Source organism: Populus alba, chromosome 14, assembly GCF_005239225.2.
Source record: "Populus alba chromosome 14, ASM523922v2, whole genome shotgun sequence".
NCBI lineage: Eukaryota > Viridiplantae > Streptophyta > Magnoliopsida > Malpighiales > Salicaceae > Populus > Populus alba.
This window is the reverse complement of record NC_133297.1, coordinates 10,717,127-10,858,729: the sequence shown is the minus strand read 5'-3', so window position 1 is coordinate 10,858,729 and position 141,603 is coordinate 10,717,127. Positions and strand designations below refer to the sequence as shown.

At 32.8% G+C, this 141,603-nt stretch overlaps 13 protein-coding genes and 1 pseudogene across 29 annotated transcripts in view; 6 read left to right on the top strand and 8 right to left on the bottom strand.

The window, feature by feature from the left end:
• Positions 1-2,293, bottom strand: part of LOC118041816 (F-box protein MAX2) — a 2,407-nt gene extending 114 nt beyond the window's left edge. Inside the window, exon 1 of the mRNA XM_035049317.2 lies at positions 1-2,293. This exon is cut by the window's left edge and continues 114 nt beyond it. Within this exon, the coding sequence (XP_034905208.1) occupies positions 1-2,062 (2,062 nt within the window). The 5' untranslated portion in view covers positions 2,063-2,293.
• A 14,132-nt stretch (positions 2,294-16,425) lies between these two features.
• LOC118041817 (protein LIGHT-DEPENDENT SHORT HYPOCOTYLS 10) lies at positions 16,426-21,050 on the bottom strand. Of its 4 annotated transcripts, none has more exons than XM_035049320.2 (2): positions 20,349-21,050; positions 16,426-16,607 (listed from the first exon to the last, which is right to left on the bottom strand). In XM_035049320.2, exon 1 carries the CDS (start codon positions 20,895-20,897, stop codon positions 20,385-20,387), a length of 513 nt encoding a protein of 170 aa, XP_034905211.1. In that variant the 5' UTR covers positions 20,898-21,050; the 3' UTR covers positions 16,426-16,607; positions 20,349-20,384. The 4 variants fall into 4 exon arrangements, with proteins under 4 accessions (XP_034905211.1, XP_034905209.1, XP_034905212.1 ...); XM_035049318.1 differs by lacking the exon at positions 16,426-16,607 and adding an exon at positions 17,480-17,695 and having other exon boundaries at positions 20,349-21,049; XM_035049321.2 differs by lacking the exon at positions 16,426-16,607 and adding an exon at positions 17,707-18,112.
• A 6,281-nt stretch (positions 21,051-27,331) lies between these two features.
• Positions 27,332-30,269, top strand: LOC118041702 (phosphoenolpyruvate carboxylase-like; annotated as a pseudogene).
• Positions 30,270-31,403: 1,134 nt separating this feature from the next.
• On the bottom strand, positions 31,404-36,243 carry LOC118041819 (protein CONSERVED ONLY IN THE GREEN LINEAGE 160, chloroplastic). Its single transcript, XM_035049322.2, has 10 exons — positions 35,820-36,243; positions 35,660-35,709; positions 35,503-35,581; positions 35,321-35,416; positions 34,644-34,724; positions 34,406-34,497; positions 33,441-33,533; positions 32,594-32,662; positions 31,753-31,947; positions 31,404-31,648 (listed from the first exon to the last, which is right to left on the bottom strand). Exons 1-9 carry the CDS (start codon positions 36,159-36,161, stop codon positions 31,815-31,817), a joined length of 1,035 nt encoding a protein of 344 aa, XP_034905213.1. The 5' UTR covers positions 36,162-36,243; the 3' UTR covers positions 31,404-31,648; positions 31,753-31,814.
• Positions 36,244-42,175: 5,932 nt separating this feature from the next.
• Positions 42,176-49,984, top strand: LOC118041820 (probable galacturonosyltransferase 15). The gene is made up of 6 exons (XM_035049323.2): positions 42,176-42,579; positions 42,787-42,830; positions 44,068-44,235; positions 47,565-48,146; positions 48,243-48,545; positions 49,333-49,984. The coding sequence occupies exons 1-6, from the start codon at positions 42,369-42,371 to the stop codon at positions 49,618-49,620; spliced, it is 1,596 nt and encodes a 531-aa protein (XP_034905214.1). The 5' UTR covers positions 42,176-42,368; the 3' UTR covers positions 49,621-49,984.
• A 4,855-nt stretch (positions 49,985-54,839) lies between these two features.
• Positions 54,840-60,969, bottom strand: LOC118041821 (citrate synthase, glyoxysomal). The gene is made up of 13 exons (XM_035049324.2): positions 60,510-60,969; positions 60,229-60,409; positions 60,073-60,158; positions 59,370-59,474; positions 58,911-58,973; positions 58,588-58,697; positions 58,117-58,236; positions 57,885-57,960; positions 57,686-57,759; positions 57,443-57,563; positions 56,654-56,751; positions 56,394-56,517; positions 54,840-55,209 (listed from the first exon to the last, which is right to left on the bottom strand). Exons 1-13 carry the CDS (start codon positions 60,747-60,749, stop codon positions 55,078-55,080), a joined length of 1,530 nt encoding a protein of 509 aa, XP_034905215.1. The 5' UTR covers positions 60,750-60,969; the 3' UTR covers positions 54,840-55,077.
• Positions 60,970-62,235: 1,266 nt separating this feature from the next.
• Positions 62,236-106,742, bottom strand: LOC118041827 (uncharacterized). Of its 4 annotated transcripts, XR_012167895.1 has the most exons (5): positions 106,460-106,742; positions 105,713-105,982; positions 104,416-104,487; positions 103,488-103,581; positions 101,903-102,167 (listed from the first exon to the last, which is right to left on the bottom strand). XR_012167895.1 is itself a non-coding variant. In XM_073404452.1 (4 exons), exons 1-3 carry the CDS (start codon positions 106,647-106,649, stop codon positions 104,432-104,434), a joined length of 516 nt encoding a protein of 171 aa, XP_073260553.1. In that variant the 5' UTR covers positions 106,650-106,742; the 3' UTR covers positions 62,236-62,245; positions 104,416-104,431. The 4 variants fall into 4 exon arrangements, 3 of the variants coding, with proteins under 3 accessions (XP_073260553.1, XP_034905228.1, XP_034905230.1); XM_073404452.1 differs by lacking the exons at positions 101,903-102,167; positions 103,488-103,581 and adding an exon at positions 62,236-62,245; XM_035049337.2 differs by lacking the exon at positions 101,903-102,167 and having other exon boundaries at positions 103,338-103,581.
• On the bottom strand, positions 63,636-73,767 carry LOC118041822 (serine/threonine-protein phosphatase 5). 3 transcript variants are annotated; one of them, XM_035049325.2, is made up of 14 exons: positions 73,609-73,767; positions 73,271-73,450; positions 73,011-73,180; positions 72,847-72,918; positions 72,558-72,708; positions 69,209-69,421; positions 67,126-67,234; positions 66,920-67,037; positions 65,899-66,046; positions 65,535-65,783; positions 65,071-65,196; positions 64,894-64,994; positions 64,251-64,325; positions 63,636-64,045 (listed from the first exon to the last, which is right to left on the bottom strand). In XM_035049325.2, the coding sequence occupies exons 2-14, from the start codon at positions 73,347-73,349 to the stop codon at positions 63,986-63,988; spliced, it is 1,671 nt and encodes a 556-aa protein (XP_034905216.1). In that variant the 5' UTR covers positions 73,350-73,450; positions 73,609-73,767; the 3' UTR covers positions 63,636-63,985. The 3 variants fall into 3 exon arrangements, with proteins under 3 accessions (XP_034905216.1, XP_034905218.1, XP_034905219.1); XM_035049327.2 differs by having other exon boundaries at positions 73,271-73,357; positions 73,610-73,752; XM_035049328.2 differs by lacking the exon at positions 69,209-69,421.
• On the top strand, positions 77,552-85,754 carry LOC118041823 (actin-related protein 2/3 complex subunit 1A). The gene is made up of 15 exons (XM_035049329.2): positions 77,552-77,915; positions 78,034-78,119; positions 78,203-78,279; positions 78,375-78,469; positions 80,487-80,556; positions 81,296-81,365; positions 82,103-82,176; positions 82,290-82,332; positions 83,349-83,430; positions 83,731-83,819; positions 83,931-84,016; positions 84,193-84,256; positions 84,825-84,931; positions 85,191-85,249; positions 85,357-85,754. Exons 1-15 carry the CDS (start codon positions 77,846-77,848, stop codon positions 85,419-85,421), a joined length of 1,137 nt encoding a protein of 378 aa, XP_034905220.1. The 5' UTR covers positions 77,552-77,845; the 3' UTR covers positions 85,422-85,754.
• On the bottom strand, positions 94,371-96,304 carry LOC118041825 (uncharacterized). 3 transcript variants are annotated; one of them, XM_035049330.2, is made up of 6 exons: positions 96,103-96,304; positions 95,911-96,015; positions 95,489-95,807; positions 95,252-95,366; positions 94,946-95,116; positions 94,371-94,661 (listed from the first exon to the last, which is right to left on the bottom strand). In XM_035049330.2, exons 1-6 carry the CDS (start codon positions 96,202-96,204, stop codon positions 94,625-94,627), a joined length of 849 nt encoding a protein of 282 aa, XP_034905221.1. In that variant the 5' UTR covers positions 96,205-96,304; the 3' UTR covers positions 94,371-94,624. The 3 variants fall into 3 exon arrangements, with proteins under 3 accessions (XP_034905221.1, XP_034905223.1, XP_034905224.1); XM_035049332.2 differs by having other exon boundaries at positions 95,489-95,762; positions 96,103-96,301; XM_035049333.2 differs by having other exon boundaries at positions 95,489-95,759; positions 96,103-96,301.
• LOC118041826 (heat stress transcription factor A-4c) lies at positions 98,517-101,272 on the top strand. 3 transcript variants are annotated; one of them, XM_073404451.1, is made up of 4 exons: positions 99,272-99,408; positions 99,738-99,856; positions 99,893-99,931; positions 100,029-101,272. In XM_073404451.1, exons 3-4 carry the CDS (start codon positions 99,902-99,904, stop codon positions 101,142-101,144), a joined length of 1,146 nt encoding a protein of 381 aa, XP_073260552.1. In that variant the 5' UTR covers positions 99,272-99,408; positions 99,738-99,856; positions 99,893-99,901; the 3' UTR covers positions 101,145-101,272. The 3 variants fall into 3 exon arrangements, with proteins under 3 accessions (XP_034905225.1, XP_073260552.1, XP_034905227.1); XM_035049336.2 differs by having other exon boundaries at positions 99,738-99,931; XM_035049334.2 differs by lacking the exons at positions 99,738-99,856; positions 99,893-99,931 and having other exon boundaries at positions 98,517-99,408.
• A 5,973-nt stretch (positions 106,743-112,715) lies between the features above and the next one.
• LOC118041830 (transportin MOS14) lies at positions 112,716-130,334 on the top strand. Of its 4 annotated transcripts, none has more exons than XM_035049342.2 (24): positions 112,716-113,251; positions 113,469-113,567; positions 113,695-113,883; positions 114,030-114,149; positions 114,231-114,314; positions 114,387-114,446; positions 115,044-115,172; positions 115,272-115,333; positions 115,725-115,781; positions 116,933-117,056; positions 119,168-119,302; positions 120,607-120,687; positions 121,104-121,217; positions 121,393-121,472; positions 121,717-121,852; positions 122,548-122,697; positions 123,604-123,689; positions 124,253-124,440; positions 124,573-124,665; positions 125,083-125,270; positions 125,522-125,633; positions 127,523-127,680; positions 129,281-129,397; positions 129,661-130,334. In XM_035049342.2, exons 1-24 carry the CDS (start codon positions 113,012-113,014, stop codon positions 129,883-129,885), a joined length of 3,027 nt encoding a protein of 1,008 aa, XP_034905233.1. In that variant the 5' UTR covers positions 112,716-113,011; the 3' UTR covers positions 129,886-130,334. The 4 variants fall into 4 exon arrangements, with proteins under 4 accessions (XP_034905233.1, XP_034905232.1, XP_034905231.1 ...); XM_035049341.2 differs by having other exon boundaries at positions 113,695-113,919; positions 125,083-125,252; XM_035049340.2 differs by having other exon boundaries at positions 113,695-113,919.
• A 3,554-nt stretch (positions 130,335-133,888) lies between these two features.
• On the top strand, positions 133,889-138,160 carry LOC118041833 (eukaryotic peptide chain release factor subunit 1-3). The gene is made up of 2 exons (XM_035049347.2): positions 133,889-134,552; positions 136,406-138,160. Exon 2 carries the CDS (start codon positions 136,448-136,450, stop codon positions 137,756-137,758), a length of 1,311 nt encoding a protein of 436 aa, XP_034905238.1. The 5' UTR covers positions 133,889-134,552; positions 136,406-136,447; the 3' UTR covers positions 137,759-138,160.
• Positions 138,161-139,276: 1,116 nt separating this feature from the next.
• Positions 139,277-141,603, bottom strand: part of LOC118041831 (acetyl-coenzyme A synthetase, chloroplastic/glyoxysomal) — a 7,019-nt gene continuing 4,692 nt past the window's right edge. For both annotated transcript variants that reach the window (XM_035049344.2, XM_035049346.2), the window contains exons 11-18: positions 141,602-141,603; positions 141,438-141,516; positions 141,175-141,243; positions 140,899-141,074; positions 140,669-140,725; positions 140,374-140,464; positions 140,189-140,287; positions 139,277-139,781 (exon numbers count right to left, since the gene is read on the bottom strand). The exon at positions 141,602-141,603 is cut by the window's right edge and continues 75 nt beyond it. In XM_035049344.2, coding sequence (XP_034905235.1) covers positions 139,596-139,781; positions 140,189-140,287; positions 140,374-140,464; positions 140,669-140,725; positions 140,899-141,074; positions 141,175-141,243; positions 141,438-141,516; positions 141,602-141,603 — 759 coding nt within the window. In that variant the 3' untranslated portion in view covers positions 139,277-139,595. The remainder of the gene's footprint in view (positions 139,782-140,188; positions 140,288-140,373; positions 140,465-140,668; positions 140,726-140,898; positions 141,075-141,174; positions 141,244-141,437; positions 141,517-141,601) is intronic.

Sequence of the window (141,603 nt, the reverse complement as noted above, 5' to 3'; positions counted from 1 at the left end):
TACATGAACCAACTCTCATCTCAGTGCACGTGTCATTATCTGGTGCTGGATAATAGTCTTCCCTCAGCTGCACATCTCTCAGATTGGGGATTCTTAGGAGGAACATGATGAAATGCTCATGAGCTGTTCCATGTATGAAAAGCTTCCTCATTGCAAGACATTCTGCAAGCAACCCTGCTCCCGGGAGCGACAGGCTCCTTTGATTTACGTCCCGGTCTTGTGGTGGCCAATAATCAAGCTCATATATGCTTAAATTCCCGATCCCGTTCAAGAAAAACCTCTCCCACAGGCTCAAATCCATTTGCCCAGATGGCGCAGTTAATGCAAAACCGATTGTATCACTGCAATCCAACTGCATCTTCGACAGGCGAGGGTAATAAGCCAGGCAGCTTAATCCAAATTCACGCTGTGATGGTTTGTGCCCGGTTCTGCAGTCTCCCTCGACCTTTATCCTGATTTCCTCCAAATTAGGACAATCATACAGGCCAGCCATTGGCAATGGAGTCAAAAGCACACCGGCACCGATCCATAGAGAAAGGTACTTGAGCCTGTCCCAAGACTTGCTAAACATTCCATTTCCATTGCTTTGCATAGAGGAGGATGAGGAATCAGGATCCGAAGAATACTTGCTCTTCTTCCTTTTGCTGCCATACTCGTGCTCGACACTTTGACAGAGGCCCTCGTTGAGGTCAAAACAGAGGATACCGCCATCCTCTTCCAAACCTTCCCAGACACAATCAAAGTGTAGCCTTTCAATTCGACCCTGGATAGGCTCAAGAGATCGCAGAGACGCTACAGCGTTAAGGTTCTTGCAACAAGATATTTTGACCTCAATCAGAGTCTTATGGAGCAATGAAGCCATTGTCCTCATTCCCTTCATTGTAATCTTCTTGCATCCCTCGACCTCAAACCTCGCCAAATTACAGCACCCTCTACCAATCTCAATCAACCCCATGTCCGTCAAATCGGCCGAATTCTTTATGGTCAAGGACACCAGGCCTGAACACAAGGCAACCCCATCAAGCTGGGACTCAATGGCCATACAGATCCCATGAAACTGCCCCAATTTAAGCAGCTTCAACTCAGGACACTTCGAATGAAGCGCTTCCAAAGCCAAAGCACTATCCCTTACATTCTGGTAAAAATCTAGAACCAGCTCTTGTAAAAGAGGAAGGCCAGTAAAGAAGTCCACCAGCCCCACTTTAGTAATCCTTGCATCCTCCCTTGTGTACCCATCATCTTCAGGTTCCCCTCTAGTGCTCCCCAAGGAAGCCCTATCAACAAGATGCAAAACCCTTAATCTTGGACAGTTAGCAACAATCGCTAGAAAGGTCTCGTCACTAACACATCCAAAGTAACTTGGATCGAAAATACAAACAAGAAGGAACCTGGTTAGACTAGGACAAGCTGCAGTGATTGCCTGAATCTCCTCAGACTTAAAACCATCAGTTAAAGAAACAGTTAAGAGATCCAAGCACGTCAAGGCCTTGGACACAGATGGATAGGCTTGCAAAACAGGAGGGATATCCTCAGTCCAGTAATAAAAACTGGAAAGGTCGATGCTACTAAGAGCCTGGCAGTGCTCAAACAAAGGGACTACATCATTTCCGAGGTGAGGGGACGAGGAGCGTGGATGCCAACGGATGAGCTTGACATGGCTCAGATTAGGCCACTGAGGGAGGAGGATGTGAAGAGTGGAGGGAGATCGAGCATAAACGGTGAGGGATGTGACTAGAGGGAAGGCCAGACGGAGGCGTTGGGCGAGGAGAAAAGGGTCGGAGGAGGCCGTGGATAGGAGATCAGAACGGCCCCAAGGAGAGAGCAGAGAGAGGTCGAGGTGAGTCACCGATCTGAAACAGGTAGGGATCATGTAGATATCACGCGCTTTGCCACGGAGAGTGAGGGAGGTGCGGGTGGATCTCTCTAGAGCTAGAAATTTCCTGTTAACCAGGGAGAGTGAGTTTCGGGTTCGTGTGTCAGAGACTGATGAAAAAATGATTGACAAAATCACATCCGGCAGATCGTTCATGGTAGCAGCCATAGCCATACTGGAACTGGCCATCCTAACTATTCAACTTTTTTTTTTTTTTTCCTTTGCTTTTTGTTACATCTTCCAAGTTTCAGGATTGGTTTGATAGAGAGAAGACAGAAAAAAGATGGGTCCTTGGAAAGGATGAGGACAGAAGAAAATAAAGAAAGACAGAGAGAGAGAGAGAGAGCACACACGGGGCAAGTACTGTAGTATAGTCATCGTGGTCCTAGTTTTTTTCTTTATTTGGGGAATGGATGAGAGAACACGAAGAGTGATAACGGACATATTTTCTATTTGAAAAAATAATAAGATAATTTTATTTTTAATAAATTATAGTTTTTTAAAATTATTTTTTTATATAAAAAAATTAGCTAGAAACCTGTAAAATTATAATGTATGTTCTTTAAAATTGTAATTAAAATAAAATACAATTTCAACTTTACCTTATCATATTTCTAGAAAAGAAAAAAAATGCATGTTTAGAGTTACGCTTGAAATGTTGATTTGTTATTTGTTAATTTTTTAATTGTTATTTGTTAATTTTAAATTAATTTTTTAAGTTAATATTAAAAATAAATTTTATAAAATAAAAAATAATAAGATTCAGAAATGATAAGATATTTGACGCAAGGAGTTTATTCATATCATCTTGATTTGGTTCTAATTTTTCTATATTTTAAAGAATATCGATTTTAAAATACCGATTCAGGGTCTTTTCTTATCTATATTGAATAAAACATGTTGAGTTAAATTTTGTTCATGTAAAACCTATTTTATTTAGATTAAAAAAATCATATGTTTTTTATTTGAAACCATGTGTTATGGCTCAAATCAATCCTATTTTTAATAGGAATAGCTGATAATTGAATCAAAATTTTCTTTTCCTATTATTTTTGTATTCATAATAGATGAAAAGATAAAAAAATTTTAAAATATAATTTTTACCATAAAAAAAAATAAAAATAAATAAAGAGTGGCCGGATGGTGTTGGCTTCCAAAGAAGAAAAGCCGTGTGATCATGGGGTACTGGTTATAAAAATATATATATACGTTCATTCTGGGCTTGGGTTGCCTTATTTGGACCGCGCGTAAATCAACCACCTGCCGTTTGTGTACGCGTGTGATGCACGTGCAGAAATCAAAACTTGTCCGTTGTGGGTGACTAGGCTGCGTCTGGTACATGGATAAACCATTTCCATTTTGCGCTCCTCTCCTGTGCTGCCACGACTTCCCTTTCTTTTAACCACTTCCCTTACACAACCGTTTTTTTTATTAATTGATCATCAACTTTTGATTAAAATCCAATTTAATTTATGATTATTATTATTTTTTTAATTTTTTATTATTCCATTTATCAGGTGTATCACATGCACGATTATTACATTCCTTGGAAATTGATTTAAAAATTTGATTAATGAGCATATTTAAAATAAAATTCAATATAAGTTATGTTATATTTTAGATTACAACAGAGTTGAAAATTATTTTTTAATATAATTATTTTAACATAAAAAATTAAAAATATTTAAAATTAATTGTGAATGAATGAGAAATTAATATTAAAAAAATTATCAATTGATAAAATTTTATCATACTCAAAACCTCGAGAACAACTTGATATATTACAAGATTTTATATATATAATATTGAGGGGTGTAGCTTAATTGGTTAGGTCCTGTTGTTCGAGTTTCACAAATTTTAAAGTTACTAGAAGCTTATATGATCGTTAATTTCAAGGTTTATAGGATTAGTTAAGATGCGTGTAAACTGACATAAACATTCATGTTAATAAAAAAAATATAAAAAGTTTTGTTGTATTGTAAAGTAATAGATTAAAGTTAAAATTGAGCTTGCAAAGCACTAAAGCTCTTAGAATAAAAAGACTTTAAGGTATTTGGACTTAAATTACATGTGCACTTAACTTGAGCCGGAGTTAATTATAAAATAATTTTTTATATATATAATAACTGTTTAGATTATTTTTTGTCAGCTAATAATTGTTTAGATTCATTGAATCTATCTAATTAGTTTTTTTATTCAATACCTGTTCTTAACATTTTTTTTATATTTAAAATGTATTAGTATTTAAAGGAAATCATATAAGGTATTTATATATAAAATGATGGGCGACTAAAGGGCGATAAATATTTCTGTTAATTAACACAATTAATTCTTACATCAAGGCCTAGTTCCCTGTATAAATAAGGGGGCTGTACAAGATATTAAAAAACAAAGACAAGTTTCTTACTTCTTAGTGTTTGTTTCCCTATTATCTCTATATTTTTTTCTTCCTTTTCTTTTTATAAGATTTTAGAGCTTTATGTTTCATTATGGTAGAGAGAATTAATTTAAGTAATTTGTTTTTCTAAGTTTATAGGCCTTTATCTATAGGGTAATACTTTAAGGGGGTGTTGTTGTAATTTTAAAAGGTTGCAGGGACCGTTTGCACAAAGTAACATGCAATTTATGGTTAAAAATAAATGATTGAATCCTTAACATCTACGTTTTATTGTCCTTTTCTTTCAAAATCCATCAATAACAAGTAAAAACACTAAATACACAATGCTCTAAATTTCTTATACTTGCTTTATTTTAGCAATTCATTAATATTGAAAATTTGTTTAAAAACATGGTTAATAAGTATATTTGAGATCAAATTAAAAGTAGAGTCCATTCTCTTCTAAGATTAAAACTTTATTGGAATTTAATCTTCAACATATTCTCTTTGACATAAAACATTCACATGATTTAAATAAAATTATAGGTAAATAAGAAATTAAATTGTAGGTCAAAAATAAGTACATAATAGATTGTTTATATATATATATATATATATATATATATATATGACAAACATCAACATAAAAAAAACAAATATAAAGATTCTAGCATGCATACTAAACATAAATCAACTTGTAATACAAAAAAAAATTCCCAACATGCATACTAATTAAACAATATTTTTTATGTTTAAATTAAAATAAAAAAAGATACTTGTTGAAGCACTTTAAATAGTGAAGCTTTTGTTACTATCAAGAATCAATTTTTTGTCTTTAAAACTTTATTACTTCTTTTTTTATCCTTAAGATATGTTGTGATACAACTTAACACTCTTGTTTTTAGTAACCAAATAAATACAAGTGTAGAAAAATTAAATGAACAAGTTATTTAGTTACGAAGATAAAAAAAAATTTTAAGAACTTTTTAAATGATAAAAAACCCTCTAAGACAACCAAAACCATGATAGACAACTTTCACTAGTTAAAAGATTTCAAAAGGAGTAATTTTTACTAAAAATCCTTTGTATCTACACCACCTTACTTGTTAAGACAAACACTCCACTTTATCTTCTACCATAATAGCTTACCAGAACACATGACGATTTTCAAGCTATTTTTGTATTAACTATAATATCCGGTTGCTAACAGTTAATACAAGAACTTCCTATAAAAGTCTATAGGCTCTCCAACTCTTCCACTAACAATTCTATTTGAGAATCTTCTTCATACTCCACACATGTGTCAAGAGTATATATTGTGAAACTCTATGTAACACCTTAGCTAGTTGGACACTTTTGCTTCATTAACAGTGCTACTCTTCAAATACTTCTGATTATCCTTTCTTAACACATCCACATGACAATAATAAAAACCTTTGATAAAAACTATCTTCAAATTTTCTAGTCTATTATTTTCTTAACTGACTGTTAATGTGTTTCATAAAAATAATTTTCTAATATAAGCTTACTTGGTAAAGGATAGCCATGAGCATTAGTATAGGCAATAATTAATAATCATTCTAAAAAATTTACCTAAACATATACTTAATATAATGCTCCGTATTTAAGTGTTTTAGCTGCATATTTAAGATTCTCACTTAAGAACTCAAGGAAACACAATTTCAAGTGGTTTCACAAAAGCCAATTGAGATAAAAATTAGTTATGGTTAGATCATTCCATCACAAAAATCATATAAAAAGGCACATTCTAATTTTTTTAATTTTTTACTTAGAACAAATAAAAGTAGAAATATTAATCTTTTTTGACTTTGCAATCTTCTCGTATGATCTTAACCCTCTTACTCATAAGCTACAACCTTGTGGATAAGGTGCTAACAGTGGAATTATAGCATCTAAGCTCGCAAATAGGTTTGCATCTTTCACTCGATTTTGGTGGACGATTGTTGGATTTCTCAAAAGACACACGAAAGTTTTAGACTTAATGCTGGTTGACTAGAATAAAAAGGTCAGTAATTGAAGTAGTTTAGTTTGGTGGCTGGTTCTGTCTTATTATGGTCTTTAAGGTAAAACCCCAACGCTCAGTAACTGACGATGGTTGGATCGAGGGCTCGATGTGGAATTTTCAGGAAAACACCAACGCTCAAGTAAATATGATTGAATTGGAGAGCAAGCTACAGGAAAATTATGTGGACAATTCTTGCTACTAACATACATGTATGTTCTCATCCAAGATTGAAAATTAATGTAAGAGATTTTTTTAATTGGAAAGTAGTTTCACACACCACTGGAAAATTGGAAAAAGCCAACAAAATAATCTATTGGCATTAAGAAAAAAATGTATGTCAACAATTACTATACCGATAGAATCATCGTTGTAAACATGCCATTTAAGCGATGACAGAATATTCCATCACGGATTCCATCAAAAACATTTCATCACCCATTCCATTAGATGTTGAGAGACCATTTTCGATAAAAAAAAAAAAGCCAATGGAAAATGACCTCGGCATTTTCGTTGCAAATTCCAAAATCTTCTATTACTTTTTAACAAAATGTGACCTAACATTGCCAACAAAAACACCAACAAATTAATGAATTTCATTAGCATTTTTCTGTCGGAACGTCACACTTTTTTTGGGGTTGTTTGGTTATTATAATCCCAAAATACATTTGGGATTATAATCTTAGAAACTCACAACAACAACAAGAATAATAATAAAAAAAAAAACAACAAAAATCTTGTTAAAAAATAATTATATTAAAACTTATTCCATAAAAAAATTATATTAAAATGAATTCCATACAATTTTTTTAAAACAAATTAAAATTCCTAAAAAACATGGAGGGGAGGAAAAAATCCTGAACAAAAAACACTAGGAGGGAAAGGAAAAGGTAAAGTCAAATATACATGTATTTCCTACTATATATTTTACTTTTATTTATTCTTTTATTTGTGCTCTCATTTCAGCCATTTGTTCTTTAACCTTATCTCAAACCATCTTATTAATGATAGGTGATGTCTGGCTTGGGCCAAAATGTTATGTGCCTATCATTGAAACAGTATGACCCGCCCTTATATTTCAGGCCAATGCTATAAACATACCAAAAACCTGATTTCTATCAGGTCCATCAGTTGCTCCAGTTTCCAACCACAATTAAGGATCTTAAGGAGGATGAGTGAATAGATATTCTTCATGTTTGGCAACCAGGTCGACATTATATGGATCTTACAAAACAAAAAACAAAAAAGCCAAAATCTAAAATTCATATTAATGATGCAAATAAATATAAATTTTAATTAAAAGAATTACAAAAAAAACTTATAGTGCATGCTTTTATTCTATTACCAACTCCCCTATCTCATTACCTTATACGAGTTTCTTCATATAACTCCATTAGAGTTGGTTCCCGTCTAAGCTGCTTTTCCAGCAAAATAAATAATATGTAAAAAAATCTTATAAATTAAGGCTAAATTAAAAATTAAAGAAAAATTCTTTGTTTCGCATGTGAGTTTCTATAAAAAGCTCCACCGGTCTTGGTTCATGTCAAAGAACCATATCATGCAAAAAGAAGATATTGTTAGTTGATATTTTCATATAAAAAACAGTTGAAGAAAATTGATATAATAAAAAAGAATCTTATCATATGCTTCGCATGCGAAAGAAACAAAATGAATTTGTTGATATGTGTGGTAATTGAACCATAAACCTCATTGTTCTAGTTCTCCACACCGAATTATGACCGCCACACAAAACACTCAAACATCACGTGCTGGATATAAGCTTCCTAGATAGCCTATGAGATATGCGGAGGTCTGAAATCCCTCAAACTAATGACTTCTTGTTAGCCTGGTAGATTTCTTTTTTTTTTTTATGTCCCTCAAACAAAAAATCACTCAACTTACATTGTAGAAATAAATTATCAGTTAAGATAATGAAAAAGAAAATTTTAATATTTTAATAAAAAAATATAAAATTTTGAATTCAATTTTACCTAGTTGCATTGTGATTCACCACCTTTATCCCATTAAAAATTTTCCTTTCACTTCAAATTTTTAAAATAACTAGTTCATTAAAATTATTTACCTTGAAGTTTTTGAATCATGCATCAATCATAGGTATTCATTTAGGATTTGTGAAAACTTGACTCCGCTGAAACAATGGCACTTTCATTGATAATTTCATCGTCGTTGTTATTGTGCAATGACACTTTCATCATGATTTCATTGTCATTGTTATCGTGCGAGCAACTTACATATTTATAAACCTGAAATTCTATTAGTTCATTGAAATTAATTATTCAAAAATTATCCATTGTTGTTTATTTTTTTAATTACGCAAAAAACAAACTTACATTGAGTGGTTGGGCTTCCATTAAGCAATGTACTTCCCAAAACATACATCCCTATGAAAAACAAACACCCTCTTTGTGAGGTGGCATCGCACATGACGAGCCTGCATTGAATGTCTGGTCATAGTTGGCATCTAGCAACTCATGATCATCAGAAGTGCTAATAAAAGAACTAACAACACTCTTGTTCTTATTACTCACTAATGACCTCCTTTGTTTGGCATTTGAACAAATTATTGCATTAAAAAAAATAATAACATTTTTATTTTTCTAAAAAAAAATTATCGACTCCTTTCCTATACGAGAGATTGCCTAAAATCTTATTACTCACAAATACGTATTAATAAATAAAACCACAAACCAGATTTTATTTATAACTAATATGCTTTTATAAATTAATTATTTTATAAAATAAACAAGACAAGGATGAACTAATCTGTGAATTGAACAAGGAAATACAACATTCAAAATCAAGAATACAAGATATTTTTAAATGGATTTCAGCTTCCTTATCAAATTCTTGAGTCCAACAATAGTAGTTGTATTGAATTAGGAATTCTCTATGTATTCAATCAACGAAGCAAACTTTTTTTTTTTTTCTTATCTTGTTTTTACAAGGAGAGTTGAACCCAATTATAGTCTGGTAGAAGGCATGAATGTTGCTAAGAGGGCTCCAGGGGCAAGCAAACCTTTTTTTTTTTTTGGGTGAGATGTGTTGAATGATGCAGTGAAAAACCATGATTTGTCATCAAGCATGTATAATAAATAGCGCAACTCAATAGGTTACACCACTAGGAGTAACACAGCCATAAAAAAAATAAAATAAAATAAAATAAAATAAAATGTGAAGGATGTGGTGATGGGTGTAGCGCAACTTTTCAAGATGTACTATTTCTCTAAATATTTTATAAATTATTTTTATAAGCCGTGCTATTAAAAAAAAATAAAAAAACCCTCAAAATCAAGGGTCAAATGTGGACATGATTTTCGTTGTCTTCTCTAGGAAAATGGACATGCAATTTAAGAAAGTCTGCAAAAATGGACCCCTTGAGAAAAAGATGCCGCGTGGGTTGATTTTACCTTTCCCTCTCTTGAAAAAAGTCATTAATTTGTCGTCATGAATTCTGTAGTCAACATGCATGACCAGAAATGAAATTCATGGCTGGTAATTATGAACTTATGTCGGGCATGGAATTTCCTAGAAGGTATGCAAATCCTATGTATAATTTATTATGTCCTCTGGGTTCTATATCACCATCGGCAATATTTAATTGATGCATTTAAATAATATTTTTCATGAGTTATTTTTACTACTGAATTGAACCCTATATAGGAAATTAAGAACCCAAAATCAAATCATTCAAAAACATTAAAAAAATAACACAAATCAATCAATCAAAACAAAATCCATGGATAAATATGCAGTAAAACACATGATAAATCATGCATTGATGGATAATCACAAACAAATAAAACCAAAAAGAAAACAGAAAATGAAAACCCTTTACCTTTGTTGTTTTTGTTTTTGGTTTTGAATTGGATAATCTAAGCTTGCATAATTGTTTGTAAAGATCAAAAGAAAACAAACACAAGTGAGGAGCACATCATCATAAAACAAAACAATAAGCTTTGAAAACCCAAAAGTGACAAGATATTTACCTGCCAAAGTCGTGGAGGATGAAGAATTTGAAAATAAGTATTTATTTATTTATGTTTTTAGATTGTTGTGAAAATTTTTGATATATTAATGTGAAAAATAAATTTTTTAAAAAATTATTTAAATATATTTTTAAATAAAAAATATTTTTAAAAAGTTATTTTTAATAAAATACCAAACACATACTAAATGATATTAATGAAAAGTATCTATATCTTTTCATTTTGGCAAGAAATCTTTTAATAGAATTAGAGATTTTACTTTTCAACCATCTACTTTATTCTTAATCAACCACTAGCTAGTAACATATAGAAGATTCTTAGATTCGAATATTGTGGCTAACATCCTTTATTAAATTTCTCTGAATTACTAGATTAATAATAATAAAGCATGTACTCTTAAAATTATCTAGGAAAGAAAAAAAAATATAATCCCGAAAACATCCTTTATATATATATATAAAAAAAAACTAGCACTTACATTTCATATAGCATCCATATGAACAAACTTCCAGATATTATAAATTATCCCGAAAACAATTCAAGCTCGATTAACTGAGTATATATAGGTATCTCAACAATTGATTTTCACCTTTAAAACTATATATGGGTATCTCAACAATTGATTTTCACCACTAAAAATAGTGTTTATTAAATAAAGCGAAAAGATCCAGTAAATACATGAAGAGTCAGGAAAAATGTGGAAAGTAAAGGAGAATTTATTTATTTTTCCTATTTCAAAGCAAATAAATACTATTAAGTAGAAAAGAAGTATATTAAAAGCAAGATATCGGCTGTGCGCGCGCCTAGACTATTTGCGACCTTGACATACGCACATCCGAGGTTTGCACAGGCTCCTGTCAAAGTGAATGTATACAAGAGAGTAATACAAAATCATATGTGAAGAATTATTTAACAAATTAAACTTGAAAAATGAGATAATTTTTTTTATATTGCACAAGTTAGTGATATGTCTGCTCAAAGAGCTAGAACATATCCACATTTATTAGAATCCAAATTTATATATAATTTGTTTGGAAAAGAAACACTCTATATATATATATATATATATATATATATATATATATATGAAGATAAGTTTAATAATTTTAAATCGGAGTTTAATGAGTGAATAGACTCGTTATTATTTTTCTTGGTTCTATTTTTTTTTTTTTTAACTTTCCTTTAGCTCAGATTCATTTTCCTGTTTGATTAGTTTTATTATTCTTTGTCCTAAATCCTACCTTGGATCTTTTCTAATTAACAAAAGGTAAAATCTGCTATCATTAATAGTTTATTGGAATGATATTTTTTTAATTTTATTATTTAATATTAAATTTATTAAGTATTGAGCTTTATAATTTTTTTTTTAATTTAATTTTTATGAAGTTATCTTAATTTCATAATCTAGATTGCAGATTTGACGGATTAACTCAGATTAATTCTGGTCTTTTTTTAATAGATTATTTTTTTCAATTTCATCTTTCAATATTAGATTGATTAAGAATTGAAACTCATAACTTATTTTAATTTACTTTTTATGGGGCTATCCTAGTTTCATGACCTGAGTTGCGAGTTTAGCAGGTTAATCCATTTTAACTTAAGCTGTTTTTTTTTTTTTTTTAATATTGAGTTGATTAGAAATTGAACTTCATAATTAGTTTCAATTTACATTTTATAGGGTTATCAATGTCTCATGACTTGGGTCATGAATTTAGCAGGATAACCTAAGTCGATTCAATATTTTACCGTATCAATATTTAAAAAAAAACATGTCATCTTAATTTTTTTATCCAAAGAATGTTTTTATAGGCTGTTTGAATTGCATTTGAACCTTCCAAATCAATAAAGTTATATAGGGTTAACTCCCATACTATTTAATTTTTTTTCTACTATAAAACATGTTAACAACACTTACACATTTTTTATATGTTAAAAACAATTCAACTTAAAACATGGCACATGCCATTGATCTAGTACTAACACTAAAGTGCTACTTGTTAGTTATTTATTTAATTCCTAAAAGATAGGGATGCGTTTTTTATTTTATTAATATTTTATTCTTTTTTTTTTTATTTTACTGTTTTATTAACAAAATTTAATTGGAAAGGGAAGAATATTGTTTATTGTGAGAGAATTCACTGTCAATTAAAATAATATAATGATCATTTTACCTTTTCTAAAAAATAATTGAACTAGCAATTAAGGGTAGTATAATCTTTTTTTAGGATCCATTAGTCATTATCAGATTGATCAGGGACAACTCGATCAGGCTTTCTATATTTCTAAAGCACAATTAAATGACTGAATTATTATTAAAAAAAACTTTTTTAATTGGTGTCCAAAGACTTTTCTGTATTTTATCCTGGTTTTTTTAACTGTAATCAAGTTGACTTAGAAAAAAATTTAGTATTTTAATACATATAAAACATAATTTAAAAACTAAAATTGGCTAGCACATTAGTTGCATGCACTAGTGCTAGTAGGTGGAAGGTGTTTGCAGTCTTCTAACGGTGTGTGGGGCAGCGTGCGTCATCATTTATGGGATGGCATGTCGTAGGCGACCTCTTCTTTTTTTCTTCCTCTTCTTTCTTCTCCTCTCGAAATTCACGCTGATCATTCAAACTTTCACAATTATCCTTTTATTTACTGATATTTTAATTTTGGTCCTTATCTTTTTATTTTTAATTTTTGTTCTCGAGCTTTTTGTCAAATTTTGATTTGCTTACAATATTTATCCTTGATTATTCGTTGGCCCATCTTCATGATCTGAGTTGTGAGTTTGTCATGCTATTTCGGGTTGACTCAAGGTGTCTTATTTTATCTTTTTTTTTTTTAATTTTATTATCTTGAAATTCAATTTTGTAATTTTTTCCCTTTTGATAGGCATTCTTTTTATTCTGGTCATTGTTATCACGTTTTCTTTTTAAAATTCAATCTATTTTATGTTGTTGCTTTTTCTATCATAAAATTAAATTATAATCATTTTATTGGACCCAATTGAGTCTATAAATCGAGTTGTGATTTTTAAATAAAAAAACAAATAAGGTAGAAGCATCTAAACATCATTTTTTTTATATTATTAAAAAATTGACACAGCCTGCAACAATGAACAGGCCATCTATCTAGTTTCCACTAAAATCCTCCATTGGACTGTAAGAAAAAATAGAATATAATAATATCATCATGGTTTTTTTTTTTTTTTTTAAGAATACCTTGCTTCTATTATTTGTTTTTATATTTCCTCTAATAACAAGATAAAAAAAAATATTTCAACTCCAGATTGGAATTAAACAGGAAAAGAAAGTAATTTTTTAGTAATCCAGAAGATAAAATAAAAATTAATTAAAAAAATTATTTATATGAATATTGTATTATGCTGGCCCTCAGCTTAGAGGGAAGGAAACTTCTTTATTAACCGGTAATCACTATCCTAATTGTTGCAACATATTTCTAAGAAAGTAAATTTAAATTGCATATAAGGTTTTTAGTTATTTTGCTAAAATATACATTCGTGTTATCAAGTTATAATATTTTTTTTCGAAATTGATGTTTAGAATAATGGCTAATAATATGATAGAAAATCAATGAACGATTTAATTTTTTTACTACAAGAAAGTTAAAATACATAATACATTATATATGATTTGTATATAAATATTCTTTACCTTACTAATTAATTAAAGAATTTATCAAGAGTTGTGTTTTTGAGGTAAATGATGAAATATCATCTAATAAAAATAATAAAGTGAATCAAGGAAATAAGTGACTGATTATATAATAAAGTTGAAAGGGTTAATTACATACAATTGGTTATGATGATCAATTATGTAAATAAATAAAGGATACAAAAACTTTTAAGAAAAAGAAAGTCATGACTAAGAACATATTAGTTTTCCTCCAAGCAAATTATTTATTTACAACTCAATAAAAGAGTTTTTTCTAATTCGAACCTTAAAATAAGATAGATTTATTTACTTTATTTTTTTTTTTTAAAATGATTTATTTACATTTAGTTCATGATAGCTTATTTTATTTGATAAATAATTTATGTATTAGTCAATTCTTCACATCATAAATTTATCTAAGACTTTTTTTTGTGTTCATGTAATTAAATGTAGAGGCTACGCTGAAGTATATTAATTAATTTCAATACCTGATTTTCCATGTATGTGCGTGTGTTTGTAAACTATATATCCATTTAATTTGTGAAAAATAAATTAGTGTTTGTATTGTAAAATCCTATTTAAAAAGTACATTATATATTTTTTGTATTCGAGACTAAATCATCCATTACCATAATTCTTAAGATAATTGTGAAATTAATATGTTCCTCATAATATTATTCTAATATTTCTCCTTTTGACTAAAATAATCTTCCTAATATCATAGTAGAATGATATTTTTAATTAACTATACCAAAATTCATACCATACACGATAATTCCTAATATTACTGAATTAATAAACATTTCCTTCAGAATTGGACTAAATATCGGAAGTTATTTACTAATATTATATAAAAATATAAAACTAATCTATGCTTTATTTTAAATAATGTTTTTTATATAATTACTTCACATAAAAATAAATTAATAATGAAGTTAAATTAAACTCCAATTTAAAATTAATCTACAACTTAGATGGGTAAAGATAAAATACAAAGTTTATCTTAGAAAAAGACTTTCATATGAATTTATATTTCATTTGATTTTTAACTCAAGATTTTTCTAAAAACAAAATTTATCTTGAAAAACAAAATTTTGTGCTTGTGTTAAGAAAATTATTTTCTACTGATAGTTATAGAAAGAAAGGTAGTGATATTAAAGCATGATCAGATTAAGAGGAGAAGGCGGTGATAACATTAAAGATAAAAGGCCATGATAATTTACCATTCATAAACTACTCAGCCAAAGAAATAATAAAGATGGAAATAGATTAACTACATTAGTTTTTAGCAATATAAAATGTAGGATTCATAAAATATAAATTGAAATTAGTAAGAGAAACTATATATTATAACTCATCATATATATATATATATGAGATATGTCAAAACCCACATCATATGATAAAAAATAAAATAAGATGATAGTGTATGGATCATGTGCATTGCACCGTATTTAATAAATATTTAAAACCAAAGTAATATATAAGTTAGGATATGCCACCCATCATAAGACTTAGTTTTTTTTGGACAAAATTAATTAAAACTCAACTATAAACTTGAAATGTTATCAAAGTCTCAAAAGGGTCCAATAACTCAACAAAGATCCTGAAGTTCAAGCTACTTTACAATAATAAAAACAAGTTATAATAAATGAGGAAAGTTAATTAGAGAAATTAACATATCTAAAAACAAATTCCTTAAAAAATGTTATTTTTTGTTTGTGTTAAGAAAATTATTTTCTCTATATTGGTATTTATAGAAAAATAGTGATAGTCCTAATGGAGTGATAAAAATAATAGGAGGCAAAGCTGATAACAATAAAGATAAAAGATGATGATGATGATTTACCAAGCAAAAAAATTAAGAAGGAAAATGATTAACTACATTAATTAGTTTTTAGCAATACAAAAGTATGATTAATTCATCATGCACAAAAAAAGATATTTCACTCTTTCAATTTTTTATATGCATGATATTGACTTTGAATATTATTTTTATCCAAGTACTATACTTAGTTAGACTTTAAAAATTAACTTGAGTCATATATATACACATACATATATGTCAAAAACTACATCTTATAATAAAAAAAAACAATAAATGAAATTTAATCACATCTAATTAATTAATTAATTAAAGTAATATATAAGATTGGATGACTTAAGTCTTTTAAATAAAATCTAGACCCAACTATAAATTAATTTAATATGATAACAAAGTCTCACAAAGGGCCAACAACCCATCAAGAATCTTGAAACCCAAGCCACTTATATATATATATATAAAGAAGTGGTGATAGTAATAATAAAAATCAAAATAGATGATGATTTACCATTTATAAACTACCCAATAAAAAATTAAGAAGCAAGATGATTGGCTATATATATTAGTTTCTAGCAATACAAAAGGTAGGATTATAAACATATTAATTGAAATTAGTAGGAAAATACTATTATATTTCATCATGCATTATATAATAAAACAAAATAATCGTGCATGGATCGCGCGTGCATTGCACCACATCTAATAAATACACCAAAATAAGATTAAAAATAGATCACTCATCATAAAATTCGAGTCTTTTGAATGAATCTAAACCAAACTATAAAGTTTAATATGAGAGGTTCAATAATTCAACAAAGATCCTGGAATCCAAATCACCTGACAATATAAAATAACAAGTTGCAAATGAGAAACTGTTAAAGAATATATATATATATATATATATATATATATATATATATATATATATATATATATATATATATATATATCATATTCTTGATGAGTATAAAGAAAGTAAAATAATATATAAGATTAAAAATAAACCATTCATCTTAAGACTTAAATCTTTTGAAATTAAGCAATCCAAAATCAACCATGACATTTAATAAGGCAAATCATACGTTATATATATGGTGAGTTTCATAGCAAGCCTTCTACCTCCATTCTCCAAATATCACTCAACGGGTGGGGGTGGGGGGGGGGGTAATAATTTCTAGCAATCTTTTCAACACAAAGAACCATTACTTTCCTTTTTTAGGATTTACTTGACTCTTTTCATGTTTTTCACCCTGTCATATTCATTCATCCAAACAAATCTTTTGTGTTAGAAGGTATTGAAGTAATATAGTCTTCAAGAGAGAACGGGTTGAAGCTTTTTCAAAGTGAAAACAAGTGGAGAGATCTCACAAGGTTAAGTTATGAAGGTCCTCTTGTCTTTATAATGAGAGTATCTACAGAGAGAGAGCAACGAAAATGTTAATTTATTAGTTTTCTGTAACAAACGAAATCTTCATGTATTTTGTTCACCTTTTGACTTCCGGTTATAAAAATCTTTCCTTTTTGTGTTATTTAATCAAGAAATTAACTTCTCTGTATAAGGCTACATGTTATTACTGTTGGACTCTTAGCTAGCAACCTATGTTTCTCAAACACTTCCATGCATGATGTTAGATTTTATGGATGCTGGATGTGTTATTTATATGATGATGTATTCAAGACGTTGATGTGTTAATTATGACGTAAGTAAATTGATGAAAGCAGGAGCAATTATATTGCTGTTGTCAAGGGTCCAAAATTATGCACACACTTGAAAGGATCATGACTGAAACAAAACTAGTACTTTACTAAGTACTGGGAACTTAGAGAATACAAACTCCAAGGAGCAACGACTAGGAGACTCAGTATCCCGAGAGATTCTGTCCTCTAACAATCCCTTCCTACTAGTGTCCTTCTTGAAGACGATACTGCAAAGATATAATATACACTCCAGTTTAAGTTGCAAGGACAAAAAAGAAAGAGGAGAAAGCCATGAAGAGAGTTCAGTTGTTAGCATCAATCCTTGTTTAAAGCAATTCAGTATAAAGGTGAACTACCATTTTGTACCACGTACTTGTCTTGCAATTCAGTGTTTAAAGCAAGAACCGAGCATATAGAGGTGAACTACCACTTTGTACCACGCACTTGTCTTGCAATTCAGTGTTTAAAGCAAGAACCGAGCATATAGAGGTGAACTACCACTTTGTACCACGTACTTGTCTTGCAATCCGGTGTTTAAAGCAAGAACCGAGCATATACAGGTGAACTACCACTTTGTCAGGGACAAGATGCTCAAGGTCTAATGCCTTGTTCCTTACATTTCACACAAATTCCGTCTGAAGGGGCTGTTAGTGAAGTACATATGAGTTATCTCTTTGTAACATGTACTAGGTTTTCAAACATGATACAACTTTAGTGTCTTTAGCAGTTAATGAAAACAAGTAAGCAAGAATTCAACAAAAGTTACTCGGATTTGGATCCTGTCATGTTCCTATGAGAACATATATAGCTGGTCATGCATGTTTCAAATCTGTGATTGTTCAACATACAGTTTGCTAGCTTCTGTGGTTGATTTTATTAACAAGTATAAAGGTCTTGCAAAAGAAGCTACCATGGAGAAGGCTATGAAAGCAAACAATTACCCAGAGAAAGTAGGGCACCTCAAGATCTTGGAGAACAAAATACACGCTATAGTGGAGAGTGACAGGCCGCTCCCGGGCCTCTCAAACTACTAGCAAAGTTTGTATTCAAATACGTACCCCAAAAAACACCTGACCAATTGAACAAGTGGATCCTAGATTCTAGTACTAATTATTCTATAATTAGAAGGGTGAATGGTCAAATGTTGCGTAGCAGATCCAAGATGTAGATTCTTGAAGTCTGTTTACTTTGATGCAGGCTTATATATGTACTCATCCCTCTAATTTACTGTACGTAGATTCGCTATTGCTTTCAATTTTCTGTATTGTCAGTTACATACAACGATGCCTAAGATTTTCCTTTAATTTTCTAAAAACCGCGGGTGGTAAAGGCTAGATTATACGTATATTACATAAAAAAACTGATTGTTTATATATGATGATAAAATCAGGCAGACATCTAGATAGAAGAACATAATGATTCTATAAACCTAGCTTTGAAACAGTACTGTCATTTGAATTTCCTGAATAGGAATGCCAGTACATATCAAGAATACTGCTCAAATCAAGAATTTATTAGATGGGAATTAAGAAATGATCTTATATCAACTCATTTATACACCCCTTCAAGTAAAATTGTTCAAACTTTCTCGAACTTAATCGAGGCTTCCATCATTTTATATTATCTAAATATTACTTACAGTATTAGCTCTACGAATGCGATAGTAAAACGCAAAGGTATGATGTGCTTTTTTGGAGCACAAGCTCACCTCCAATCATAAAAAAAAAAAAAAAAAAGGTTCACTTCCACGCAAATGAACAAATGCATAATAAAAAGCATATATTGGCATGCAAGATGGAATAAAATAATGTCCCACAAAATCTGAAATCGGACAACATGCAAATCTATGAAGGTACAAAGGGCAGGATACCATTGTTCAAGATTGCCCTTGCAAAGATCTGCTGCTGTGTAGAAAAGTAATTTGTGGGGCATGGCTTGAAGTCTGTGTTGTGAAATTATCAAAACCATGATAAAATATATTAGCCTATCTATCACTATTATCCTTCTTACATCATGGAGATTAACCATGGTAACAACCGCGACATTGTTTTTAAGAAGTATAAACAAGAAAAAGTCCGACAGAAAGCATGCATGGAACACTAATTTATTGTTTAGGGAGATTTGCATGAAACCTTAAACTTTGATTAATTATTAGTAAAATCGAAGATCGTATCATATCTCACTTGGTTATTCATGGGGGCAGAAAATCTTCAGAATCTTAAAAGAGCAAAACTAAGGAAAAGTGACATGCAAGTAAATGATATTAAATTTAGAAACCACAAATTGAGTTCTTTTGCATGATGTTCATTTTGAGTGCGGGTGTAAGAGAGAGAGAGAGAGAGAGTTCTTCCTATATGAGATGCAGCTAGACAAACTACACTAATCTCACCAATGTTATTGGTGTTTTGTTTTACGAATTCTTGCCGGTGTAAATACTATCTTTTAGAGTAAGGAAAACAGATAATTAACTAATTCATCAAAAAAAAAAAACTAAACAACAAAAAAGATAGTTTCGTATCTGAAACTTCAGTAATCACACACTTTTTGTGAATATGCGAATAAGGGTTCTTAAATTTCTGTTGAAAGAAGTGAGATCTCTCTTTAAATCTATCTGTTTTAGAGGGATCAGCGAAGAAAAAAGAGAGAGAAAAGACAGAAAAAGAAGAGCTATGTGCATTCCTATATAGTACTGTAGTAGTTCAATCATTAAGAATTTCAATATTACTAAATTAATCATCTTCTTAGTTGTGAAATACGGGTTCAAAAAATTGAGTTTGTCAAGGGGTAAATCAAGCTAGATAGATTAGTATGATTAAAACAAGCAATAAATCATATACAAAATGTCAAAAAAGCAAATGTAGTAAGGGTTTGATTAATTACCATAAGTGCTCAGATCCTGGAAAGCCAAATGGAATTTTAAGAAAACTGCATCGCAGAGCTGGATTCATCATTCCCTTTGCTTGAAATCTGCTGCTTCTTTTTCTTCTTGTGTGGGATCCCTCTTGCCTTTGCTTGATAGTCCCTTACTTCTCTAAGGTAAACCCGAATAGAAGCATTAGCAAAAGGGTTCGTCTCTGGTGTGCCTCCGTTCTCTTCGTAGGCTGCTCGAAGCCTCCCAATAAGAGCATCAAGGCTGCCCCAAGCTTGTCTAAGAGGGCAAGTACAAGGAGCAGGGGGCTCAGGCTGTCCATAAAACATGCAACCTTGTAGATGAACCTTAGTCTTGCCAAACTGATCAAGATATCGAAGAAAATCTAGGACATGGTTGCTATTGCACTGAGAAAGAGGCACTGGAGGCCTCTGGTTCTTCAAGTACTGCCCAAAAGTGTTCCAGTCCCTTCTCTTCTGTGACTCATAACGACTAGGAGTTGCTGGCTGTTGATTCTCGCTAGATCCTTCAGCTATGTCCTTTCCTCTTTCTCTGGACATCGTTGTTACGGATGAAGATTAATGGGAATGATCTCTAATTTACTAAATATGGTAAGAAAAAAAGAGCACAGGCCCGGAGGGGTAAAATAATAGAGGATGGGAGTGGGGAGGAAGATGAAGTTCACATCATATGCTGTGAGTAGACATACCATGGGCCAACTTCGTTGCTTTTGTTTTCTCTTTTATTTGTTTTAATTTTTATGTTTTTTTTTTATTAGCGCCCATTTTCATTTACTCTGCCTCTTTGCCTTAATTTTTTTTATTTGAATTTAATTAGTTAATAAATAAAATTTATATATTTTTTAAAAAATAAAATTCAGTTTATTTTTTTATATTATTTTCATCTTAAAAAAGATTAGAAAGGTATTTAACAAAAATTATTTTTAATATTAATTTTTTATTTTTTGAAATTGTAAATTAGAAGGTTGGTCTCTTATTAATTTATTTATGTAGTGTTTTTAGAGATTGAAATCCATTTAAAATTTAATTTTAGATTTAAGATTTCATTAAAATCTTTAAATATTAAATTCAATTCAGAAAGTTGCTGAAAATAAATCACAAAATAATTGTATATACATTTGCAAATAATTAAGCCTCTATCATTTGATCGTCATTAGACATAATTGCCCTGTTTGCCCTTCTGTTTTATATTTGACAATAAAGAGTATCTTTAGATTACCTAAGCATCAACCGAGATTATTTTTTTTTTCTCAGCTAATATTAAGAACGTACATTTTAATTAAATCAACCTGATACATTAAAAAATATTTGATAAATTTTATTATAATGTTGAAATTTGAAGCTAGAAAATCAAAGAAAGGATCATATCTCTTTAACTTTTACTAAATTTGAGACTTATATACGAGTTGATGCGAACTCATTCCTTTTTACATTGAAATGGAAGCTATATATAGTTGTAAATTTTGAGTAGAGAAGTAGGTGTTAATGCACAGGAAAGATTTAATGTTGACTTTTAAATGTTCTCAAATTTTGATAATTGTAACTTCAAGCTAGGTAGACAAGGATATTTGCTTAATCTCCTTATTCTATGAATTAGAATTAATTTTGAAGATAATATTTTAAAAAAATATTCTTGAACATACCAAATCAATATCAAGAATGCATCCTTAAGATCAATCAAAAATAAGATTTGTTTTTTGATCCACAGACACATGTATGAATACATAAGGGAAGATGAGAATAAAATTAAAGTTTTCAAAAATGAATGGTTCCTAATAATTGGAATGGATACATTATCCCTAAGATTTCTAATAATTCGAATCTCCATCTCACTTGTTTGTAATTTATATATAATTTATGCTAATATTAAAGTTAGTTTAAGTTAGTTTGATGAACATGTTACTAGCTAATTTTTTATTATTATTGTGTTATATATTAACTTATATGTTCAGGTCAGCTTGCACATACTTCAACTAATCCTACAGATCTGAAGTTAATGACCATATAAATCTCTAATAACTTTAAAATTTATGAAATTCAAATTAATAATTTCTAAAATACAAACCTATAACCTCGTCAGTGATCAGTTGAGCATATTCTATTCATAATTATATTACTAGCTAACTTTACTTCCTTCTGTGCTGCTGGAGGCGCAGTTCTTTGGAGTCGGATTTCCATGGATGTATTCAGTAGAGCTAAAGTAGCAAGAATCCTTTGAGAGTTGCTCTCTGCTGCTGCTGAGAGATTGGCAGCGACATTCGACTCAAAAAGTGGAAGAACAGACGTGAATGGGCTCTGCCAGACAGATTTCTTGCTGCTGTCTTGTTCGTCCCTGTAGATCGACACAACTGTATGCATGTAAACCCTAGAAGATTATGAGAGATGCCTGTACATGTACTAAAATACCCTAGAAGGTCAGGTCTAGAAGTAGTAATCACTCTCTTTATGTCTGGTTTTTGGAAGCACAATAACATGCCTCCCAACTTAACTCATGGACCCTCCTAATCATTCTCTTCTCCACTTTTCTTCTGGGTGCATGCATGTAGACGTGGATCAAACCACGCTAGCTAGCTGAAGGAGCCATTGAAGCTTTGCTTGATTGATTTTGTTTTGGGATTTCTTGAAACAGGCGGTGATCAATACTCCTCGATCATCATTGGGACTTCAATGGAAACGTACGAAGATTAGGCTGGCATGTGATCGATTGTATTTTGGCATTAAGGGATTCTATTGTTTTTAGGTTTTAAAACAATTTAACTTTTTTTATTTTAAATTAATTTTTATATATATATTTTTAAATCATTTTACTATATTTTCAAACACCCACTGGACCTAATGCGGTTGATTTTGAACATCTAGCAATCAATTTCTTACTTGCCATGATTTGAGAGTGAAGAAACCCGAGGTGGGCGTCACTTTGATGCCGACGACGACATCTGGCCAATATATTATTGGGTCCCACTTAGAAGATACCCTAGCTAGACTTGCCATGTTGAAATCCTTTATTTCTAGCCGTCTAATCTTACTTAATAGCTCGTACTACTTGATGGATGTTATTGAATTAATATGGAATCATTTTTTTCGAGTTATTGAATTATATTTTTTTATAATCTCTAATGGAGTATTTTTTTGAGTTTTTTTTATAATTAATATTTTTAGCATTCATTAAATTAAAATGGTCTTCTTTAAAATCCAAATACTTTTATATATATAAAGCTTGATAATTTATAATTAATTTAACTTTTCTTGCTTTTTAAAACATATAAATGAACTTTAATTGCATTGATATAAAAACTATTGGCCTAAAATAGTTAGAAGTTAGCATGTGTGTGTGAGAGAGTGGGAGAGAGGTTATGCATGAAGTGTGTTGCATGCATGTTTGTGAATGTTTATAATTAGATCTCTTAAAAACAATAATTACACAAGATTTTGTACCAATTTATTTATCAGCATAATTAAAACTTGGAAATATAATTTTCTTATAGTACGTTGTTATAAAAAAAAATCCATGTTTTCTTGTAAAAATAAAATTAATAAACAAAAATAGAATAAGAGTTTCTTTGTTTATTATAATGTATATGGATAGTTGTTTCAATTAAAAAAAGAAAATATTATTTTTTTCATTTCATTCTATAATTTAAGTTAGTTTAAATTGTATGATGAAAATAAGAATTTATAGTGAAACTATCAAGATATTTAATATGTTGGGATCTCTTACATTATACAAATATGATGGAAAATAATCTAATATTATTTTCAAAGTTTGAGTTTGATCGCATATATTTAATAAATATTTACAGTGTAAAAAACTTACAAATTAACAATCTAAGAAGTTTTTATATTTATCAGGTGTCCGACGTTAATATTTAAGCTTTAATATTATAAGATTTTTTCCATATTTTTCTACCATGACTAACTACTATGGTTACTATAATGTTTCTAAATTAATTTTTTAGAGAGGAGTTTTTTATTCAAATAAAATATATTTATATTGTATGAATGTGTAATGTGTATCGAACAAAAATTTTATTCAAGTAACCACTAATTTTAATACAATAATATAGTATTAGAATGAGTCCTTTTATTTCAAAGAGTTATTTTAATTATATCTGATGTGAATAGAACATAACAGTAAAGGCATGTGTCGTAATTCGGTGGACGTCAGCCAAGACTCCATAAAATTGAAGAGAAAGTATATACCATGGAAAATTGAGAGTCACTATTAGTAATTATAAAAAAAATTAGACATCATAAAATATGCATTGTTTCTAGAGATTTAGGTAAGGATTCGTTATCTCTAAGAAAAAAACGATATCACCCTTATCACATCTTTTCTTACAAAAAATTATTTTTATTATGTGTTTTCTTTTAAATTTATTTTTTTTTATTGCCCTTAATTATCCTAATTATTTTTAGTTTTTTTATTTTTTTAACCTCTAGTTATTTTGTGAAAATTTTGACGTCAATCTTTAGATATGTTAAAAAACAAAATCGGTCCCTAAAACTAGGAGACTCTTCAAGAATGTTAACACTAAATCTTTTGTTGAAATTATTAAAAATAGGTGTAACCAATATTTGATTTTAAAATTCAGACATCGATCTCTTTTTTTAAAAAAAATAAAGATGTATATAAAAAATATATATATTTATGTCTTAAAAAAATATTTCATCAAGATTGTTAAAAAAAATAGTTGAGGAACCAATATGGACGATGAGAATTAGGTTTTGGACTCCAAAAGTGGCAAAAATAGGCTTTGGACTTCTTGTATGAAAAATCTTGTAAATTGATAATTTATTTTTTTGAAATGAAACATGGGTTTTTTATTATTATTATTATTTTGGTATGTAGGCTTAATAGGTAATTTATTTGGGCCAAGATTTTAATGGGTTTTAATAAACTTGTTATCAAGCTTTGAAAAAAATGCATGCAAATAAAAATACACATTTTTTTATATAAATACCAAAAACACAAATATTTTTTTTACAGTGCATAAACACATGCAAAAACAATTATTTTTATGCTAAACATAATATTTAACAAAAAAAAATATGCAAAAGATACATTTATTATGCTTTTTTTTTAATGCTTGATCATATACAAATTAAAACATTTAATTTTTTTTATATCCTTTTGTTCTAGTCATTTATTTAACATATGCTAAAAAAATGCTACAAACACATACACTAATCTCCTTCACTAATTTACACATCCCCTAAAATTACACATTTACAATTATCACAATTTCACAATGACACAAACACAAAATCATTCAAAATTTGTAGAACACTTCCTCGACAAGATCTCCATGATCAGCAGAGTTGTTGGGATGCAACAAAGCATGGACCCACACGTCATTATCACTATTGACGCATGGATTAACGCGCTGTCACTAATTGAAGAGGAAAAAAATTATGAATCTAAAGTGGCTTTTTCTTCTTTTTATTTTCATATAAATTGTGAGTGTCATTGTACTGCAAAAAAAAACAAAATCACACAAACACAATTAATTTTATTATTTTTTCTTCACAAATCTGCATTGATCTTCTCTTTTTCTTCACATACGGTTACTGATATTACTGCCACAAGTAGAAGATGAAGTGGTTGAAGGTGTCGGATTGAGTGGCCGTCAGAAAGGATAAAGATAGAAGAAGAATCTCGGCTGGCAGCGTTGGGTGATGGTGGTTGTGTTTTGAAGGACGTCGTTGTCGTGTGGAGGAGGTGGCATTGTTGTGAGGGGCTGTTATTGGTGACGGATCAACCGTGTGAGGGAGAGAGACAGCTATTTTCATGAACATTACCAATAGAATATTTTACATCGGTAATTCTATTGTTATTTGTCAATTTTGTAGTGTTTTTTGGAGATTAATTTGAGTTTATTATCAATAATAATAATAATCAAATGGATGTGATGACTATAAGAGAAAAAAAGAGTTGTTGAATTTTGAAAAGATTGTATCCACCTAGTCATGTCATATTATCCTGAGGTGATTTTTAAAATCTATTTTATTTAAAAATACACTGGTTAGAATAAATATTTTTAAGAATTAAAAAAAATTAGATTATAGCTGAAAAATTATATTCTTTTATTTAAATTTTCATTTTTTTATTGAAGTATTTTTTTATTTTAACAAAAATATGTGTTTTTTATAATAAGTAGCATGATTTTTTGAATGGAAACCTAACACAATCAAAATAAAATATTCATAAAATTTTATATGATTTAAAATGAATGAGAGAAAAGAAAACTACATTTTTTTAGCCAAAATCCTCCTCCTTTATTCATATTTCTTTCCTAGCAAAAATGTTTTTTTATTGAAATAATGATTTTCTGTATAAGAACTTAGCGCTGTATACAAAGCAAATTTCTATCAAAAAACAAAAACAAAATCATGCCGTGATAATTGTGAAAACACAGTAAAGAAAAATAATAAATAATTTTTAAAAAATATATAAAAAATTTAACATAAAAAAACATTTAATTTTTTTTGTTAAAAAAAGAGCATATTAGATATATATAAAAAATATAAATTAATTAATAATATTACCATAAAAAAACTCAGATCTTATTTAAAAAACCAAGGCATAATTGTTTGATTTTTTAAAATTTCATTGTAATAATCTAATTTAAAAAGCAATTTATTCTAAGAGAGAGAGAGAGCGAAAAAGAGAAAAACGCTCTTTTACTATTTTTTAAGATGGTTCTCATGTTTTTTTTTTTGCAATAAAATGTTAGGTATTATAATAATAGTGATGATTTAAAATATTTTTATTTAAAAATATATTAAAATAACATTTTTTATTTTTTAAAAATTTATTTTTGATATAACATATTAAAATAATTTAAAAATATAAAAAAATTATTTTAAATAAAAAATATTAAAAATTTAAAAATACATGATTTGCACGCGTTTCCAAACAAGCCTCAAAAGCTGTCATATGATTGTGTCTGATTTCATTTACAGTTGTCATGTGACGCCGCAATGAAGAACTTCGTGTTCGTCCAGACCAACTTCATCCCTCTTCAAGGAGATATGCAAAACACGGCTACATGGGTATTTCATTAACTCCCTATTTATATAGTCTTGGCATGATAATGTGATACCAATTTCATAAAATACCTCAAGTTTCCTACTTGGTGGAAAAGGAAATTTGATTCGATGTTTTTTAAATTTGTTTCATCAGATTTCTTCATTTTTTTTCTAAATGGATTACGAAAACAGAAATATGGAAACAAATCCCTCCAGATGAGCCGTACTGTGTTCTTCTTGGCAGTGTAAGGGACAGGCTGTATAACGCTCTCGTCAGTTATTAGCCATTTGAGGATTCAACCTTCACTGATATTGAGCAGGTCCCTCCTTTACCGATTCAAATTAGTAGATTATTCCTAAAATATTCTTAAATTTAGGCAAAGAAGCTTTAAGTTGGAAATATATCTGCTATGGGTATCACTTTACAGCAGTACTCTTGCCATAAGGGATCCTTTAGATGATACATGCCTGTCAATCTTTTCATTAAAAATGTGATAGAGAAGGATCTAATATATTATTTTAAATGATTTCAGAAATCAGTAGTATCGACACGGAATTCTTCACTTTCTTTCCAATGATTTCAACATAAATTCAAAGGATTCGATCTGCTCTACGGATTTGTTTTCTTAAGAGAGCAGTAGTTTCAGATATGACATGAAATTATCCTTCCAGGTGTTTTCTTTAGATATGATGTGACTTGAAACAATTAGTCCAGGATTTTATGGATTAGATTGACAAATAAAAAGAGTTCAAGAAGTTGTCCAAACAGATAGCTCAAATATTACAAGTGAATTCCTGATAGAAAATTGAACTTGAGTTGAGCTTCTACTTGCGCTAGAAACTCGTTCGTTGCTCAGATTCGTCAAATTCCACTCTGAATGCCCTTTAAAATTATCTTCATAGTTTTGGACCATATTTTATATTTTCCTTGTTAATTTTAAAGTTTAGCTTTATTATTTTTTCTAGTTGGTTGTTTTCTTGGTTATTTATGGATGTACAGGGTATTTAAACCTATATTTTCAGATTTTATGGGATTTTTGCTAAATAAACTATAGATTTTTGCAATTTTGGTTATATTTTTTTATTTAGTTTCACGATTTAGACTTGTATTATACTCAAATTCATGGTTTTCTATGCGTTATGATGTACCACCAACCTCTCCCTTTTTCAATAGCTATGATCTATTGAATAGTGTTTTTAAGAGAGTTGCTGAAGTACCTATATCTTGAGGTATTTTGCATGGAATGGCTGTTCTGAGTCCTCAAATTTCCAATTATTAGCTGGAAGCCTAGTAATTCTGCAAAAGCAAGACAATCCCGATTTACTCATTGGTTTTCTATTCCTGTAGTTTCTCGAGCCTCTTGTACTCTGTTACAGATCACTCTGTGCCTGTGGTGATTGACCACTTGCAGACGGAAGCCTTCTTGATTTCTTATGGCAAGTTCTACCTTCGAGCTCTTACTTGTCAGACTTGATATCCAGCAGGAATCTGACAGGCACACTGATGTTCTAGATGCCATCACAAAGCACCTAGGCATTGGATCCTATCGAGAATGGTCTGAGGAACATAGGCAGGAGTGGCTCTTAACTGTGCTCAGTGGCAAACGCCCTCTTTTTGGACCTGATCTTCCCAAAAATGAAGAAATTGCTGGCGTACTTGACACCTTTAATGTCATTGCAGAACTTCCTCCAGACAATGTTGGTGCTTATATAATCTCAATGGCCACAAGCCCTTCTGATGTACCTGCTGTTGGGCTGTTATAGTGTGAGTGTCGTGTCTAACAACCACACAGGTTTTTCGTTGTTCGAAAAGCTCGCTGATCTTGAAGCTTCTCCTGCTGCTGTGGCTCGTCTCTTCTCAATAAATTGGTATAGAAAACAGATCAAGGGAAAGCAAGAAGTCATGATAGGATACTCAGATTCTGGAAAGGATGCCGGGCGTCTCTCTGCTGCTTGGCAGCTGTACGAGGCTCAAGAAGAGCTTGTGAAGGTGGCAAAGGAATATGTGGTTAAGCTAATCATGTTCCATGATCGAGGGACAGTTGGAAGACGAAGAGGGCCTACCCATCTTGCTATATTACTCAACCACCTGACACCATTTGTGCATCACTTCGTCTCTTCGTGATCCCGGGCACAGCGCCATTCCCAGGCAAGAAAGAGAAAAATTCAATCTAGCACAAGAAGCTCATCGGATGTGAATTATCGGGAAGCTTGATGAGAGCAAGATCGTAGGAGTGGTCGCCCCACTGAAAAGAAGAGGCGACGGCCCAGTTCTTTCAAAGAAGACTTCCCTTTAAATAAACGAAAGTCACTTTTACGTGCGAGTAACTATGAATGTTGAATGTCCTCTTTCTTAATGATTTCATAGGCGGACTTCGTAGAAAATTTCCCATTAGCATTGTTTCTCCATGTTAGGGTGTCTGAGATTGTTTGGCTGTTAAAGGCGAGTTGAAAATTCTTCTGGGGAGGAGCACTTGTGTTTCAGAACACTCTAGAGTTTTACAGCTACCGCACTTGAGCACGGAATGCATCCCCCAATCTCACCTGAGTCAGAATGGCGTGCTCTCATCGAACCTCGTTTTGTTGAATACCTCCGCTTTGTAAGCATTTAAATCAGCCATTGTCATTTATCCTTCAAGGTTGTTTAACCTGATCATAACAACGAACTTCTAATATCCCTGACAATTCACCAATAAAGACTAAAACATCTATTCTTTATTTCTGTCATTCTTATTTGAAACAAGTAAAAAACAAATGACCATGTCTTGAATTATTCATGTGATTACCAAACTGGATATATCCCTTCTCTTTTAGCTCTTGTCCGAGCATTTGATGTCTCACCTTTTGTGCTCTCACATCATCCCTCCTCCAAATTACGAAGTCGTGTAGGTGTTTGGCATTGTGGTGGAAAAATGCTTTTTAAAAAATTCATTTTTTTTTTATTTTTGCTTTAAGTTAATATGTTTTTTTATGTTTTCAAATCATTTTGATGTGTTGATCTTAAAAATAATTTTTAAAAAATAAAAAAATATTATTATCTAGCATAGTAATTAGTACACTGATGGACACGCTTTATTTTTCTGGTGTTTGGGATTTCCATAACGCGAGCAACACCATAGTTGGAGTATGTGGGATTTCCATAACGCGAGCAACACCATAGTTGGAGTATGGTCGGATGAAAATTGGCAGGTGACCATCAACACGGAAGCCAAGTGGCGGCATTGAGACACTCCGAACAATCTCATGGATCTTTTTACTTGGACTAGAAAAGGTTGACACCGTTTGGTGGTGCGGTAAAAAATATATTTTTAAAAAATTTTGATTTTTTTTTTTGAATTAGTATTTTTTTATGTTTTCAAATCATTTTGATATGCTGATCTCAAAAATAATTTTTAAAAAATAAAAAAATATTACTGACATACTTTTCTGAGTGAAAAACACTTTGAAAAGCAACAACAATAACACTCCTAAACACGTCCGGACATCTACCACTTTGGCTAGGCTTTGGAGCAGCATTTAAGCATGCGATTCAGAAGGACATTAAAAAATCTCCACATGCTCCAGGAGATATACAATCAGTGGCTTTTCTGCAGATTGACAATTGACTTGTGGAGATGGCATTTGCCATCCAGGGTTGGCTGATTTGAATGGCAAGCCCCTGGTGTCAGAATAACTGTGGCCTGCTTGAGAGCAAACTACAAAGAAACCAAGCTCCTCCTCCTCCTCCTCCGGGTATGGGGATATGCCGTTTCTGAGAGAACAAACCATATAGATTAGTCGAAACCCATTGCTTTCGTCCCCCTTCAGAACATTTCTAGATCCAAACCTGTTTTGTTTTTAGAGTGCCTATTGCCACATTTCTTGGCTTATAAAAGTTTAAGACACGGCTTCGATCCATCTGTGAATAAATTCCATTATGTTTTCTGTGCTTGCAGATTGCCGAGCATAAGGACCTTCTCGAAGGAGACCCATACTTGAAGCAGAGGCTTCGTCTTCGAGATGTATCACAACCCTTAATTTTAGAATAATATATTTCTTGATTCGATTCACTAATTCGTGATTACAGTTTTCTTCAGACAAAATGTAGAAAGTACAGCTTATTCTATACTCTCGCCATTGCGTTGAAAGGGGAAACAATACGAGTAACTGATTCCCATACTTACACTACCAGCTTAAGTTTCCTTTCATTTCTCTGAACAAGTAAAAAATTAAGGAAAAAGTCTCTCCCTTGGCGCTCCCCAACCAATTTATGAAATCATCACCTGTAAACATGAACAAAAATATATTATCATCGACGAACAGAAAGGTTAGCAAATGATCGAAGGCCAAAAATGCATGTGTAAGCTGTAAAAATTAATTAAAATACCTCTCTGATTTCTTAAGTGTTAACTGTGCATCCCCTTGGCATATTGAGCATTCATCCTAAACTCATGTCTTTTTCACTAGTGGCGCAAGTGCTTCATCAATAGCTTGAACGAAAGTAGCAATCTTATAGGAGAAAAATCCCACCAACATTGGTATCAATTCTAAGTGCATAAATCCATAGTCTGGAACAAGAATCCTGTGTTCCAAATAGGGCACTGTCAATAGGTACATTCACCAAGAATATACTTACGAAATCCATGCAAATCTAATTTCCATCATTTCATTAATAGGAGAACAAAATTGTTATAAAGAGCTGTACTAGACAAGGACTGATGTCAGTTGAAGTAATGATATGGAAAATCATAAAGTATCTTAAGAAGGTTTTAGATGTCCGCCAACACATAATGAGACACAACAGTAAATAACATCATATCAAAAAACAATTTTCAATCAAAGTTTTGGCTAGAGGATCCTTCCATTCACCAGTGGGTTAGAAGAAGACAAAAATTGAAGCGATGGAATGATTTGGATCCTCAGATATTACTGCTTTCCTTTACAGATATCACATCTCTGATATTTTAGGGGTTGATAGTTTTTGCTTTGGTAGTTTCAAGATATGAAATTTGTAGTAAATATATCAGAGATAACAGCCAAGTCCCGCATCTGAAAGGGATACAGATTTACTTTTATACAACAATTAGAATAAAAACAAACAAAAAAAAAAGTAAGATGCTGCAGCTTATTCGAAGAAAAAATGTGCAAAATGAGATTGGTTTCAGCAAAAGAACCCTTCAAGGTAGCAGATGAGCAGTGTGCCAGCATAGCAGGCCACAAGTACTTACCCATTCCACCGATTATAGATCATGACCAATAAAACAGGAACGAGCAACCTCGGCTGTGCAGCTGCTCCCCTGCCAAAAGAAAACAATGCTTTCATATGGTTCTGAGCCCTCTTGTTAACCAAAATGTTATCGAAAACATGATGTACAGCAGGTGGCAGACAATCTCCTGATGTTCATGAAAGGTTGAAGATTAAGTATGTATTTGGTAATGTGGTGCATAGCGTTTTTCAATTGAAAATGCATCAAAATGATATTTATTCAAAAAAATATTTTTTTTTGACACTAACACATCAAAACCATCGAAAAGCACCCAAAAAGCATCAATTTAATGATTTTTCAAACGAAAATAATTTGAAAAGCAGAAGCTATTGCAGTGTCAAATGGCACTTAGATAGTCTGCATTAGTATTTAGGTAGTTAAAAAAAAGGAGCTTCAAATGAGTTTAAGTTGCAGAAAAAGAATTTGGTGATCAGAAGCAGCAGCAGACAAAAAATAATTTGAAAAGCAGACGCTATCGCGGTGCCAAACAAGCACTTAGATAGTCTTCTTTCCCTCATTGATTTCAACCAAACAAACACTTTCTAGTTTTGAACCCTCACCATAATACGCTAAGAAAAACAATTGTAAAGCAAGCCAAACTGTTAGCCCTTTAATATGTTAATTTAGTGCTCATAACAGCACACAATGTTACACCTGTAACCATACAATTAAATATAGTAAAGCAGTAAGGAAACAGGTGGGGGTCAGCAAGTGTAGTATCAATCAAGCTAGTATAATGCAATGTCCATAAAATGTAGTCATTAGTTAAAGACAACTAACATATATGTTCAGAGGATAGTTTACATACTTGACAAGTCCCTTTGCTCCATCAGCCAGAGAATCCACACTATTCCCAAGCATACGAATATACACCAAAGATCCAATAAACCCAGCACCAAAGCTGTAAGTATAAGAAAACTATGAATTTTAAACTATCATCCAAAGAGTGAATAAATATTTTTAAATAGCAAAACAAAATGTTACTGCAAGGCAAGCTTGTCAAAAATTAAAAGAGTGCACTGTCAAGTGTTACCCGTTGGTGAAACAAGAAACTACAGTTAAGGATCTCTATTAATACAGCAATGCATTAACTATTTAAACCCAGGAATGCAACACAAATGGAACATTTCAAAAATCCATGCAAGAATGCAGACTGTCATGATTCATCTACTAAAAGAAGAATTCAATTTAAATTACAAGTCTCAATGTTCTGATATGTACAGGCAACTGCAATTAAATGCACAATCTCAAATGCATACAAATATATACTGATGCAGCCAAGAAAGAAGAAAATTATAAATTATTTTAATATAATTTTAGATTTTGAGATTTCTCGTAAACCTGGTTTATTTAGGAATTCAACTTATATAGGAGTATTTATGGTATTTAGTCATCTTAGCTTTTCACTTTGCTGCAGTACACTGGGAATTATTTATAGCTGTAGTGACATTCCGTTTTCCTTTAAACAAGTTCCTAATCTACCCAAGTTTCACATACACCAAGCCTTAGCTCACAAGGATTATTTTGTCAGACACAAATCTAAAGTTGTCCTACTTCATAAACATAATGCCTTATCATGTGTATGCAAAAGAGTAGTAAATTTCTAAAAGCAACACGTGAATATTAATATATGATTAAATGAGGAAGGACACAAATAAAGAGCAAGCAAAAAGAAACAGATCAATTTCACTTGCAATGGTCAACAACCAATCAATCAGACATAGAAACCAGATTTTCATAGATAAGGTCATGCTGTTGCCCACATTAGTGTACCTAGCAGCGATTTCAGGTGAATAAGAGACATAAGTTGAGACTAAACCAACACTGCCTATGCCCAATGTCAGAATCTGTAAATTCTTCTTCAACTGCTCAAAAAATAGGGACAAAAAAAAAAAAAGAATTTCCATCATCAGAAGCACCAAAGAAAATGATCGTAATTTGAATTTAAAATGTAACTGTAAGCATCATTTAAGACAAAATTGCCATGGACCCAGATGCTACAAAAGGGTACCTTAAAATACTGTTCCCTTGATTGAGCAGCCAACACTTCCGGATCCCCTTGAGGCCGCCTCAATTCCCGAAACATCACATCCTGCCATCCATAGGTAGATATAAAACCACAAAACCACAAAGGTATCCTTCAAAATGATATTAAATAAATTGAATATTGTTTACACTCAAAAGATTTCAAACCAATTCAGTCAAATAAGAGATAAGAGTTCTAGAATGATTTGTATTCAAGGCCCTTATGCATTGATGCCTGTAAAAAGAGCCTCTTCCATCATTGTATTGTTTGTTCACACCCATATAATGCAAATTTCTCTTGATTTATCTGCACTTCGCATTCAGATTATTTCTTTCAAGTCGTTTGTTTTTCTAGTTTTTTGTCCAAAATCCTATTTTGATCTTTAGTGGTCTAAGGCTAGCTTACCACAAGCTCAGTGTGCAAGGTCTTGTTGCGCACCTCTCCAGGGATTTGATTCTAAGAAACTCTTTTCTTAAAAGAGTGTTTTCCCGGTAACATATACATTAAGGAAGAATTTATATTCTAATTCCTTTTTTAAAGAAGTCAAATTGATCACAAGGAAAAACAGTTACCGAGAAAGTAATAGCAGAAACCTCCGACAGAGGATCCTAAAGCAACAAAAGCACCAAAATAAGTTAACTGAGGTTATGTACATAACATACACTGCCGCTGGTTGCAGCCTTGGTCGCTTTATCCCACTTGTCCTGCTCACGGCGAGTCGGTGCCATCCTCCATTTTGGTGACGAACCACTGCGGACCTGGGAATCATTACATTCCAGAACAACAAGTGAGAAAGGAGGTAAATTCAGAACTTACCCAAGAACAGAACCAACCATCATCTTACTTTAGTTGTAGCCTCGACTGGTTGTTCTATCACGGGCTTTGGACGTTGTGCGAGCTCTTTACTCAAATCGACTTCCACACTGAAGATATGCACACAATTCAAAGTTTAGCATCTCCAAAATTGAAATCATTAGCTTTACGAGTAATGGAAGACTTACCTATCCAGATTCATGACTCTATTTAAACTCAGAAATCCAGAGGATTCTTCCTGTTTCAACAATTTAAATTCCCAATTGGAAATTAAACTAATTAACAAGTCTAAAAACATAGAAAATAATTCTACAAAAATAACATGATAGGAAAAGTTAAAAAGGAGACCTTAGCAGGAGAGGTCTGAAGAAAAGGGTCGACAGGATCATTATGAAGAAGTCTTTTCATGCGAGGCATGAAGTCTTTGTTCCAAATAAAATCATCAGAGGTTAAGGGGTCTTCATCTTCGCCTCCCCAGTACTTGCGGAGCTTTGTGGTAGTAGGTGGACCACCATACTCCCCAGGAGCAATCCCTGTCGACCATTTTAATGGCTTCTTTTTGGGAAGTATCACTTTGGTTTGTCTTGGTGAAGGAGTTGAGGAGGAGGAGGAGGAGGAGGAGTCTTGAGAGGGGGGCGTTGTCGTTGAGTTTGCTGATACGTAGCTTATAATGGCCATTGCCATTGCCATTCCTTTTTTCCCTGTGATTTATCTTACAGGGGTTTGCTTGGGTCTTATTTATGGATGGATTTGGACGCTCAGATGATTTTTTTATTATTATTATTATTATTATTTTTTTGCCTTTTTGTTCCTGGCTTTTGATGTAACTGGTGGACCGTGGTTTGAGAGCAGCTTCGAAAACTCGAAATATCCTCTCTTTTTTTTCTTTTTCTTATTTTCTTCGTTTCATTTTGCAACCAGCATACCTTTCATGGGGTGGGGTGTGTTGTTATTACGGTTCAGCTATTTTAAAAAATGTTTTAAAAATTATTTTTTATTTTAAAAATTATTAAATTAATATGTTTTTAGTTGTTTTTTATTATTTTAATATGTTAACATTAAAAAAACTAAAAATTATTTGAATATATTTCTAATTAAAAAAATATTTTTATAAAAATATCACACATCAGTTACTAAAAACATATTTATAGTTTAGCTTGTGAGTAACAAAATGTAAATGGTGTGTAGCAATGCAAAGTGAAAATTTCAATTTAACCTCGGAGAAATCATCAAATTAACTCACTATACAAGAGTAAAATGGTTTTTTCATAGGGACACAGTAGTTATTTTCAGATTCTATGTTCTTTTTACGCTGTGTAGGAAAAATATAAGACATTTATTTTTATGTTTTAAAAATATTTTTAAAATAATTTTTAAAAATTTATTTTTTTATTTTAAATTAATATTTTTTTTAGTATTTTTCCATATATTAAAAATAATTTTTGAAAAATAAAAAAATATTTTTTTTTTAATATTTTTTTCAAGTAAAAAACACCTAATAATAATTATATTGGTAGTGACTAAAATATTTTCAGGAAAAAAAGAAAAAAAAGAATTGACGCGGGGGGCTTTGTAGACCTTTCCTTTGTTTATGCACGCTAGGATTTTAGAGTTTTAGAGTTTCCCTCTGGAGGCTTTTTGTTCTTTTTACTTTTGATATGTTTTTGTGTAATACTAATGAGTTGTACAGGAGGTGTTGTAGTTTTTTATATATTTTTTATGCATATCAAAATTATTTAAATGAAACTTCCTTACAAGGGTTTTTTAATTTTTTAGTTTTGGTTTTATAGTTAAATTGATGTTGCATAAAGGATATTTTAATCATTTTGCATATATAATATTATAAACAAAAAATTGTTGGCACATGTCCTGCATGAATAATAGACACCATTCATGCCTCTCGACAATGCAAGATTGTGAAACTCCTCCTTCCATAGTGGCTTTGAAAACACACCAACATCTTGTCTCTGGTGGAATGGCCCGTGTAAATAGCAAGGTCATGATTGAGCTTTGATGGACGTTTTTTTTTTTCTCTATCTTCTTATTGTCAAAGTATAATGGTGTTCTATCATTTATTTTTTTTTTTGTATAAAATCTAGTTCTTATTCTTTTAATTACTATTTATTTTGTATTTTATTTTTATTTTAATTTAATATTTTTCTTCAATTTTGTCCTTAATCATATGTTATAATATGATTTTTATATTAAATTTGGTTCTCATTTATTTTCTTTTCTTTTTTATCCTTTTACCAAGTGAATTTTATTTTCAATTCCATCCATGACATTTGATTTCGATTTATTTTTATGTTGAATTTGATCATCATTCTTTTTATTGTTGTTTATTTTTTAAAAAAAATCAATTTCATCCCTGGATTTTTTTTATTGGCAATTTTGCTTATTCTTTTTTCTTTATGTGATGTTAATCTCAGCCTCATTACAAGGATCACAAGTTTTGAATGTTGATACAGGTTTACTTTGGTCTTTTTTAGGCTCTTCAATAAAATTGATTTATTTTTAATTTTATCATTTAACATTTAATTTTATTTTTTTGAGAATTGATCTTCATGTTTTTTTTCACTTTCTTTTATGTGGGGTTGTCTCAATCTTGTACTTATGGTTATCGGGTCAGTAAGTTAACTCAAGTTATTTTTTAATTAATTTTTTTTTTAATATCATCACTTAACATTTTTTTTTATTAAGGATTTTGCTTCGTTGTTTTTATAGGTTTGTTTTCTATGCGGTCAGTCTTGGCACAGTGGTCATGGATCTTAAAGGATAGCATAAGTTGATTTTATTCTTTTTTTATTATTTTTTCAATCTCAATCTTTAACATTTAATTTTTTAGAAATTAATCTTCATGTATTTGTTTTCAATTTCTTTTCACATTAAATGTTTTGTGAAATCCATTATTTTAATTTTAGTTATTTTTTTATTAAATATTAATCTATTTAATTAAATACATGTATAATTATTTTAATTTTTTATATATTCAAAAACATATTAAAAAAACTTGAATATTTATTTTTTTATATCAAAAGAAAAGGATTCAATCCGTGATAAAGCGCATGTCGTATAACTATAACTAAAAACATTTTGTTCATACTATGTCTTAGTATTCGAATTTTAAGGAACACGATAAGAAAATTTATTTATCATCAAAGCATCAATCCAGATATGTATAATGTGTATTTGATTTAAATGGAGAGAAATTTAATCTTAACTCGTAAAAAATAATTAAAAAGTTGATAAAACAAAATTAAATTTGCAATCCGCTCGGCTGGGCATCGATCTTAAGGCCACGATGACAATGTGCAATGGATTTGGAAGACAAAGGATTATTAACAATTATGATTTTTTTTAATTTTTAACTGGATTTAAAATTTCAAACACTTCCTCGGCATTTTAGGAAATTTGTTGATTCTGAAAACCTAACTTTTTTTAATTAAAATAATCTCAAGTAATTACTGCTTCTCCCCTATCGCCAACTAATATTTTACAAATGTTTTGCTTTATATTGTGTCAAGTATTATTTTTTAAAATATCAACTCATTTGTTTTTATTTAACCTGCTCTTTCATTTTTTTCCACTTTAGACTTTTTTTCATGTAATAGAGATTATATCAACCTCAACATTTTTTGCCATTCATCACAAATAATTTTTAAAAAATAATAACCTCGTACAAATAAAATTAGAGCTGTAATAATCAAATAAAATTAAAAATTTCAAGTATCAAATACACATATTCTTTTTTTTTTCTTTTTTCAAATTTATTCTGAAATTTACATGATAAATAAGACTAGATAAGTTGCTCGTGTTTTATTATGAACCACAACAATTTTTTTTTAACTCGAAAAATAATATCCAGATTGAAAGGAACCTTTTGTAGCATCTAGTGGATCAAATCTTGAAACCTCCCGACTCATTCTCGTGCCTAATCCATATTTAAAATCAAATTATTCGTAAGTTGATTTAATATGATACAATCAACTTAACAGGTTTTAAAGCAAGTTGGACAACTTGCAAAAAACTGGTTTGAGCTTAAATATAATTTTTAAAATGATATAATTTTTTAAAAAATACCAAGATAGTGACTTATTGGATCAATCCATATTTCACAACCTAACTATCGAATCCGCGACCTTGGTCATGGCCACAACCATATTTAAAAATTATCTAGACTATTTTTTATTCAATCACATGATAACAAAATAATTTCATATAAAATCAAGCATTAACTCAATATATGAATATTTGTTTGTGACTTCAATAACTTAATAAAAAATAAATCGAAACAAATTATGAAGTGTAATTCATAATGAACTGAAGTTAAATAGCAAAACATGTGATTCAAGACATGGATATAGCTGGGTTCAACAATTTTTTATTTAATTATATGATAAAAATAAACTATTATAAAATTAAAAACCAACAAAATATTGGTGCATTTGTTTGAGATCACAATAAACCTACAAGTATTAAACAAAAACAAATTATGTTGCCTAATTAATAATCAACAAAATATCAAATGATAGAATTAGCAGAAGAAAAAAGGCAACAAGAAAAATCAATATAGATCCAATTATAAATGATAAAATTGTGAAAGATAATTTAAAAAAAAAAAACAAATAAAAAGAAGAAGAAAAAAGGACAAGGCACACAGGCATGGACAACCCAAGTATGCTTTTGTTTTCCTTGTTTAATCATATGCCCTTTGAATTTTAAAAAGGTGATGTTTTGCCTAATATTTCATATTTCAGCTGCTACAAGTATATTTATTAAATCCGGCCTGATAGTCGACCCAACCAAAGAACTAGGTCTCAGACCACACGGGTTAACCCAAGAAAATAGAAAGAGAATTATGTTTGAGGTTTTAATATACCACATGAAAAAAAGTTTTGAAACAATGCATGTAGATGTAGGGCAATAAAAAAAGAAAAAGAAATGTTAGGTATGAAATGTAGTTTAGTTATCCTCCATAAAAAATTCAAAGAAAAAATTCATATGAATACATGTTATAAAAAAGATATTTGAGACTAGGGATTCATAAGTTAATTTTATATTTTTAGGATTTATTAGAAAAATAACAAAAAATGTAAACAAAACAAAAATCTTCAGTTTTACCCAGGTTTTGAGTTAACCTGGCAAGTCACCTGAGTTTGACTAGACCAATTGTATACTTGAGTTTTTGTGATTTGAAACCCAGTTAAGGCCCTGGGTAGCTTGAGTTCAAGGTTAACTTGTCGAGTCGAGTCAAGTTTCATAACTATAACAACAGGTGGTTGAAAAGTTGTGCAACCAACCCCCATAGGTAAACAAACTTATTTTAACCAATGTTTTAGCAAAAAAAAAAAAAAAACACTATAACTATAATCAAAGGAGGTCGAAAAGTTGTGCAACCAACCCCCATAGGTAAACAAATCTATTTCAACCATTGTTTTAGCCAAAGCAAAACACCTGAAAAAACTATAGCAACCTCAAAACACCCATTTACGGTATTAAAAGTAGCATTTAATTGGTTAAAAAAATATAAAATCAACTTGAATCCAATTTTTTTTAAAAAAGTTTAGAATTACCTTTTTAATCAATGAGAAGATAAAAAAAAACACTAAAATGAAACTCTTTTTATCCAATAAAACTCACTAACACCAAAATTAACTTCTTTTATAGGTGAAATAAGAGTTATTTAATGATTCTCTCTCTCCACCACTAGAACCTAAAAACTCTCTAACATTTCTCAAACCACAGACCTAGACATAAGAAAAATAAAAAATTGAATTTTCAAAATCTAGAATTGCCAAAAATTTATCATTTGAAAAAGTAAAAGGGTGAAAATAAACTTTTCATGCAAATCCTGAAACCACCATTCATTTTCTATGTTTTTTTTTCACCATGGTCCTTTGTTTTTAAATCTTGTCATTTCTTAACAAATTCATTTAGATTGACCATTAATGTGGTTATACAAGGGCAAAATTAAAAACAAAAAAGTTTAGAGGTGAAAAAAACAAAGTATTTAATGTTGTATTACTATGGTGCTAGAGAAATTTTATGATGTTTAAGGAATAACTAATGATATCTTATTAGTTACTCACTGAGCTCACTTTAAGGAAAAAATATATATATATACAACTAGGAAAAAAAGAAATCATAGGTGGAGATATTCTTATCATTTTTTATGGGTCATGAGTTTTATATTCTTTTTTTTTTTTGTATTTGTTTTTTTTTTCAAGGTAAATTTAAAGACCAACTATTAAGATGTCGTTATTTATTCTCTGAACATCATAATTATTTTTTTTTTCATTTTGCTAAAGTAAAAACACCACCCCCTCTTAGTTTTTGTTAATAATAATATTGCATCAACACTTTAATAGCTAAACTCACCACAGTTATTCAAATAAAAAACCACCAATGGATACCAACTTTATAGTTCTCTCAATTTAAACATTTATGATCATTGGAAAAATTAAATTAACATTTTCTATATAAAAAAAAAATAACTGCATGATAACGCGCCATACAAACGGGCTAGTTAATTCCACAACGCTACACTCAAGAGGGGGGGAATATTTCGCAGCCCACTAGTTCAGGAAAAGCAAAACCTTTTGCCTGAACCTCTGCCGTAAATTAGCAAATAGTGCGTGCGTGAGCTCATGGGATATTCTCCCATCTGTCGGTGATGAAACTACTACTTTAAAAAGTCGAAGACAAATCCGTAATTAAACCCAAAACCCATAGGCAGAAATCATCGAAACTCACCCCTCGACAGTGTAATTATTGCAATCTATCATTTTCCCGCGGCTTCCCTCTTGTCCTTTTGTACCCCCCCTCTCTCCACCAGAAAAGAACACGCTCTGTTACTGTTAACAGATCGATTTCACGAGACGAGACAGAAATAATGAGATGAAGTTTTACATTTCCACCACCGGGATCAAGAGAGTCACCATCAGCACCACCAACTCTTCTGCCAAGGGATCCACGGTGGCAACTCGTCGGATTACTCGCCGGACGTTTTTGCCGGTGGTGCTGTTGCTTTCGATTGTTTTGCCCTTTCTTTTTGTTAGAATTGCGTTTTTGGTTCTTGAATCTGCCTCTGCCTGCAATTCTGCTCTCGGTAAATACATAAAAATAAATTAAACTAGTAGTGATTAATTACTCTTTCTTTTGCTGTTTAATTTATTTCATAGTTAATTTTTGGTGCTTCTCGTGTTGTACCCGATGCTTCATCTTCGTTCCTTCCGTGAAAGCTTCTAGGACAGCTCATCGATTATTTGTTGTGTGTGTTTTAATTTATTCATTATTTTTATTTTTGTTCATGCAGACTGCATAGGATGGAGGCTACTCGGCGGGAGCGAAGCATCTTTGGTATGTCATTTTTTCATGAAACTGTTCTTTAAATTTCTCAGTACTTTTTTTAATTTTTTTTAATTTTTAGGGTGAAACAAGACAAGAAGGGAGCAACTAGGGCTAACAAAATTTTGTTTTCCTTTTCAATTACTCTCTAAACTAAATCCAAGTCGAAAATATTTTGTTCCTCTAACTATAGACACGTGTAAAGAGTAAAGGCGACAAGGATAGGGCACACGTTAACATATGTTGTGCTGATTGTTGTTGTTTTGTTCTTGTTTGAATTAACGGGCGCAATGTTTATCAAATAATGCTATTTCCTGAGAAAATTATACAAGAGTAAGTTTCAAGAATCATATTAAGTTAATGTTTAGCGGGTGTTCATAGCATTTTCCTTTCCTTTTAAAGTATATGATTGAACTAACGTTGTAGATCATGTTCCAAAGAAGACGAGCTGATTTCAGTTAAGGGAGAACATAGGAAACAGCTTCAAGAAATTCAAGTAAAATTAGACATTACACATCCCAAGCCAACCCTCTAAAATGGATGATTATCGTGGATAAAAATGAGAAATGCTATTTAACAAGAAGATGAGTTTCAAGAGAATTGTGAGCTACTGAATCATGGTCTTAATATGAGATCTAATGCAATCCGATTAATCTAATGACTCGGTGTATTCTTGAAACTTATTCTTGTGAAACTTTCTTAATAAATAACATTATTCTTCATTTTTATTGTCCTCTGAATTTTTCAGCACTAGCAATTTTTACACCTTGCCGTTTCATTTTACTGAGGAACTGGTACAGCACCTCTCTCATATCTTTCAGCTTTTCAATCATCAATTTGTCTGGGATCCCTAGTTCTAGTCCGTGAATACACATCATCCACCATGGGCCCAGTTTTGTTCCAAATTCCCTTTCGTTCACCTTAGACGATAGAGTAATGAATGACTTTCTTGTTAAAATAGAAATGCGGTGATGCTATTTTGGTCCTATTATAAATATATCTAGTATTTTGTGTTTGAGAGTTAGAACCATAAACAGTATGAAAGTTGCAGAGACTGCAGTTCATGAACAAATTCATTTTGAGGAACTATTGGTATTTTACTTCAATCAGTTGCTTGTTTTCTAGTTTCTAGTGCACTTGATTAGTTGTGGTGCAATTCTCCTCCATGTTATTCCAAATTCTACTCTATATCCATTTTTGTGATGATTCTTCTTGTGGTGATGCATATATACCAACCTAATTTAAAAAGCTAAGGGAAGAACTGACAAGAGCTTTAATGGAGGCAAAGGAGGGCCATGGCACTAATGATGGTGATTATAGAAGAGAGGGCTCAACAGAATCATTCAATGTGCTTGTCAACGAAATGACTTCGAACCAGCAAGACATAAAGACCTTTGCTTTCAGGACCAAGGCCATGGTACGTGTTCACACAAAAATGTATTTGTAGTAATTACATTAACTAATTTTCTGTTTAGTTTTGTCTGCTTCAAGTGGCATTTACTTTTCTTGTGATTTCTTTCAGCCACTATTTTTTACTGTCATGTTCTTGGTATTGATGGGTGTTTTAAATTGGTAAAAGTCTTCCAGTCCACTATAAAAGCCTAGTTTGATGTATTGTTTTGCTGCCATTATTTTATCAAGTGAAGAAAATAAAACAACCCATATTGCTACATTAGTAATCCGTCTGTTTCTGTATAGCCATGTTAAAACTAAATAAATTGAAGTTAGGTTCTTTCTTAGTTCCTAGTACCATCCATTTCATACCATCAGCTGCTCATTACTCAGCAATCAAGACCCTCTGATGTTACATTTGCACTTTCACACATCACATGCACTCACATACATCTTGGTTTTCTTGCCGAGGAGGAGAGCAGAAGAGGGATTTCTGTGATAAAAAGAAACATGATTAAGTGGCACATGGTGAATTTTCAAGTCATTGTTAATATTTTGTGGTGTTTGTGAAAGGACTTTTGTTGCTTTGAGAGAGTATTTACTTACAAGTATGACATCCATTAAAAAGCTTATCATGTGATGCAAAAAGCTCTTACATCTAAGTTTGATTGGTTGCCACTTCATCCAGGGCTGTTTGATTAACATTTGGAGCTCAAGAAAAGAGTTATTTACTTATGGATTATATGAACATTTGAGATTTATTTTGGTGATATGACTGGAAGTTTCATATGCCATCGCAATGTATGCTACTTTTATCAGTTCTGTTGCAAGTAAACCAATTTGCATGTCTTCTAACAATCCTAATTTGATGCCACCTTTTCTTAGGTCCTTGCTGGGATCATTGCTCATGGTCTTAGACTTTCCCATGTTTGTCTAAAATGTACATTTTAGCTGCTTGTAAAACCAAAGCAATTTCTACGCGTTTGTAGCTCAAGGTTCAAAGAAAAAAATATAAGATTCTTTCTAGTTTGAGAATATGGGAGACATTTTATGGGGTGTTAGGCATGTTTATTTATCAGTTTCTAAACTGACAAGAGTGCTTGATCTAACAAGATTTTCTATGGACTAGAGTCCTGGCTGTGAAGCAATTTTGGCGTAGTTGAGGGAGTGAAACAGCAATATGTCTGGAATCAAGGCTAGAAACAAGTATGACCTTCAAACTAGGTGTTATAACGTAGGGTTTAAAAAAACCTTTTGCCTTTGAAGTCTATTTGATGAAAATAATATTATGATACTGTAACTAAGAGTGTATCTATATTAGGGTCAGAGTTAAAATTTTAATCCCACATTTCGATTAAACTACTAAACAAAACTTTTAATAACCATCCAGTTGTTTTAGAAGTTACATTGCTAGGTTGTGATTACTAACTAATACAATAAAACAAAATTTCTGAAAATAAAGTAACTATAATGAAGCTCCTATGTCATTCTCCCCAGTTATGAAAACTTGAGAAAATTTTCACTACTTCACTATACATTTATAGGGGTCAGGCTCTTCTTCAACTATCCAAGTACCTTTGTGACTCGGCCTCTTTCACATCTAACACATCTTCAATAACCTTCGGCCGTGTCATATATTGCTCAAGTTTCAACTACTTCTCCATCAAAACCCTCAATTGGATACAAATCAGAACTATTGAAGACTAGGCTTATTTGTGAATCCAATCTCAATCACGTAAACGTAGTTTATTTTCTTTAGCACCTTACATGGCCCAAGCTTGTTTGATCTCAGATTGTAAGTGCCTTTAGGGAACCTTTCTTGCTTCAAGTATATAAGAATTATGTCTCTTTCTTCAAACTCAACTCGGTGATGTTGATTGATTGCATTAACATAACTTTTGTTGCTTGCCTTCAAGGCACCATCACCTTCTCATGAACTCACCTTATATGATCTGCAAAAGCCTCTCCATCATCTCACTCCTGAGTCCTAAGTGGAAAAGGAACAAAATCAAGCACTTGTTGTGGTTTGAGTTTAAATGAAGCCTCAAAAGTAATCATCTTAAAGGTTCTATTCACAGAATTGTCTTAAGTGAAAACAAGTCAACTCTTCACATGATTCCAAAAAATCAGCATTCTCCCTAAACTTTGACTAACATTTTCTTATGAATGGCAAGTTCTGGAGTATTTCAATTGAGTTCCTGCTTTCCTTCATGATGTCCTCCAAATGTGTGCTACAAACTTCACATCCCTATGAGAAAGCATAGATTAAGGATCACCACATAGCCTTGCCACTTCTTTAAAAAAAATTAGCAACATGAGTAGCATGAAAATTTAGCAACATGAGTGTGCCATCTTCGAGTATCAATTGACCACGACAAAGATGGAATCATACCACTGCCCTTCGAAGTCCCAAGACAATTCATGCTCTAATGAGTCCATGATGCCCTGTTATAGATAAAGGAGTGTAGAATCCTGTGATTTGTGAGTTACCATTACAAATTTTGCAAGATTAGCACAATTTCACCAACTTGTTCACATCCTTGACCAATATACCAATAACCTACCATTGATGCACAAATAGCTTTGGAGAGAGAGGAAATTTATCTTTAACTATGTAATGATTAAGAATGTTGAGTCACCTAATTTTTTCATTTTGATTAGGCCTTTCATTTACAGTGGATTTTTTTGTACACCATATTTACATATTTCATGAGTGACAGTGATCTTTCACTAGCAAATTGCTATTTATCGGAGGCAAGTCTGGGCATGTAATGGGACCACAAACGCTTCTGCCTCCTAGCAGGTCTGAAATGCCCACGTCGACATGCATCCTTTTACTCATTTTCTAACATTTAGTTCATACTCTCTGTGGCATGCATCCTTTTACTCATTTTCTAATATTTAGTAGAAGAGCTAAATGGCACAAGGCTGGGATTGGAATTATATTACATTTGTGGGGCTTGAATCATAATGTCTGTGTATGGATCATTTGTTTTACACCTGCATGCATGTGTGATTGGGTGGTGATGCATGATGTACATCTCATTTTTGTTTGGACTGTCATTCTGATGAAATAATGATCAAAGTGTCAATGCACCTCACTCCTATTTTGAGCTGTTATTATGACTGTCTCTTCATTAGGCTTCACTATTTTTTCCTAATGAAAGTTAATCGAACCAATAAACTAGGAGCAAAGACATCATCTATAACCAAGCTACCCTTCCTCACATACAATTTTAAGCGAGTATTCCATGGCATTATAAAGTCATCTAGCTATCATCAAAACAATTATTGTAACACCTAGTGTGAATTATGTTACAATTCAAATCATTTTATTTTTTATTCGATATGCAGCTATCAATGATGGAGCTCAAGGTTCAGTCTGCCAGAGAGCAAGAATCAGTAAACTGGCATTTAGCTTCACATGGTGTTCCAAAGAGCCTGCATTGCCTTTGCCTTAAACTAGCTGAGGAATATGCTGTAAATGCCATGGCCCGATCTCATTTACCTCCCCCTGAATATGTTTCTCGCCTCACTGATCCATCCTTCCACCATGTTGTTCTTCTAACTGATAATGTTCTTGCTGCCTCTGTTGTCATCTCTTCCACAGTCCAACACTCAGCCAACCCTGAAAAGTTGGTTTTCCATGTAGTCACTGACAAAAAAACTTACATTCCGATGAATGCATGGTTTGCAATCAATCCTATTAAATCAGCAGCTGTGGAAGTTAAGGGGTTGCACCAATATGATTGGTCTCATGAGGTGAATGTCCATGTCAAAGAGATGTTAGAGATTCATCGCTTAATTTTGAGCCATTACAATGACAATTTGAGAAATGCCAACTTTCAACATGATGGGGTAAACAGAAGAAGTTTGGAGGCTTTAACCCCTAGCTGCCTCTCCCTTTTGAATCATCTCAGAATTTATATCCCTGAGGTATTACTCGTTTTGCTTCTCTGGTTGAATGAACTACATTTTTAATGTACAAAGTATTTAATAATGATTATTCCATTATTTTCATGGACCACACAGCTGTTTCCAGATCTCAACAAGATAGTATTCTTAGATGAAGATGTTGTGGTACAACATGACATGTCATCTTTGTGGGAATTGGATCTCAACAAGAAAGTTGTCGGTGCAGTTGTTGATTCATGGTGTGGAGACAACTGCTGCCCAGGAAAAAAATACAAGGATTACTTGAACTTTTCTTACCCAATAATTTCATCCAATTTTGACCATGATCGTTGTGTTTGGCTCTATGGTGTGAATGTCTTTGATCTTGAAGCTTGGAGGAGGGTCAAAATCACTACAAATTATCATAAATGGTTGAAACATGTAAGTGCACTTTCTCATATTCAGTGTATTTTTTATAGCAAATTGTGTTATTTCACAAGATGGACATGGCAAGACTGTCCATTGTCATTTTATTTATAGCAGCATCAAACTGGTTTTAGATGAAACATGGCGTAGCTACAACTGATTCCATCTTTTAGAACTTTTCTGTTCGAATCCTATTTCCTTAAATTTGGCACGATTGCTTTTGTCATGCTATACCGAACACAGTAGTGATGGTGGGTTAAAAGCAACTAGTGATTGTGGAGTTAGGTGGTGTAGGCTGAGGCTACAACTTCTAACTAAAATTAAAATCAACCCCCCCCCCCCCCCACACACACTTCTTAAGAAAAACAACTCATGAATAAACAAAAAATGAATATTCATTTTTATCAATAGCCATCAATATTTTTAAAATTTTCAATTTTAACCTTCCCTTTCTAGGATCAAAATAAGAATTTGATGAAAAAATTGAAAACTCAAGAGGCCTTTAATAAAGGGCCTATGCCATTGATTGATTTTTGAAAGAACAGACTCTAATAGAAAAATTTGAATACAAGCATTTGGAATAGAAATAATCAGAGTACAGCGCAAATTTTGCCATTATTTCTTTATTGTACTACCTGTTCTCTCCCATTAGTCTTTCTTCCCATTACTTTCATGCAATGCTGCTTCTTCCCAGATTTTGTTTTTCTGTCAGAATACGATAAAAGAACGTTGCATCCTCACTTAAAGGTTTAGGATCTCTTTCCTCTGCTTATCATCTTAATATTATCCATCTTGTTTACAGAACCTCAATTTTGGGATGGAATTATGGCAACCAGGAGTGCATCCGCCAGCCTTGCTTGCATTCGAGGGTCAGGTACATCCAATTGATCCTTCATGGCATGTCGGTGGACTAGGTTATAGACCCCCACAAGCTCACGATATTAAGATGTTAAGTGATGCCATGGTTTTACATTTTAGCGGCCCGGCAAAGCCATGGCTTGATGTTGGGTTCCCTGAGCTACGAAGTTTATGGAATAGACATGTAAATTTTTCAGACAAGTTTATTAGGAAATGCAGATTTCTGGGATGAAGACGGAAATTGCTCAAGTTCTCGCATATATTCCATTTGAAGACACCCTATGGCACGGTGTGAGACCAGAGGGAAGAAGGTTTTGCCTTCAGTCTCTGCTCACACTGGCCTCTCTAAAGTATGATACAGGTTATTTCTTGCGCATTACACGAATTTGCTGAAGATACCACGCTGTACCCTGTACTATCTCTTACCTGCGAGAGACATAATGGTTGGTGGGAGTAGGTTTTATCAATATTGTATATTTATTTTAGCCAACAAACTACAATTAGTAATCTCAATTGTTAATATATATTCACGTCCTTATTATAATTTTTGTACTATCACCATTTTATTTTATTAATGCCAGTATGGTTCCCATGAATTTCTTTTTCTCCTCTCTTTTCAATAATGTATAGTGTCCTTGCTTACCAGCTGCTATTGAGATTTTATGCATAGCAGTTACGTGGAACAGCTAAGCTCCTGTTTGAAAAGTATGATTTGTTAGTGCCTAAAACTAGATATTTGAATGTGCTTGTGTATTGTTAAAAACACTTTCTCAAGAATATTTTTTCTCAACAGAAGAAATAGGATGCGAAGATGGTTGGAGGCACCTAGTGGTGAAAGAAATGCTGATTTTTCAATTTGGGTGAGTACTTCCTCGATCTAGAACACGTGATTCAATAAAAAAAAAAAAAATCTTGATCTTGGGACGTTTTCTACGGATCAAGAGGCAGGTATAAACTCATCTAGCTTGCAACTATTTTTAATGTGGGATTTGATGGGCTGGTTATATATTCCTTTTCAATTTGGTTATCTCTGTTTTTTTAAATGTTTTTAATAAATATTTTTTATTTTTATTTAAATAGTTAATTTATATTTCTTTAGCACAAATCAGTAAGTTTAATAAATGTTCTTAAATAATTCTACTGGTCCCCACTCCGCCGTCGGTTATACCAATCTCTTTGAACGAAAAATATACGAGCATAACTGATACTATTTATATTCGCAAATAAAATCTTAATTATAAATTTACAATTTAAAATGATCCACTTGGGATGCTTGATTTGCTTACAGAAAAGTTCCCGACACAAGACTTTACAGTCTACTCTCTGTCTGGCTCCGTTTGTTTGCAGGAAAGTCTTTTGGAAAGTGAATTTATTTTCCATGATGTTTGGTAGTGTTATGGAAAATGAACTGGAAAAACACTTTCCAGTGTTTGGTTATGTCATGGAAAATGAGCTGGAAAATAACTTATTAATATTTTATTTTTCTAAAGTTTATTAAAATAATGAGGAACAAATCTTACAAATTAAAAAGTGAATGAATGAATGAAATTAAAAAAATAATTTCAGGGATCAAATCTAAAAAATTAAAAAAATGAAAAATGAAGAAATTAAAATAATAATAACATTTTCTTTTTCAAATAAATAAGTAACAATCAAAGAATGAGGATCAAATTTGATAAATAAAAAATTTCAATTGATAAGAAAAAAGCCAATTATAAAAATAAGAACCAAAGTTGAGATGAAATTGAAAAATAAATATTCAAAACAAAATATATATAGCAATCAAAAGTTTGAGGATCAAATTTGATATAATCAGCAAATAATGACATTTCTAAATTTTTCACACCTTCCGGAAAGTGTGGAAAACACTTTCCTGAAAACCAAGCCAAATTTTCCTTTTACTGGAAAGTGTTTTCCATTGTTTAGGAAAGTACTTTCCCGGAAACCACTTTCCGGAAAACAAACACAGCTAAAAGGAACACTTTCCTTCAATTTTTTTTTTGACTAAAATTGACTGTTTTCCGTTGAAAAGTAAAAGTTGTTTTCTAAAGTCGTAGTTTTAACTTTAATTTCAAGAATTCTTCCAAACCATCCATCAGTGTTACCAAAGCATTGGGAAAGGCACGGTTCCACGTTGGACAATAATGATTGCTACTCCTGCTCATCATTTTAACCCTGACATATATTAACCCACGGCGCTGGAAGGCAAACTATGATAATGAGCTCCGATGACGGTTAAAAAAGAACGTAAGGAGTCGATGCAGAAGGTCTAATTCGCCAAGAATTGCTAATTTCGCTAAAGAATTTAGCAGCTAATATGATGCGGGACACGAAGATTTGATGAAAGAAAAGGAGAGGAGGGGAAGAAGGAAGGGGAAGACAAAGCTTGAGATAAAAAAAAGGAGTTGAAGAAGAGAAGAGAAAAGGAGCCGGAAAAGTGGAGAAAGGGAAGAAAGAAAGGAGAAGAGAAAAGGGAGGGGGAGAAAAATCTGTAACTGTTTTATAAAAAAGTCGTTAGTTTAAAAATAGTACATATAAATAGTAAAATCATAAACAACCAACAATTGGGCATGTCCAACACCAATGGGTTTCTTGGATTGAAATAACTAAAAATAGAAAAAGAAGAAGAAGAAAGGATGAAGAGAAGTAAAAAGAAAGAGATAGGAAAGGAAGAGAAACGGCAAGGAAATAAAAGAAGGATAGAAGTGTTGTGTGTCTTGCATTGCTAGACCCACACTAAACACACATAAAAAGAATATTGTCGCAAGATGCCTGTAGGGTCGAACAATGACTGAGTCTACCTCCTAAGAGTGTGTTGAAAAGAAGGTTTAAATATAATCATAAAGTTATGATTATAAAATTTAGGAGTTGTCGTCTAATATTATGGTTATTAGAAAATCTATGATCTGTGAGAGTTTAGATAAGAAACTAATTGTGTAAGGAAAAGATGCATCACTCCATGTGCATCCTACTTAAAGTAAACTGTATTATTATTTGATTATTTTTCTAAGTCATATTTTTATTTGTTGGTTTTATCTAAGGTTCAAGGTAAATCTCTCTTCATTAAGAAGTTTATATCTTATTGAGTTAGATTCTAACTATTCTATGGTCTAAATTTTAGTATCATATTTATTTTGTATTTTTAATACCTGAGAGTATACTTTACAATGTAATTTTATACTCCAAGTATTCAAGTCAACAACTAAATCATAACACTACAAATATTAATTAAATAAAATAATTTTTGAAGGGTTTTTTTATATTTTGGTCAAATCCTAATGGATAATCATAAATTGGTTACAATATTTATTTTGCATTTTAAAACATGAGAAAAATGTAATTTTTTTTTTAATGAAAATATGTTTGGAAAAATTTTAGGATTTGGCCGTATGTATGAAAAAAATAATTGTTTTTTAAAGAGGAAACTAATTTAATTTTTTTTTTGAGAATTTTTTATTTTTTTTTAAAGAAAAGTTTCAGAGAAAGGCAGATATTTTTTAATATTGGTCTGTATCTTACAATGTAAGTTGATAACCGATATTATATAGAATTATTGGGAAAACATGTGCGGGGCCCACAAACATTTTTTAAAAAATTTGAAGTTCTTTTTTTGATATTTTAGTATTATATTATATTATTTTATTATTTTATAGGCTAGGCCCGACCTAGCCGAGTCGGGTTGAGCTGATTGGTAGCCCAACATACTTGGTTTTTTTAAAGGTTAGGCTGAAACGAGTCTAACCCACCTCGCATATGCTAGTAGAAGCCAATAGTTGTAGAACATGAATTATTTCATGTTCCGCATGTATAAGGAGTACATGTGGGGAAAAGGGGGTGGGGCAGAGAAGAGGAAAAGGTGAAAGTTACCCGGCACGGAGGTGGTTAGATGGTTGTTGATGTGAGGTCCGGCGTGGGGTATGGCTCCTAAAGTGACAGAGGTGGAGAGGCTAACATTGTTGGAGAGGAAGAAGTAGAAACTATCAGGGTTGTTGGAGATGGTGGTTGTTGTTGGGTCATAGTGGTGCTTAGGAAGGAGCTATCAGTCATAGCGGTGTGGGGGAGATGATCTAGTTTATTGGTGGCTGCATGAGGTGGCGACAATGAGGAAGAAGGAAAATCAATGTTGAAAATGCTAAAGAGGCTTGTTTTTAGCTCATTTTGCCCTTTTATTTCTTCATGCTCAGGGCATGGAATTCACCTCTATTTATAGGGGGTGGAAGAGGGACATTTTGTCTCTTTTGGTGCCAAATCTTGACCCTTGATTCATCCCCTAAAGATCCCAATTGTTTACTCAAAGTAATTATCATGAACTGTCAAATTTGACAGTTAAAGGCTATTTGAGTTAGCCCTTTTAGGGCCGGCACCAACCATAAAAGGATCATACTGAGATACAGTCAAATGTCAAACCATCATTTTCATTCAAGTTTTGTCAAATTTGATCGATAATGAAGCATTAAATGTCCCTAAAAAGTATTCTCTTGAGCAGTCTTTTCGAGCAAAAACAAAAAAATGAACAATAACCAAAACAACGTTGTTTTGATAAAGTTCAATTTAGTCTTTTGATTTGTGATTTCTCTCAATTACACTCTTGATTAGCTTCAAACTTTTAATTTTATGTAATGTTACCCATACTGAACTTTAATAGCAACCTCGAATTCCAACATCTTTTTCATATTAGTTTAAAAATTTTAATTTTAATTTTCTTCAATTTTATTATTGATTTCAATCAATTGGGTCCCCAGAGTTCGACACCTTTTTCAAAATGATCTTTGGGTGTGAATTTCTTCAATTTAACTCCTAATTGACATGAAAACTTTGATTTTCTTGTAATTTTACCTCTAATTTTAATCAATTGACTTAATAAAAATTAAATTTGATCTCTTAAAATTACAATCTTCTCAATTAAACCTAAATTAAGCTCCCAAACTTAATTTTTCACCAATTAAACCTCTAATAAAATTAATTTGATTCATTTAAAGTATATTTAAGTCCTTACACCTAATTAAATCCTTCAATTGGACCCAAATTAATTTTTAATCATAATTAAACTTTCATTTAGCCCATGACTAAATCAAATTGACCCACTAAAAATCTAATTATATTACTTAATTTTTATACATATTCATCTAATAATGATGTAATTTGACCTTGAATTTGTATTGTCTTTTCAATTTTAGATATAATATGGTACAATTAGACTCCCAATTCCATCTAAAATTACAGCTTACTTTTTCTATATTTAAAATCCTTTTTCAGCCAGCTTTTTTCATATCGCCAGTCTTCTTGCTATTATTATTTTATTTTGAAAAGTAAAAAATTTGAGGAATAACCTAAAAATAGGTTGACTCTCATTTCCAGTAAATTTGGAGTTGAGTGAAATAAGAAAGTTGTCTATATAGCAAATACTGCAAAGAGAAATGACGTAACTGCTTCATCCGAGAGAACAAGAAAGAAAGGAAACACACATCATTCGAATGCATCTAGTGAAATATGTAATATAGATTATGTAACATTGTCTGCGAATACAAACAGAGATCGAGCGATGACCTGATTGACGCCTAAAGCGAAATTCACACTCATGCGTTTAGGCTGAAGGGACCTTGAAGGAAGGCACATTATTAATCCATGACAGTATCTTGTCATTGATTTCTATTCTATTTTCCTTGCATTATATAAATCCAGCGGGGACCTAGACCCGAGATCCAGCACGCCGTCGCATGGAGGCATTTGAAACGGAAATTTGACCAGGCTTATCTGCATTGCTTGACGCCTCCCGTTCTTTCAGTGGCATATAATGCCGCAGCCATTCCCCGGTGTAAACCTGAATAACCAAGCAAATGACTCATCCCAGAATTCCAATACAACAACCAGAAACATAACTGATTGCTAAAAAGAAAAGTGGATTTGGGAGAACGTACTTCCCAGTTAATTAACAGAATAGAAATCAAAAAAGTTCTCAGTATTTGGTTAAGCTACTGATTGAAGCTATGCATTTCTTTGGATTGTGTGTTTTTCATCAAATATTTGATGATCATGTGCATGTTGATAATAGTGATGGTGATAGAATGCCCAGCTGACAAGAATATAACACCCAGTAAACTGACTACACCAGACTCTTAGAAAAAGGTGAAGATCCGATTGAAAAAGAATCTGCAACAATAACTAAAGGAACAGAACAGATTTGCTCTCAAAATAAACATCGCTTTGTTTTGACAAACAGATCACTTTGAACAGTTACAAATATTAAGTTCTTCAATTGATCAGATTTACGTTCCTTTTCTTCTGGAAAAAAGAAAAAGAAAACAATTTCTTGGAAGCGCTTATTCGGCTCATTGAAGGGAAGCTATGTAAAGCTTCTATATATTAGCAATATGCATCCTATCTAGGAATAATGGTTTATCCTCCAGCTCTAGTGAATTTTTTTCAGAAATGGCAATATAAGAGTCATTCTGCAACCTATGTGCTCAAAACGCTGATCCATTATCAATGCACAACCTGGAATTGATGAAATATTGCACAGCCATGGTGCAGTAAAAAATATTTTTTAAAATATAAAAATAAACCTTTTCAATCTTTGAGCCTGTGCTCCAGGTTACTAAAAAAGTGCATTTTAATAACCTTTTCACAACTTTGATTTTCCAATTGTCTTCATTTGCCCTCCAGCATTTTCTATATTTGGTTTAGGAAACATATCAACGGAAAATAAGAGGTAGTTTTGGATTAGAATGATGCAATTTCCAACCTATCTAGAAGTAACATAAACCCAGAACCCGATTAGAATCACAACTTTCACCATAGCATGGAAGCCAATGTCAAGACTCAAGAGTTTACAGTTTCAGCAGTGGTTTATCAGTCAACTAGTCAAGATGAACTATAAAATGGAATTCTTGTGCTGATAAAACCAAGTCTACCATCCATGTGACGGAACAGACCCCTTATTTCAGGGTTCAAGAAAAGCATAAAGCCATTAAACAAAACGAATTCAAGTAAGAGTTAGGAAGGAACCTGTTGTGGTCTCATTATCTTTGTATCAGGATCATCCAGTGACTCTCGCCAGTGGGCTAAATAGCCAGCCATTCGAGGGATTGCAAATAGGACGGGGAAAAACTCCGTCGGAAATCCCATTGCCCTGTTAATAAGACTTTGTATCACACACATTTTATGCTTGAGGAAAAATCAAGTTCTTTCATGCCTCTAGGTCTTTTTTTCTTTATGTTTAATGTATTATACCATAAGGTGCAAAAACGATAACTACTTATCTCTACCTATATATTAACCCAGAGTAGAAATCAACATTTGGATAGAGCTTCCTCTTAACAAAATATTCATCAGCTAGTGCAGCCTTTTCCAAGGCAACTGCTACCTGCAAACAGCACGAAACTAATGCATAAGAGCTTGGAAATGCAACACAATCTGACTGCATTGGATATAAATCTGGATTTTTTATAAAATTTAAGGGAAAATGAAATCTTAGAAGCCTGGTTTAGCCACGCATATTTTTTTCCCAGCCAAAAGAAATCTATTGCAAAGACATAAGGGAGTTTTTTCCCTCCCTCTAATATATTTTACTAGGCAGAAAATATTACAGCTCAAATGACCATACAGACACTTTCATCAAAATACACAGCAACATAAGGCAGAGGCAGGCCATAAAACACTGAACTGTGGAATAATACGAAACTGTAAAAGGTGAGTTGTGATAATTTATCACAACTTGTTTCTCCATATTTATGTTTAAGCATATAGCATTACATAAGAACTATTTTTTTCAATAGTTGGTAGAGTTATTTCTTAAATGATACCAGGCTATAATGCTTGTCAGAATAACCCAGCAATAAATGACTATGAAGTTAACTTCGATCTTATTACTGAATCAGGATTGGTAGCCATTCATCAACTCTGGTATAAGAGCCGTGTAGAGTTGACAGCCAGCATTGCATGCACCATTACACATGATTTAGAGATAGGGGCATTTGAAAACAACAGTAGCACCCCCCCACCCCAAAATAATAATAATAATAATAATATAACTATTATTATTATTATGTAGTTACCTCAATAAGAGGATCCCGGCCAACAATGGAAAACACCTCCTCTGCCAGTTTCTTAATGACCTTTGCTCTAGGATCATAGTTTTTATACACACGATGTCCAAAACCTGACATCTTTCGCTTCCTGGAGAATGGAGATGTGCAAGAAGTTAAATCTAAACTTCAAAAGAAATAAAAGTACGTCAAACATGGAGAATTTATGAACTTTGTGGAAGATATAACACGCTTAATAAGAGAAATAAACACCTGTTCTTCACGCCCTCAAGGAAATCTGGAATGTTTTCAACGGTTCCAATCTCACTTAGCATCTTAAGCACAGCCTATAGGAATCCATGAAGCAGAAACAGGCTTAGCGCTGGGACAAAATAAATTACCAGACAGGTAGGGCTACCATTTTTACAAATGGAATACAATAGTAGATGCGAAAATCTGCCATTATGGTTACCTCATTTGCTCCACCATGAAGAGGACCATACAATGCTCCAACAGCCCCCGCAAGAGCAGTGTATACATCAACACCACTGCATATTCAGACAAGGAAAATGAGAAAAGACATGGGTCTGGTTTATTACAGCCCCAGTAAGAGCAGTGTATATATCAACACCACTGCAACTTTGAAGACAAAAGTGAGAAAAGACAAAGGGCTGCTTTATTTTTGTTTGGTGCTAAGATGGTACCTGGATGCAAGATGTCGGGCAGCAGAAGTGGAGCAATTCATCTCATGTTCTGCATGCAGTATGAAAAGTATATCTAGTACTCGAGCCAGTCGAGGATTAGGTTTATAAGACCGGTCGCCCCTGCAAGTCCAGAAAAAGGAAATCTTGATTGTGTAAAAGGAAAAAGAAAATTCACATCTCAAAAACGAAAATAAATCTTGAAAAAAAAAGATGAGCCACCATGCACATCTCGTTCTGTAGCTTTATAAATTGAGCATACAATACTTCCAGGAAGGTGAGATTACAACGAATGCATTTAGCAAGGGCTTTCAAAAGAGAAATGAAAGGAAAAGGTAAACAAAAATGACAAAAGAGTAGTGTTGTAGGAAACATGTGGCAATAACCATTTCATAGATGAGAACAAATTAGCATTTCACAGCAATAAAACGGTTATCAGATATCGATAAGAAAAGAGATGACCAGATAACATACAATGAATCTAGCATGTACAGGAAGTTCTCTGAATAAGAAAGGTTGCTAGAAGGTATAACTGGAGGCCTGCCAGCCAACCTCAAATAAGCTGCGGCTGCAATGGTTGGTGCCTGCAAAATATTACAATTTGCATTCATCAGTCAACAGATTATGACCAGGGCTGCTGACATCTATATTTGCTTGAATAGAGTGAACAAATTAAAGCTGAAAATATACAAACATAGATATTAATGTAAATAAGCGTTGAAAAATCAAGTCATGGGCAGTCACAAACCACATCTTGTCCAGATCCAAAAGAAGAAAGGAAATTGAATTAGGCAAACCTTTCCAAGAATGCGAGCAATCTGTTTGTCTCTCACTTGTTTTGACTTGTAAAGATCTTGCCCCTGCACCAAATGCAAATGAAATAAAAAATTGTATGAGAAGCTAATAAGATAAATTGCAATAAGAACACACATTGGCATAGCCGTTTAAGAATAATACAAAAATGCTGATGCCCGTAACTTCTGCTAAAAAAATAAGAAATGAATGATAAAACTAAACTTTATGGCAGAATGATGGAACCATGCCAATCACGCAACTTGATTAGCTTCAAGGACCAGATGACAACCAGAACAGCTACTACCATTACCAAGTGCAAGTACTTTTTTAGCCCATTGGAAGGGATATAAAAGGAGAGAGAGATATAGAACACACAAGAGTGGCAGATCAATATATGCAACTCAAACAGCATGCCAAAACATAAAGCTAAACTGGTGAAGCTAATCTATTGATGAACTTACTCTGAGAGCTGGATTGGCATCAGGATGATAGATGGAAAGAGTGCTCATTGCACTGACTAGCACACCCATTGGATGTGCATCATGAGGCATCGCCTGTATAATATCCTGCAATACAAATTTAGGAACTTTCAAGAAATCATGCCTCAACCTGTAACAAGATTTCTTCATTTAATTTTTATAGCAAACAACATTATAGTTCTACTTCTTGATGCTATTGATGAGTTTCAAGTCCATCTCTTGACACTTATGATCAACACTGCTAACAATGCATTTTAAATGTGTCAAAAGATATTCAGGAAAAGAATAGATCGAACAATTGGATTTTAAAAATGTAAGATTATATGAACTATTTAGATTCACTAATGAAAAATATGTCATATTACCAAGCCTAGAATTCAAATAATGATACTGCAAAAAGTGGCATTCTTATCATTTGCTTTCTAATCGACCATTTAAAATTAATTGAATAAGATTGAAGTACATGTAATCATGATCTTTAATAATATGAGATGAAATATGGACTTCAATTAAATCTCATCCACTTCAACTAATTTGCTTCAATTTGCATGATTTTCTCATATGTGATCGATATATTAATCTGGTTTACTACTTATTCACACTATAATAATTAATGATACAAAAACAAATCAAAATAAATAAATAACCACTCTGCATTGGCAACCAAAGAGAGAGAGAGTCTCACCAAAACACCCTGAGGTAGAGCTGAATGTTGCAAAATAGCAAATTCCCAGTCTGCTAACTGAATTTGAGACGGCAAACTCCCATACACTGAAAATGAAGCAGCAGGGATGAGATCCTCTTAACCATAAATAAATAAATAAATAAAATGGATACTTACTAACGAGGTAGGCCACTTCCACAAAGGTACTGCTCTCAGCCAATTCCTCAATAGGGTAGCCTCTGTATCTAAGGATACCCTCATCACCATCTATATACGAAATCGACGATCGAACAGGTGCCGTATTCAGATATCCTGGATCGTACAGCTTCAGCCCCTTGTCATTCTTTCCTGTCGAGATCTGCATGCACCAAAATTACCGCGCGCGCACAAAAAATTGAATTGAAAATGAAATCATCATCATCATCAACAGCAACAATTAAGAAATATATAAAATATACCTTCTTGAAATCAGAGGCTTTGACGGTGCCGTCTTGAGAGACCGGAATCTGGTATTTCTTACCAGTCCTCTCATCGATCACCGTCAAAGCGCCCCGGAGGTTTCCAGGAGGAGAGACCTGCGCAGACACGCAAGACCGGTTAATCGACGACGACTCGAGTGTCGTTGCTCCAACTAAATGAGCGGTGAGCACGGCCAAGCGGCTGCGAGCTGTTTCCGGGGAAGAGTCTGATTTTGACATTTTCTTTTTTCTAGTTGTTTTGAGAGCTGTAATGTAATATATATATAATATTAATGATTGAAGAAGAAGAAGAAGTCCGATAATAATAGGGAGATCGATAATAAATAAAGACAGAGGGAGGGTTGTTGAAGCTCAGCTCAGCTCAGCTTCTGATGATTGGAGCTGAGAAAGAAGAAGGCATTTTTAATTTGTATACTTCGAGTCAGGGACGCAAGTAAAAGGCAGTTGTTAGCGCCACACTGTTTTTTTGGCTATCTACACACCCTCTTTTTTTTTTTTTTTTTCAGCATTCCTTTTCAGCTTTCACCAAAAGAGCAACACCTCCAGAATCCCACGTGGGGAAATTCTGTTTAAATTATATCTCTTTTTTAGTTGAACTTTTATTCCTATTGAACACCCGTGTCTTTTTCTTCGCGGCAACGCTGTGTTTTTATAGAAAAATAATTTTAATATATTAATATTAAAAATAAATTTTTAAAAATAAAATAATATTATTTTAATACTAAACACTACCTTTCTTTCTTTCCTTTTATTTATTTATTTATTTATATATAGACACAAACAAAAATAAAGCTCACAGCAACATACACAAAAAGACAACAAAAAGTCAAAAAATTCATATTAAGAAAAAATAAAATTCAAGTAAATATCTTGGTGAACACGTAATAAACATCCGAGTCCAGACAATGTACAACATGATCAATGATGAGACTGGAGGAGTTATCAAACCTTGTCCGATCTATGAAGATACGGGTAATGAATTCTTAATCCGAGTTAATTTAAAATAAAATTATTTTAAGATTTTATAAAAATAAATATTATTTACAAAAAAATAAAAATAAAATGATATTTTAACTAAGTTAATCAAATCATGAATTAATTTGCTAGATCAATACAAGTTTAAATCCTTCTTAAATTATATTTTGAGCCAACTTAAAAATAAACTAGATTATTGATTTGTTTTTGCTTTTTAAATTTCATTTTTTTTTTCTATTAGTTTGATCCTCATTCTTTTAATTGTTATTTTTTTTCTTTAACAAAGTTTTTATATTGATATTTATTTTCAATTTTATCCTCAACAATTAAGTCAGCTAGGGATTGGGCTTCTTATTGAACTAGGGGGTTTGAGATTTCCATAGTTATGATTTCAAAAAAATAATCTAAGTTTAAGAAATTTGCCGAGTTTGCCTTTTTTTTTTTTTCATATTATTAAATTAGATTTGCCTTTTTTATATTATCAAAACCAAACTCATTAAATACAATGAACTCGATAACCCGAGTCTCGTATTTTTTTTTACTTATTTCGTTGCCTTAAAGTTTTTCTTATGATGTCTGGAGAAATTTGGCCCAGCCCATGGCCTTGCCCCGACCACTAATATAGATTTACTCGATTCCTTTTTTTTGTATTTTGTTAAATTTAATTTTTTTATGCTTCTAACCTTCAATATGCGGTTCATTTTAAGTGAGCTTTCTGATTTGTTTGGATATGAATTTCATGGTCTTATAAAGATTTCATATCCCAAATCATTGGTTTTATAAGTTAACCATGGTTAGCCCAAATCAATTTAATATGTTGCTGGGTAAATGTTTTTTTTTTTTTAAATATCATCTAATATATCATCATTTAAGTAGTTTAAAAGTGTTTCGGATGATACGCATCAATTTTTTTGCTTCCTAGTGTCTTTATATTTTTTTTTTTAAGGTTGAAAAAAAAGACCCTGCACGCGGTAGTACATATAAAAAAAACTAGTGTGAGCTATAATTTGCTCATTTAAACAATGAAGCTCTTCTTTGTTTTCTTTTTTACTTCACCTTTTTTATTATTTTTTTTTTCAATTTCATCATTTTTTTTTAATTTCAACCTCGTATTTTTTTATAACAACCGTCCAAATTGTCTTTGAATTGGCCGTAGATTGGATCAAGTCAAGGCAACTCCTACATAGTTTAATTTTAAACTCAAGCTAAGCAAGAATTCGGGTCATGAGATTTTTTTTTCTATCATATTTTTTTTTCTCAATTTTATATTTATATTTTTTTTTATCAATCAGCCAAATTATCTTTGAACTAACCTGGTCGACTAAGTCATATCGGGAAAACTCTCATACGATTTAGTTTTAAAGCTAGATAAGAAATTAGTTCATGAAGTTTTTTCTATCAATTTCATCCCTTTTCTTTTCATTTCATTCCATTCTCATACTTCTTTATTGGTTTGTCGGATTAGCTTCCAATTTATTTTTTTTATTTGACCTGAAACACAACAGAACTGAGACTAGTTTACTCACCGTTAAAAATAATGATGGATCCTTGAACAAGTCACCAATTTGCAAGCAAATTAATCACCTTCGAACCGTGGAATACAAGGGAAAACTGGCTGTTTCCGCTGTATCACTCATCATCAAAACGATATATAAAGAAGGAACTACAGACACTCGCCCATTACCAACAATCCACCATCAATCGATCAAGGTTTTGATTGCAGTTGCACATGACGCAGGAAAATGAGAGGTTACTTTGCTTCAGGCTTACCAATAAAAAATAATTTGGTTTTTAAAATAACCGAAGCGGAGACTTTCTTTTCAACGCTAGTCAACGTTAAAGTTAAGATCTAACGGCTAGAAGCTCGTTACCAGCCCATCTCCATTTCATTGCACCAGCGTTTCACTTCGATCACAGAGCACACGAGGTGCACATGCATGCTCACGTACCAGGAGCCACTATATATACGTGCACAGCAGATAACCGGAAGTAATGGCAGCGTTCTCCTTTGTCACCGGAGGTTCATAATCAGAATCTGAGCTCCGAAAGGCATGCACATGAGTCACACTGCAGCTGGTACATTTATTTGTGACTGCAACTTTATTCAATTTTTGCACTGACGAATCGCCATTCTGGACAAAACTCACCTTACGATTGAAAAATGAAAACAATGCACGAAGGAGGTCATACGTTTTACAATGGCACCAACATCCATGCCAGTACTTGTTTCACCTATAACTGGCCTGGAAAAAAAAAATTGAAAGGAGACCACACGCTGAAAATTCTTACAGATGAAGAGCAGGGAAAGGAGAGGGTAAGGAAACGGTGTCATTTAAAAGAATATCACAACTTAAAAGCAGAATTTGTCAACATGTACGGGCTCCTCTCCAGCTACCATATGAGACAACTAGCACTTTGGCAGCAGAGACACCATGAGGCAGATAAAGTATAAGAATGACCATCCCTGACAGGTACGTAAATTATGAGAACATTCGCAGGAAGTTGTTTGCATATGCCATAGGCTTGACATTAGGGTGAGGCTGCATATTAAAAGCACAAAAGAACATCATCAATGTGGCAGCATCACTACAGGATCAATGAAATTCAAAGGCAGGGGAGCAATATGCCCCCGTCACTTCTGCTCCAACCCAACTGCCATGGCTACCACTCCTTTTTTCCCCAGAAAGAAAATGAAATAGCTAAAGGATTTGTTAAGAGAAAACAATAAGAGCATGTGTTACTGACCACTGCTGAGAATGTAACAATATTTGGCTTCAAATCAGGGGCTTCAAATCGAATAAAAGCACCCTTGTTACCCATCTGCAAAACATACAGGAAATTCTCAAAACATAACATCAGTCCACGTATGCTCATGCTTAAAATTAACCAGAAACAGTATTTAGCTACACTGCTAAAGCTTGTATCATCAAGTCACAGCATGCAAAAGCATATTTTATGATAAAATCGTTGAAAAAGCGACACAAACAATCCCTATTATGTAGTTGTTGCTGATAAAAGTTCACAACTACTACTACTAGCTATACATGTTTACATGTTGAGCTTCATGCACCAGCTATGGAATATCTTCTTTTGAAGTGAACAAGATCAACCTCTGCTTTTTTGAACAAATTTAGTCTTTTCTTCTTTTGCTAGTAAAAAATTCAGATGAAAAATAATTGAATTTTGTATTTTATAAGTAGACCACATAAGTTACCAACACAATTCACCAGACAAGGCTCAAAGACAATAAGCCAAATTGAGAAGAGAGAAGCCGCCATAGTTCCCTATGTGAAGCATAAAATGCCATATCATCTGAAGCTCAAAGCTCACATGCTAAAACTAAAAACAAAGTCCTGCCAAGTTAGAAAGATTAATCATGGTTTATTACCTGATCACAATAATTTGGAGCAGAAAATACAGTGATCAATTTACCATCATGCTCGATCTCATATCCTTCATCCTTTACTTCATGAGACCGCACAACTAAATCTGTTCATTTGAGAAGCATGTGAGAACTGACCAAGTATAAAAGCAATGGAAGCATTACCGCTGCAAGATAATCTACCTAGGTTATTGTCCTGCAAAAATCTCTGTGTCACATCTTTACCAAAAGAAAGCCCTACACCCCGCTTGCTAGGACCTCTTCCAGGGAATGGCTGTGGATCACTCCATAGCAATTCACACATCAATCCTGATGACAATGGGGGAAAAAGGAGAGAATATACTATGAGAGCTAATGATTTCACATTTCAAAAGCTTCAATTATCTAACTTTATACGTGCATACAATTTCATTATAATGTCTCAAGGTCCACCTATTCATGCATAAATCCTAAGACTACAGAAAGAATAGATCTTCTAATGTACTTTGCTACAACATGCATTCTTCAAGCACTACCTTCATCGGAGAACAAAAGGTGCGGTAATATGAAGCACCTTAACTTTCTCTACCACAGGAGGAGCTCAATCAATAACAGTAAATAATACTAGGAATTTTAAAAATTCAAAATAGACGAATTGAGCAGCTTACCTTCCTCTGGAGGTTCGCAAAACCGATCAATGGCTTTAATGTCAGACAGTTTCACCCCATCAACACTAAAAAGACCTCCATGTACCACAAACACCTTCCCATTTATTACATGAGCCAAAGGTAAACAACAGAAGACTTCTGCAAAGAGTTCGACAAATGTCTCGCTCAACTTGGATCTGACCTCACCCTCAAAACCATATATCTTGTTCATGCTCTTGCTTTCATGATTTCCTCTAGAAAGATATATAGCTGAAGAAATAGAAATAAGTAAATGCACCACACCATGATAGTCAAATTACCTAAAGCAAGGGTGAACAAAAAAAGGACAATGGGACAAAGGACCAAGAGCCATTAGGGTGTGCACCTGATGGACACATGCACTTGAAAGCAAACAATGTGAGGATGACTTCCAAGGAAAATGATCCCCTATCCACAAAGTCACCATTAAACAGATATGGATTCTCTTCCGAGGGAAACCCATTCAGCTCAAAAATGTTTAACAGATCGTAGAACTGCATGCATTACAAAACACACAAAAACAAATCCCTTATACAGACAGAAATAAATAAACAAATAAGAAAAAATATAAAGACAGTTAATGATGGATGGCTTGGAATAACATGACATTCATGCTAGTTGCCAGCAACAAAACACGAAAAAATTACTATTAAAGAATGACAGAAAACTAGAAAGCCTGCCAAGGCCTTTCCTCCAAATACTTGTGTTATGTGCTATTGAAATTGTGAATCTCAAATTCATTTCTTCCTTCAATTCTAACTGGCCTGGGATACGTTGCATTGTCTGTTTACATTTTGTGGCGATTCTTTTAAAGACTGTTGTTTGTATCTTCAGTGGTTTTGAGGAGGGGATAGATTGCAAGATTTAGTGCTTTTGTGCTGTCCATGCAGTCTTTCAGTGCATTTGGTAGGAGGAATGAGAGGATATTTGCAAATACTTCTCATCCATGCAGTTATTGCACAGTAGAGTAGTTTTCCCTTTTAGGGTGCCTCCTTAGTAGTAGATATCCAGAGGGATTGGAATACCCTGCTATTTTAAATCAGTTTCTCTCCCTTGGCTCCTTTAGAGGACGACTAATCTCCAACCTTATAATGAATATTCATTTCTTCCAAATCAAGTTTCTTGTTTAACCCCACCCACCAAAAAAAAACCACCCTACTCGAGGCTTAGCAAATTTGCAGTTTCAGACAGCTTCATTGTGCCATTAAACTTATCCACAGAATGGTTTATTACCATGTAGGCAAGAAGTTACACACAGCATGCTCTCTATGGTTTGACCTGAATTGCATATAAGAATCTCCAACAAAATTCTTGCATAAGCACGAGCTAGTTATAGTGTTGTGAAAATGCAGAAGTAATGTCATCACCTGACCATGTACATCACCACAAACAGTGAAATGCTTGCCCTCAGGAACATTTATATCAACCAAAGAAGGAAGAGCTTGCAGAATTTCTCTTGTTTGTAAAACCATCTGGAATGCATATCTGGAACATTTCCAGCAAGGTCAAAGTGAGGACATTATATCAGCCATATTGCAAAAACTAAGTTCATAACCATCCTTATCAATCATACCGTTTGTGTAAGCACTTTTGATTCTTGAAGTCATCCATCATTTTCTTGACAAAATCCAAAGTGACAATATCTCCCTCTATCCTTGCACCAGAGTATTGTGGCTCCACATCTAGAACAGAGACAGAAAAACAACTTCATTACTGTATAGGAGATAAAAGCATCTGGTTAAGTTGTTTTCAACTCCATAAAAACAGACTATTACAAATAAACAGTTGGCCTGGAAAGGAGAAAGAGAGAGATGCAGGAAGGAAGAAGCATCTCTGGATAAACAAGAGCCGGCCTTAGATGTATCATAACCTCATTACCGTAAAGGCTTTCAGTATCACATCACCCCTTTTTCTATTTCTTTTTTGTGACAAGTACCATATAGAAACAAAAGTCTCCAAATTTATTTTCATAGATGCAAGCAATTAAATGTCCAAACATCCAATCTATTCCTTCTCTTATTTTATGAACAAAATAATTTTTTGAACATGGATAAAGAAGACAGAGTTTAGAAGAGTGCTCCATTTTAAATAGCAAGGTTTCTCTAGGATGGAAACAGGTGGGCCAAGGCTTAAAATGAGGGTTTATTTTGGAATTAAAATGGGATCAGAGGCATTGATCTGGAATGACACAGAGCATGTTCAGGCCTGCATGAATAACACCCACAAACAGTACCAAAGCTTATTTTCTCCTCTTTTGATTAAACCTCAGAGACCTACTAAAGCCACCTAGAAGTTTCATCCAGAAGAAGAGTTCTAAAACCAATCATGCAGAAGAGTCAACCAATAAAAAGAGATTGCAAACAGATGTAAAGGTTCAATAAAAATATAATCTTTTCCTAATTAAACAAAAAGACAGACCTGGTGCCTAAATTAGAGCCACGGGAACACAATTAATTTAATATTAGGACTTAGCTCCTTAACAAAGGATTTCCTTTTTTCATTTCTCTACATTAATAGACCTAAAGCCTAAAAATAAAATTAATTGTGTAAAAAGGATCTACAGATTTAACACCTAAGGTTTTCTTCATTAAACAAAAAGATAGACCTGTTATCTAAATTAGAGCCAAATGACCACAATAAATTTAACAATAGGATGGACTTCCTAAAAATCAAAGAATTTTCCTTTTTTTTTTTCATTTTTTCTGCATTAATAAACCCGGAGCCTAAAAGATAAAATTAATCATCTAGAAAGGACCTTATCAAAAGCTTAAGTTGGGTTCTCCAGTGCCAGGAACTACATTGTGCGTGAATTTGAATACAAGTACAGCCTAAAACTGAATGGGAAAGCAACCAGAAGATGCATAATGCTGATGGTTGTCAGATTGTGGAAAATCCACGTGGTAACAACTCCAATAGTGTTGTGACTGATATTTCATCTTGACAAAAGGTAGAATAACTTCTTTAGGTTTCAGTAGCTAACATCTTGGTACCTCTCTTCCCCCTACCTGCATCATGTCATGTATTCATGATGTAGGATCTACAAATAGAGTGTGAAAGAGCAGGAATGCACCAAAATGACCAGTAATGACAAATCTTCAAAATAGGATTGGAGGAGTATGAGTAGGATTGTAGCCTCGATAAACATAGAAAGGTTACGCTTAGGCTATATTACATGCAAAAATATTGAAGACTCAACGCATCAGGCAGTTCATAAAATGAAGCAAAAGAAGATAATGGAAAGGATATGGTGCCACATCACACCAAAGAGAAGACATACCAGATTTCAAGGATTAGTAATTTGCTTCAAATGCTTCTTCATAAACCTAAGGTAAGCAGGTACATAAATTTCCTTGAATGCATAGCTTAAGATCTTCATGTTGTGGTTATGTTGTGTTATCAGTAAAATCTTAGATCAACACTACATGGCCTACTATTACTAAACTTAAATCCCGCGTGCTCAAGTCAATTGCATTAATATACATTGTAAATTGTAAATTCCATGTGTTCTTCAAGCTTTAGGACATTAAATCAGGAATACAGTTTTTTTTTTTTTTTCGAGTGATTGGGCTTTCCTATTTAAATAAATTAACTAGCTGTGCTTAAGAGATATGAAAACAGATTATGACCATAATAATTTATTAAATCTGAGCTCAAACCTAAATCCATTATTCCTCTCTTGGTAAAAACACCACTACCCCTGCAGCTACCCCATAAATATGCCCCTAGGACCACCAGTACCACCATTAGCACTGCTACCACCACAACAGGTTTTGCCGTTCCCACCAACATCGCACCTGCTGCCACAACTGCTACTGCTACTGGTGCTATGGCCACTTGGGTGGGCATGGATGATGAACTGGGGCTAGTCCCTATTATGATAAAATATTTAAAAAATAATAAAATTAATACTTTTATAATTTAATCATGAGATATACTGGAGTAATATAATCATTGAGTCAAGAATGATCAAGCTTAGAGGGACAAATTACGAAGATAAAACTTAAAGCGTCCGCTAATTGAACTGCTCCCTTATTCAAACCAAAATGGTCAAACTGTCAGACCAACTTAAATGAGAAGTGGGAGCATCAGAATCTTATACAATGTCTCCAAACTTATCTAGACATTGAGTCAGAGTGGAAATTCTATGAAAAATTGTCCTTCCTTGACAGAAAGAAGTTTGAGATCATCAGGGCACTATGAAAGATTTGATAGATGATAGAGACAATGAAAGGTAATGAAATGGTTCACCCCCAATCCACAAATATTCCCAAAGGAAGACAGGAGAAATCCCTGCCTCAATAAATTCTTATTATTTTAATACTTAAGAAATAAAGTGCCTCTTTTTATGAAACCAGCAAAAACATCAAGATTTTTGTGTTTCATTTAATTTTCCAAGTCAGGTACAGTTATGTATGTTTTAGATCTTCAGGGTTAGTTCTGTACTTTTATACAAGTTGACCAGTTATCTATTTCCATATTAAGCAACTAGCTAGCCAACTAGCACCACCTAAGGTGCACCTCCTTAAGAACTGTTTAGTGTGCACCTACTTTGGAACCACTCCTTTCTTCCACTACATACAGGATGGTAACCCCCACTTTAGGAACGGGAAGGGATGAGTGCATCGGAATTTTAGGCAGCTTTGGTTAGAAGTGCGATGCATCTTCTTTTGGGAGTGATACCTGAGAATTCCTAGGATCCCTAATGTGATGCTAGCTTCTTTTCCATTTTCCATATTTCAATTTTTAGTTCTTACTTTTTTTATTTCTTAAGACATAACTTAGCCCAAGTATAAACATACAAAACATGTAAACCTTAAAGATTTAGGTTCTGAATAAAAAGACATAGCATCAGTTTTACCCTTTATACCATCAAAATAGACTAGACATGAACAAGAGCAAGAGCAAAAAAAGTGAAGAAAGTTGAACGCTACTTGAACATAGAACCAATACTTTCCAAACTGATTTCTTAAGGCTTTGTTGACCTGCTTTGGTTATAAAATTGCCAACCCAACCTAGGTTGCATACCAGTAAGGCAGCTGTTCATCAACATTTCCATCTATCCGGTCACCAAAATATGGCATCTGGTTACTACTATAGAAAAAAAAGAAATGGCTATATAATTCCATCATGCCAAAGCTTCATCTGCAAGATGACTTCCTTGGCCCCAGCCTCCTCACTTTCTTAACACAATTTACCAATAGGGCACCAGATATACAAAGCATGAGATTATCATTTCAATACTTCTATCACTAAACAATTCTTGGTTGGATCACATACACGATAAAGTCAGTGTCCAAAGTGCCACAGAAACCAACAGTTTTTAAAATAAGATTGAGCATCTACATGGCAACTCCAAATCTACCAGACAATAACATATTAAAAAACTGTTAAGATAATTATCTTGAACTGGTCAGTTGTTAGCTTTGGAAAATGTAGTACTGTTCTCAGGTAGCTAATGACTTGTGATGGGTTCTGTATTAGTTTTCCTGTCACAACTTACATCACTGGGTTCCAGATTGCGTTCCATACCCAATACATTCACCCATTCACAGAAAAATAAAGAAAAGGGAGGACCGAGTAATATGCTAAGCATCAATGTTTGCTCAAATGTGTAAGAGGCTATCAACAACGTGCTTTTGATGATACAGGATAGCCTTGAATATGATGAACTTTTAGGTTTGAGGTGGGAATTAAGGTAAAGGTTTAACTTGTGCAGAGTTAAGATTGAATGTCAACGTGTTCTAATTTGGTCTGTGAATAAAACCTGAGGAACTATCTACAAATAAGGAAGAAGAGAAGACAATAGAAGAATTAGAGAAAGAAGAAAATCTGATGCGCCACACATTCAATATAACATTGACTCTCGATTTAATTCCTAACTCAACCCTTGTGAAAATAAGACATTCCATCTCCAATTATAGAGATTAGAGTTCCTACTAGCACTAGGATACTAGATACAGCTACTAAGTTGACTAGGAAGGGAACTAAATAAGAATATTTAGTAAAGACTAAGACACCAAATGGTAATCCTACGTCCTTCTACCAAATAACAAGTTACCAAAGTACACCGGTTTTTGCAAGAACATGCAAGAATTACTATCCTCCCCTGCTTACAAAATCACCCGTGACTCAAAACTTTAAACCCCAAACCAAGAAATCTACCTTGGGCACTTATTCTTTGACGAAAACAACTTTTTGCTCGATGAAGAAACATCTAGTGTATCCTTGGTATACAATAGCTAATCCATCTTATGAAGCCCATGTAAAAGTAACAAACATGATTCTTTACTAGGAAAGACATTTGTTGCGTATAAAAATTTGCATGAATGGGATTTGAGGCTTTTTTCTAGTTCTTCTTGTTTTCGTTGTTGTTGTTGTTGTTGTTGTTGTTGTTGTTGTTGTGTGCGTGTGTGGGTATTTGATACGAACAGAACATAAGAAGATCCTCTTCTTTAGCAAAAGAAGGCCAAATATACCAACATTGTAAGGATTACCAGGGTCTGAATCATATACAGCATATACAATCACACATAAAAAATATATAGATTTTAATAGTGTCGAGACTCAATACAATTGCACTACTTGGGTTTCCACAGGATGGGTAGAGTCAAATTTCCACAAAGAAATACTTCTCAGCAGACATGTAAGCACAAAACAGCATAGATGAGAACTTATAATGAACTTAATCCATTTACAAAAGTAAAGGAATGGAACCTAATGTCACTATTCATTGCCTTACAAGTGCAAACGGCAGACACACTGGAAAAAGGTCTAGAGTAAACCCATGCTTGGAGTTGCAAACAGAAGAAGAGAACAAAGACGTCAAAGAAGCAAAGGCGTGCTTATAGTTTGTTCTGCAGCATGCAATGACTTTCACCACATTCCTTTTTGTGCTAAAAGTATATGTCATTTAATAATATTGAATGAATCAAAAAAGAAAAAAAGATGAAAAAATGACATGGTTAAGACAAACTTAATAGAAATCAACCCAAAAGGTCCAAGTACCTATCGAATGAAAATCAATAGAATCAGCTACTGAGCGCCTCTGAGACTCGGGAACAGCAATTGCTTCTTCAAACTTAAGCTTCATTACTGCCTTCTCACATTCCTTTAATTTCTTTGAAGCATCAGGATCATTTGGGCAGATTTTTTTCACCTAGTTTGAGCACATGGAAATTCAAGTAGTGTACATTAGCATATCATAGAAAAAGAGTTGGTCCAATGCAGCAAATAATCTAACAGAACAAGAGGGGGGCGATAGTTTGTTCAAACACAACCCAAGCAAAAAACACACTTGTTGGAAGTCCTTTAGAGCATCTTTGAATTTGCCCATGGCAAGATAAGCAGCACCTCGCCTGTAATAACCCTGAAATTCAGATAACCATCAGAACAAAAGCAGAGATTTAAATACGGATATCAGAAGAGAAAAAAACAAAACTCAAGACAAATGTGTTTTGCCTTTGAGTATTTAGGATCGATTTCAACGGCTTTCGAAGCATCCAGTATCGCACTGCCATATTCCTCGAGTTTAGAGTGGGCGAATGCACGATTAGCCCAGTAAACTGCATTGTCACCATTTAGTTCGATAGCTTGCGAGTACAGATCAATAGCCTGTCCATATTTGTGGGCTGCAACCAAACCGACACTGACTTAGATTAAAAAAATAATAATTCAAAATGCGAATGAAAAGAAACAGGAAAAAAAGAGAGTAGTAGCACCTTTAAATGCTTCATTGGCCAAGACTTTGATTTCTTCAGCTCGTGAAACGTTAGAATTTTGAGTTTCCATATTTGGCATAACCAGTCGTTTTGTTTGAAAAAAAAAAAGATTATTTATTAGCAAACAATAGCTTTCATAAATACTTTAGCGCCTTCCTGTTTATTGTTCTGTGTCTCTGTCTGTATCAGCATCAGAAGAACATCAAGCACACAAGTGATTATTTATAACATTGGAAAAGGAAAAGAGAGAGTGAGAGAGTGGTCTTAAATTATTTTCTCAGCAACCAAACATGATTGACCAGGAAAAGAAGACAGTTATAGCAGATTTGGATGGGTACCTGGTGCCTGGTGGAAGTGTCGGTCTATTGTATCAGCTCAGTGACACGGAGGAGAGAAAAGAGAAAACCCTAGCGCAACTGTCGAGCGACGTTTTAAGGTTTGATCAGTTAATGTTATGTTTTGTCCCTGTACTCTCATTTGTTATGAACTTTACCCGTTTACGCATTTGTTGTTTCGGATTTTGCACTTGTCTTCGGTTATGGTAAAAATTACGTTTTAAAATATATTAATTTTTTTTATTTTTTAAAAATAATTTTTGACAATATTATATTAAAATAATTTAAAACAAAAAACATAAGAGGGTTTAATCACAACACCAGATCAATCCTAAATCATTAACCATAAAAAAATTTATGATGCAAAAAAATAAATAAAAAATGATTAGAATATTTAAAAGAAAAATAAAACCAAATATACCTATTTAAGAGTAGAAAATCTCCTAATGATACCTATTTTCACCTATGTAAGAAAATAAAACACTTGAATTAATTAAAATTAACCTTATGAGTTAATTCTCTTAAAGTGTAAATGAAGTGTTCATATTTTCTCCCACGCACACTTACACTTTACTTAGTAGATTTTTTTTCTTCGATATTTGAAAGTTTATTGAATTTTAACTGATGGGTTAAAAAAAATAATATTTTTTTTTAGTAATAATATATTTTTATCAAACTCAAAATCTTGCTTGAAAGAAACAAGGGTTAAATTATTTGAATCAATCATAATTAGTACCTTGGTGTCTTTGTTTAGTTTTAATTTTTATATATTAGTTGTTTAATAATACATCAAACTACATTTTATATTATGGAGCTATCAAAAATTAAGTTTGAAATACAGTTTTTGTTAAGCAGCATTTATATATTTTTTTAACTAAGTTTTGTAAATTTTGTTTGTTTTTGCATTTAAAAAATATTTTTTTAAAATTTTTAAAATTATTTTTTTTTCTTTACTTTATTTTTTTTTTATATTTTCATATCATTTTGATGCGTTGATATCAGAAATAATTTTTTTAAAAAAATTATTTTACTTTATTTCTAAATAAAAAACACTTTTAAAAAGCAACCACAACTAAAGATTTTATACATGTTTTTAGCTACACATAAACCTCAATCATAATTTTTACAAAACACGTATCTAAATCCAATTAACCACACATAATTATATTTTTTTAACTTATTTTTAAAAAATTATAACCATAAAAACTATCTCGAAAAAAAACATATTTTTTTATATTAAACACATGTGAGATGTGAGATGTGAGATGTGAGATATCTTGCATATAAAATGTTAAAAGAAAAAAAAATATAAATCTAAAATTTTTTATGCAAGTAAAGTGCTCATTAAGTGAAGCACTCGTTAAGTATAATCAAAACTAATGAACTATCTTGTCTCCATCGGTCAACTAGTTCCTCATCAGATTAAGCATTTGTATCTTCCCAGTAAAGCACAATGACGAGCCATTTAATGAGAGACATCATGAACATGTACACGTGAAATCTACAACACTGGTTGCTCGATGCCGCGGCCCGCGTCAAAAAAAAATTTAACCCGGAAAAAAAAAATTAGGAGACTGTTATATTTTTTAAAAAAGAAATTCAATAACAAAATTAAATGTTGATTGATATGATAATATAATAAAAATATAAAAAAATATATATATTTTTTTAAATATCATCCTGAGAAAAGCTAAAAAAAATAAGATAAAAAAATTATATTAATTCCTGTTGATTTTTTCAAATTTATAATCAAAGTCATTGGACTTGAAGCATTATACATGAAAAAACTAGGAAGTCCAATCCCTAGAAAATAAAACGTTGAATGATTAAATTAGGAAAAAAATACATAAAAAAATCTAAAATAAAATTAACAACTAAAAAAGTAAGAGTTGATACTAAATAAATCAATAATCACCATGTAAAGAAAATTGTTTTTAAATCATTAACGATAAATAAAAATAAAATTAGAAAAACTAAGGATATAGATCAGGACATTTAGTATCGCAATACATTGTATTTACCTAATCGTGTTTGATGAATTTGTCTATTAAAATAATTTTGTAATATAAATTGACACACATAAAATTTATTGAATTAATAAAAAGAAAAGGTTATTATACAATGCCACACATATTATAAATAAACAAACAAAAAATAATATTTTTTTAAAATAAATTTAATATATAAAAAGTTAAAACAATCACAAATAAATTGTACAGGTCCCTACAAAAATTAAACACATCCAATATAATTTAAAAATAATCATTATTGAAAAAATTGTTAAATAAAAAACACATATAAGCAAAATAAAAAATTAAAAAATAATTTTAAAAGTACATATAAAAAAATAAAAATTAAAAAAAAATGAGATTAGATGCTGCTGAATCTTAGTAAGCTAGACCAAGTGCACGACCCGTAAATAATGGACCCTTACACGGGCTTGCAACACTTAGGCCCATGTGCGTAGGGCCTCTATTTATTTTTTTGTAAGTTAATGGAATGGACAAATACAACTTAAAAAAAAATTTCAGAAAATTGATGTGTTTTTGATTTGATGTAAAAATCCATGCTTTTCGGACGAAAAATTTGAGCAACCGCTATACACTATGAAGATGTGTTGTTTGAAATATTTTAAAAAATTTATTTTCAATCTTATTTTTTGGTCTAAAATATTTAGAAAACATTCAAAGAACCTAGGTAAATTAAATATGTAACCTCCAAAAACACAAAGACTCACCTCAAAACCTAAAATTAACCCGGAAACACAAAAAATATTTTGAAGTTTATATATATTTTCCAAGTACTTCTAATGTAAAAAAAATATACAACATAACTTAAACTCTGGTAATCAAATGAAATTATCTACTACAAAAATTATTTGTTTTGTGGTTGAGATCGTAACAACATTAATTTTTGTTTTTTAAGTTGGAATCCAACGAGCCTTTTTTTTTTTCCATCCATAAAAGATTGAAAAACAATAAAAATCAAATTTAGTATTAAAATTATTATTTATAAAATGAACGCTTAATAAATAAAAAAGACAAAGAGCTAAAATATATTTTTCAAATAAACTCTAAAGCACCACCCATGTTATCTATATTTTTTTTACTTTAATCACTTGTCTTTCCAATTTAAACTTTTTTTAAAAAAAATATATAATTGGATGTTAATTTGAGCTCAATTGTATAAATAAAAAATCTGAGAATCAAAATGAAAATTTTAAAAAATATATTATTATAATCTACAGTGAATAGTGAATTTTGAGATGATGAAAGGTAAAAAAACTACAGTATTTTTTTTTTACCACGCTTTATATTTTTATTATTTTAATTCGTGTAATTTAAAAATATGATATCATGGCTGGGAAAGTTTTGCTTTACATGAGACACCCTAGTTAAAAATCTTATCAATTGAGCTCCTAGCTATTCTAATCACCCAACTTGCATGATAAGATAAAGCAAACTCGAGTAAAAGAAAAATAATTTAAATTGAGTAAAGGAAAGAATGATAATTTTTCATCCAAATTATCATCGAATCTTGTTAAAAACGAGTTTATATCATTAGATGTATCAAATATATCCGAATATAAATTCCTAACATTAGCTACTCCGTAAGTGATTTCAATTTTGTTTTGTTCTTGTCTTTTCAAAATTTAATAATATATTTTAATAAATAGTTGGAAATAACATATAAATACGATATTATAGGCAAATTCATGTAAAAGAGGCAACAAAGATGATGATACGATGAAAAAATTCTTAATGTTTCTCAAATAATTTTTTTTTTTTTGGACGATGAGAGAATTAATAGACTGTCCTGTGGAAGAAAAATCCCATTTCATCTTTATTTTTGCTTGAAAGTATATTTCTTAATAAATTTTAGAGAGAACATTGAAATCTACACATATCTTACTGAAATGGACGAAGGAGAGAATTGAAGCTGAAATGAAAGTTGAGGGAGCTGCCTGACACAAACCAAACATCTGGGAGAAATTTAGACACCCCATAAACCTGGGGATGCTGGGGGCAAATTTAAATCTACCAAAAGACGAAGAAGAGTAAAGAAGAAACAAAGTGCAGAGCAAGACTACTGGATGATTCAAAGGACAACACCAAGTCCCTGATCTCCCTGCTATAAGCTGGATCTGAAAATTGCAATTCAGATCCTTTCTCATTTGTTTGAAATTTTCTCAACCCAATCTTTTTCTCTACATAATACAAAGAGAGAATCGAAAAAGTAAATGGCAGCCGTTGAAGTTCATCAGTTCGCTCAGTGCATCACTTGCCACGCTTGGAGCGCGGATCGATCTAGTAAGTAATTTATTTCTATTTTTTTAAACTCTGTTTGATTGCTATGAAAATCCAGGAGAAATTTAATAATCATGAGAAGTTTCTCTCGTAACTTTTTTTTTTCTTGGTTCTCATGCAGTGATTGCATTTTGTCCAAACAACAATGAAGTTCACATATATAGACTGTCCCAAGACAAGTGGGAGAAGGTCCATGTTCTTCAAAAGGTTCGTTCTATTTTTTTTTTCATTTCATCGGAAACAATGAAATTATATTGTTTTAGCTTAATTTTTCTTTTCTTAACTTGCAGCACGACCAGATTGTTTGTGGGGTAGATTGGAGTGCGAGATCAAACAGAATTGTTACTGCATCTCATGATCGAAATTCGTGAGTGTCTCATTTTAGCATTACTGTTTTTTCTTTTTCCTTGTAATGATTTCATTTCTGTTGCCCTGTTGATTGTGTGCCGTTTTTCTATCAAGATATGTCTGGAACCAAGAAGGATCAGAATGGGTACCGACCCTTGTTATACTCAGGCTAAACCGCGCTGCACTTTGTGTGCAGTGGAGCCCAAAAGGTACGAAAGCACTATGTTTTTCAGTTATGGTTTTTAGATTTTACTCCTTGTTGTCTGACCTAAATGGCATATCTTTTTATTGGCACCAGTTGTTGCATGTTTAACCTCCCTATATGTTTTACTAAGCCATTGTGGCCTCTTCATGTTGATTGATCCCTCTTCTTCTTTATGTGGTTCACCTTATATTGTTGTTTTTATTGTTACAGTAGATATACATGGTTTTTTTTCCTTTGTGCCAAATCCTAAGTCTTTGATGTTTCTGGAACCTTTCACTAATAACCAAGCATTTTGAGAAACCCATAGCATTTTTCAGAAGTGATGGTGGTTGACAGTTTACTTCTAACAACTTTAATGAGTACTGTGTAGGTTCTTCTCTCCACTGGATCAATAGGGCTGTTGTAGTCATTACTAAACTTGCTGAAGAGATAAATATAACCAGGCAGATCTCTTTGATTGGAGGTTGAATCGATCATCATCAGAAGAATTAGGCCAAAAAATTAGGATACATTATAGGAATAAAGCTTCCATTGGATATGATCTTACTATAAATAGAAGGTTGTTAAAAAAATATCTTTATTTTGATATAGAGAATAAATATGCTTTGGGATGGAAGGATTCGAACCTCTGAATGGCAGGACCAAAACCCTGCCTTAATATGAAATGAGCTGCCAAATAAGGGGAGTTTTAAAACTGGGAGTAGTGATAGAGGCCCTGTATTTCCCATTGTTTATATTTTTACAAAAATGGAGGTTCTAAGAAAAACTGAGCAATATAAAGACAATGAAGATGCGAAAAAAGCAATTAAAAAGGTTATTCTTGGTCTCACAAAATCATATTCACTCATTGCCCATTCTATGACTTGGAAGAAGTGAAAACGAGAGGATACTATGATATGAATTTCTAGGGCATGCATGGTTGATGGTTCTGGCCTTAGCATGCTAACCTGATTGAGCGGCTCTATTATATGTAGATAAATTTTCTCCATGAAGCTTAAAGTGAGGTTGGTTAGTTCTTCAGCAATCAAGAGGTCCTTTTCGTCTAAATGAAACAATAGTTTATGAATTGTTTAGTTCCTTTTATCTACAGTATATTTCAATATTTGATTTGGTTAGTGTATTAGTATTTGTATACAGAAGTTTAGATAGTCATAGTAGTACTTGAAATTGAGCTGAAAGAGAATTGCTGCAGTTGTTTATCCCCTAAAGACATTTTTCTGGACTTAACAACCAAGGCCGACGCCCTGTTTGTCTCTGATTTACAAGGCACCTCACAGTTACTCTCTCGTTCTCTTTTCCTGTCCTCCTGTATAAAATGCTACATCATTGTCAATCCATATCCACAACAAGAATGCTGAATAAAGGCAACTGATGGAGGGGCATTCTAGATGAAGTAGTTTGGATAAGTGTGATGTGACATCATAAAGAAGAGAAAGCTCCTTTCCACCCATTTTGATACATGGAAATCCACTCCAGTACAGGACCCCAAAAACCCATGAACTACAAATTACCTGCAAATATATTTATTTAAATATTAGACTACTTGATATCATGTATTAACATGCACAGACGTATTTATTTGTTTTCCATGCACATATATTTTGTTTGTGTATATATATGCAAAAAAGAACTTTATTGAACTGGTTAGAATATTGGGTGGAAAACCTGTTGGGTTGAGTATTCACCAAAAATAAAAACTGAATTTCACCTGTTCTCTCTTCTTGGTTTTGTTTGATTCAGAAAAGCTACTGATATCATGTTTACTTCATTATGTTATCTAATTATTATGGCCTTGCCATAATTTAGATTTAAAACCATTTTGGAAGGATGCATTGCTCATGACCACATGTATTTGTATGGATATTGCTCATGTTCTTGGCATACTTGCTCCTCATTTTACTGATACCAACTCCCATATCCATCAAAAAACGTGCCTCGTTGAAATTGATGATTTTTGTTTTCTGGCTGTTTCTGTTTTCAATCTTGATTTTTTAATTATTGTTGAACCATTTTACTTCCAGAGAACAAGTTTGCTGTTGGAAGTGGGGCTAAAACTGTTTGTATATGCTACTATGAGCAAGACAACAACTGGTACTTGCCCCATAATTTGGAGCTTCTTAAGCACTTAGTTCATATTCTCCATCTATCCTTATGCTTGATATTGATTTGAATTCTGCTGAACCAGGAAGTCTTTTGTATTAATATGTATTTCTGTTTAGTATAGATTGGAGCTTATACTTATTAATTTGATGCAACCTTGTCCATGCTAATTGCTTATGCTTGCAAATTTCTACATCAACAACATTTTGGCATGACTGAGGTCTCAACACCTTACTATTTTTAGGCCTAAGATGCGAAGCAGCCAAAGAGAAAGAAGTTTCTGAATTACCTTATTTAGATTTTTAATTCAGGCATATTCGATATTTTTTTTTTTTTTTGCTAAACTTAAATTATTTAGGAGTTTGTTTTACTTAGGAATTCTATTAGTTATGGCTAGCAAAATGGCCTATGCATGGACCACGCTAGTGGCCTGAGTGTATCGGTCATATTAGAGGCCTTCATGCTAAGATAAAATCTTGTGCATAAAAAAAGAAGAAAATAAAAGGCCAGAATTTCCTTACTATGTTCAAATTTATCATGGGATCATGCCTTATCATATTGATGTTTATTGACCTCAATCAGGGAAAGTGTGTGTGTAGCCTGACTTCAACGACCCTGTTTAGATCATTGATCAAACTCCATACTTCCTCTCCTATGAAATTGCTTTAATGTTGAATACTGCATGCAATTTTTTCTGTTCTTATTTTGATCTATGTTTCCCTTTTAACAGGTGGGTCAGTAAACTTATCAGGAAAAGACATGATTCCTCGGTGACAAGTGTTGCTTGGCATCCTAATAATGTATGTGTTTCTATCCCATGGTTTTTTTTTTCATAATTTTAGAGAAGTTGTGTGCATTTAATGGATTATTCAATTTCATTGAGAGGATGAGTCAAACCCTTCTTAATTGGAGTATACTATAACATGTACACTAATTTAATTAAATCGATAGTGAGATTTTTTCACACTGTATGTTTGAGAAACTTGGAGGGGAGGTTTGGAAGAGGAATTCAGTAAAGGGAAGCAAAATGATTTTCCTCCATTTGTTTGGATTATTAAGGAGGGGAAGTTAGGCTAATGATTTTTTTTCGAGTTATTTTTTGTCTTCCACCCCCCTTTCCTCTACTATCATCATACTTGTAATTGTGGGTGTGTGGGACAGTAATCTAAATATACAATACTAAGGAAAAGAAAGAATAAAAAATAGCTATATTAAATTTTCTAGGTGACTTGTCACTTTTCATAGTTACTTGTCCAGGTATGTGGCATGTGTCACTTTTATTGTAGGACAAAAAACATTAACTGACTTAAATTTTAGTACAGGATGAAATCCTAAAAAATAAAGGGTACAGGGACAAATTGTGCTATTAAACTATGATACTGATCTTTGTCATCCTAACAATGTGTCTGTTAGTTGCTGAATAATTGTTGTTATTATTTCTGATACATTAGTTGCCTTATAGATACTTTTATAATATATGTCCATAAAGTACTGCATTGTGTTTAATATGTTTTTTTTTTTTTTTAATATTTAACAGATTCTTCTTGCGACGACATCTACAGATGGAAAATGTCGAGTGTTTTCCACTTTTATTAAAGGTGTTGATACAAGGTAGGAATGCTTAACTTAGATAGCACCTTAGCGAGCACTCGTTTCCGGAAACTATTCCCCTTTATGGATCTAAGCCCTTCATTGTCTGTGTTTACTATATGCCAATGATCCAGGGACTCCAAAGCAGGCTCTGTCTCAGATTCAAAATTTGGAGAGGTTTGATTTCTTATCATTTTACTTCGTCATGGAATTTTGGTTTTCAATACAATCTTTTGGGAAATTTGCGAGCAATAGTTTTGAACTATCATATCTTTTTCTTTGAACTTTGGATAAAAGTGTTTCTTTTGGGTTTCACACTTCCACTGCCAAACAAGACAACCCTTAATTTTAAAAGCAGGTTTTTCTAATATCATCACATGAGGGCTAAATGATTTTGATTTATGATGGAGGTGGTATGGTTAATTTGGTTGAGGATTAAAGCTGATCTTGAAGTGATCTAAAATTCTAAGGAATCGTTAATAAGGAGACATGGTGGTGTAAGAGAAGGTAGGAATACAATGACAAAGGTAGAAATGAAAATGAGTATCATAAAATTCACCAGGCAACCCTTTGAATTCACAAAAACTAGAGTCATGTGAATCTATGCTTTAGATACATATGCATAGCTCACAAGGACAAGTAAAGAGTTCATACAAACAAAACTGATCCAAGCACAAGATGTTTTCAGCACAATGATTTGAATTTGACTTTCTTCCTTTGCTTATGAATTTTTTTTCTAAATCATCATCCCAATTTCCAAAGACACCATGATAGCTGCAGTAAATAGGCTGTTGCTCGCTTCACATTTTTTTCTTATCACAGAATTGTAATAGACTTGCAGTGACAAATCTGCTGGCAGCAATGTTGCTTATATATGCCTTAAAGGAGTCCTAACTAACATAGGAAATAAACAGATTCTCCTATTTAATATTAATGAGCTAGTTTTCTAAATAGCGGAAAAAAATTAAATTTGGAATCTAATCACAATATTTATAAGATAGAAAATAAATTCATGAAGCGTATTCTTCTCGCACTGCATCACATGGAGTTGATATTATGGGAACAATTTTTGTAAAGGCTAGGAATATATTATCGGGCTTGTAGTTTATGATGGTTTGGGAACTAGAGGTTTGTTTCTCATCCCAAAGTCCATTTTAAGAGCTTTAATCCTTTTTCATTTTCTGTTGAATCAGCAAATTGTTCAGCTTGATCTCTCGTTTTCCTGGGCATTTGGTGTGAAGTGGTCGCCTAGTGGCAATACCTTGGCTTATGTAGGTCAGAAATTCACTTTTCTGTCATCTTCAAAGATTAAATTTTTGCATGACATACGTTCCATGAAGTTTGGGTTATTCGTTTACACTCTGTTCATTGGATGGATTTATCTCTTATTTGGCACAAGCTCTTGATCAAATTTGAATAACAAATTAACAATGCATTTGTATTTGGCTCTGAAACCCACCATTGCCTGAAATCAAGACATTGCTTTAACTCAATTAATAAATTTCAGGGTGTTCATTTGTTGGAAACTTTTGAAGTTGGTTATTCCTTATGTATCTGCCATCTGTACTGTTACAGGACATAATTCCATGATTTATTTTGTTGATGATGTTGGTCCATCTCCATTGGCCCAGAATGTTGCATTTCGCGATTTACCTCTCCGTGATGTGGGTCAGCATCCACTCTTGTTATATATATGCGATTCAAGTTATTTTCTTCATAATACTTGTGATTTTAGTCACCTGAAAATTGTGGATCAATGTGCTGCTTATTTTCAGGTCTTATTTATTTCTGAGAAAATGGTCATAGGAGTGGGATTCGACTGCAACCCTATGGTTTTTGCAGCAGATGAAAGAGGAATATGGTATGTATTTAACAAGAAAAAGAAGTGCAAGCCAATCTGTGGTTGTCTTGGTGGGCTTAGATTTGTAGCCAATTTTCATTACTCATTAGAGATGTCAGGCAGCCTCAAGTAAACTTTTTTTTATTGATATATTTATCTCCCACTGAAACTAATGATGAGATTTCTTTGGTTAACAGGAGCTTTATCAGGTTCCTTGGTGAAAGAAAATCAACACTTTCAGGTTCAAGATACAGCTCACAGGTACAGACGTGGCAACGATTTTTGCCAATTATGTTCCTGTCGCATGATATCTCAGTTTTATTGGTTTACACCAGATTTCCCCATTTTACAACTGGAGTGAGTTGTGATAGATGACAATATGGTTTCTAGAATTACAGGACTATGCCACTTCTGAAGTTATTATATACTTTAGTTTGAGCTGCTCATAAACGCATTAGCTACTGCTTTTTTGCAAACTAGCAAGATATGAAATGGATTGCTCAGAGATGTGTCACAAGGCAGTCAGCCTGATGAAGTGAAAATTCAATATCCCAATTTTTTTTAGGATCTGGACCTTTTTATTTCTGTCCTGGCCATTTCGGCCAAATTTCAAACTTCTTAGTCCTCCTTACAACTGGTTTTTTATATGTTGTATGCCTTAAGCTTATTCGAACAGTTACTTGGTAGATGTTACATTAGATCAGTAAAGTGGAAGTACATTTATAGAATATCAGGTGCTGTTTTCCTATTTTTGTAATTGTCTTCGGGCTTTACACATGGTCAGTAGAACTTTCTAACAGCAGACTGGCTTTTCCACTCTCTTTGGCAGTTTTCTGAAGCATTTGGAAAATTTTATGGCCAATCGAAGAATGGAGCGAGCAATGACAGCATTGAACCTTCAAGGTCACGTGGAGGCATTCACGAGAATTGCATAAGGTATGCAATTACCTCTCAACTATACTACTAAGGTTCTTACAATTATTTGTTAGTTTAATTGTTCCTCCATATCTTTTAAATTTCCTGTTGGCGTCTCCCACGTCCACTTCAACTGTTGCTTCTCCACTCCATCTGCATATGCATGATATATGACTGCTATGTGGAGTGCAAAAGCAAACATTGAGGTGGGCTTTTGTTGACCTGTGATCATCTCTGAATTTTGTGGAGCAGCACTTAACTGTGTGTTCTGGAACTGTAGTTGTATCATGTCTCTTACAGAATCAGGGAGTTCTAGAAAAACACGCTTCAGCACTTCAGGTAAGCGACACGAGCAATTTTTTTTCCAGATCTCATTTAAAAAGTCTTGTTGATTTGTCCTAATTCTTAGGCTTGTCTTCCATCTGTGCATTTTTCTTCCTATGCAGGATTGGATGGTAAAGTAGTTGTTTGGGATTTGGAGAACCAGGAAGATCTATCTGGATATCTGTAAGCAGTTTCTGATATGGAACGGGACGATTCTCAATCTGGTACAAAGTAGTTGGGTGGGTAGTTCTCTCATAGAAAGTCTTGAACAATGGTTTTTGTCTAGAACACTTGCATATGTATTTGTAAGAGAACTTTTGCCAGATGTATTTCATCACCGGTTGAAATAATAATCCCTTTATTAAAAAAAAAAAATATCCCACTCCCAGCTAGATGAAAAAAAAAGACGTGAGACTTGAGATCATTAGTAGGATTTGCCGTTCACAGTACAGAATTGGCAAGTAAATGGATATGGATTTTTGGCAGGACATAATGATTTGGTAATATTTCACTTATTTAACCATCTGCTAGTAATTTTTGGCATGCTCAGCTTTAAATTATTGAAATTAAGCTTGGTATTGTTCAACAATGGTTATATTCAATTTTTAAAACTAATTCTTCTGAACAAATAAATAACAATTATAAACATGGAAAAAGCACCAAGGAAAAACAACTCCTTTGAAATTGGAGTTTTTTATGCATCAATTAAAAAACCATCACTCTAATTATTTTCTTCACATTTACTGATTTTAGAAAGTATTGTTTTCAAATTAATGATTGTCAATCATTTATGTAGGTTTTTCAATGTTGTGAGATCTCTTTCAATCATATTTGTTCGTCTTCTTCTTCGTGCAGACAAACAAAAACCTTTTACTTATAATATTTCAAGTTACTATTACTACTTTTATTATTATTATTATTATTATAAAATAAAAAGGTAAAAAGTCATCAAAATCTCTATTTCAATGGCTAATTTTTTTTTTTACCCCAAGGTCATATTTTTAATTTTATTAGTATATTAAAAAAATAAAAAAGACCAAAACATTGCTGCCCTATACTGTAATTTTTTTAGGAATATTTTGATTATTTTACTGTTTATTAAAATATATAATAAATGAAAAATATGTTCAAATAAATCTATAATGACTAATGCGTTGTGAAAAAAAAATAAAAACACCCTTAATTTAAAGATGAGTAATTTTTTTGCCAAGGCTATAGACATTATTTTACTATTACAATAAATAGTAATACGAGTTTATATTACCAGCTTCTCCTTTAGCGCATATATATATATATATATATATATATATATATATATATAGTTCCTACTTTTCCAATCTGTTAAAGATTTCGATTTTTTTTTTCCATTCCTTTTTAAATCCTAATGATAAATGGTTCTTCTTTATATCCTAATGATAAATGTTTATGAAAAAAAAAAAATCCAAAGCAACGGATGCTATTTTACCTTTTTAAGATGGAATGTGTAGTGATATAATCTAAAAAAATTTAATAACTCAGTAACTTTTATTTTTTTTTGTTGAAAGGTGTTTTTTTTTTTTTTTTTAAATATAACATTTTAAAAAAATTCTACTTGCCATACTACGTCTAAGTGCACCTCCCCCCACCATATTAACAACATACATATGATTTCAATTTATAAAATTGTCATTTGAAAGTTGTTGGCAAGTAATTGATAACTCAAAAGAAAAAAAAAAGATATATATAAATAGAGATTTTATTTAAATAATCTATAACTATATATAAACACAAGAATTGTGTTTGAAACATTTAATTCGGCTAAAAATAGAGAATATGAGACAAATTATTTTTATCAGTAAAAATTACTGATAAAAAGATTATGTTAGTAATTTCATTGGTTTTCATTGATTTTCTGATAATATATTTGTTGTTTTTTCTATGTATTCGAATATAAGTAATATGTTCTTTGTAATAATTAATTAATTAAAAACATAAGAATATTCTTCACTCTTGTGTGTCTTCTGCACATGTTGTGCTTAGCTTGTGTGATTTAATATGATTTTTTTTCATGATATATAGCATAACTGTGAAATATCAAGAAAATAACAATAGTGGGAATCATAAAGCTAGGATGATCGTTTCCCACTCACCATAAATTAATAAGAGGAGATAATCTTAACAAACTTCTATTGCAATGAGGATTCCCTTGATACATGGATAATATTCTTTTATAAAAAATTCTACAAATGGGTTATCTGAACCAAACGAATCAGCCATGGATTAAGCTCCTTAATTAACAATAATTTGTATAATTCTATGGCTAAAAGCAAGCCTTAATTATAACTAGTATTATCCCAGATAGCTGGTATAATCGTATATGTTGACTCGCTGCTGAGTTTGAGCAAAATAACCATTATAGGAAGAAGAACACGGCTCCTCACTACTCAAAAGCCACGACTCGAGATCATGATAGGCTAGTAAGTCCTCTTGCTGGTCCATTGGCATTGACACGTGATCACCAAACGCTGAAATATCAGCCACATAACCATGAACTTGGCTTCCTTCTTGGTGATGATCAGTCTGGAATACTTTGCATAAATCAAACGAGTTATGAACATATCCTTCAACCGATGTTGTCTCCAAGCTGCTTTCACGGTGATCGTGTTCTTGATCCTCAATGCCGATGAACGGGGCTTCTTGGATGGCTTGTGGTGATCTACCTTCAGGTGGGGCAGAGATGCAGCTGCTGCTGCTGCCTTTTCCATTACCAGTTAGTTCTTGAACGAGTGTCTTGAATTTCGACGTATCGGTGATATAAACCCTGGGACGTAGAGCTCTGATCGAGTTGCTGAACCGCTGCTTCTCCTCCTTGGATGGCGACGGCGATGATTGAGTAGTGGGTCTCTTTCTCATCATTCCGATTGATTTGCTCTGGGAAATCATGAACTGCTTGCTGCTGCTGCCTTTTTTCCAACATTACCACAGAGGATATCCCAACAGCTATATATACTGTAAGGTTAATGAAGTGGATGTGTCTCGGATTAGGGACATGATGCCGATAATGACTTCAACTTCATCTCTTTACATCAAAGATTAAGGTTTCGCATTAGGAGTCCATGCACTACACAACAATCTATGTCTCGTATATGTCTTCTCTTATCTCTATCTAAAAGACTGGAAACTGTGCTAAAAAATGCTCAAGTTTGTTGTTATATGGTTGGAAGGTCTGAGGAGGACTTGGACCAACTTCTGGGATTGCTTGTAGGAGCAAAATTAATATAGATAATCAAAGGGATAAGAAGAGCACCAAGGACACGCATCTAACTAATCCTCAATTAAAAAGTGCTTTGAAGGAGCACAAAGGTGGTCAAAGGAGACAGGAATCATGTGTGTCGAAGGATGTTTGAATCACGCAGCCTCGCGAGTATAAGCTCTAGATTGAAGGAGCACTAGCAATTTAACTGTATTTCGCTGCGGATAGTAAATTTTTTGAAAACCGGTAACTTCTTTATTAAGCAACATAATAATTTTTTTTTATTTTGAGGTAAATATATATTTTTATTGTTAAAAAAATTATGTCAAGAAAAAAATATTCTTGGTTAAAAGCTTTTATAGTTTATTGATTTTAAAGGAAAAAAAGTACTTTTATTATGAAAAAAAAATCACCACCCCATTTAAACGGCCTAATGTTTTTGGACCAAAAAGCATATAAATAACTTTATTGTAGCCCAAGATATATTTTATTATAGATTAGATTATAGTAAAACACCATGCCATTTAGTTTTTTAGGCAATCTGAACTCTATCTCATGAACCTTTATTTTATTTTTTACTTTATTTAGACACTCTATTTAGGATAAATTGGGTAATTAGCATAGTTATTAAACTCGGATTGGCCTGACGGTCGACTCGGTGATTGGACCAGTTTAAGTAAGGTAAAAGACCAGGATAAACAAAAATCTAGTTGACCCGTGACTTGGGCTACCCGGCAAAACTTATTTGAGACCCAATTTTTTTTTTCTCAAATATGCTTTTTCTCCTAGCTAGAAACTTTTTTTTTATATATATATTTTAGTTGTTTATTAACCATTTTCAAAGTTCACTATATAAATACTAAAAGAATGATTTGTTTTTTAAATGTGAGATTTGAAGCACTTTAGTATATATACTCTATGTTCATGAGAAAAAAAATATTTTTTCAATGTAATATTTGAAGTCCTTTAATATATATATTTTATCTTCACAAGAAAAAATTATGTATTTTCAATGTAGAATAAAAAATCCTTTTGGTTTAAATACTTTAACTTAAAAGAATAAAATACTAACATAATATTTTTTCAATGTGGGATGCAAAACTTTTTTGAAATAATCTTTTAAACTTCATTATTCATAACATGTATAGCCTATATTCACATGGATTGTTTTCTTAATTTTTTCATATGAAGTATTAAAATTTTAAATAATTTTTTTTATTTTTCTGGGTTGATTCAGGTTGACCCAGGTCAACCCGTGTAATACGGGACCTGGTTCCTTGGTCAGGTCAACCCCAGGTCGGGTTTAATAACTATCATAATTAGCATAGTAAACATAAAAAAAACTGACAGAGTAACACCATTTAAAAAAGATTTGGTGAAATAGCAAACTTTCACCTCATCGTGCTTTAAAGGCAAGATATTTATTAAATGTTGCTATTTCTAAGTGTAGGAATATAGTTTTCACACTTCAGAATAGCGATACTTAGTAATATTGCAATTTTGAAGCATGACAAGGTGAAAGTGTGCTATCATCTGGCTCAACCGGTCAACTGTTCGTCATGTTAATGAAATCAATCGACCAGTTCCGAAAATAATAAGAAAAATCTCAAAACTGCCAAAACCGGAACGCCTCAACGAGATTTCTAATATCTAAAGATTTGACGGCTTACATAGCGACACAACAGCTAGTATAGGAAAACAACCTATAAAAACTCTTGTAAACATTTAAGAGCTATCCAATAGTTGAATCAAAAGTGATGACCTTTTTTATCCGTTATTCTCGTCTAGCACGACCAAACCTCTTCTTGAACGTAGACTTGTTCCACTGATCCATAAATACATTTTCTAGGTCATCCATGTAATCTGTTTGGTGTATATTCTTATTTAGTTATGATAAAACCACATTTGATTACTTAGAATCATTCGTTATCATAAGCTTGACTACATTATTGAAATTAAAAAACACATGACAGCTATTGTGTGAATATTGTTGAGTTGGCCAGTTGATGAGCAGATTGGTTGAGCCAGATGGTTGGACTTTTACCTTGTCGCACTTCTGAAGCATGACAAAGTGAAAATATGTTATTTCATCAATTTTTTTTTAAATGATGTTATTTCGCTAATTTTTTAGCTTTACTATGCTAATTTGATAAAAAAAAAAAATACCCTTCATATAAGCCAAAATGTTATAGTTGGCAACAATAAAAACACATGATTGAGCCCGTGCACGTGAAATCCTTGAATAACTAGTCTCATATCCATCAAGCCAACTCTTTGCCTCATGAATGCGACCTTACCCTGACCTATGAGGACTTACTCTTGGTTCGACTCCACATGCACATGAACCTGATCCCAAGTAAACTATTAGACCCGAAGACTAAATTCAAAGCAAACCACCCCTAATTAATCCCACCCAACAGTAACGTGCCATGGACTTACAACCTATTTAGGATATGGCTAACCATGTAGTTGGCCATATTCTAAAAGGAAAAATATAGGAGTGCTTTGTTTTTATGGTTCAATTTATTTTTTAAAATGCCTTTTGAACTATTTTTCACTTGAAAATGCATCAAATTAATGTTTTTAGGTGATTTTTTTTTTATGGTTTTGAATATGCTAATATATATATATATATATATAAAACTCTGAAAAAAAAACATTATTTTTTAATTGAAAAAAACTTTTAAAAACCATTATGAATCATATTCTTAAACACACATTTAGTCTTGGCTTAAACTTCGAGCTTCTCAAAACTAGACCATGGTTAACTTTTAGTATTACGAATCTATTTTTTTGGGCTCAACCCCTAGGTTACTTATAAATAGTTTTTAGATCTCCAAATGCCTTGAGCTTTGTCTTATTCTAATTCATATATCTCTCAAATTTAACTCATCTAATTATTATAATAATAAAAAAAAAGGCTAAGCCTTCTCAATCATTTAGTATCTATGAGGGGAAGCATTGTTTATTCAAACTAAGCCCTCAATTGCTTTGTCTTTTTATTTAGTCTTTTAAAATTGTTTTAATTTGTGATTGATCTTAATGATTTATTTTTTATGTATATTTGGTGATCTTGAGGTGTCGAGGAAATGATTTATTTTTTATATATATTTGGTGATCTTGAGGTGTCAAGGAAATGTTTCATTGCTTAGTTAATTCTCGATTTGGTGAAACAAAATTCAATTTCATTAACTTGAAATAATTAGAGCTTTGAGGACTGAATTTGAGGTTTAAAGAAATGCTCAATTCCTTCTTTTTTTGCCAACATCAGGGATTGATTTGCAAAATCAGAAGAAAGTTCATGTCCTTTTTTAATTTTAACCCTTCAATTATTATTTTAAAATTCGATCCCTTCACATTGCCTTTATTTGTTATTTGACTTTGAAATTTTTTTTTGGTTGCCTTGATACAAGAATCTTGCAATATCAAGGGAAATTTCTAGTGCTTGGTTGATACTTAGTTTTGCAAAAAAAAATAAAATTTGGCTTATTTAGAATAATTAAGTTTTAAGTGATCAAAATCAAAACTAAAACTAATATAAGGACTATATAAAGGGGCAAGGTAAATTGGTTAGCATGTGCAAAACACCCTACAATAAATGGGGGAAGCTTGTCGCATTCTAGCAATAGATATAGCTTTTCCTAGCGATCAAACATCAATTTCCATTATGGTGTTGGAAGCGATATGTCATGCTCTTTCAAGTGGTTCAAGGTGAAGGCACAATGATAAGGCTCTGATGACCTTTTTTTTTCTCTCCTCTCATCAAGATTCATGTTGCATGCAAAAATTAAAATGTCTTGTCATTTTATTTATTGTATCAAATTTGATTCTCATTCTTTTTATTGCTATTTGTTTTATTTTAAATTATTTTTTGAATTGATTTTCTCTTTCAATTTCTTCCCTCGATAGTTGGTTTCATTTAATTTTTATATCAAATTTGGTTTTTATTTTTTTGGTTGCTACTTTTTTTTTTTTATCATTTTCTCAATTTCATCCCTCAACATTTGGCTTTATTTTTATTTTTATATCAAATTTGTTCCTCATTTTTTTAATTACTATTTGTTTTGTTTTAGATATTTTTGATTGATTTTTTCTTTTCAATTTTATCATTTAGTATTTGGTTAATTGAGAATTTAGCTACGTGATTGAGAATTTCAATTTTCCTTCTATGGGGTTAGTTTCGGCCTCATGACCCGAGTCGTAGGTTTTGAAGATTAGCCCAAGTTGACTTTGATCCTTTTTAGGTTTTTTTTTTTTAAAAAAAAAAATGTTTTCATTTTTAATTTTATCCTTCAATATTAGTTTGGTTGAGGATTGACTTTCATGATTTTTTTTTTATCGAGTTATCTCGATCTTATGTCATTGGTCAAGGGTTTGACGAGTTAACCTAGGTTGACTCGGTTCTTTTTTTTTTTCATTGTTTTTTTTTTTAGTTTCACCCTTCAACATTAAATTATTTAAGAATTGAGCTTTGTAGTTTTTTCAATTTTCTTTCTACGAGTTTATCCTAGTCCTACGATCAAGTCCTAAAATTTCTTTTCAATTTGTTTTATACGAGTTATCATGTTCTAATTTAATTTTTGTTTTATTATTAAATAAGATTATGAAGACCTTTGAAGAATATTGGAAGGATATTCTTTTATAATATTGAAAAATATTTATTTTTTAATTTAATTATTGTCAGTTTTTTTATTTAGTTTGGTTTATTTACTGTTGTTGCTGCCTTTGTTTAATAATAGTATTAAATTAATCTAATTTATTAAACTCAATCTCATCAATAATCTAAGTCTTCAATTTATCTTACTTCTTTAAAAACACTATCATTATATAAATATTTCTTTTTATATTTGAAAAAATTTATCATTCTCGTGACATGCACGTGAGCAACCAATGTAGTCCTAATGTAATCCATGATGTGTCAAATTTGACTCTAAATATCAATTAAGGGTCAACGTCTTATTTAAAAAAAAAAAAATTGAAAACGAAAAAGAAAAAGAAATGATTCCATATATATATATATATATATATATATATATTATTCTTTTAGTTTTCAATTTAGACCTATGACAAAGAATTCTAACACGCCTCAAGTCAAACAAAACAGCTAAATGTATGATCGACCGGGCTCCTTCTGTGCCCTACCTTTGAAAAGAAATCAAAGTAATCATTTTTAATTTGCATGATTGGATCGATGGTCATCATCAAATCTAATATAATCTAATTTTAGTTTTGCATTTTTTTCTTTTCTTTTATCAATAATTTTTTTAGTTTTTTTTTCTTTTTTTCAAAAATCAAACGGTTAACTAGCATGGAAGTACTGCATTATGAGCATTGCATGGCATGCATGGACTCAATCAAAACAATTTAGAAAGTACATGGATGAGTGCCAGTGAGGCAAAAATGTCCACGGAATATTCTGACTGTTTCTAGAAAAGCTACATGCAGGCAACGTTTTCTGTAATTGTTTTTTTTTTTTTAATTAAAAAAATTTAATATTTTTAAATTATTTTGATTTGCTTTGTCAAAAATAAATTTTAAATAACAATAATAAAATATTATTTTAATATATTTTTAAGTAAAAATCATTTAAAAAAATAATTATTTTTATAATATCAAACACTATCTAAATATTGCATAATATATATAGATTGAACTGATTGAGAAGTGAACTCCAATATTTTCTCTCAAATTAGGGTGGATGTTGACCCTATTGATTAAATACAAAAGGAGATTTGACTACGTCAACTCCATGTATTTTTTTTAAAAAATCTTTATTCAAAACAACATTAATTTTATTTTTTTCTAAAATGATATCATTTAATAATAAAATCTAAAAAAAAAACAATTGTTTTGAGATTTATCTAGCCAGCCAACTAGAAATCCCAGCCTTGGAAGGGTCATATCTTGAGCCAAGTCTAATAATAATAATAATAATAATGTATACAAGAGTAGAACATTCTGTAAAATTTGCGGCATAAAGTACTCAGAATTTCTAGAAATATAAAATATATACGAGTCAATCACAGTATTAATAATTATTAATTTATCGTAATTAAATGTTTTTTTATAAGTTTATTGTAAATATATAACCAATCTAACTATACTTTGACAGGGTACATTGCAATGTGCTTCTTCCTCATGAATTCCCCAGCTGATTCTCACATTTTTGAAACAGTTACTTGCAATAATCCGTTGCTGCGCCATGAAAACACATTCAGGTAAGTATTATACAAATTAAAATGCACCATAAGACATTAAAATGCATCATCAATTCTGGATTTACAAGTTTCAAATCCTTTCTTCTCCTACGAGGATTGAGCTCTGCTTTTCAGCAGCTTGAAAAACGAACAGATGCCAAGATTGTATTTTGAGAAACAAGCAATTGCCACCAACAGATTCATAGAGAAACACTACCAGATCAAATGAATGTGTACTCTCTCATTAATCATGCAAAGAAACAAGTCGAAGCCATAACTTACAGAAACTCAGCTGAGACAGAGTCCTTGTTCCCATCGAGGGGAAGTTGCCACACAATCTCGTATGGCCCTTCTACAATCTCCCTCTTGTGATATCTTAAGATGGAGTCACCTGAGCAACCCCCAGATGCCATTTTCCAGCACTGAGAGGAGCGTTTGCCCAATACTTTCAAGCTGCAAGAGAAAAAATACCAGAAAATCTTACCAGGTCAAATACCAATTTAACAACTGATTGCCTTGCGAGGGAATTTAGTGGCTAAAGCAGGGTGAGATGAGATTTAGGAATGCAAAGCAAATCCCATCACTTACTTTTGGCCATGAATCTCCACTCTAATGTCACTGACGTTAACACCTGGAATCTCTATTTTCAAGACATAATTAACTCCAGATTCTACAACATCCATCTTTGGTGACCACTCAATTCCTGCAGGACATGTGTGTGTGTGTGTGTATGAGAATCCATGCTACAAGATAATGTTTAACATCAAGATTCCGAAGAATATATGGTGTAGTTGTGATATGGATGCTTGAAATGGAACTACTGACCATTAGATTCAGAAGAATATATTTTCTTCTCAAACTGAAGCTGCCCGTTCCTGCCTATTGTGCGTCTCTTTGGCCTGGCAAACTTGGGAAGGGCAGACATGGTTGATTGGGAATATTTAGCCGGAGTTAGGGTCGGTTCAACGTTCGGCAAGTTCGGCTTCATCTTGGTAGGTCTGGAAAACAATGGTGCTTCATCTTTTATAAGTTTAGCATTACAAGACCATTCTGTTTCAGAAGAAGCAGAGGATTGGAGACCCTTTTCGGAGCTACCCTGCTGGCATGCACAGTTAGATTTTAGAAACACAAGTGAGCTACCCTGCTAGCTGCAGAAAATCAGCAATTTGAGCAACAGCTTATTGGGAAAAATCAGCAAATCATTAAACAGAGAAAAGAAACAGAAAAGGAATAGATTAAACTATCACCTGTTGAATTCTCATGAAGCAAGCTTGAGAAGCTGACCCCTGACGTGCAAAATACGTTCTATTATCGCGCCTTCGGATGACAGAATTCAAACTGCCACTGCAGTTCTGAAAACAAAGACAGAATGAATCATACTAGTAATCAGTGTAGTAAAGTACAAATGCTTCAGAAAGCTGTTTGCTTAAATTAATCACCAGAGGGAGGAGGTGAGCAGGGGAGGATATATCATCGGCAATGGTGGGTGCAAAATGGGCAACAATCATGTTCATTCTCCGTCTCACTGCCTCGCTATCCATTTCTCAATATCTTGTTTAGAAGATACAGCCTGTGAATTCTGGTATAAGAGCGTAGATTTTGTCATTTCTCTTGGTGGATTATATAGCGGGAACAAGATATCTTCAATATCTGTTTGCCACAGGGGTTTAAGTGGCCATTAAATATCCATCTGGTTCTCCTTGAGGCCAATCATAGTTTGGGATCTAGAAATTACAGATACTTGTCAAAGTAGTCCCTCATCAAAGAAATTTCTCAATCCAGCCCCTGTACTTCAGTTCAGCTTGTATTGGTAGCTTACATCCATTCGTTAAGTGTACATGTGGCGAACTCTCGTTGGTCGTGTTCTAGTGATGATCGTCTCGAAGATCTCTCAGGGATGACCATTTGTGAAGGAGATTCATCTTGTCCAGAGAGATGGTGACGGAAAGAGTCACAGCAGAGAAGAAATATCTGTTTCTTTAAGCGATTTTTCTATTCAATTTAAATTAATTAAGTTGATTTTTGTTTATTTTGAAACTTAATTTGACTTTTGGTACACGAAGCACTCATCCAAAAAATCTTAAAGTGTTCGGTGCTTTTATATGGTAGTTCAAGTTACTTTTTAAATTATATTTTTTTATATAAATATATTAAAATAATATTTTTTTAAAAAATTTATTTTTAATATCAACACATAAATATAATATAAAAATATTAAAAAAATCCTATTTTTTTTTTAAAACAATGTTTGTGCCGCAAAAAACAAACAAGATTATTGTAAAAATATAAAATAAAAGAGAGAGATAAAAAAAAATTAATTCTAAATAAAAATATTTTTATTATTTTTTATGAATTTAAATATGTTTTTTTTTTCTTTCATTATACATCTTCTTTTTTTAGATTCATTGAGTAAATATTAATAGTTACTTCTAGAATATTTTTGATGAATCTTCGCATTTAATAATATTTTTAATCTTAAAAAATTTAAACTTCCACAATAATTCTTATGTTAGTAAACTCATCTATGTGTATTCTTTAATCCTAGAATTTGAATTAAAAAATTAGAATGATTTTCTTTAACCCTTAGAACAAACTCTAGAGATAGACTAGAATCTTATTAAAATAGCATAGATTTATAGTTTTCTTACAAATCTTAGCTGACGTATCACTTATTCACGAAAGAAAACAATTTAAGGCAAATTAAAAGAAGGAGAATCAACGAAAAGTCTTAACAAATAAGGCTATGTTTGTTTTTATATTTAATAAAATAATATTTTTTTAATATTTTCAAATTATTTTTATATATTGGTATCAAAAATAATTTTTAAATTTTTTTTAAAAAATATTATTTTAATATATTTTCAAATAAAAAATATTTTAAAAAATAATTGTAACCACAATTTCAAATAAACTTATTTAATTTTTATGTTTTAAAAGCGTTTTAAAAAAAATTAAAATTTTTATGGAAACAATATTTCCGCCGCAAAAAACAAACAAGATTATAGTAAAAATATACAATAAAAGAGAGAGATAAAAAAAAAATTTTTAATTCTAAATAAAAATATTTTTATTATTTTTTATGAATTTAAATATGTTTTTTTTTCTTTCATTATACATCTACTTCTTTTTTTAGATTCATTGAGTGAATATTAAAAGTTACTTCTAGAATATTTTTGATGAATCTTCGCATCTAATAATATTTTTAAGCTTAAAAAATATAAACTTCCACTATAATCTCATGTTAGTAAACTCATCTATGTGTATTCTGTAATCCTAGAATTTGAATTAAAAGAATAGAATAATTTTTTTTAACCCTTAGAACAAACTCTAGAGATAGACTAGAATCTTATTAAAATAGCACAGATTTATAGTTTTCTTACGAATCTTAGCTGACGTATCACTTATTCAAGAAAGAAAACAATTTAAGGCAAATTAAAAGAACAAGAATCATTGAAAAGTCTTAACAAAGAAGGGCTTGTTTGTTTTTATATTTTAAAAATAAATTTAAATTTTTTTTATTTTAAATTAATATTTTTTTATTTTTAAATTATTTTGATATGATAATATTAAAAATAATTTTTAAAAATTAAAAAAATATTATTTTTAAATAAAAATTATTTTAAAAAATAATCTGCCCATAATTTCCAGCTCTAAACCCGATAGATGAAAGCAGGGTTCGTATGCGGTGGAGAACCACGTGGAATTTGTGAAAGTCTTCGAAAGGAAAATAAATAAATAAACAAATAAGAGAATCACGGTGGATTAGCTTTGGACATGTTGACTTGTGTTATATAAAATGCATTATTAACGAGAAAAAAGAAAGATATTTTGACTGGTCCTCCCTCCTGCTCGTTCAAACTTTCAAAGTTGAAGAAAAAGTAGATGGCGGCAGTCAAAGCTCACTTCTCTCTTTCTTTATGGACAAGATTTTCTTCTTGGTTCCATGGGGTGAGATGGCAGCACCGAATATGTAGTTTTTGTGTGTGTGTATATATACAAGAAATGGCCAGGCAAATATACTTGAAAAACCAGGAGGAGAATTCATACAGTATATTAATTCTGGGTTTTCTTGATATTGGCAAGAAGCCTCTAGCAGCTTCTTCCCGTGTGCAAAAAAACTTGTTTCTTTCTCTTTCTTTTTTCCTTAAGTTTGAACTTTGAGGGCTTTTGGTGTTAGAAAGGTCAAAACTTGCTGCTGCTTCTTTTTCTCTTCTCTTGCTTAGTCTCCAAGTTCCGCAATTTCATTGGTTGCCACAAAAAACAGCTCATATTATCATCGGCAATTCCTTGCTAGTTTTCAATATCACAACTCAAATTCTTGAGCTCTGCAATATCCATCTCCAGATTTCTTAATCTGTTGTGGGTTTCTTCTCTCTGTCTAAATTTGTCAGATCTTCTTGGGCAGCATATGGATGTCAAGTTCCTGTAGAGCTTGCTTGTCGATCTTGTGTCTTATTTGGGATTTCTAGATGGTTTTTATTGATTGAATTTTGGGGATAAGTGAATAGAATAAGAATAAAATAGTTATGGATGGTTCACAGAGTAACAGTTCAAATGCACCGCCGCCTTTTCTAACCAAAACATATGACATGGTGGATGATCCCTTGACTAACTCGGTGGTGTCATGGAGCCACAGTGGCTGCAGTTTTGTGGTGTGGAATCCACCTGAATTTGCTCAGGATTTGCTTCCCAAGTACTTCAAGCACAATAACTTCTCCAGTTTTGTCAGGCAGCTTAATACTTATGTAAGTTGATTAGTCTACTGTTAATTTCTTCACTTTGGACATGATTTTATCTTATTAGTACAATTTAATGTCTCTAGAGTTGTTTTGTCTTCTTCTTTTCATGGATTTTGGAAATTTGTTATATCTATGCTAATCAATAATAATCCTTAATCTGGAAAAAACTTTTTTTTTTGTTGCTGCCCTTTTCTCCCTTTCTTGTGTCTGTGTGCAAGCTGAATGGTACTTCTTTAGTTATAATGAATCTTGTTCGTTCCCATCAACACTTGTTGACATCTTCAGGATTTTATAAATCTAAATCATGTTTATTCATATATCCATTTCTGTTATAGAATAATTTGCGAGTATGCGGTGGTTTAATTTACACTTCAAATCAGAAGTAGCCTTGACACAAACTCAGGAGGCAAAAATAACTTTGGAGTGAGTCTTTGAGACATGTTCTTTGTCATTTAATTTCTCCTTTCCTTCTAGTTATTGTGCCTCATTTGACTTAGTCATGCCAGCAAACCAGTCTGTGCTTAATCGAGTATGGGTATCCATTCGCTCTGCAATTTGAACATTTTTACATTTTTCTGGTGAATTCCTTTCGTTACTAAACTCAAGCTTGCAATCTGTGGTTTCAGGGATTTAGGAAGATTGATCCCGATCAGTGGGAGTTTGGTAACGAAGAATTTATAAGAGGGCAGAGACATCTTCTAAAGAATATTCACCGGCGGAAGCCAGTTCATAGCCATTCCATGCAGAATCATGGGATTATCTCTCCGCTCGCTGAGACAGAAAAACAGGAATATGAGAAGGAAATTAACCGACTGAAACATGATAAGAACGAACTTGAGTTGGAGCTACAGAGAAATGAGGCAGAGAAGCAGGGATTTGAATTTCAAATCGTCTCACTGGGTGAGAGGTTACAGAGTATGGAATGCAGACAGAAGCAGTTGATGTCCTTCCTGGCTCAGCTAATGCAAAAACCAGAGTTTGCCTCTCTTCTCATGCAGCAGTCAGAATATCATAACAAAAAGAGAAAGCTACTGAAACTTGATTACTTCCAGGGCGATTACAAAGAGGAGGAGAATGAGAACTTGTGTTCTCCAATTGCAAACCTGGATGGATTGCCTGCTCCAATGCCGCATCCGGAGTCGGTTGAGAAGTTGGATTCATCATTAAAATTCTTGGAAGATTTTCTCTATGCTGTTGGTGAAAGTTTTAGTGAAGAAGTGTGCCATGTTGGTGGCAGATCACAACCTTCAATGGTCACTGTTAGAGAATTAAGTTCATCCTCTGCAGATGGCGAGCCTTGGTCTCCAAGATCATTTCCATCTTCACCACATTCAAGGGATATTCGTTCATCACCTGAGCTGGCTAGATGTATCAACAATGTTGCCAGACAAACAGCTCCAAGTTATCTCGGTGACGATACGATGCCTGAATCTTCACAGTTACAGGCAAATTGCAAGCATTCTAGAGCTCCAGCATCTGAAGTCATACAAGCACCAGCATTAGAGATGAAAAGTCCTACTGTGATGAATGGAGCAAATGATCTTTTCTGGCAACACTTCCTGACTGAGGCCCCCGGTCCCCATGACGAACAAGAATCTGAAGGTCGAACAGAAAGAGGGATTACAGATGACATGAGAAGCAATACCAAGCCGGACAGTCACGATAGATCTTGGTGGAATGCGAACTACATAGATAATCTTGCAAAAAATATGGCACACATTGCGACAGCTGAAAGATCATGATGGTAGTAGATTCCTTCGTCCCTTCATGTCTCATGTCTTTACTGAATGTAAATTACTAACAGAAGAGGTAAATTATTTTTGGTTGTATAGGTCATTATGTCAGATTTTCCGATTTTTTATCCATCCCACATCAGTCTTGAATAATCTCAGGTGTGCGTTAAAACAGCTCGAAAAGACATCAGCATATTTTGAGCACAAATACATGAAATTGCAAATATTCAATATCTACATCAATCACAAATAATGAATGGAGTGAAATGGAGTATAGAAAATAGCGTTCAAAAAAATAATCTGCATTCAATTGTCTATAATTTCTCCAGAGACCAATCAGTTGGATGTGACATTAGCTTGTTTATATAAATATATATTAACTTATTTATTTTTAATATTTATCAAATATTTTATTAATAACTCTAAGAGAAAATAAAATAAAAAATATATATTCTATATATTCTTATAGTTCGTGTGCATTACTGTTATGAATTTTTTTTTTCTTCAAAGGATTTAGAAGATTTTTCTAATGAATTCATTAAAGACCGGATACACTAGAACGACTTGTAATTTACAACAACCAAGCCTTGAAAAAAATATTCAAAACCGAACAACCAAGCCTTGAAAAAAAGATTAAAAACAGAAAAAATATGATTTTCAGGTAATTTTCGCATAAATCTTAAAAATTTATAGATCTATTTAATATAATTTTTAAAACTCCTAAGAAAAATTTAAATTTATGTTGTAAGTATATGTCTTGAAAAACCCAACAATATAATATCCCTGTATTTCCATAAATAAATCCTAGCATCTTTGTGTTGAAGAGTAGTTAATGGTTTGGAAGGTGTAGTTGCAGGAAATCATGGGAAAAGAAGTCTAAGCCTTGTTGGACTTCTTGAAACCCACTTCCTTCTTATCACCCTCTGCTGCCTTTTTCCTGCCCTTCCTCTCCCTCTTCTGTAGAGCTGCCACGTGGGCCTTGAGAGTAGTTGCAAAAGAAGCTTGAAAACGCTGGTGATCCTTAGCCTCAACCTTCCCAAAAAAAGAAACAGTGTTAGGAAGAAGAAACAAATACACAGATAAGAACCGGAAAACTACAGGGGAAATAAAAAATTCTACAGATAATCAAGCCCTCATAGGCTAACCCTAAGAGCGTACAAATTCATGTTCTTTATCTCGTTTTCTGTGATAGTAGAGCTGAAAATAAAATTAAAGTATTTATCTCGTTTTCTGCAACAGTTATCGCTGTTGCCATCGTCATAGAAAATATAATTCAAAGGGGCCAAAGAATAAACCAATAAAATAATTCTGTGACGCATCGCAGTACCTAATGCAGAACAATTCATATCCTCAAATATAATCCTATCGAAAGCATGATCCACCAATCACTGAAAGGGTATAACCTGACCTGAATTCACAGGCCCTTTTCTTCAAGGATATTTTTTTAAAAAAGGTAAAATATTACAGCCACCTCTTCCTTCCTGGATTTGCAATCCCTTTTCTCTGGTATATTTTTACAGAGAGGCGAAATCTTACAAATTCCGGATTCCTCGCCCCCTGACCATGCATTCTGATGGGTATTTATCTTGACAATAATTGTGCAACAAATTCCGGATTGAAGTCTATGAAGAAGCAGTGAAAAGTGGGATTTTTGCATACACAAGCTTAATTTATCTTCAAATTACATGATCTAAAACTGTTTTCAGTATATTTCACCATAGTCAACAGGATCATTCCAACTCGCAAACCACAAGTGATTACCACAGATGACAAAGATTGGTATAACACAAATTGGTTCTTCTTTCAATTTGCAGAAAGGGTAATTCGAATCTATGGGATTGAAGACCAAACTTGTTAAAACACAAATTGGTTCCTCTTCCAATTCGATTTTTTCTCGTTTATCCTTCCACATGATAATTATCCCATAAAAATTGTTGAAGACAAAGAACAAAACAAAATACTTTAAACCTCTTACATTACAAGTGTTGGCTGGAATATCAAACCATGTTATCAACAATTTTTAGTCTCAGAGTGTTCAGCTGTTGAGCTGAATTCTTAAGCCTGACATAAAAGCAATCAGGAAGGGGATAGAAGATCTCATCACCTGGGACTACCTGAGAGGAGTCAATACAGACCTTCGCACCATCACGCATGTAGTTTAGTTTAATCTGTTGTGTGGTGAACTCAATGACCAACAGGGTGTGATAAATGATGTCTAGCAATTAAAAGTGTTCAAGAAAGCAAAAGCAAAGAAAGTGTTTCTTCTATACGCAATCTTGTATACGGTAATCTGTTATGCTTACAGCATAAAATACATAACGATCATTAGTTCTGATCTAATTAGAGAAAGACCTTTCTTCCAGACACAGCATTAGCACCCAGCATTTTCAGAGTTGGATTTGACACCCAGTATGGCTTCAAGTTGCAAGTCAGCAGCTGAATTTCACTGTGAAAAACAGGAAGAACAATGGATAAAGCATCTAACTTATTGGGAGGGCCCTTTTTCATTATTATTTTTATTGATTAACTGATACGGACTGCGATATATGACAAACCGGTAACAGGATGTTGAAGGGATATGCTTTGTTAATATAAAACAAAAAATATAAAAAATGAAACCAATTGGATGATTGTGCACCAAGTCTCTGATCTTAAGTCCATATTTGGGGCTGCGTTTACAACGAAATTTCAACGATTATTTTTTTTTCCAATTTTCTTTTAATTCTAAATATATTAATATTAAAATTAAATTTTAAAAAAATAAAAAATATATATTATTTTAATATATTCCTAAGGAAAAATACACTTTAAAACAAACTCAAACACAGCTGTTTTGAGGATCAAGCCCCCCTCCCTTTTTTTTTTTTTGAAATGGGATCTCAACTCTACCCAATCCAGCAAGCCCTTGCCTTTTTTTACCACCTGATCTTAGCATAAACAGGAAAAGGTATATTTGATATTGTGATTCCAAATGCCACGTGTTGCCAAATTTCTAATGTTCTGCATAATTGTAATTTCAAATACAAACTGATCATTATTTTCTTCGTCCATGTGCTTTGAGAATTAATGAGCACTGGTATGATACGTTTGGTAGAACATCTTGAAAATGCAATATCATGGAAAATAGACGGGAAATGATGATCTTACCTCCCCCATGCATCATGTTACATAATAGCCAAAATTACTTTAAAGCACGGGAAATAATTTGGTTGTTTCCATCAAACAAACTTTTCCATCATAACTAAGAGCTATAGTTGTGCCAGGGACATGAACAACCTACCACAACTGGAAGAGTTTCAAGAGCACATTGCCTTTTCCACTTGTTCCTGCAATTCGCCACTCTTATATGCCTCTGCAAAATTGACACATTCACTTCTAAAATGAACAACCCAAATGTTAAAGATGGACAATAACCCATGCAAAGAAATTTCGTTTAGTTGGATCAAGTAGACATACTATGCCTTTCATATCAGAAACTTGATAAGAATAAACAACACAACAAATTTCCTGTACTCAGGTTGACTTCCAAGAGGTTTTCTCTATGATGTATGAGGTCAGTTTGTCAATTGAGCGCTTGGTTAAGGCACCAGAGGCACATGCAAAGGGTAATAATTTTTGTTTTCGTTCATGTGTTCAGATACATCATACTAGGTCTGGACAACAACTCCATGATTTCTGTTTTGAATGTGTACACTCTCAAATCCGGTACAAAAAACCAATGAAGAGACAAGAATCCAGAGCTCAAAAAGAATTATAAGCTCTCTATGATTGCTTTTTACCAATTTCCTGGTTAAAAGTTTGTTCTAGTTGTACCAAGAGAAGCATGAATGACATTTCTGCCACAAAAGAACTATGATAGTAAATCTTTCAAAACAGACAATAAACTGCCAGTTCAAAGCATGTAGCAAGCCAACATAAACTTTTCATTTTCCTGTTGCATTGTTTTTACTGAAGTTGGTAGAAATTTGAAATACAAGAATAAACAGTGATATGGCACCTGCAAAGAACAGAGAGAGAGTTGAAAGAAAGAGGATTCAAAACACAAGTGGTAGTGCGGTAAGCACTCAGAACTTGCAATATCCTAACATTAATCCTAAATCAATGGGATATTTTAGAGAGAGTTGAATTGGTGGGTTGTGGTTGTCAACAAGGCTCACCAAGGCTCCAACCTCAACCATGTAAAAATGCCATTATGTCAACATATCCCACTTGTTATCATATTACCACTCTGGTCAACCTCAAAGTTTGAATTTCTTAACACGGGATTCTCAAGTCTGATAATATCCATTATAGTGCTTGCATATGCTTACACCATACTTAGGCAGAAATGGCAAATTCTGTGCATAAATAAAGATGCCAGTGCATCAGAGGAGTTACAATGAATCAGGGAAAAAAAAAGAATTTTCCAACACAGATGCATTCACACATGTAAGTGCGTGTGGAAACATGTGTTGCACATGCTCATGCTATTTCTTCGCGGTCCATGCATGATGAGAGCAAACTACAGTAACATAAGACTTACAAATTAACATTCAAAGTGGTATCCATCTTAAGAACCACAGTAAAATTGAACTTACCAACAGTGATATCACAGCCACCAAAGAATTCTCCGTCTATGTAGAGTTGAGGAAACGTAGGCCAGCTAGAATATTCCTTCAAGCCTTGACGTAGCAATTCATTTTCTAGAATGTTAACTGATTCAAAAGGTACATTTAATGACTTCAATATTTGCACCACAGTTTGTGAAAATCCACATTGAGGGAAGTCCTTGGTTCCCTTCATGAAAAGCACAACTTTGTGCGATGTAACAACTTTATCCAATGTAGTCTTCAGCGCAGGATTCAATGCTGTCAAGCACAAATTTGTCCTCAAATATTAACACTGCATCTTTCTTTTTCTTTGCGTACTTACAAAAGCTAGAACTAACGAAAAAGGGAAATTAAAAAATAAAAATAAAAACAGGAAATCCCATGATACTAATGCTGTTATCAGAACTGTGAACTAATTGTTTTCCTAAAAGCTTCTCCTTATTGAATTTTAATCAACATTATAACATAAATGTATCAATTGAGTTAACAATTGTATCTAATTAACCAAAAACAGCTCGTCACGACTGCCCATTGAAACGAGGGCCATGGGACTGGATGGTGGCACGCAAGAAGAGGGGAAGCGAGCCATCTTCTTTGTAACTTAAAGAAACTCAGGCTATTTCGACTAGATCGATTTTTTTGCAAAAAAAAAAAAAAAAAACCCAGCTTTTGATAACAGTAAGAAAAGAATCGTAGCAATTACAGAGAATAAGACAAGGGGGGTGTTACACATACCACAACGTATGGAGGAGGCAAGCTTATTCCGAGCAGAATTGGACTTCGCTCTGAAAACCACAGAATCAGTGATGGTCAGAGCGCGAGGAAAGCAGAGGGACCGAGGGTGAGGAGGCGCAAGGGATGCTGCAATTTTAGACGGAATCATCATCGTTGGTGCTGACAGCACAAGCAATGACTGGGAACCCATCGTCGATATGCCTTTCTCCCTTGCTGGTTGTCGTCGTCGTCTCCGGACAGATTAAGAGAGAGGAATGAGAAGCCACATTTTTCAAGGGTTAACGCCTTGATGATAATCTTTTTTAAAAAACAAACTGGTCCCTGTCTATTAACGTTTTGTGATGTAGACCTTGTACTCGTCATTCTATTATGAACAAGTCCATCCATCCACGACTGTTATGATTAAATGCAATATTGTTAGCTAGCATTTTATTTTATTTTATTTTATTAAAATGTAATATATATATATATATATATATAAACCCCATCTCATTTTTCCATTTTAAATAATTAGAAAAAAATATATAGTACGTAGAGGTTTTTCATTGTAGCATTACACATAAATATATTGTTGTGGTGAAACTATTATTTTGCCCTTAAATAAAAAAAAAAAAATGCAACCCTTAATGTAAGAACTAATGTTGTCTTTTATAATGGCTCATTGGTCAATATAAAGTTGTTAGAAGGTATACTCATTTTTCTAAAAAAATAAAATAATTTATTTATCTTAATGAAAAAAAAAATAGAAATATTGACTAAGATTTTTTTTTCATTTCTTATAATACAGTAAAAAAGACACCTTTGCCTTTAAAAAAAGACAAAAAAAAATAACAAATTCATTTAGATGCATATTTGTCTTTCCAAGTGAGTTTATATATATATATATAATTTAATAACTCATGGAGGGCATTTTGAATTTTTTTTTTTATCATGAATAATTTTTTTTATTTAAAAAAATTGATGATACATACTTATTACACACCAGCAAATGGATGATATCCATGTTATCTGGACAATGAGTGCAAGACCTTCCAATCGCAAAACTTGTCTGTCGTAACCTAGGAAGTGTTGTCATTTTTTCTTCCTTCTTGTGAGCAGATGATAGATAATTTGTTGATGATGGTCATTTTTCTACTTCTTTTCTCTATCATATCCTGAAAAAATACATATTTATCCTCTTTATTTTTTAGTATTTCAATTTCAATTCTTATTATTTTTATTTCTATTTTTTTCTGTCTTTTTTTTAAATAATAGTTCTCAAATTTATCCTTTAATCAAAGTTTACATTGTATTTTTTTTTTCAATTTTCCATTGTTCTTTTAATTTATTATTTTTTTTTAAAGTTATTTTTCTTTTTAATTTAACCCTCCAATTAAAGATTTTTGGTTACCCTCTAATTTATTTTTTATTTCAACTTTAACCCTCATTCTTTTTATTATAATTTTTTGTTTTATTAATTTTTTTTCAAGGGTTTCATTCTTTGACGGTTGATTTGTTAGGAATTGAGCTTCATTATTTTTTTATTTTTGGTGTTTCGGATCTAATAATCCGAGTCACAAGTTTAAAAAGTTAATATGATTCGACATCTTTTTTTCTTGCTCATTTTCTTTTCTAATTTTATCATTCTACATTATTTTTTAAGAAAAATATTAGTTTTGTGGTTATATTCAATTTCTTTTCTATTAATTTATTTTAATTTCATGACTTAAATCATGAATTTTGCAAACCTATTTTGAATAAAAAAAATTTAATTGTTTTATGTGTATTTAATTTTTGACAATATTATTACGAGTTATTTATATGTTTTTTTTTTTTTACACCAGCTCATAGTTTTTAATGATTTGGTGCTAAATTTATAAATTTCGGGATATTTGAGTACATTTTAATGCTTTTAATGGGAACACATAAATAATTAGTGCAAGATAAAATATATGATCATTACTAACAATGGATGGATATTAGTTTGACGATGACATTATTGAAAATTCATTGTATCTGAGACAAAATTATTAAAATCAATAGGCTTGGAACTCTCCATTACCAGAGTAATATGTTAAATGCTAGATGAAGGTTTCTCCATTTCATTTATTTTTTATCAACACACGCACTATATATTAACCATAGTAGTATTTAATATTGTATGATTATTTTTTAAATTATTTTTAATCTGAAATTGTATTAAAATAATATTTTTTTTTTTTAAAAAAATTAACATATTAAAAAAATACAAAAATACGAAAAAAAAATAATTTAAAAAAAAATAAAATTTTTTTTGAGAAATGCAGTTGAATTACAAAAAAAAACAGTACCAAAAAAGCATTATCTTTTTTTTTTAATTTGTTGCTCTACACACAAGTGATTAAAGGGTGTTTTGGGATTGGTAATGGGTTCATGTCTCTATTGTGTTTTTAAGTTGTTTCTAGTTAAAAATGACGCGGAAAATAGATTTTTAGAATTAAAAAACCTGGAATTTGATTTTCATAGATGGCCCGAATGATTTTTTTTTTTTAGCAGACACCCTTCAAAAAAAGCATAGCCAGACGTGCAGGAGATCTTTGATGGCTGGCTAGGCTCAACGATGACTTTTTTCTACTTAGATCTCTCAAGAGTCATTTTATCAAACAGCTGCTCAGCTTCTTCAAGTAACCCACGTTTACAATAAAAATCTACAACAATAGTTCATACCCAGAGAAGAAAAGAATAGGCTCATTTTTTTACATTCTATGCTTGGCATAATATAGGCACATGCAGAAAAGAAAGGAGCTTAATCTGTCATGCTTGGCAACATGAAGGCTTGCGAAGAAGATAGGCATAACTGCGCAGTAGTATGGTGGTAATCAAAGTCTTGCTAGAACCAGTCTCCAACACACAATTGTGTTCTACTTTAGCACCTTTTCCAAAGCCTACAGTTGATGACGGAAAAAAACTATCCCAACATAGAAAAACAACAAAATCCATGTGTAGAAAACACAAGATTACATAAACAAAAGAATAATTAGTAACCTGTTGATTGTTCGAAGAAAAAAAGGCAAAAGAAAGTTCTATTTTTTCTTTCTTTTTGAAGGCATTCTCTAAGCAACCAAACACTGGAGAAGAAGAAATCAAGAAAACAGTACCTTCTAGCAAATGGGAGAGGATTAACAGGGAGCTACTGGGTTGTGTTTATATGTCCATGCATGCTAACAGGCTTCATCACTGTTCAATGCAACTCAAATGGAAACTAAAAATCATTAGAAAGAAAGAAAGAAAGAACCATCTATCCAAAAACACGATCAGAATGTAAATCCAAAGAAAAGGACTAAAGAGTAAGTGAGGAGAGGTAAAACTTGTGCTCGTGTTTGTTTCAAGTTTCAACAAGATAGGATAGAGAGACAGATACAGACGACTGAGGATGACGAGCTTGAGTACAATGAGCGACGGACGAGAGACAAAGGGAGCAGGGGGCGGGGCTGATAGTTTTTCAGGGTTGAAAGAAAATTTTTTATTTATGCCTGTTTTTTTTTTTTTTTTTAAAATGCTAGTTAAACCGGTTTGGTTTTGATAAATTTAATCGGTTATAAATTTTAAAACAAAAATAAATTAGTTTTTTTTTTGGATTTGTAATCGATTAATTCTTTTTTTTAGTTCAGTTTTTTTATTTTGTTTTCTTAATTTAATCAGTTTTTTTTTTTTAAATATTTGTTGATATTCAGCTAGAAAAATAAAACCAACTCTCTCGAACAAATGAGACCCACTAAACATCCGCCCACAACCCACACACTACACGTGCGAAGCATTATTAATTAAAACACTATTTGACACCAGAAAAATATTCTTAGAGTAATTTTACAGATACGTAAGAATCACTCCTGGAATTTTTAGATAATGTTGATATTTGTCATGGGGTCGAGTAACCTTTTTTCTCAATTGTACAAAATTTTTACATGTCTTTTTTTTATATAAAAAATCTTAATAGCAAATTGAAAAGTTTGCTTATATTTTTAATTAAATAAATTAATAACTTTTTATACAGAGTGAAAAAAATTATAAATTATAAAATTTGAATTTCTAATTAACTGAAGTTAACTAGCAAAACTCAAACCTGTAAAATAGTCATAAACTCAATTGAGTTTAAAAAAATTTTTTTATATAATTTTTTTTATCTAAAATAAACATTTGTAAAACTAGAAACCAACCAAATATAAAGGCATTTGTTTGAGATCGTGATTAATAAAAACAATATCAAATCGAAACAAATTGTGTTACCCAATCAATAATCAATAAGGTATTAAATGGTGAAGTTGAAAAAGAAAATAAATAAGAAAAATTAATAAAGATCCAATAGTGAATGATCCAATCAGAAAAAAAAACCCAATAAAAAATAAAAATAAGCAAAAAGAACCAGACAGATGGGCTTGAAGTAGGCCACGTGCTTGAGCCTCTTTATTTTTAATTTCTTTTTACTAAACAAATGATTTGTCGTTCACCTCTTGATTTTTTGAAGAAAAAAAGGGTGATGTGTTGCTTGTCCTGCCCAGATTCCACCAACTTCCAATTGATGGAAAGTTGGGGTTGTTATGCTTGGGACAAGAAAAACCCATTCTCAACCATATTTTAATCAAAAATACCAAAAAAAAAAAATAAAAAAACATATTCATGGCCTTAAATAATACAAACAATAGCTCGAAAACCCATAATAAACCCGAAACCAAAATTCTTTCTGAGCTCAAATTTACCATATTGTGCAAGCTTAAGGGAAAAATAACACCTATAATAAACTCTCATCTTCAAAAAAAATCTATTGACATTAAAATCACTTTTTTTTTTCCCTGCTATTTAAATAGGTGTTAACCAAATTTTTTTTTTTTACCACCAAAATTCAACCCCTCCTCTCTTCTCTCTCAAACTACTAATAATAAAAATAAAAAATAAATAAAAATTGAGACTAAAATTGAAATTGTATAAATTTTGAGGGATCAAAAATTTATAATTTTAAAAGTTTAAGGAGCAAAGTGAATATTTCACCCCAGACGTAAAATAACCACTCTTTTTGCCATCCTTTTCAATTTAGTCTCATTCTTAGAATTTTGCCCTTTATCAGTAAATATACTTTAATTGATGACTGATTCAGGCTTATAAAAGTGCAATTAAAAAAAAATGAAAACAAAATCATTGTAGCAATTCATAATTATGATTTGTTCATGTGTAAATAATGATGCAGGGAAAAATATTTTCTTCACATCTGTTATTGTTTTGTATAATAATAAAACAATAATTATAATGTAACCCAACACTGTTTTTTTCATTGTTTTGAAAACGATCAGTCTAGTAGGTGTTCACGGTCCGGTTGATCACGGGACTAGAATCGAACCGATCGGTTGAAAAAAAAATAATTAAATAAAAAAAAAACTTGGTGAAAACTCCAATCAATGACTCTTGTGCACAGAACTTGGTTGCAATTCACTGGCTTTTGTTTTTTTTTTTCTTTTACCAAAACGACGTTGTTTTTAATTTTTTTTTAAAAAAGTTAACTCGGTTTGACCTACCCAGTTAAAAACTTGAAATCTGAATCTTGAACTGGGTCAGGTTTGAAAAAACTATGATATTATTATTAATTATTATTATTATTACCTCAAAAAATAAAATAAAATTATAAATCCCTAATAACTATGATGAGGTTGATTTAAGGTGTGTTATACTTCTGTCCCTGTCCTTTATCAATCGAGTTTGGAGTGAAGGTAGTTTTTCATAAGCTTTGGAAAAGGTTCACGGATTCTATATTAAAGGAAAATAGTGTCTATTACATAATTAAATATAAATAATCAAAACATAAACCAAAAAATAAATTTAGTTTAAAAGATTACTTTTTTAAGTGAGAAGGTAAAAAAAATAAAAAATGAAAGCAAATGAGTTTGGATTTCCCACGCAATAGCCATGATATTTGTTCCCTTTTTCTTTTCTTTTTATTTAAGTAATTTTTTATTTTTTTAAAGTATTTTTTATTTAAAAATATATTAAAATAATATATTTTTTATTTTTTAAAATTTATTTTTAATATAATACATCAAAACGATTTAAAATTAATTTATTTAAAAAAAAAGAAAAAGAAAAAGGGAAAGAAGGAGTTAATAATATGAAAAAAATATATATATATATATATATTTTGAAAATAAAATAATATAGATTAAGCATGATTAATATTAATTCAAGAACTAATTGAATAATTTTTAAAACTAGAAAAACCAATTTATAATATAGTCCCACTACTCGTCCAATGAATTCCCCAGTGACCATAGTGGGGAAGGCCACCCGTCTCCTGGTGGTGTCTTGAAAAGGAAAGGAAAAAAGAAAAAAAGTGGAAAAGGTTCGTGGAAGTTTTGTAACGAGACGAGGAGCGTCTGATGAAAGCGGAAAACAAGAAAAAATAACAAGATCAAATCAAGAATCAATCAATCAATTAACAAGCTCAAGGCGGGGCTTCGACACTCGACAGGCGTCCTTCGCTGCTCTCTATGATTGGCTACCGACCGTCTCTTCTTTTATCTTTATTATAATTTAAATAAAGAAAAAGAAATGGACCTGCAAATGAAAGTAGCCCAGGCGGTTCATGTCTTGAATCACGATACCCAATCCTGCAACCGCGTCGCTGCCAATCAATGGCTCGTTCAGTTCCAGCAGACCGACGCCGTTTGGGAGGTCGCCACTTCCATTCTCACCTCCGATCATCTCCACCTTCAGCAGCAGACGCCGCCGCCGCCTTTTGTCTCCGATTTAGAAGTCGAGTTCTTCGCGGCACAGATTCTCAAACGAAAGGTTTGTTCTATTTCGTGACCTTGAATACTTCAATGCTGTGCTTCGCTAAGGTAAAAGCTCTTGGCTTCTTCCCAAGGCAAAATGAAGGACTGTTTTTCGGCTTGAATCTGAGTGCTCCTGGATTATGGGATTTCGAACAAAAATACTGTTTTTGTTCTCTGGTTATTCAATTCGACTGTTTATTTACTTAAAGCTGACCTTCACCATTCTCATGCAGATCCAAAGTGAAGGCCATTCTTTGCAGTTAGGAGTTAAAGATGCTTTGTTAAATGCTCTTCTCGTGGCTGCCAAAAGATTCAGTTCAGGTCCTCCCCAGGTGCTTCTAATTTCTTTGGACTAATGGGTGCTCCACAGCTTGGACAGCTGCTGTCATTGAGCTATAACATTGAGTAATTGGAAATGAAATGTGTTTTTGATGAATTATTGTGCTATCTTAATGACAGCTTTTAACACAAATCTGCCTTGCACTTGCTGCCCTTATGCTTTGTGCCCTTGAGCATGGAAAACCTATCGAGCAGCTTTTCTACAGTCTTCGGACTCTGCAGAGCCAGGATGATGGTAATGTTGCTGTGCTGGAGATGCTCACTGTTCTTCCTGAAGAAGTTGTTGACACTCAAAATACTGATTGTAGAGTAAGTCCAGCCCATAGAAGTCAGTATGGCCGAGAGGTTTAGGCTCTTTCTTCAAACTTGTTTTTAACTATTCTAGTTTTTGTATTTTTACCCTTTTGTCTCTCAACTTGTCTGTCGACTTCCTCACACAATTGCCTTTAAAGCAGCTTCTCTCACATACTCCTATGGTTCTTGAGTTTCTACTGGAGCAATCTCAGAAAATTTCCGATGGTGGTGTTCAACTGCATGAAAGAAACAGGAAAGTTCTCCGTTGCTTATTGAGCTGGGTAAGTTCAGATTTTCTACATGTTTTGATATTATATCTGAGTAGTTCTATCATCGCCCTTATTTTTGCTTCTTGCACTCAGGTACGAGCTGGCTGCTTCTCAGAAATTCCTCGAGACTCATTGCCAACGCATCCACTTCTTAATTTTGTGTTCAACTCTTTGCAGGTAAAGATAATTGTCTTATTGGTTAACTTCGTGTTTGAGATTAATGACATTCTCTTATTCTGGTGGATATAGGTTCCATCTTCATTTGATCTGGCTATTGAAGTCCTTGTTGAACTTGCAAGTGGACATGAGGTAGGCTCTTGCCATTTTGTAGATTTATTGGCCACTCATGATATGCAAGAATAGACACATATACCTTGTTCTTATTTTTCTATACAGAAGAAAGTTATTTTTGCTGTTAATGCACTCACCATATTAATGAAATTGCAACTACGATAGTTCTAGAGTCCAGGGATCCTGGGTTAAGTAGGAAAAACAATAGTTCTCTTGCAATAATTTCAATAAAAGTTAGGGGTGTAGCAAGTGATAGTATTGAATTTTGATAATGAAAAAAATAACCAAGAATCGTCTTTTCACTGTATCATATCTATCACTGATAAGCAAAAGAAATTCAATACAAAGATATCCACATGAGTATGGTTGAAGGAGGAAAGGTTGCAAGAATCCTATAGAGGTGTGTTGTCTTTGCTCCCAATTGCATGGGGAAGGTGTAACTTTTGCAAGGATCTTCCTTCATCAAGGCGGTTGTTGTGGCATAGTATAGTCATGTTTTGCCCTTTTTATTGACTTTAGTTTTCCTTTTTCTTTTTTTTCCCCTTCGAGGAGGATGCCTTCTCCTCATTACCAAGAAATGAAAAATTCACTTTTAATTGTGATTGCTTTTTGTAGGGGCTACCTCAGGTTTTGTTATCCAGAGTACATTTTCTCAAAGAGGTGCTTCTTATTTCAGCTCTTAGCAGCAGAGATGAGAAAGTGATTAGTGGGCTTTCATGCTTGATGTCAGAAATTGGGCAGGCAGTACGTGTTTTTCCATGACTTCATGTTGCCCAATACTTCTGTATCCAACCTTCTTATTAGCTTTCTACTTTTTTTGTATTATTTTTAATGTACCACCAGGCACCTTCTCTGATCGTAGAGGCAAGTGTTGAGGGCCTTGCACTTGCAGATGCTTTATTGAGGTGATTTCTCTATCGTGTTATTTATTTCTGATACTTGTGTTACTAATTTAATAAGGAAATGTCCTATTAGTTTTGAAGATTTATTGGAGATAAGTGACATGTTTGAGAGATGTCTTTCCAGAACGCTCTATTTTATGTGCTCACGTGCCTCTAAAACTTAGCACCATGCTTCTTGAGGAGGGTTTTATTTGGTATTTCATGTAAAATTGTAGTGCTTATGTAGTTAATCTAAAGTCTCAGCACAAGGATAGTAACAAAACGTTTCTGACCTGGGAAGCCTGTCTAAGTATGTTGTTAAAGCTTCCTGCAGCTTGTTGATGGTTTCTGTTTACGTGTTCTGTTCATTCATGTCACATTTGTGTTATGCCTAATCTGTTTACCTTGTTACCAGCTGTGTGGCATTTCCAAGTGAAGACTGGGAGATTGCAGACTCAACATTGCAATTTTGGTAATGCTATTTATTAAATCATCTATGGTTTTAGTATGGATACATAAATACACACAGGTCGTATACATGCTTTTGTTCTTGTGCACAGTTTTTTTGAATGAACTATATATACATTTAGCTTAGGTGTAAAAATTGTGGTTGCATTGTAACTTTAGAATATATTGGAGGTTTAAGTAAAACATTGTAAATAAATGAGGATGAATTGGACAAAGTCTCAACTTCTAATTGGTTTATAGGCCAAAGAGATGTTGTAATGTCTGGGACGAGGAAAATGTTGTACCATTCAATTGTAGCTCCTGTTTGGTATTGTGTTCCAAACAGGGGTTCGGCAAAATTTGAATATTTTTTTTTGCTTAAAATTAATTTTTTTTCTATGTTTTTTGGATCGTTTTGATATGATGATATCAAAAATGATTTTTAAAAAATTAAAGAAAATATCATTTTAATACATTTATGAGTGAAAAACACTTTGAAAAGTAATTACTACCACTCCCAAACACCCAAATAGTTATGTAATGGGTGAGGTGGTTGGTGAATAGCAGGTTGAACAATGTTGCCACTAGTGAAAACTACCAATTGGTTGGTTTTAGCATTTGGACTAAAGAAGCAAGGATCTGATTTTTGCTATGGATAGGATGAGATTTAAAGGCTGAAAAGTAGCCAAATTTCCAAGATGTGATTTCTGAATTTTTGATACAACAACTCAGAGTTGGGTCTGGGGTTTGGTGGGTTGGTTTAGTTGGAGGAGAAACATTGGACGTGTAATCAGGGTTTGCTTTGTAGTAAGTTGGGGAGTGTTTGGGTGTGATTACAACAAGAAAGTAAGAAAATCAGAGGCTGCCTTGCTGCTGAACAGTCCAAATTGGAGGAAAGAGGGAGGAAGAGGAGCAACAGGAAGTGTGCACCCAAGAGAACAGAAAGATATCATGTTAAGGATACTTGCAAATTCAGCACACTCATAATTCCTTTATCTAGTAAATCAGTCAATACTTATGAAGGTTGCTTAATGAAGTTGATCCATTATAAAGATTGAGAAGATGGCATTCACATTTAGTTACAATATGTGATTTTTTCTGTTGATTACTAATGGTCCTTTGTTAAATGATGAAGCATGATAACTGTGACCATGTTTTTTTTCTTTCTTTCCCCAGGTCTAGTCTTGCAAGCTATATACTTGGTCTTGACGCAGAAGGTGCAAAAAATAGGAAACATTCTGAAGACATGTTGTTTTCTGTATTTTCAGCATTGTTGGATGCTCTTTTATTGCGCGCTCAGGTTTTACCTTACTATTCACCCTTAATTTTTCTTCTTCTCTTGAATCTGGGTAGATCTATTTCATGTGATGTTAAATGCACTACATTTGCATCTGTTACCATTAACCTTCTGATTTTGTGGGTTTGTGATCATAGTTCAAACCAAGATTTCTTTTTCTTATGATAAGAGAAAATTGTATTAAAAGCATTACATAAGTCATCCTCACAAATAAGAAAGCAGAAGGAAAATCATGTAAGAACAGCCCAATCCTGCTGTATATCAGCTCAAGAAACTCCCCTAAATGCACCTGAAGCATGACATCCCAATGAAGAAAGGAAAGCTATTCTATCCCACAACTTTTGTCTTGAATTTTACTGGTTCATAAAAACTCTTAACATTCCTCTCCAAGCAGGTACACCTTATCACTGCACAAACAGCACTAAACCACAAAGTCTTACGATCTTCCCTCTCACCAAAATCCACAAAAGAGATTAAAATCTGACACTCAATGTGATAATACCCTAGAATCTCCACCATAAATAAACAATCTTCACATATCCATTGCACAAGCGGACAATGTAAAAGTAAGTGACAATGAGACTCATTGCTTTGTTGACAGATAACACGGATATTGGGAAATAAAGCCTCATGAGGCCTTCTTATTTACAAAGAATCATTATTAATTTTGTTGAGCACTACTGTCCAGGTAAAGAGTTGGGGGCTTAAGAAGTTTGAGAGAAGTTTCACCATGTTCTTTTTATAACTGAAGAGTGTAATACAATATATATAGGAGAAGAGTGCTAACCCTACAGTCTATCAAAATATGAAATATTTACTAGACAGGAAAGAGTCCTACACTAAACTAGAAAGGAATAGTCTATGAGATGTGGTTTAGCTAATGCCAGATTCCCCTAACTGATGTTGAGGGAGATTTCCACAGGGGCTTGGGAAGTATGACAAAAAAAAAGGACTTCAGACCTTTCAAAAGGCCAAACTCTTCAACCAGTTCTCCCAGTTAAAACAAAAGAATTAATAACAGAAAGCGAATTCAGGAGATCCTCTTATTTTCTATCATTAGATTCCTTAAAAAATGAAAGTTCAAGTTTATTTTAATCCCCTAAAATGAACAAAAATGAGAATAGGAGCTCTATGCAAACTAGAGAAGCGATAAAGATGAGAAATAGAGGCTTTGTGTTTCAATGGCTAATCAGATAGTGGGGTTTATGAGAAATTTCCTTTGGTCTGGTATGGAGGAGAAAATGAGAGATTATTTGGTGAGCTGGGAGGTCTTGTAAATCCAAGAGTGAAAAGGGTTTCAGACTGGATCATTTGGTGCAGAAGATTATAGTTCACATAGGAAAATGGCTGTGGCGTGATTCTTTGTGGCACAAAGTTGTCTGTAATGCATATGGTGCACATGCTAATGGTTGGGATGCCAAGCTTGGATCAGTTGTCTCACACTTGAGTCTGTGGAAGTTTATTTCACTGGCTTATTCACATTTTCTTTCTCAATTGAATTTTAAAGTGGGAAATGGAATCTGCATTTTGGTTTGGGAAGATTTATTGTTAGGGGAAACTCCTTTTTCCATTGCCTTTTCAGTTCAAACCACATTTTTAATAGTTTTCGGCACCAACCTTTGGAGGTGGAGTGGAATTTGTCATGGTAGATGAATAGGAGCATGTTTATAAGTTTTGAACATGCAAAGATGATGGCATTGCTTTTAGATGTTTAGTCAAATTCTGGTTTTGTGTGTGTTGAGGTGGAGAGATACCTTATGTGCTGTGTCAGAGCTATTACATAAATACTACATCTGCCGTTGTTGACATGCATTTATCCCACTGTTGATGTTGCCAGTTGTTTGATTACATCTCACTTTCTTATATAAAAGGCTATGAATTTCAATTTTGGGGCCAAGAAAAAATTTAGAAAGAAGAGCACTAGTGTCGTGATTTTCCATTGATTTTGATGATTGAACATCCAGCATAGGTTCTTGCTATAAGTAGTGAAGGTGGAAGTATTTTCTTCTTTGATTAAATATAGTGTAAGATATGATCTGTTTTGTATGCTGTTAAGAGTAATTTATGTTTCTTCATACTCATACTATAACTGTATTGAAAATCTGGTTTTACAGGTTGACGAATCTACATTCATTGATGAGAGTGAAACAGTTGATTTGCCTGATGGTCTTGCGCATTTTAGGATGAATCTTGTTGAGCTTTTGGTAGATATTTGTCAGCTTCTAAAACCTACAAGATTTGTACAAAAGGTGCTCCTTACATACTCACACACCATGAATATGTGCATGTACATCTATTTTTGTCTCAATATTTGGGAGGAAATGAAACAGGAGATTGAAGAAGTTAAGGAAGCAGCTGTTTTCATGGAGGATAAAAGAAAACAGTGGAATCTTACTTTGAGAGTGTCTTTTACATAAATAATAAAAAATGTAGAGGGGTTATGACTGTTATCTTCAAACAACATCCTCAAATGCTATCATGTTGCTGGAATGCTCCCTAATGGTTATCGTGATCTGATTCCTGTTCAGTGCCTATATGACAGTAAAGGATAAGGGATGCCTGAATTCCATTAAATAACACTAACCGTATTAACTTTGTGGAGGCTTCTCTGTGGATTAAGAAGGTTATGTAGGATTTCATGTTTTCAGGGAAGAGAGACCACTTGGTTAGTTGGATGTGTGCGTAAAATTGAACTAGAAAATTGGTCTGGATTGCACTCATGTGAATCCATGAAAATTCAAATTCAAGGTTTCTCGTCATTTCTTTCCTCTTTTACTGTTGGAAGCAGGTACTTTGTCCTTCATTTTTTTGGGAAGGACTTGTGAGGCCAGAGGGAGCTTCTTGTTCCGGATACATTACTCTTATTCATCTTTCCACTTTTCCAGCAGCCTAATTTTCTAGCTTCCATGTGTTTTCTTTTTCATCTTTCCTGTTAATAATATCCCTTTTCCACAGAAATAAATGTCATTTTTGACAAAAAAACTAACCATCTCAGAGCCAAGCCATGTGAAATATGATCTGTTTTTGTCAGTGTCATTTTCACTCAATACCACGTTAATTTCCTGAGCAGATAGTCTGTATGGTGGTAATGCAGGCTGATGAAAGGGAAGTATTGAAGTTGAGGGTTGGGAAAGCCAAGAGGATGTGAGGAAAGCCAAGTGGATGTGAGGTGTTCTCGATGGAGTTTAATTAAGTGTTTAGTTCTACTGTTTCGCTTAGATTAGTGGAATGTAAATCTAACCTTTGCTGGTTATTTGCAATGTCACTGGAACATGAGATGTTACACTGTACAATCTTCACATTAGATTCTTTGCTATTAAAAGTGTTTTGTCCATCCACTGCTACTGAACCAGAAGCAGAACATAATATCTCAAAGAGGTTGTTTTCTTATTGTACAGGAGTGGAAGTCTCAACACTCCTTTTGTTTATCAATTCCTTTCCTTTTTTCCTTAATGTTGTCTTCCATCCTTCTTCTGAAACTAAGATTTCAGATCTTAGTTGCCTTTATGGTAGATGATGATGTCCTTTTTTGCTTCTTTAATTTTTGTTGTAGCTTTTCTTTGGTGGTTGGGCATCACCAAATGTATCAATACCTTGGAAGGAAGTTGAAACCAAACTGTTTGCTCTTAATGTGGTAAGTGCAACTTGCTACTGTGATTTTGGTGTTATCTTTCTTGCATTGTTTTCTTGTATTTCTGTGTTATTTCTATCTTCTGTAAGTCTGTATCGAGCAGAAATTTATTTTTTGGCCTTACAGCAATTGATCCCTGTAAATGTACCAACAAAATTTTTATACTATGTACAAGTAGGTTATATGATTGAAGGCTGTTTCGGTATTACTTATTTCTTAACAGCTGAATCTTGGAAATTTTTAAGATGTTTCTCTGCTGTCACCACTATGAGGTCACCCTGCACATGATCTCTTACCAAGCCCGTAGGGAGTTCTTACAGCCATTCATTTTGCCCCCTAAAGGAGCTTCTATAAAACTTGCATAGTGGTCACTGCAATATAGTAATACAATATTAGTCTTATTGTATTTCCTTTTCCAGGTCTCTGAATTGATTCTACAAGAGAGCCAGGTCTTCGACTTCTCGGTGATTATGCAGTTGGTGACAATCTTTTCCAGTATCCCTCCCAACAAGCTTAAGGGATTTATGTGCATTGTATGTGCGATATGTCCTTTGCTAATTTATGTATTTTTGAAAATCTTGAGCAAAATATCAGCTTCTCAATAATAACACTTTATTGGAAGAAAATTTGTACATCCCACCGTTTAACTCTGGGATGAATAGGTTTTGTTTATTCTTATTTTTTACTAGATAATTATTTTCATTTTAGGTATACAGGTCACTCGCAGATGTTGTTGGTTCCTATTCCAAGTGGATATCTACATTTCAAACTATTGCTAGGCCTTTACTGTAAGCATACTTGTACATTTGAGAGCTATGGCTTATGTTCATATATGATTTAAGTGCGAATCTAGGTGTATTTTGCTCTGTTATATGCATGTTAGAATTGCCTGCCTCATCAGCATTTCCTTGGTGTTACTTTGACATCATTTATTACATTGAACTCCTTAGAAAATAAGGCTTTGTATGCATCATCTGGCAGCATCGTTTCTTGCTTTCAAGTTTCCTTTTTGTGCTGATTTGCTACTTTCAGATTATTTCTTGCTGCGGGCATTTCAGAGCCCCAGTCCTCAAATTCTTGTGCCTCCGCCCTGCGCAAATTTTGTGAAGATGCTTCTACAGTTATTTATGAACCTGCAAATCTGGAAGTTTTGATGTGGATAGGAGAGGTACTGCTCTTGTTTTTGCACTTGTGGATTTTTTTTATGCTAAACTAATATGTCTTGACGGATTTAGTGTTTCCACGTCTTGGATGAGATGCAAGTCTACAGCCACGGTTTCTATTAAAGTGAAATTTAAGTCTAACAATTTGAAAAGTGCTTTAGTTGCCTATGCATGTGTAAACATGTTTGAATCATAGTACTCAAGACATTCCTGATTGATACATTGTATGAAATTTCTTTCTGAATGTCCTACAATGCTGCTATCAAAACTCTCTTATTTTGTTATGGCATTCCTCTTTCTGCAAGTCCCGTAAACTGCATGTTTCCTTGATCTGCAATTTCCAGAACGACTAAAACAGAGAGCCGATGTGAAATAGTAGGATGGTAGCATCTCAGTGTTTTCCTTGGCCTTGCAGTTCATGGTACCACTTGAAAAACAAACATTAAATGCCCCCCTCTCCTAAAAGAAAAGGGAAACATTGTAGTCCCCTCCCTAGAAAAAACACAAACAAAGTTTCATCCTTGTGATCAGTAAATCTTTAAACACCAGCATTGCTATTGATACTAGAAATGCTATTGATTGTTTTGTAGCTTGTGGTTATGGCGTTAAGGACTCAAACACACAGCATTTCTATTTGACCACTGCATATCTCTACCTCTCATACACGGTGATCTGGTAATGTCATTATTTTATTTGTCAGGCTTTGGAGAAGAGGCAATTACCTTTGGAAGATGAGGAGGAGGTAGTTAGCGCAATAAGTATGATCCTTGGTTCTGTAACAAACAAAGAGCTAAAGAACAGCCTGTTGGCTAGGCTGCTTTCTTCTTGCTATGAAGCTATAGGGAAACTGGTAAGCTCTCAAGATTCTCTTGCATGTCTAGTTGTCATATTTATTTTACCTCTTGCAACAGCCATGTTATCCTTGTCTTTAAACTTCTAGCTATCAGCTTTCTTTGTATTATCTTGTGTTCATATGGTTGTGCTTCTAGCTCCTAGTCATTTTCTTTGCCAAATGATCTAAAGCGAAGCATTTTCCTGTTTTAGTTCCATACCTTTTGCTTTTAAAATACAACTGATTCTAAAAGAGCTCCTTTTCCCCTTCAGTAAGTGACATGAAGTCTAGGGAGCAAGTTGGAGTTTAGGTTTTGGCATCCTTTCTTCAATATAGGGCATAGCTATGTTAGTCTTCTAGTATAATTTTTCTTTAGAAGCATTTGAAGTGTGCCCGCATTATCATTTGGTAAAGGAAGGAATTTACATAGCATGGCAAGGCAGATTGTAAGTGAGACACGATTTCACAAGCTTTATATTTGAACCTTGGTTACATTTGCTTTCCAGATGACATTTCAGTAGCTTCTTTTTGATAGATTCTCATTGCACCTGTAGTGGGAGTAGACGAAAGATAAAATAGATTCTTATGATTTCCTACCTTTGGAAGCAGGACAGTGTACACACTTGATAATCCTCTATGAGGCTGTTCAGTTGCTGTGGTTGATTTTTTTTTTTCTGGCTAAGATTTAATGTCTAATAGAGGGAGCATTGTCAAATGTGTCAGCAGGTCATAGAAGGATGGTAGGCTTCCATGTAGTTTAGAGAATAATGGGATCCTGTTTGTTTCAGTTTGCTTATCTTTAATTAGTTGAGTTGAGACCATTACAAAAAGACCTGCTTTCCATGCCTTTTTACCAATGCATGTTTCATATTCCATGGCGTGTGTTAATCTCAAACAGTATTCAATAGCTTACTGTTCTTTCAGGTTAATGAAGGGAGCAGCGATTCATTCAGACAAAATCCAGCTGCTTATACGCAAATTTTGAACTCAGCAGCAAGAGGGTTATACAGGTATACTATTGAGACAGCTGAGATTTGTCATTGTGTATATGTGCAATTTTTAACTTGTGCAATCATGTGTTCATTGAGGACAAGACTTGATACTTTTCATCTCAGCTTTTTGTGGAAAGGGAATGGATTCCTTTGATTTTATCTAAAAAAAATTCCTTGTAGAAATACAAGAAAAATAGTTGAGCTCCTTTCTCTGAGCATCACAAGCTTGCTGTACTATGAAAGTCCTGCCCCAAACCTAGTTGAGTAATCCTAGTTCTTTTATATTTTCTGTTTCCCTTCTGAACAGGTGGCAGTGCTTCGGGTTTTATCTTATTTGTTTGTGCAAGAAGAATGAAACTTAAAAGTGTTCTTCCTGTCCGAATTTGTGTAATTGGACTCCTTTACAAGAGCATCGCACATGTACTCTGGAAAGACTATAAACTGAAAGTCCAATGCCTTCTTTTAAGTATCAACTCTTTTTTCATTTTTTGATTGATTGGAACCTCACCATTGGTATGCATGCCCACCTTATATGTTTATTATTTGGCTATGGCTTTGATGTTTAATTGTTTAATTTACAGGATGGGAACTGTATTTAGTCATCTTGTAATGCCTCATCCTAGCGGTCCTGCTGCTGATGATCCTATATTTGGTCTGCTAAGCACCTTTTGGCCCATGTTAGAGAAACTACTTAGGTCTGAACACATGGAGAATAGTAATTTATCTACCGCAGCTTGCCGAGCTCTTTCACTGGCAATTCAGTCGAGTGGTAATTGGAGGGTGTTCTTTTTGTTTTTTTCCCATCCTTTTGTTAGTTTTATGTCTACATAGTTCATTTACTTTGTTTATCTGATGAGGAACCATATAATTTAAAAGCCATGACTGGAGTTGCATATTGCAGGGCAGCACTTTGCTTTGCTATTGCCCAGTGTACTAGATTGCCTATCAACCAATTTTTTGTCATTCCAGAGTCATGAATGGTATATCAGAACAGGTATTTTCAATTATATATGCACGTGCTTGCATTTACAGCATAGTGGAAATACTATCTTATAATTCAGGTCTGAATAATTTGGTGAAAAGCCACTTTTCATGATTCTTGATGACACAAACAGACGTGAATTCTATGACTTAAAAGTTGTATTTCATTACATTCATATCCATGTGTCTATTCATGCCATCTTTAAAAACAATGTTGTGATGCTCAGCATCACTCTAATTGTTTTTTTTTTTTTTTTTTCTTTTCAGTATGAATTATTTAAACTTGTATGGTAAAAGGTTACATCAATTACAAATTGTAGTCAGCATTGTTTATTATTATACACCTTTGTATATGATTCATTTATTTTCCACATGTTTACTTATCTTCTGTTTCTAATGTTTTTTTTTTTTTTTTTTGTAACGGGGGAAGCTTCTGTTGTCATTGAAGAATTCAGTCATAAAGAGGAATTTGGACCTTTGTTTGTTATTACTTTTGAAAGATTTACACAAGCAACATCAGTTATGGGTCTTAATTCTTCATATATATGTGACCAAGAGCCTGATTTAGTGGAGGCTTACACAAATTTTGCTTCCACTGTGGTGCGTGGTACTCATAAGGTTTGGTATACTGTTCTGGTCATTTTTTCTCTTTTTTCCTCTTGCCTTTGATTATGGAAAATATGAAGCAACCTCATTAAATAGAACTTTCAAGGGTAATAATCTTCATCTCTTGGATTTCATATCATAGCATCTATACCTGGACTGAGCATATCCAAGTAGATGAATTTGTTCTTCAGAGGTTTATTGATACTTAACTACTTCAAGCTAATAGTTTTGAATGACTTGTTCAGCTGTATGATATATTTCAGGAAGTATTAGCTGCATCTGGTTCTCTCCTTGACGTTTCCTTTCAAAAGGCAGCTATATGCTGCACTGCTATGCATCGAGGAGCGGCGCTGGCAGCAATGTCATATTTGTCATGTAAGTATAGCAATCCTGCAGTGCTGAGGTCTTCCAGTTTGAATGCTTGATAATCTCTTGATGGTTTCTTACTTCTTGTGAGGCTAATATGGAATGCATAGAAAAACATGTAGAGCTTCAATGTTGTTAACCAAAAGAAATAAAATTTCAAGAAAGATGAACCTGGAAAATGAGACACTTTGAAGGGTAGAGGGACTGTTAATTTTCGTGTTAACACCTAATTGAGTTGCTACAGGGTTAAAAAAACAGTGTTGAAATTTTACAAAGTGTTATTGCTAAGTGTATTTCTTTCCGAAGAAATAGTTGTTAATGGTGTAAGAACCATTAAGAGTGTGAATGTTGGAGTTGTTTTGTTGTACAAATTTGAAGGGTTTAAATTCATGGTGTAAAAGTTTAGAGATGCTGTAGAGAGGCTATCATGTTATGATAGTAGCGTGGTTCAATGGTCACGAGTGGTGGTGGTGGTAGCCTTAATCCTTTTAGCAGCTGTTAGTCAATTTGTATCTAGTTGAACACTAACTCTTATTGTCTCCCTTAACATTTAATTCTTAAGGGTTAAGCATGGGTGGTTAAGAATTGGTCTAGGATATAGGGAGGTCTTAAGGTTCAAGTCTTAACCTTAGATAGTGTGTTAAAGTACAACACTTTTGCCACCAAGTATGGGGCCTCTTTCCATTAAATACTAAATGGGTCAATAAACACAAGAGCTGACATGACTCGTTCCAAGTAGTGGATACTAGTTGTGCACTCGAATGGATCAAGAAATACCCTGCTACTTGTGGGTATATATGTGTGTGTACCTGTGCATATAATACGTATATAACACATGATTCTCAACCCTGGAGTTGAACCAAATATGGTCAGTAACAAACAAGTTTGCTATCATTCAATCCATTTTAATCAACCCCATTTAACACCCTCCCACAACCAAATTTTTGATGATTTATAAAACAATTACATACGATTAGATATGCTTAGGTGTTTGAACCTGTAGATCTAAATTATAATCATCATAATGAATTAATATTGTGAAGAAGCTATTACTAGGCCACTTCCTTAAAAGAAAAAAACAAAGTGAAAAGGTAGAATAATCCACCCTCGAAGAAACAAATTGTTAACATGAAAGATCTGTCCAATCATGCCTGGTTTCTGCTAATGAAGCTTTGTGAAAGTCAACAAGACTCTAAGGAACCCAGAACAACCAATCTATCCCAAGGAATTGCCAAACAAAAGTTGATTTTATGAAAAATCCTTTGGCACGTGCAGCTTCAGAGTGTTCTGATCTATACATGTTGCCTGTTCAACTATCTTATGCCTTTTGTGTTATTCATAATTGTAAATTTGCTTACTTTTGGACAGTCAATTATGTTATAAGCTTGTACTTCAACTTTATTTAGGTCACTTTTCTATTATCACGTGTCTGATAATTTTCCCAATCTGTTAAGTACTGGTTGTTCAAACATAGTCAAAAACTAAATCTCCTGCAAAGTGATAACTTGCAACATAAAATCTTTAATGAGAGCCTGGTCACAAGCTTGGGTGTGCATGTGCGGGCATTCAAGGTTGCCAATGACTTTTTAATACAAGAGAAACATAAATACATTTATTGAACAGCTACTTATGTCAGTATTTTTTTTTTTTCAGTTGGTCTCCTCTTAAGTCTTTTTAAAGAAATGATGGTACTCAGATGACCAGCTCTTTGCATCTAATTTTTGTTTAGCTTTCTTACACAATAATCCTTCTATAAGAGTTCCCTTTATTTCTTTCTGTGTCTATCTTAAAGTTGTTGTTTTTTTTTTTTTTTCATATTTTGAGTTAATTTATTTTTATCTATATGAATAATTTTTCTCAACCCTTCAATCTCCTGTGGATATATTATTTCTCAATAGGCTTCTTGGAAGTTGGCCTAATCTCTTTGTTGGAATCCAAGAATTGTATTCTCGAGGGGTCATACAGTGCCATATCAATTCAGGTCATATCTCGTAATGGCGAGGGACTTGTATCAAATTTAGTGTATGCTTTGCTCGGCGTTTCAGCAATGTCACGGGTAAGTTTCATTGTTACTCAATATAAATCATAAATGTAATTTCGTTATGGGTCATGGGCGTGAGTGCATGATGTAGTTAAGTTAGACGCTTCAATCTTCTTTTTGGTTAAAATGCTATATGATGGTATTTTCGGTCCTTCCTTCTGAATAAGTCTTGGCTTATTTTTCTTTTAAGGGTATGTCATTATTGACCGCTAAACTAAGCAAACTCATGGTGCTATTTCTCCTTGCTATCAATAGTATTGTATAATTGTCTATTGAAATAGCAGTAAAAAATTGAAAAGGATTTTAACTGGAACATAAATTCATCAGAATTTGCTTTAGAAATAGAATTTGCACTCTTATTTATTTCCCTAATTCAAAATAAATCCTTGTCTAATTATCATGTTGAACAACCTGTGAGTAAAAGTGTTCTTGAATATTTTGTTTTATTCTCCGAAGCATAACACATATAGAATCATTGGTTTTCTTAGATTGAAATAATTGAAAATAGAGAAAGAAGAAGAGGAAAGAGATAGGAACAGAAGAGAAGTATAAAAATGATAGAAGTGCTGTCTTACTCTTTTAGACACACCCACCCACCCACCCACACACACACACACACACACACACATATAGTATGTAGACAATTACATAAATACCTTGACAAGAAGAATGTAATATTTGGATAACGTAATCTAACTACTCTTTATTGGTAGTTGGTATGTTTGGCATGCTGGATTGGGTTGGACGAGAGGCTAGATTGGACAAGTTTTGTTAGTGTCCTTCGTTTGGTTTAAACTAGCATGGACTAGATAACTATTCTGTTTTATGTTTGGTAAGAATAGGGTTTAGACAATAACATGTTGTGATGACAACAATGTTTTTGTGCTGTTTCATGCAATATTATTATAAATATTTGGATTAAAAAAAAACTACTTATCTATTCTTTGTAAATTATTAAATTTATTTTTTTGAAGTATTATTTTATTTTATTTATCTTGTGCTATCCGAGTTTTAAAAACAAAAGCAATTAATTATTTTTTCCATTAGTTTCATAAATAAAATGTCGGATTTCAAAAGCCCAAGTCATAGATTGAAGAGTACTCTTGGATTTAAAGGAAATGGGTATAGGTATTTTGGGAAGGATGTCTAAGATAATATTGTCATATGAATGGGACAGGTTTTGTCGAATTAACTTGAAACAAAAAGGGCGCCTCTTGCCCATATACTGTCTTGTGTCATTCTTAACCGAACACTCTCAAACTCATTTATCTTGTCTTGTTATTTTCCATGTACCAAATGAGCATCTTACACTGCTGTAGCTACAAAGTGACGTGATTTTTCTTAGCATGCCAACTTGTTTTTCAAAATGAAACCTAATAAGCCTGAAATCCGAAGTACATAGAACTGGGTGCTTTCTATCTTGCTTTAGTATAGAAATAAATTAAGCATCAGGAAGGAATTGTTGAAGAAGTTTAAGGGCTAGCAAAATTGGCCTGGGTTCATCTGAACTCCCGTGTAGAGCACTTGAGACCTTTTATTTTCTGTAGCTTGATGTTTTGCTTGTATTATTCCAATACATTTTATGAAAACACATCTAATACCCTTTGCTTGATAGGTTCACAAATGTGCAACAATCTTGCAACAGGTGGCTTCATTTTGCAGTTTAAGTGAGACAACAACTTGGAAGGTTGTTCTGTGTTGGGAGTCTTTGCATGGATGGCTACATTCAGCGGTCTCTCTCTCTCTCTCTCTCTATTGCGTGTGTGAGTTAGGAAAGTTTGAACGTGTAGGAAACAAATTTGTGAGATATACTGATTGTTGATCCATTGGAATATGAAGCGTTCACATTCTAATATAAGAGAGTAATTACTGTAATGTACTGCTGAGTTGCCTATGAACCTTGTTAGATTAGGCTTCTGGATGCTTGTTTCTAGGTTTTCCTTTTGTTTTATTTTTTCCAGTCTTGACATCGTTTGGCCACTGTAATCGCACCAGGTGCAGGCTCTTCCAGTTGAGTATCTAAAGCAGGGGGAAGCTGAAACATTAGTACCAGTTTGGATGGAGGCCCTCGTTGGTGCTGCTTCAGATTATCTTGGGAGCAAGACTTTCAATGGGGAAAAGAATAACTATGGGCATATGCAAGGAAAGGGAGGAAGAGTTTTGAAGCGCTTAATTCGAGAATTCGCTGATAGCCACCGCAACGTCCCCAATTTGACCTAATTCCTGCCCAAAGGCTGACTTATATCAAATATGGCTGATTCAACCTGCAGCTTCAAGAGCTACTGAGCCAATTGCTGCTGTCAGTACACTTGCTTTGAAGCTTGGTGGATCGAGGAGGTCAATGTTTCGAGCAAGGCCCCCGCATCGTAACTATTATTCTTTAGCCTAACCTTCTTCTTTGTACAGTCTTGTCCTAATCCAATTTTGATAGATCTCTTTCATAAGATAGATATATATATTATTTATTAGCTCTTTAGTTTTGCTCTGCATGAGCGGCTGGAGATGAACTTTGTAGAGGATAGATACTTGAGAAAGAAATCAACACTGCCTTTTTTCCCCAGAAACAAATGGTATATTTTACGACTTCTGGGCTAAAAAAGTCATTGTTTGACTTTTACCATCTTGTAGTTTGTTTGGCCTTAGTGTACCTGAATTACTAATTTGCATCATATCCTTCTCTGGTTTGCTTCTAGTGCATTGGATTTGGCCTGTAGGGACAATGATTTTTTTTGTAGATAAGAACGGAGAAAAAGACTTCGAGACAAATGAAGAGAAACTAATTAAACAATGAGGTTCGATATGATCTAGAGCCCAAAAAAGAAAGAACAATTTGCATTGATGAATTTGCAGAACAAAGATCTCACTAATTGATCACCTCAGAATGGAATGTACCCCTTTATTACATATGTCCGACGGAGACTTCTTCTCTAGGTTGAATCGAATTTTTTTAACATAAAAAACAATATCTAATTCACATGGATTTTTTTGACATTGTTATTAAATTTAACATAATATATTAAACTTGAAAATTATTGATTGATTCTTTATTTAGCTTAGATTTTAAATTAAATTGTATTGAAGTTGTCTAGATATGATCTTGTCGATTTGATATTTAAAAAAATCAAAAATAATTCAGGTTAACCTACCAAACTCGTGATCATAAATTATGAAAGGTTCACTTAATTAATTTATTTTATTATATGATCATATTTTTTAACTTATTCAAAATCAATTAAATATATAAAATTGAAAAAAATATAAAAATTCATTCTTCATTCAATATCTAATATTAAATAATAAAATTTTTTAAAAATAGAATCAAAAGACCAAAACAATCTCAAAGAGAGAAAAAGCTTATTGGTGTGGGCCTGAGTCAGACCCAACACATCTAGGCCTATTTTTTTCTTCTTTTCTTATCTTTATTTTTTTTTTTGAAAAAAAAGAGTGACAAATTAGGTTTCTTGGTTGAGAATCTTATTCTCAACCCATTTTTATCCAACAACACTTATTAAACACCATACAAATCATCTTAAATTATTTAACAACTCCAAAACACCCAAAACACAACATAAAAATGAAAATCAATAGAATAAAAAAAAATTCAAAATGGAACCCGATCTTTTTTAGGCATGTTTATAAACAAAACCAACAACAATCGAACTCCTCTCGTCAATGGAATTCTTTGACACAAAGAATGATAAGTTTAGTCGTCGAAAAGTGGTCAAACCAACTATTTTTTCTCTCCTCATTGTTTTAGACGAGTTTCTTTCACCTTACTACTCTTGGATCAAAAAATAGAGAATAAATTTTTGGATCAAAATAAAAATTATCACTGATATGAGATTAGCTATATATTTTCTTCGTGTTTTATATTTTAGTCTCGTAACTTTCAACTTTGTATTTTTATCATAATTTCAAGCATTTTTTTTCTAATTAGGTTATAAAAGGATTTAATTGAAAGAAATATATTTTTTTAAAATCCAACTATTCAAGTTTTCATATGAATAGTCAAACTAACCTCATATGCTTTAGTTATCTTGTTAATTTTTCTTTAGCTCATGGCAACATCTCGTTGAATGCTGCTGCCTCAGCCCCATCAACATTCTCACTAGGTGGTGACTTGAATCATTTTCTACTTTAGTTGGCTTACCATAATTTAATTTTTTTCCTACTGCAGTTCCAAATTATGTAAATTTCTACTAGTGTTATAAAAATAGGTTTAGCTTGATACGTCAATTCAGTAACTTACCAATGAAGGACTTGATTTTACCTAAGTTTTAATTTAAACTAGATAGAAGTTAACATAGTCAAACATGGTCAACTCGGGTAAACTTTGATTTGTCTTTTAAAAAAGAAAAATCAAAACAATATTGTCTTAACTTTTCTAAAAAAAAAAACTTGAAATGATACCAATTTGGATTGATTCGAGTCAATCTTGATTAACTCGTCCAATCTATAAACTAGACCTTGGATCGGGATATGAGTCAAGCTAATCGTAATAACTTTGTTTTCTACAATATTATATGCCACATATTAGTAATGTACTTCATCCATATCTAAGTATCCCAATAGTAAAATATTAGATTAATACTCCACGTTACCCTGTGGGCATGATTAATTTTGTAAACATAAAAAAATATCTAGGTGTTGTTATCGTGTTTTAAATAAGTAAGAAAAACTTGTGATTTGAGTAATAGACCCAACTAAGTTCAATAAGTTAGTTTCATTTAATTATATAATAAAAAACAGCAATGACAATAAAATAAATTGAATTAAAAAAAGGTGATCAAAATAACATAAACAAATAAACATTTGTTAATATTCTGAAAAGATATTTGCTAAGACCCCAAAAAGATTTCTATAATCATATTTAATAACAAAATAGAAATTAAATGAAATTTAAAATACATTTCTAATAATAAAAAAAAGGCATATCAACATGATTTTTAATGTTGAAAAAAAAAAGGCATCAAATTAAAAAAAACAACTTGAATCAACCCTAGTTTAAATGGCAAACACATGACTAACTTCATAACAATGGGACAACATCATAGAAAAAAAAAAAAAAAAAGGATAAAAAAAACAGACACGAGTCAACCTAAGCTAGTATACCAAACTTTCTATCTAAGTCTCAAGACTGAGATAATTTCATAAAAATCAAACCAAATAAAATTACGAAGCTTGATTAACAAATCAACTAAATATTAAAGGACGATACCAAAAAGTATTTAATTTAAAAAAACAACCCAAAAAAGACTCATGTCAACTCATGTTTATCTATTAAACTCGCTACCCAGTACATGAGACTGATATAACCCAATAAAAAAAAAATCATGAAGCCTCGTTTCCAATCAAGTTAATCTTTCAAACTCGTTACACTACTTATGAGATCAAGATTGCCTCATAAAAAAAAATCTAGAAAAAATTACAAAGTTCAATCCCCAATCAGTCCAATATTGAAAAATAAAATAATTTTTTTTTTAAAAATAAAAATAATTAAAAGAATAAAGACCAAATATGACATAAAATATAATGACATGGCATCTTGCTATTTTGGAGAGAATCAGAGTGGAAATCAAGGAGAGTAAAAGAGAAAAGAAAGATGAAAAGAAATAAAAGGCTGCTAGAGCCACAACGTTATTTTTTTTGTCAACACGTGTTGCTTCCTAAGAAAGTTCTTGTTAAAGTGCTTTAAACTCCACCAATAATAGCGGTGTTCTGACATTGAATGAAGTTGCATGCCTTGCTAGAGTGCAACATATCCCCTTATACACTGACATGTGGGTTGCATGCCCTATCCAGTTTTTAAGTATCCATTCACTTAGTCTCTCGTACTTATTTTAGTTTTTAATGTGGTTTTTAAAGTCTTAATTATTTTAAATAAATAAAATTTAATTTAATTTTGTCAAACTAAACATTAATTGAGCTTTATATTTTTTTTCTTGGTATTGCAAGATCTCCATATTTAGACAAAAAATAATAATTCAAATCATTAAATTCAATCCAAAAAAAATAAAATTATCTAATACCTGGCCAATGATATTGCCACTATGACATTCCACTCAGACTCAGTAGTTGCAAATTTAACCAACTTTATAAAGTATGAAGTGCTAAGAATGTGCAGTGAAATTACAAAGAGCCTGTTAATGTATATGGATGGAGAATTTGCCAAACACAATTGAATTGGCAAGAACAGAACACAAAACCGAATCAATCCCTCGGCGATACACATCATTTGTCCCTTTTCTCTTGCATTTTGCTGCTGCTGTTGTTGTCGTCAAAGATGGTGACCAAACTAGTTCATGAAAGAAAGTTACACACGCACACTTTTAGTTTATGGTTTGAGATTATTCATTAAAAACTATCATTAGTTGAAAAAGCTAATGACGGGAAAATCCTCTACTTAGATCATATGGGCAACCAAGATCTTTCTTGAGAGTCAATTCTTCTTTAGAGGTGGCTGAATCCACAGACAAGTTTTTCTTCTTTCTCGGACAAAAAACCTTTCCTAGGTATCTTTCTTGATACAAATCGGCGAGGTGGAAATTGAGGGCTGGTGCTGGCAAAGATGTCTTGCATGAGGCGGCGACAGATTTTCTCTACAAGTGGTCAGTCATAAATGTGAGCTTCTTCCAATTTTTCTAAAAGATCTTAAAAAACAAAGGTTGAATAAAAAAATAGTATAAAGAGAGATGAAGGTTGAAAAACAAAAAAGAAATATGGGGATCGGACAAAAGAAAAAAAGGAGGAGGGGTTTAGCATGCACGCGCAAAGGGAAGCCCTAGCCCCTAAGAAACATCTTTGACTAGTCAAGTGAGTAAACTACAGAGTAGTAAGCAAAGCAGCTCATTTCGCCTGCATAGGAAGGGGAGCTCATCTTCTTACAGGTAATTTTCTGAGTTTCAGCTTCTTTTCATCTGCTTTTTATTCTTCTTCTTATTATTAATGTTTTTGTCTGAAAATGGATGTCTTTTTTCTACAAGTAGACAGCACAACACTATGGAAGTAGATCTGGTGATAATTTTCATCTTCCAATCTGTTTTTTTGCATCACTTGTGTGCTTGATTCGTGTCTTGAGAGAGGGTCAAAACTTAGCTTTGACCTTCTTCATGACCTCAGCTCTGGTTTGTTTGATGCCCAAATATTTCATCAAGATGGAGACTTTGCTTTTGGATGGTTTTGGTTCTCTTACTTGCAAATCCTGTTTTTGCTCATCTAAGTGATAAGCCATCGTCTCTGGATGCTGGTGTCATATTTTTCAATAGCAGTAAAGTGTATTGACACCGTTTCCTTTCCTTCTCTTTCTTGTTTCTTTTGTGGTTCTGCTGTATGGAATGTGTGAAATAGGATTTTCTCCACGTGGGTATATTAAGAAACCATGGAGAATTTTTAGTTGATTCGATTTTTCAGCTGACATGACTCTTAGAAGGCTTGCTATGGTTTAAAAAATATTCCTAGTTTTCTCAGTAATTGCTTCGTTATCCAGCAGATCCCTCGCCATCTGATCTTATATTAGATAAAATGCTATTTTTTTTTTCTATGTATTACACTATCTCCACAACTGGAAGTTTGAAGGATGCCTGGTTCTCTTTATTGTCTTCCTTTTATTCAGCAACAAAAAGGACAATATGAAAAACACTCAATAAATTCACCTTTACCTGTAATTTGTCCTCCCTTTATGAGAATATTTACCTCTGCACTATTATTTTTACTTGTTACTTTATCATCCCCTCAAGCTAGGTCTTTCTTCCTGGCCTTAGCTGTGCCAGACACCTCTCTCTTGAAAGGCCTATTGTGAAACATCATTTCTGTATGCTCTTGCATCAATGTATAGTTTAACCAGCAATATTCTTCCTTGTGAAATGGAGATTCAGACATCAACCATCTTATGGGTTTCAATGTGAAGTTTACGTATCCCAGTAAATTTTTTTAGCTTCATTATTTTATTAATGGAAGCTGTAGGTGTAATCATCAGTTAGATCATATTATTACTCAAGGTGCTAGATCCAACTCAACATGTTGCTGTGATAAAGAAATGCATTCTGCTAGAACTTTTTGAACCGTGAAAGTTGTTTGCATATGGTAGCCATGGATATCAAAAGAAATATAAGAGGATGTTTTAAGTGTATGTTTTATGTTTTTTCTCCCCTCTTTCTTTTGGTAGCCATGCAGATGAAAAGTGACATGTGAAATCTATATCTGTTTTTCATTTTCTCACCATTTTTCATTTGTCTATACTGGGAAAGTGACTTACTGGCCTCGTAAGATATGCTAATTTTTTGGGGAATTGCTTCTTGTCTTCATGTAATTTTTAAACACCCAAAGAAGTGCTCAATGTATATTATTTTGTAATCAAAGTGCTTATATGCTAATACTTCACAAGTTGATTTATGAATATGTGTTGGCAAAGTGATCATTCATAACATGAGTGACATTGCATTTTGGAAGATAAATAGGAACGGGTTTTGAGTGTGGATCTTGGAATTGTAATGTTTACTTTCTTGCAAATTCTTGCAAAAATCTGCATGCAGCTTCGTGAGTACAAGCTATCCTGTGTAAAGTTCTCGCCATATAGAAAAGAAAATGCTTCATTCATAGTATAAGAAAATTGATCACAGCAAAATTTAAATAACATTCATTTCGTGTTCTACAAGTATTGTTACAAAAGACTCATTTATGCCTTTTTCCTGATGGACAGTTTATCTTCTTGTTTACGCGGAGTTGGTTTGTATCTATGCAGGGTAACCATCATATAGTTTTTTTCGGCCTATAGTTAATCAACATGGCTGATGGTCATGAATCGGATAAGAATATTGAGATATGGAAAATCAAAAAGTTGATTAAGGCATTGGAGTCTGCAAGGGGTAATGGCACGAGCATGATATCTCTTATAATGCCTCCTCGTGATCAAATATCTCGGGTCACAAAGATGTTGGGTGATGAATTTGGAACTGCTTCAAACATTAAAAGTAGGGTGAACCGCCAGTCTGTCTTGGGTGCCATTACATCTGCTCAGCAGAGGCTGAAGCTTTATAACAAGGTTCCACCGAATGGGCTGGTGCTTTATACGGGAACAATTGTTACTGAAGATGGAAAAGAGAAGAAGGTGACAATTGATTTTGAACCTTTCAAACCTATAAACGCATCATTGTACCTCTGTGACAACAAGTTTCACACAGAAGCACTCAATGAGCTCTTAGAGTCTGATGACAAGTTTGGTTTTATTGTCATGGATGGGAACGGAACCTTATTTGGGACACTGAGTGGAAACACACGAGAAGTGCTCCATAAATTTACCGTTGATTTGCCAAAGAAGCACGGTAGAGGAGGGCAGTCTGCTCTGCGGTTTGCTCGACTTCGGATGGAAAAACGGCACAACTATGTGAGGAAAACTGCAGAGCTTGCCACCCAGTTCTTCATTAATCCTGCTACCAGTCAGCCCAATGTTTCTGGGTTGATACTAGCTGGTTCAGCTGACTTCAAGACTGAGCTCAGCCAGTCAGATATGTTTGACCCACGGCTGCAAGCCAAGATATTGAATGTGGTTGATGTTTCATATGGTGGAGAAAATGGTTTCAACCAAGCTATTGAGCTGTCAGCTGAGATTCTATCAAATGTGAAGTTTATACAGGAAAAACGTTTGATAGGGAAATACTTTGAGGAGATCAGCCAGGATACTGGGAAGTATGTCTTTGGTGTTGATGATACATTGAAGGCTCTGGAAATGGGTGCTGTCGAAATCCTTATCGTGTGGGAAAATCTAGATATCAATAGGTACACGCTGAAAAACAGTGCTACAGGAGAAATTATCATAAAGCACTTGAACAAGGAACAAGAGTCTGATCAGAGTAACTTTCGGGATTCAGCCACTGCTGCAGAGTTGGAGGTTCAGGAGAAGATGCCCTTGCTTGAGTGGTTTGCCAATGAGTACAAGCGATTTGGTTGTACACTTGAATTCGTCACCAATAAATCACAAGAGGGATCGCAGTTTTGCAGGGGGTTTGGTGGAATTGGAGGTATTCTTCGCTACCAGCTTGACATGCGATCATTTGATGAGCTGTCCGACGGAGAAGTTTATGAGGATTCCGATTAGGGATTCATGAGTTGTGTTATCACGGGACTGTGAAAGCTTTTGTCAAGTTCGGTGGGCCTTTGTGACTGGCGGTGCCCGTGATTTGATCAAAACATTACAAGATTTTTCTGCTTAAATAATTGCATATTCAGCTGTTCATCATCAGATATTTTGGATTGTTACGGTTGACCAACAGTTTCCATTTTCTTCTCTTCGTTTCTTTCTTTCCTTCCTTTCCTCTTTGTGATCGTGAATCCTTGCAATGTGTCAAACTATTCCACGGGGATCTCACAATCACGATTTTACCATGGAACGAAAGAATTGTCAAATTGTTTGCTTGCTGTTTCTGTGCAATTAGTGTTGTTGATGGGATGCGGACAGCTGGCCAGCTATGGCATATCATGCAACTTTATGTTAGTTATAGTCTCGTGGCATCTTGCAATTTTGCACCTTTTTGTTTGTCAGATTCCAGTGTTCAGTAGAGGCTTCTCGCTTTTGAGGGCATTTTCCTAGTGATGTTTTGCAGTTTGATAGCCTTTTGTTCTCTCCCCGTGCCGGATTCGGTTAAGTTCGAGGCTTCTTTCTACTGACGGCATTGATCTAGATGCTGCATTCATGGAGTTTGTTACTGATCGTCTGAAGTTTACAATTTCAACGTGTTCCATCAAGTTCATAAAATGAGACGATTCCTTGAAGGAGAAAGGGGGTTGCCTGATGCAGCTATACATGCCAAAACTTTTGCTTCCTAGCGACGGGTGGCTTCCAAAGTGAGCTCCTGAAATTGAATGTTCAGCTGCAGCTTGTGTCGGAAAGAAAATCGGAGCATGCCAAACTTTTCTGCAAGATAGAAACTAAGCCATTGATATTTGATTTTTTTTTTTTTTTTTATTTCCAAACCATTTAAGATAAGGAGGATTGCTAGCTTGTCTGTTTTTGTGTTTTAAAAATAATTTTAAAAAAAAATAAATTTTTTTTTATTTTTTATTAACTTTAAATTAATTTTAGTATTTTCAAATTATTTTAATGTGCTGATGTTAAAAATAAATTTTTTAAAAATAAAAAAATATTATTAACATATATTTTAAAATGAAAAAGTAATTAAAAAACAATCGTAGTTATTGCTAAATAAGCTCAGTTGTGGAGTTCGTGGATTTGGAATTTCAAGTGGAAGAGTACCATCAGTGAGGCCTAGGTTTTGGCATTGCAATGAAGGTTCCGATGAAGTCTTCCATGCAACAATATTTTTAGAGGCAAATTTAAATGGAACGCTGTTAAAACCATGTTTTTGAAGAGTTTATTTTTTATATATATATTCAAATAATTTTGAGCAGTAAATACAACTACCTGTTTATTTTCGCAAGTAGACACTAGAAAACAGTGTGGTTGCCTCAGCCACACCTTCATGACTCGACTGCATATTTATTGCAGTTCCTCTTGTGATTCTCCGACCAGACAACAAATTGGTGCTACTAAAACCATGAAGCGTTTAGGAAAAAATCCTGGCGTTCAAACAAACTTGAGAATGCAATCAGAGGATCAAAAAACTGCTAATTCATACGTTGCATCAGAAAGAAGCAGCCGAAGTTGTACGCATTACATGGACAGACAATAAACAATTGGAATCACTAGTGTACGATGAACATGGCACATTGGCAGAAGCCATGGGAGTTCCCTCGTATAAATGAAATATAAATGAACATGGCACATTGGCAGAAGCCATGGGAGTACCCTCATGTAAATGAAATATAGATACTAGGAACTTTATTGAACTGGAGCAACTGTCATGGTTAATTAGAGTTTGGAGAGAGCCTCTAATATAACTTGCGGCAGTTACCTCCCATGCCGCGAGTTAGGAAATTCAGCAATCAGCAAGTTCTATAAGTTGCTCCACCACTTGTGGTTCAGCAAGTGTGCTGGTGTCTCCGAGTTCATCTAACTGCTTGGAAGCAATTTTCCTCAAAATTCTCCTCATTATCTTTCCACTCCTTGTCTTTGGAAGGCCAGGCGCCCAGTGAATTTTATCAGGCGCTGCAAATGCTCCTATCTGAAAGATGGAACAATAAGGCTCCAGAAAGTGCAGCCATTAGAAAACATGTATTTGTACACAACACCCTCCTTTTATCAATTAAGGATTGTATGGCTTAAAATCACTCCAAATAAGCCAGCCAAACAGATGAAAGGAATCTGATATGTACTAGGCTTGACAAAACTAAACACGTCAGATGAGGGGGTCTCAGACAAGAAACTTTCACCATGTATGCACAAAAGACCTCTTTACATGATTTCAAGGGCCTCCTTTTTTTTGCACAGTAGAGTAGGGTCCAGCATGAACAGGATACTAAATCTAAAAGATGCAACTTTGAAAATGTGAGAAAACACCAAATGTCGAGTGCACTAATGAGCAAGCAATATGTTTGAAAAGCTGGTCAAGCTGCTCTATTGAATACAGACCTGCTTCCGCACTGTGAGTATAAGACTTTTCCGAAGTTCCTCGCTGTAAGGTTCACCCTCCGCAAGGGTAACGAAGGCATAAATCCCCTGTCCTTTAACCTAACAACAGAAAGGTACCAGGGTTTAGAAATACTGCAGAAAGAAATTTTTAACTGTTCTCTCAAAAACATGGGGACATTGCGTACCTCATGCTCAACACCAACCACAGCAGCTTCTGCACATTTTGGATGTGAAACAAGAGCAGATTCAACTTCAGCAGTTCCAATACGATGACCACTGCACATATTATCAGGGTGACAATGAAAAGAATTGCACACTTGCAACCATAGAAGAAATAACACAAATTTCAACTATAGGGAGGGAGGGAGAGGTCACTGTACTTCATTGAAAAGTGTTCAAGTCACTGAATTTATTTAAACTTCGCTGGAATATGTGCAGGAAAAAAAAGAGAAAAGGAAAGGCTTGAGACCCAAAACATACCTCACATTGATGACATCATCAACTCTTCCAGTTAGCCAGTGGTATCCATTTTTGTCCCTGCAACATGGATGTAAGCCATCAGTAGTCTTTTGGCCATTCTTGGATCCCAGATAACAATGGAAACAAAGCTTAAAGGTTAAGCCGTTATGGACACCATCAAAATCCAAAATTAAGTACACATAAAACGGTGCAGATTAAAAAATGGAAATGTGATCAAAATTTTAGAAAACCTGCGACAGCCGTCACCAGTAAAATAATAGCCAGCAAATGGCTTGAAGTACGTGGTTTCATATCGTTCATGATCCCCATAAAGAGTTCGGAATGCACCAGGCCATGAGCTTTTTAAACACAAATACCCATTGCACTCTCCTTCAATCTCAACACCCTTCTCATCAACAATGACAGGCTACAATTGAAACAGAAGAAGATTGATGAAGGGTGGGAAGGCATAGACCAGGGGAAGATATTAAATGAAAAAGGGATAAGATGTTTGATTGCATAAAAACCTGAACACCAAAGAAAGGGAAAGTAGCAGAACCAGGCTTCTGTGGCCAGGCACCTGGTAGTGGAGTAATCTGACAGGCAGCCACAGATACAATTTTTAATATATTCCGATGGTGAAGTTATGATAAAAGACTTCTAGAAAATACAAAGAGAAATAGAAGTTCTGTGAAGTTTCTGGTAGCCATCGACAACAATTATAGTACAATTACAATTGGGAAGTGATGGCATTGCACCAATAGCAAATACAAAGAATATACGAAAATACCATGAAACCACCAGTTTCAGTTTGCCACCAAGTGTCAGATATAGGGCACCGTGAGTCTCCAACTACATTGAAAAACCACCTGTAAGAATCAGAAATGCATTAAGAATTCTTTCTAAACTAAAGACCAGTTTCCAGATCAAGAAAAAGTTAATATAGCTAAAAACCT

Excerpts from the sequence above, each read along its gene's own strand:
- LOC118041817 (XM_035049320.2), bottom strand. The coding sequence starts at position 20,897 with ATGTCCAGAGAAAGAGGAAAGGACATAGCTGAAGGATCTAGCGAGAAT.
- LOC118041821 (XM_035049324.2), bottom strand. The coding sequence starts at position 60,749 with ATGTCAAAATCAGACTCTTCCCCGGAAACAGCTCGCAGCCGCTTGGCC. Across the intron at positions 60,410-60,509 it reads AAGCCTCTGATTTCAAGAAG|ATCTCGACAGGAAAGAATGA; the intron begins GTATATTTTATA and ends TGGTGCATGCAG. Across the intron at positions 58,237-58,587 it reads CTGTACATGCTAGATTCATT|GGGCGACCGGTCTTATAAAC; the intron begins GTATGTTATCTG and ends CTGGACTTGCAG.
- LOC118041830 (XM_035049340.2), top strand. The coding sequence starts at position 113,012 with ATGGACCTGCAAATGAAAGTAGCCCAGGCGGTTCATGTCTTGAATCAC. Across the intron at positions 114,150-114,230 it reads TCCGTTGCTTATTGAGCTGG|GTACGAGCTGGCTGCTTCTC; the intron begins GTAAGTTCAGAT and ends TCTTGCACTCAG. Across the intron at positions 121,853-122,547 it reads TTTTGATGTGGATAGGAGAG|GCTTTGGAGAAGAGGCAATT; the intron begins GTACTGCTCTTG and ends TTTATTTGTCAG.
- LOC118041823 (XM_035049329.2), top strand. The coding sequence starts at position 77,846 with ATGGCAGCCGTTGAAGTTCATCAGTTCGCTCAGTGCATCACTTGCCAC. Across the intron at positions 78,120-78,202 it reads AGGTCCATGTTCTTCAAAAG|CACGACCAGATTGTTTGTGG; the intron begins GTTCGTTCTATT and ends CTTAACTTGCAG. Across the intron at positions 82,177-82,289 it reads ATTAAAGGTGTTGATACAAG|GGACTCCAAAGCAGGCTCTG; the intron begins GTAGGAATGCTT and ends CCAATGATCCAG.
- LOC118041826 (XM_035049334.2), top strand. The coding sequence starts at position 99,190 with ATGGATGGTTCACAGAGTAACAGTTCAAATGCACCGCCGCCTTTTCTA. Across the intron at positions 99,409-100,028 it reads TCAGGCAGCTTAATACTTAT|GGATTTAGGAAGATTGATCC; the intron begins GTAAGTTGATTA and ends CTGTGGTTTCAG.
- LOC118041827 (XM_073404452.1), bottom strand. The coding sequence starts at position 106,649 with ATGGGTTCCCAGTCATTGCTTGTGCTGTCAGCACCAACGATGATGATT. Across the intron at positions 105,983-106,459 it reads TGCCTCCTCCATACGTTGTG|CATTGAATCCTGCGCTGAAG; the intron begins GTATGTGTAACA and ends TGTGCTTGACAG. Across the intron at positions 104,488-105,712 it reads TGGCTGTGATATCACTGTTG|AGGCATATAAGAGTGGCGAA; the intron begins GTAAGTTCAATT and ends TCAATTTTGCAG.
- LOC118041833 (XM_035049347.2), top strand. The coding sequence starts at position 136,448 with ATGGCTGATGGTCATGAATCGGATAAGAATATTGAGATATGGAAAATC.
- LOC118041825 (XM_035049330.2), bottom strand. The coding sequence starts at position 96,204 with ATGGATAGCGAGGCAGTGAGACGGAGAATGAACATGATTGTTGCCCAT. Across the intron at positions 95,808-95,910 it reads GCTTCATGAGAATTCAACAG|CAGGGTAGCTCACTTGTGTT; the intron begins GTGATAGTTTAA and ends TTCTGCAGCTAG. Across the intron at positions 95,367-95,488 it reads ATATTCTTCTGAATCTAATG|GAATTGAGTGGTCACCAAAG; the intron begins GTCAGTAGTTCC and ends CATGTCCTGCAG.
- LOC118041820 (XM_035049323.2), top strand. The coding sequence starts at position 42,369 with ATGAAGTTTTACATTTCCACCACCGGGATCAAGAGAGTCACCATCAGC. Across the intron at positions 42,580-42,786 it reads TGCCTGCAATTCTGCTCTCG|ACTGCATAGGATGGAGGCTA; the intron begins GTAAATACATAA and ends TTGTTCATGCAG. Across the intron at positions 42,831-44,067 it reads GCGGGAGCGAAGCATCTTTG|CTAAGGGAAGAACTGACAAG; the intron begins GTATGTCATTTT and ends TAATTTAAAAAG.
- LOC118041819 (XM_035049322.2), bottom strand. The coding sequence starts at position 36,161 with ATGGCAATGGCAATGGCCATTATAAGCTACGTATCAGCAAACTCAACG. Across the intron at positions 35,417-35,502 it reads CAGTCGAGGCTACAACTAAA|GTCCGCAGTGGTTCGTCACC; the intron begins GTAAGATGATGG and ends AATGATTCCCAG. Across the intron at positions 34,498-34,643 it reads CAAGGGAACAGTATTTTAAG|TTGAAGAAGAATTTACAGAT; the intron begins GTACCCTTTTGT and ends TTTTTTGAGCAG.
- LOC118041822 (XM_035049325.2), bottom strand. The coding sequence starts at position 73,349 with ATGCCAAATATGGAAACTCAAAATTCTAACGTTTCACGAGCTGAAGAA. Across the intron at positions 72,919-73,010 it reads TCGATCCTAAATACTCAAAG|GGTTATTACAGGCGAGGTGC; the intron begins GCAAAACACATT and ends TCTGAATTTCAG. Across the intron at positions 69,422-72,557 it reads TATTGATTTTCATTCGATAG|GGACTAGCCCCAGTTCATCA; the intron begins GTACTTGGACCT and ends TTATCATAATAG.